Below are 144,179 nucleotides of genomic sequence, written 5' to 3' on the forward strand. Positions count from 1 at the left end.
TTCGTTGTTTTCTAGCATGAATTTGCAAAGAAGAGCACGAAATCTACAAAATCATGACTTTTTACCAAGATTCAACGGCTGAATTGAAAGAAAACAGCAGAATTCTGCACGAAATCATCAAAATTCTTAGAGAAAACCGCATATTTCGATGCAAAACGACGATTTCTCGCTGATTTTTGTTGTTTTCTATCTTAAATTCGCAAAGAAGAGCACAAAATCTACAAAATCATGACTTTTTACCAAGATTCAACGGCTGAATTGCAAGAAAACAGCAGAATTCTGCACGAAATCGTCAAAATTCTTAGAGAAAACCGCATATTTCGATGCAAAACGACGATTTCTCGCCGATTTTCGTTGTTTTCTGGCTTGAATTCGCAAAGAAGAGCACGAAATCTACAAAGTCATTACTTTTTACCAAGATTCAACGGCTGAATTGCAAGAAAACAGCAGAATTCTGCACGAAATCATCAAAATTCTTAGAGAAAACCGCATATTTCGATGCAAAACGACGATTTCTCGCGGATTTTCGTTGTTTTCTATCTTGAATTCGCAAAGAAGAGCACGGAATCTACAAAATCATCACTTTTTACCAAGATTCTACGGCTGAATTGCAAGAAAACAGCAGAATTCTGCACGAAATCATCAAAATTCTTACAGAAAACCGCATATTTCGATGCAAAACGACGATTTCTCGCCGATTTTCGTTGTTTTCTGGCTTGAATTCGCAAAGAAGAGCACGAAATCTACAAAATCATGACTTTTTACCAAGATTCAACGGCTGAATTGCAAGAAAACAGCAGAATTCTGCACGAAATCATCAAAATTCTTAGAGAAAACTGCATATTTCGATGCAAAACAACGATTTCTCGCCGATTTTCGTTGTTTTCTATCTTGAATTCGCCAAGAATAGCACGAAATCTACAAAATCATGACTTTTTACATAGATTCAACGGCTGAATTGCAAGAAAACAGCAAAATTCTGCACGAAATCATCAAAATTCTTACAGCAAACCGCATATTTCGATGCAAAACAACGATTTCTCGCCGATTTTCGTTGTTTTCTATCTTGAATTCGCCAAGAAGAGCACGAAATCCACAAAATCATGACTTTTTACCTAGATTCAACAGCTGAATTGCAAGAAAACAGCAGAATTCTGCACGAAATCATCAAAATTCTAACAGAAAACCGCATATTTCGATGCAAAACGACGATTTCTCGCCGATTTTCGTTGTTTTCTGGCTTGAATTCGCAAAGAAGAGCACGAAATCTACAAAATCATGACTTTTTACCAAGATTCAACGGCTGAATTGCAAGAAAACAGCAGAATTCTGCACGAAATCATCAAAATTCTTAGAGAAAACCGCATATTTCGATGCAAAACGACGATTTCTCGCTGATTTTCGTTGTTTTCTATCTTGAATTCGCAAAGAAGAGCACGAAATGGACAAAATCATGACTTTTTACCAAGATTCAACGGCTGAATTGCATGAAAACAGCAGAATTCTGCACGAAATCATCAAAATTCTTAGAGAAAACTGCATATTTCGATGCAAAACAACGATTTCTTGCCGATTTTCGTTGTTTTCTATCTTGAATTCGCCAAGAAGAGCACGAAATCTACAAAATCATGACTTTTTACCATAATTCAACGGCTGAATTGCAAGAAAACAGCTGAAATCTGCACGAAATCATCAAAATTCTTAGAGAAAACCGCATATTTCGATGCAAAACAACGTTTTCTCGCTGATTTTCGTTGTTTTCTATGTTGAATTCGCAAAGAAGAGCACGAAATCTACAAAATCATGACTTTTTACCAAGGTTCAACGGCTGAATTGCAAGAAAACAGCAGAATTCAGCACGAAATCATCAAAATTCTTACAGAAAACCGCATATTTCGATGCAAAACGACGATTTCTCGCCGATTTTCGTTGTTTTCTGGCATGAATCTGCAAAGAAGAGCACGAAATCTACAAAATCATGACTTTTTACCAAGATTCAACGGCTGAATTGCAAGAAAACAGCAGAATTCTGCACGAAATCATCAAATTTCTAAGAGAAAACCGCATATTTCGAAGCAAAACGACGTTTTCTCGCTGATTTTCGTTGTTTTCTATCTTGAATTCGCAAAGAAGAGCACGAAATCTACAAAATCATGACTTTTTACCAAGATTCAACGGCTGAATTGCAAGAAAACAGCAGAATTCTGCACAAAATCATCAAAATTCTTACAGAAAACCGCATATTTCGATGCAAAACGACGATTTCTCGGCGATTTTCGTTGTTTTCTGGCTTGAATTCGCAAAGAAGAGCACGAAATCTACAAAATCATGACTTTTTACCAAGATTCAACGGCTGAATTGCAAGAAAACAGCAGAATTCTGCACGAAATCATCAAAATTCTTACAGAAAACCGCATGTTTCGATGCAAAACGACGATTTCTCGCCGATTTTCGTTGTTTTCTGGCTTGAATTTGCAAAGAAGAGCACGAAATCTACAAAATCATCACTTTTTACCAAGATTCAACGGCTGAATTGCAAGAAAACAGCAGAATTCTGCACGAAATCATCAAAATTCTTAGAGAAAACCGAATATTTCGATGCAAAACGACGATTTCTCGCCGATTTTCGTTGTTTTCTATCTTGAATTCGCCAAGAAGGGCACGAAATCTACAAAATCATAACTTTTTACCTAGATTCAACAGCTGAATTGCAAGAAAACAGCAGAATTCTGCACGAAATCATCAAAATTCTTACAGAAAACCGCATATTTCGATGCAAAACGACGATTTCTCGCTGATTTTCGTCGTTTTCTATCTTGAATTCGCAAAGAAGAGCACGAAATCTACAAAATCATGATTTTTTACCAAGATTCAACGGCTGAATTGCAAGAAAACAGCAGAATTCTGCACGAAATCATCAAAATTCTTAGAGAAAACCGCATATTTCGAAGCAAAACGACGATTTCTCGCCGATTTTCGTTGTTTTCTGGCTTGAATTTGCAAAGAAAAGCACGAAATCTACAAAATTATCACTTTTTTCCAAGATTCAACGGCTGAATTGCATGAAAACAGCAGAATTCTGCACGAAATCATCAAAATTCTTAGAGAAAACCGCATATTTCGATGCAAAACAACGATTTCTTGCCGATTTTCGTTGTTTTCTATCTTGAATTCGCCAAGAAGAGCACGAAATCTACAAAATCATGACTTTTTACCTAGATTCAACGGCTGAATTGCAAGAAAACAGCAGAATTCTGCACGAAATCATCAAAATTCTTACAGAAAACCGCATATTTCGATGCAAAACGACGATTTCTCGCCGATTTTCGTTGTTTTCTGGCTTGAATTCGCAAAGAAGAGCACGAAATCTACAAAATCATGACTTTTTACCAAGATTCAACGGCTGAATTGCAAGAAAACAGCAGAATTCTGCACGAAATCATCAAAATTCTTAGAGAAAACCGCATTTTTTGATGCAAAACGACGATTTCTCGCTGATTTTCGTCGTTTTCTATCTTGAATTCGCCAAGAAGAGCACGAAATCTACAAAATCATGACTTTTTACCTAGATTCAACGGCTGAATTGCAAGAAAACAGCAGAATTCTGCACGAAATCATCAAAATTCTTACAGAAAACCGCATATTTCCATGCAAAACGACGATTTCTCGCCGATTTTCGTTGTTTTCTGGCTTGAATTCGCAAAGAAGAGCACGAAATCTACAAAATCATGACTTTTTACCAAGATTCAACGGCTGAATTGCAAGAAAACAGCAGAATTCTGCACGAAATCATCAAAATTCTTAGAGAAAACCGCATATTTCGATGCAAAACGACGATTTCTCGCCGATTTTCGTTGTTTTCTGGCTTGAATTCGCAAAGAAGAGCACGAAATCTACAAAATCATGACTTTTTACCAAGATTCAACGGTTGAATTGCAAGAAAACAGCAGAATTCTGCACGAAATCATCAAAATTCTTAGAGAAAACCGCATATTTCGATGCAAAACGACGATTTCTCGCTGATTTTCGTCGTTTTCTATCTTGAATTCGCAAAGAAGAGCACGAAATCTACAAAATCATGATTTTTTACCAAGATTCAACGGCTGAATTGCAAGAAAACAGCAGAATTCTGCACGAAATCATCAAAATTCTTAGAGAAAACCGCATATTTCGAAGCAAAACGACGATTTCTCGCCGATTTTCGTTGTTTTCTGGCTTGAATTTGCAAAGAAAAGCACGAAATCTACAAAATTATCACTTTTTTCCAAGATTCAACGGCTGAATTGCATGAAAACAGCAGAATTCTGCACGAAATCATCAAAATTCTTAGAGAAAACCGCATATTTCGATGCAAAACAACGATTTCTTGCCGATTTTCGTTGTTTTCTATCTTGAATTCGCCAAGAAGAGCACGAAATCTACAAAATCATGACTTTTTACCTAGATTCAACGGCTGAATTGCAAGAAAACAGCAGAATTCTGCACGAAATCATCAAAATTCTTACAGAAAACCGCATATTTCGATGCAAAACGACGATTTCTCGCCGATTTTCGTTGTTTTCTGGCTTGAATTCGCAAAGAAGAGCACGAAATCTACAAAATCATGACTTTTTACCAAGATTCAACGGCTGAATTGCAAGAAAACAGCAGAATTCTGCACGAAATCATCAAAACTCTTACAGAAAACCGCATATTTCGATGCAAAACGACGATTTCTCGCCGATTTTCGTTGTTTTCTAGCATGAATTTGCAAAGAAGAGCACGAAATCTACAAAATCATGACTTTTTACCAAGATTCAACGGCTGAATTGAAAGAAAACAGCAGAATTCTGCACGAAATCATCAAAATTCTTAGAGAAAAACCGCATATTTCGATGCAAAACGACGATTTCTTGCCGATTTTCGTTGTTTTCTGGCTTGAATTCGCAAAGAAGAGCACGAAATCTACAAAATCATGACTTTTTACCAAGATTCAACGGCTGAATTGCAAGAAAACAGCAGAATTCTGCACGAAATCATCAAAATTCTTAGAGAAAACCGCATTTTTTGATGCAAAACGACGATTTCTCGCTGATTTTCGTCGTTTTCTATCTTGAATTCGCAAAGAAGAGCACGAAATCTACAAAATCATGACTTTTTACCAAGATTCAACGGCTGAATTGCAAGAAAACAGCAGAATTCTGCACGAAATCATCAAAATTCTTAGAGAAAACCGCATATTTCGAAGCAAAACGACGATTTCTCGCCGATTTTCGTTGTTTTCTGGCTTGAATTCGCAAAGAAAAGCACGAAATCTACAAAATTATCACTTTTTACCAAGATTCAACGGCTGAATTGCATGAAAACAGCAGAATTCTACACGAAATCATCAAAATTCTTAGAGAAAACCGCATATTTCGATGCAAAACAACGATTTCTTGCCGATTTTCGTTGTTTTCTATCTTGAATTCGCCAAGAAGAGCACGAAATCTACAAAATCATGACTTTTTACCTAGATTCAACGGCTGAATTGCAAGAAAACAGCAGAATTCTGCACGAAATCATCAAAATTCTTACAGAAAACCGCATATTTCCATGCAAAACGACGATTTCTCGCCGATTTTCGTTGTTTTCTGGCTTGAATTCGCAAAGAAGAGCACGAAATCTACAAAATCATGACTTTTTACCAAGATTCAACGGCTGAATTGCAAGAAAACAGCAGAATTCTGCACGAAATCATCAAAATTCTTAGAGAAAACCGCATATTTCGATGCAAAACGACGATTTCTCGCCGATTTTCGTTGTTTTCTGGCTTGAATTCGCAAAGAAGAGCACGAAATCTACAAAATCATGACTTTTTACCAAGATTCAACGGTTGAATTGCAAGAAAACAGCAGAATTCTGCACGAAATCATCAAAATTCTTAGAGAAAACCGCATATTTCGATGCAAAACGACGATTTCTCGCTGATTTTCGTCGTTTTCTATCTTGAATTCGCAAAGAAGAGCACGAAATCTACAAAATCATGATTTTTTACCAAGATTCAACGGCTGAATTGCAAGAAAACAGCAGAATTCTGCACGAAATCATCAAAATTCTTAGAGAAAACCGCATATTTCGAAGCAAAACGACGATTTCTCGCCGATTTTCGTTGTTTTCTGGCTTGAATTCGCAAAGAAAAGCACGAAATCTACAAAATTATCACTTTTTTCCAAGATTCAACGGCTGAATTGCATGAAAACAGCAGAATTCTGCACGAAATCATCAAAATTCTTAGAGAAAACCGCATATTTCGATGCAAAACAACGATTTCTTGCCGATTTTCGTTGTTTTCTATCTTGAATTCGCCAAGAAGAGCACGAAATCTACAAAATCATGACTTTTTACCTAGATTCAACGGCTGAATTGCAAGAAAACAGCAGAATTCTGCACGAAATCATCAAAATTCTTACAGAAAACCGCATATTTCGATGCAAAACGACGATTTCTCGCCGATTTTCGTTGTTTTCTGGCTTGAATTCGCAAAGAAGAGCACGAAATCTACAAAATCATGACTTTTTACCAAGATTCAACGGCTGAATTGCAAGAAAACAGCAGAATTCTGCACGAAATCATCAAAATTCTTACAGAAAACCGCATATTTCGATGCAAAACGACGATTTCTCGCCGATTTTCGTTGTTTTCTGGCTTGAATTCGCAAAGAAGAGCACGAAATCTACAAAATCATGACTTTTTACCAAGATTCAACGGCTGAATTGCAAGAAAACAGCAGAATTCTGCACGAAATCATCAAAATTCTTAGAGAAAACCGCATATTTCGATGCAAAACGACGATTTCTCGCCGATTTTCGTTGTTTTCTGGCTTGAATTCGCAAAGAAGAGCACGAAATCTACAAAATCATGACTTTTTACCAAGATTCAACGGCTGAATTGCAAGAAAACAGCAGAATTCTGCACGAAATCATCAAAATTCTTAGAGAAAACCGCATATTTCGATGCAAAACGACGATTTCTCGCTGATTTTCGTTGTTTTCTATCTTGAATTCGCAAAGAAGAGCACGAAATCTACAAAATCATGACTTTTTACCAAGATTCAACGGCTGAATTGCAAGAAAACAGCAGAATTCTGCACGAGATCATCAAAATTCTTAGAGAAAACCGCATATTTCGATGCAAAACGACGATTTCTCGCCGATTTTCGTTGTTTTCTGGCTTGAATTCGCAAAGAAAAGCACGAAATCTACAAAATCATCACTTTTTACCAAGATTCAACGGCTGAATTGCATGAAAACAGCAGAATTCTGCACGAAATCATCAAAATTCTTAGAGAAAACTGCATATTTCGATGCAAAACTACGATTTCTTGCCGATTTTCGTTGTTTTCTATCTTGAATTCGCCAAGAAGAGCACGAAATCTACAAAATCATGACTTTTTACCTAGATTCAACGGCTGAATTGCAAGAAAACAGCAGAATTCTGCACGAAATCACCAAATTCTTACAGAAAACCGCATATTTCGATGCAAAACGACGATTTCTTGCCGATTTTCGTTGTTTTCTGGCTTGAATTCGCAAAGAAGAGCCCGAAATCTACAAAATCATGACTTTTTACCAAGATTCAACGGCTGAATTGCAAGAAAACAGCAGAATTCTGCACGAAATCATCAAAATTCTTACAGAAAACCGCATTTTTCGATGCAAAACGACGATTTCTCGCCGATTTTCGTTGTTTTCTGGCTTGAATTCGCAAAGAAAAGCACGAAATCTACAAAATCATCACTTTTTACCAAGATTCAACGGCTGAATTGCATGAAAACAGCAGAATTCTGCACGAAATCATCAAAATTCTTAGAGAAAACTGCATATTACGATGCAAAACAACGATTTCTTGCCGATTTTCGTTGTTTTCTATCTTGAATTCGCAAAGAAGAGCACGAAATCTACAAAATCATGACTTTTTACCAAGATTCAACGGCTGAATTGCAAGAAAACAGCAGAATTCTGCACGAAATCATCAAAATTCTTAGAGAAAACCGCATATTTCGATGCAAAACGACGATTTCTCGCTGATTTTCGTTGTTTTCTATCTTGAATTCGCAAAGAAGAGCACGAAATCTACAAAATCATGACTTTTTACCAAGATTCAACAGCTGAATTGCAAGAAAACAGCAGAATTCTGCACGAAATCATCAAAATTCTTAGAGAAAACCGCATATTTCGATGCAAAACGACGATTTCTCACCGATTTTCGTTGTTTTCTGGCTTGAATTCGCAAAGAAGAGCACGAAATCTACAAAATCATCACTTTTTACCAAGGTTCAACGGCTGAATTGCAAGAAAACAGCAGAATTCAGCACGAAATCATCAAAATTTTTACAGAAAACCGCATATTTCGATGCAAAACGACGATTTCTCGGCGATTTTCGTTGTTTTCTGGCTTGAATTCGCAAAGAAGACCACGAAATCTACAAAATCATGACTTTTTACCAAGATTCAACGGCTGAATTGCAAGAAAACAGCAGAATTCTGCACGAAATCATCAAAATTCTTACAGAAAACCGCATGTTTCGATGCAAAACGACGATTTCTCGGCAATTTTCGTTGTTTTCTGGCTTGAATTTGCAAAGAAGAGCACGAAATCTACAAAATCATCACTTTTTACCAAGATTCAACGGCTGAATTGCAAGAAAACAGCAGAATTCTGCACGAAATCATCAAAATTCTTAGAGAAAACCGCATTTTTTGATGCAAAACGACGATTTCTCGCTGATTTTCGTCGTTTTCTATCTTGAATTCGCCAAGAAGAGCACGAAATCTACAAAATCATGACTTTTTACCAAGATTCAACGGCTGAATTGCAAGAAAACAGCAGAATTCTGCACGAAATCATCAAAATTCTTACAGAAAACCGCATATTTCGATGCAAAACGACGATTTCTCGGCGATTTTCGTTGTTTTCTGGCTTGAATTCGCAAAGAAGAGCACGAAATCTACAAAATCATGACTTTTTACCAAGATTCAACGGCTGAATTGCAAGAAAACAGCAGAATTCTGCACGAAATCATCAAAATTCTTAGAGAAAACCGCATATTTCGATGCAAAACGACGATTTCTCGCCGATTTTCGTTGTTTTCTGGCTTGAATTCGCAAAGAAGAGCACGAAATCTACAAAATCATGACTTTTTACCAAGATTCAACGGCTGAATTGCAAGAAAACAGCAGAATTCTGCACGAAATCATCAAAATTCTTAGAGAAAACCGCATATTTCGATGCAAAACGACGATTTCTCGCTGATTTTCGTTGTTTTCTATCTTGAATTCGCAAAGAAGAGCACGAAATCTACAAAATCATGACTTTTTACCAAGATTCAACGGCTGAATTGCAAGAAAACAGCAGAATTCTGCACGAGATCATCAAAATTCTTAGAGAAAACCGCATATTTCGATGCAAAACGACGATTTCTCGCCGATTTTCGTTGTTTTCTGGCTTGAATTCGCAAAGAAAAGCACGAAATCTACAAAATCATCACTTTTTACCAAGATTCAACGGCTGAATTGCATGAAAACAGCAGAATTCTGCACGAAATCATCAAAATTCTTAGAGAAAACTGCATATTTCGATGCAAAACTACGATTTCTTGCCGATTTTCGTTGTTTTCTATCTTGAATTCGCCAAGAAGAGCACGAAATCTACAAAATCATGACTTTTTACCTAGATTCAACGGCTGAATTGCAAGAAAACAGCAGAATTCTGCACGAAATCACCAAATTCTTACAGAAAACCGCATATTTCGATGCAAAACGACGATTTCTTGCCGATTTTCGTTGTTTTCTGGCTTGAATTCGCAAAGAAGAGCCCGAAATCTACAAAATCATGACTTTTTACCAAGATTCAACGGCTGAATTGCAAGAAAACAGCAGAATTCTGCACGAAATCATCAAAATTCTTACAGAAAACCGCATTTTTCGATGCAAAACGACGATTTCTCGCCGATTTTCGTTGTTTTCTGGCTTGAATTCGCAAAGAAAAGCACGAAATCTACAAAATCATCACTTTTTACCAAGATTCAACGGCTGAATTGTATGAAAACAGCAGAATTCTGCACGAAATCATCAAAATTCTTAGAGAAAACTGCATATTACGATGCAAAACAACGATTTCTTGCCGATTTTCGTTGTTTTCTATCTTGAATTCGCAAAGAAGAGCACGAAATCTACAAAATCATGACTTTTTACCAAGATTCAACGGCTGAATTGCAAGAAAACAGCAGAATTCTGCATGAAATCATCAAAATTCTTAGAGAAAACCGCATATTTCGATGCAAAACGACGATTTCTCGCTGATTTTCGTTGTTTTCTATCTTGAATTCGCAAAGAAGAGCACGAAATCTACAAAATCATGACTTTTTACCAAGATTCAACAGCTGAATTGCAAGAAAACAGCAGAATTCTGCACGAAATCATCAAAATTCTTAGAGAAAACCGCATATTTCGATGCAAAACGACGATTTCTCACCGATTTTCGTTGTTTTCTGGCTTGAATTCGCAAAGAAGAGCACGAAATCTACAAAATCATCACTTTTTACCAAGGTTCAACGGCTGAATTGCAAGAAAACAGCAGAATTCAGCACGAAATCATCAAAATTTTTACAGAAAACCGCATATTTCGATGCAAAACGACGATTTCTCGGCGATTTTCGTTGTTTTCTGGCTTGAATTCGCAAAGAAGACCACGAAATCTACAAAATCATGACTTTTTACCAAGATTCAACGGCTGAATTGCAAGAAAACAGCAGAATTCTGCACGAAATCATCAAAATTCTTACAGAAAACCGCATGTTTCGATGCAAAACGACGATTTCTCGGCAATTTTCGTTGTTTTCTGGCTTGAATTTGCAAAGAAGAGCACGAAATCTACAAAATCATCACTTTTTACCAAGATTCAACGGCTGAATTGCAAGAAAACAGCAGAATTCTGCACGAAATCATCAAAATTCTTAGAGAAAACCGCATTTTTTGATGCAAAACGACGATTTCTCGCTGATTTTCGTCGTTTTCTATCTTGAATTCGCCAAGAAGAGCACGAAATCTACAAAATCATGACTTTTTACCAAGATTCAACGGCTGAATTGCAAGAAAACAGCAGAATTCTGCACGAAATCATCAAAATTCTTACAGAAAACCGCATATTTCGATGCAAAACGACGATTTCTCGGCGATTTTCGTTGTTTTCTGGCTTGAATTCGCAAAGAAGAGCACGAAATCTACAAAATCATGACTTTTTACCAAGATTCAACGGCTGAATTGCAAGAAAACAGCAGAATTCTGCACGAAATCATCAAAATTCTTACAGAAAACCGCATGTTTCGATGCAAAACGACGATTTCTCGGCAATTTTCGTTGTTTTCTGGCTTGAATTTGCAAAGAAGAGCACGAAATCTACAAAATCATCACTTTTTACCAAGATTCAACGGCTGAATTGCAAGAAAACAGCAGAATTCTGCACGAAATCATCAAAATTCTTAGAGAAAACCGAATATTTCGATGCAAAACGACGATTTCTCGCCGATTTTCGTTGTTTTCTATCTTGAATTCGCCAAGAAGGGCACGAAATCTACAAAATCATGACTTTTTACCTAGATTCAACAGCTGAATTGCAAGAAAACAGCAGAATTCTGGACGAAATCATCAAAATTCTTACAGAAAACCGCATATTTCGATGCAAAACGACGATTTCTCGCCGATTTTCGTTGTTTTCTGGCTTGAATTCGCAAAGAAGAGCACGAAATCTACAAAATCATGACTTTTTACCAAGATTCAACGGCTGAATTGCAAGAAAACAGCAGAATTCTGCACGAAATCATCAAAATTCTTACAGAAAACCGCATATTTCGATGCAAAACGACGATTTCTCGCCGATTTTCGTTGTTTTCTAGCATGAATTTGCAAAGAAGAGCACGAAATCTACAAAATCATGACTTTTTACCAAGATTCAACGGCTGAATTGAAAGAAAACAGCAGAATTCTGCACGAAATCATCAAAATTCTTAGAGAAAAACCGCATATTTCGATGCAAAACGACGATTTCTCGCCGATTTTCGTTGTTTTCTGGCTTGAATTCGCAAAGAAGAGCACGAAATCTACAAAATCATGACTTTTTACCAAGATTCAACGGCTGAATTGCAAGAAAACAGCAGAATTCTGCACGAAATCATCAAAATTCTTAGAGAAAACCGCATTTTTTGATGCAAAACGACGATTTCTCGCTGATTTTCGTCGTTTTCTATCTTGAATTCGCCAAGAAGAGCACGAAATCTACAAAATCATGACTTTTTACCTAGATTCAACGGCTGAATTGCAAGAAAACAGCAGAATTCTGCACGAAATCATCAAAATTCTTACAGAAAACCGCATATTTCCATGCAAAACGACGATTTCTCGCCGATTTTCGTTGTTTTCTGGCTTGAATTCGCAAAGAAGAGCACGAAATCTACAAAATCATGACTTTTTACCAAGATTCAACGGCTGAATTGCAAGAAAACAGCAGAATTCTGCACGAAATCATCAAAATTCTTAGAGAAAACCGCATATTTCGATGCAAAACGACGATTTCTCGCCGATTTTCGTTGTTTTCTGGCTTGAATTCGCAAAGAAGAGCACGAAATCTACAAAATCATGACTTTTTACCAAGATTCAACGGTTGAATTGCAAGAAAACAGCAGAATTCTGCACGAAATCATCAAAATTCTTAGAGAAAACCGCATATTTCGATGCAAAACGACGATTTCTCGCTGATTTTCGTCGTTTTCTATCTTGAATTCGCAAAGAAGAGCACGAAATCTACAAAATCATGATTTTTTACCAAGATTCAACGGCTGAATTGCAAGAAAACAGCAGAATTCTGCACGAAATCATCAAAATTCTTAGAGAAAACCGCATATTTCGAAGCAAAACGACGATTTCTCGCCGATTTTCGTTGTTTTCTGGCTTGAATTTGCAAAGAAAAGCACGAAATCTACAAAATTATCACTTTTTTCCAAGATTCAACGGCTGAATTGCATGAAAACAGCAGAATTCTGCACGAAATCATCAAAATTCTTAGAGAAAACCGCATATTTCGATGCAAAACAACGATTTCTTGCCGATTTTCGTTGTTTTCTATCTTGAATTCGCCAAGAAGAGCACGAAATCTACAAAATCATGACTTTTTACCTAGATTCAACGGCTGAATTGCAAGAAAACAGCAGAATTCTGCACGAAATCATCAAAATTCTTACAGAAAACCGCATATTTCGATGCAAAACGACGATTTCTCGCCGATTTTCGTTGTTTTCTGGCTTGAATTCGCAAAGAAGAGCACGAAATCTACAAAATCATGACTTTTTACCAAGATTCAACGGCTGAATTGCAAGAAAACAGCAGAATTCTGCACGAAATCATCAAAACTCTTACAGAAAACCGCATATTTCGATGCAAAACGACGATTTCTCGCCGATTTTCGTTGTTTTCTAGCATGAATTTGCAAAGAAGAGCACGAAATCTACAAAATCATGACTTTTTACCAAGATTCAACGGCTGAATTGAAAGAAAACAGCAGAATTCTGCACGAAATCATCAAAATTCTTAGAGAAAAACCGCATATTTCGATGCAAAACGACGATTTCTTGCCGATTTTCGTTGTTTTCTGGCTTGAATTTGCAAAGAAGAGCACGAAATCTACAAAATCATGACTTTTTACCAAGATTCAACGGCTGAATTGCAAGAAAACAGCAGAATTCTGCACGAAATCATCAAAATTCTTAGAGAAAACCGCATTTTTTGATGCAAAACGACGATTTCTCGCTGATTTTCGTCGTTTTCTATCTTGAATTCGCAAAGAAGAGCACGAAATCTACAAAATCATGACTTTTTACCAAGATTCAACGGCTGAATTGCAAGAAAACAGCAGAATTCTGCACGAAATCATCAAAATTCTTAGAGAAAACCGCATATTTCGAAGCAAAACGACGATTTCTCGCCGATTTTCGTTGTTTTCTGGCTTGAATTCGCAAAGAAAAGCACGAAATCTACAAAATTATCACTTTTTACCAAGATTCAACGGCTGAATTGCATGAAAACAGCAGAATTCTACACGAAATCATCAAAATTCTTAGAGAAAACCGCATATTTCGATGCAAAACAACGATTTCTTGCCGATTTTCGTTGTTTTCTATCTTGAATTCGCCAAGAAGAGCACGAAATCTACAAAATCATGACTTTTTACCTAGATTCAACGGCTGAATTGCAAGAAAACAGCAGAATTCTGCACGAAATCATCAAAATTCTTACAGAAAACCGCATATTTCCATGCAAAACGACGATTTCTCGCCGATTTTCGTTGTTTTCTGGCTTGAATTCGCAAAGAAGAGCACGAAATCTACAAAATCATGACTTTTTACCAAGATTCAACGGCTGAATTGCAAGAAAACAGCAGAATTCTGCACGAAATCATCAAAATTCTTAGAGAAAACCGCATATTTCGATGCAAAACGACGATTTCTCGCCGATTTTCGTTGTTTTCTGGCTTGAATTCGCAAAGAAGAGCACGAAATCTACAAAATCATGACTTTTTACCAAGATTCAACGGTTGAATTGCAAGAAAACAGCAGAATTCTGCACGAAATCATCAAAATTCTTAGAGAAAACCGCATATTTCGATGCAAAACGACGATTTCTCGCTGATTTTCGTCGTTTTCTATCTTGAATTCGCAAAGAAGAGCACGAAATCTACAAAATCATGATTTTTTACCAAGATTCAACGGCTGAATTGCAAGAAAACAGCAGAATTCTGCACGAAATCATCAAAATTCTTAGAGAAAACCGCATATTTCGAAGCAAAACGACGATTTCTCGCCGATTTTCGTTGTTTTCTGGCTTGAATTCGCAAAGAAAAGCACGAAATCTACAAAATTATCACTTTTTTCCAAGATTCAACGGCTGAATTGCATGAAAACAGCAGAATTCTGCACGAAATCATCAAAATTCTTAGAGAAAACCGCATATTTCGATGCAAAACAACGATTTCTTGCCGATTTTCGTTGTTTTCTATCTTGAATTCGCCAAGAAGAGCACGAAATCTACAAAATCATGACTTTTTACCTAGATTCAACGGCTGAATTGCAAGAAAACAGCAGAATTCTGCACGAAATCATCAAAATTCTTACAGAAAACCGCATATTTCGATGCAAAACGACGATTTCTCGCCGATTTTCGTTGTTTTCTGGCTTGAATTCGCAAAGAAGAGCACGAAATCTACAAAATCATGACTTTTTACCAAGATTCAACGGCTGAATTGCAAGAAAACAGCAGAATTCTGCACGAAATCATCAAAATTCTTACAGAAAACCGCATATTTCGATGCAAAACGACGATTTCTCGCCGATTTTCGTTGTTTTCTGGCTTGAATTCGCAAAGAAGAGCACGAAATCTACAAAATCATGACTTTTTACCAAGATTCAACGGCTGAATTGCAAGAAAACAGCAGAATTCTGCACGAAATCATCAAAATTCTTAGAGAAAACCGCATATTTCGATGCAAAACGACGATTTCTCGCCGATTTTCGTTGTTTTCTGGCTTGAATTCGCAAAGAAGAGCACGAAATCTACAAAATCATGACTTTTTACCAAGATTCAACGGCTGAATTGCAAGAAAACAGCAGAATTCTGCACGAAATCATCAAAATTCTTAGAGAAAACCGCATATTTCGATGCAAAACGACGATTTCTCGCTGATTTTCGTTGTTTTCTATCTTGAATTCGCAAAGAAGAGCACGAAATCTACAAAATCATGACTTTTTACCAAGATTCAACGGCTGAATTGCAAGAAAACAGCAGAATTCTGCACGAGATCATCAAAATTCTTAGAGAAAACCGCATATTTCGATGCAAAACGACGATTTCTCGCCGATTTTCGTTGTTTTCTGGCTTGAATTCGCAAAGAAAAGCACGAAATCTACAAAATCATCACTTTTTACCAAGATTCAACGGCTGAATTGCATGAAAACAGCAGAATTCTGCACGAAATCATCAAAATTCTTAGAGAAAACTGCATATTTCGATGCAAAACTACGATTTCTTGCCGATTTTCGTTGTTTTCTATCTTGAATTCGCCAAGAAGAGCACGAAATCTACAAAATCATGACTTTTTACCTAGATTCAACGGCTGAATTGCAAGAAAACAGCAGAATTCTGCACGAAATCACCAAATTCTTACAGAAAACCGCATATTTCGATGCAAAACGACGATTTCTTGCCGATTTTCGTTGTTTTCTGGCTTGAATTCGCAAAGAAGAGCCCGAAATCTACAAAATCATGACTTTTTACCAAGATTCAACGGCTGAATTGCAAGAAAACAGCAGAATTCTGCACGAAATCATCAAAATTCTTACAGAAAACCGCATTTTTCGATGCAAAACGACGATTTCTCGCCGATTTTCGTTGTTTTCTGGCTTGAATTCGCAAAGAAAAGCACGAAATCTACAAAATCATCACTTTTTACCAAGATTCAACGGCTGAATTGCATGAAAACAGCAGAATTCTGCACGAAATCATCAAAATTCTTAGAGAAAACTGCATATTACGATGCAAAACAACGATTTCTTGCCGATTTTCGTTGTTTTCTATCTTGAATTCGCAAAGAAGAGCACGAAATCTACAAAATCATGACTTTTTACCAAGATTCAACGGCTGAATTGCAAGAAAACAGCAGAATTCTGCACGAAATCATCAAAATTCTTAGAGAAAACCGCATATTTCGATGCAAAACGACGATTTCTCGCTGATTTTCGTTGTTTTCTATCTTGAATTCGCAAAGAAGAGCACGAAATCTACAAAATCATGACTTTTTACCAAGATTCAACAGCTGAATTGCAAGAAAACAGCAGAATTCTGCACGAAATCATCAAAATTCTTAGAGAAAACCGCATATTTCGATGCAAAACGACGATTTCTCACCGATTTTCGTTGTTTTCTGGCTTGAATTCGCAAAGAAGAGCACGAAATCTACAAAATCATCACTTTTTACCAAGGTTCAACGGCTGAATTGCAAGAAAACAGCAGAATTCAGCACGAAATCATCAAAATTTTTACAGAAAACCGCATATTTCGATGCAAAACGACGATTTCTCGGCGATTTTCGTTGTTTTCTGGCTTGAATTCGCAAAGAAGACCACGAAATCTACAAAATCATGACTTTTTACCAAGATTCAACGGCTGAATTGCAAGAAAACAGCAGAATTCTGCACGAAATCATCAAAATTCTTACAGAAAACCGCATGTTTCGATGCAAAACGACGATTTCTCGGCAATTTTCGTTGTTTTCTGGCTTGAATTTGCAAAGAAGAGCACGAAATCTACAAAATCATCACTTTTTACCAAGATTCAACGGCTGAATTGCAAGAAAACAGCAGAATTCTGCACGAAATCATCAAAATTCTTAGAGAAAACCGAATATTTCGATGCAAAACGACGATTTCTCGCCGATTTTCGTTGTTTTCTATCTTGAATTCGCCAAGAAGGGCACGAAATCTACAAAATCATGACTTTTTACCTAGATTCAACAGCTGAATTGCAAGAAAACAGCAGAATTCTGGACGAAATCATCAAAATTCTTACAGAAAACCGCATATTTCGATGCAAAACGACGATTTCTCGCCGATTTTCGTTGTTTTCTGGCTTGAATTCGCAAAGAAGAGCACGAAATCTACAAAATCATGACTTTTTACCAAGATTCAACGGCTGAATTGCAAGAAAACAGCAGAATTCTGCACGAAATCATCAAAATTCTTACAGAAAACCGCATATTTCGATGCAAAACGACGATTTCTCGCCGATTTTCGTTGTTTTCTAGCATGAATTTGCAAAGAAGAGCACGAAATCTACAAAATCATGACTTTTTACCAAGATTCAACGGCTGAATTGAAAGAAAACAGCAGAATTCTGCACGAAATCATCAAAATTCTTAGAGAAAAACCGCATATTTCGATGCAAAACGACGATTTCTCGCCGATTTTCGTTGTTTTCTGGCTTGAATTCGCAAAGAAGAGCACGAAATCTACAAAATCATGACTTTTTACCAAGATTCAACGGCTGAATTGCAAGAAAACAGCAGAATTCTGCACGAAATCATCAAAATTCTTAGAGAAAACCGCATATTTCGATGCAAAACGACGATTTCTCGCTGATTTTCGTCGTTTTCTATCTTGAATTCGCAAAGAAGAGCACGAAATCTACAAAATCATCACTTTTTACCAAGGTTCAACGGCTGAATTGCAAGAAAACAGCAGAATTCAGCACGAAATCATCAAAATTTTTACAGAAAACCGCATATTTCGATGCAAAACGACGATTTCTCGCCGATTTTCGTTGTTTTCTGGCATGAATCTGCAAAGAAGAGCACGAAATCTACAAAATCATGACTTTTTACCAAGATTCAACGGCTGAATTGCAAGAAAACAGCAGAATTCTGCACGAAATCATCAAATTTCTAAGAGAAAACCGCATATTTCGAAGCAAAACGACGTTTTCTCGCTGATTTTCGTTGTTTTCTATCTTGAATTCGCAAAGAAGAGCACGAAATCTACAAAATCATGACTTTTTACCAAGATTCAACGGCTGAATTGCAAGAAAACAGCAGAATTCTGCACGAAATCATCAAAATTCTTACAGAAAACCGCATATTTCGATGCAAAACGACGATTTCTCGGCGATTTTCGTTGTTTTCTGGCTTGAATTCGCAAAGAAGAGCACGAAATCTACAAAATCATGACTTTTTACCAAGATTCAACGGCTGAATTGCAAGAAAACAGCAGAATTCTGCACGAAATCATCAAAATTCTTACAGAAAACCGCATGTTTCGATGCAAAACGACGATTTCTCGGCAATTTTCGTTGTTTTCTGGCTTGAATTTGCAAAGAAGAGCACGAAATCTACAAAATCATCACTTTTTACCAAGATTCAACGGCTGAATTGCAAGAAAACAGCAGAATTCTGCACGAAATCATCAAAATTCTTAGAGAAAACCGAATATTTCGATGCAAAACGACGATTTCTCGCCGATTTTCGTTGTTTTCTATCTTGAATTCGCCAAGAAGGGCACGAAATCTACAAAATCATGACTTTTTACCTAGATTCAACAGCTGAATTGCAAGAAAACAGCAGAATTCTGGACGAAATCATCAAAATTCTTACAGAAAACCGCATATTTCGATGCAAAACGACGATTTCTCGCCGATTTTCGTTGTTTTCTGGCTTGAATTCGCAAAGAAGAGCACGAAATCTACAAAATCATGACTTTTTACCAAGATTCAACGGCTGAATTGCAAGAAAACAGCAGAATTCTGCACGAAATCATCAAAATTCTTACAGAAAACCGCATATTTCGATGCAAAACGACGATTTCTCGCCGATTTTCGTTGTTTTCTAGCATGAATTTGCAAAGAAGAGCACGAAATCTACAAAATCATGACTTTTTACCAAGATTCAACGGCTGAATTGAAAGAAAACAGCAGAATTCTGCACGAAATCATCAAAATTCTTAGAGAAAAACCGCATATTTCGATGCAAAACGACGATTTCTCGCCGATTTTCGTTGTTTTCTGGCTTGAATTCGCAAAGAAGAGCACGAAATCTACAAAATCATGACTTTTTACCAAGATTCAACGGCTGAATTGCAAGAAAACAGCAGAATTCTGCACGAAATCATCAAAATTCTTAGAGAAAACCGCATTTTTTGATGCAAAACGACGATTTCTCGCTGATTTTCGTCGTTTTCTATCTTGAATTCGCAAAGAAGAGCACGAAATCTACAAAATCATGACTTTTTACCAAGATTCAACGGCTGAATTGCAAGAAAACAGCAGAATTCTGCACGAAATCATCAAAATTCTTAGAGAAAACCGCATATTTCGAAGCAAAACGACGATTTCTCGCCGATTTTCGTTGTTTTCTGGCTTGAATTCGCAAAGAAAAGCACGAAATCTACAAAATTATCACTTTTTACCAAGATTCAACGGCTGAATTGCATGAAAACAGCAAAATTCTGCACGAAATCATCAAAATTCTTAGAGAAAACCGCATATTTCGATGCAAAACAACGATTTCTTGCCGATTTTCGTTGTTTTCTATCTTGAATTCGCCAAGAAGAGCACGAAATCTACAAAATCATGACTTTTTACCAAGATCCAACGGCTGAATTGCAAGAAAACAGCAGAATTCTGCACGAAATCATCAAAATTCTTACAGAAAACCGCATATTTCGATGCAAAACGACGATTTCTCGCCGATTTTTGTTGTTTTCTGGCTTGAATTCGCATAGAAGAGCACGAAATCTACAAAATCATGACTTTTTACCAAGATTCAACGGCTGAATTGCAAGAAAACAGCAGAATTCTGCACGAAATCATCAAAATTCTTAGAGAAAACCGCATATTTCGATGCAAAACGACGATTTCTCGCCGATTTTCGTTGTTTTCTGGCTTGAATTCGCAAAGAAGAGCACGAAATTTACAAAATCATGACTTTTTACCAAGATTCAACGGCTGAATTGCAAGAAAACAGCTGAATTCTGCACGAAATCATCAAAATTCTTAGAGAAAACCGCATATTTCGAAGCAAAACGACGATTTCTCGCCGATTTTCGTTGTTTTCTGGCTTGAATTCGCAAAGAAAAGCTCGAAATCTACAAAATTATCACTTTTTACCAAGATTCAACGGCTGAATTGCATGAAAACAGCAGAATTCTGCACGAAATCATCAAAATTCTTAGAGAAAACCGCATATTTCGATGCAAAACGACGATTTCTCGCGGATTTTCGTTGTTTTCTGGCTTGAATTTGCAAAGAAGAGCACGAAATCTACAAAATCATGACTTTTTACCAAGATTCAACGGCTGAATTGCAAGAAAACAGCAGAATTCTGCACGAAATCATCAAAATTCTTAGAGAAAACTGCATATTTCGATGCAAAACAACGATTTCTCGCCGATTTTCGTTGTTTTCTATCTTGAATTCGCCAAGAAGAGCACGAAATCTACAAAATCATGACTTTTTACATAGATTCAACGGCTGAATTGCAAGAAAACAGCAAAATTCTGCACGAAATCATCAAAATTCTTACAGAAAACCGCATATTTTGATGCAAAACGACGATTTCTCGCCGATTTTCGTTGTTTTCTGACTTGAATTCGCAAAGAAGAGCACGAAATCTACAAAATCATGACTTTTTACCAAGATTCAACGGCTGAATTGCAAGAAAACAGCAGAATTCTGCACGAAACCATCAAAATTCTTAGAGAAAACCGCATATTTCGATGCAAAACGACGATTTCTCGCTGATTTTCGTCGTTTTCTATCTTGAATTCGCAAAGAAGAGCACGAAATCTACAAAATCATGACTTTTTACCAAGATTCAACGGCTGAATTGCAAGAAAACAGCAGAATTCTGCACGAAATCATCAAAATTCTTAGAGAAAACCGCATATTTCGAAGCAAAACGACGATTTCTCGCCGATTTTCGTTGTTTTCTGGCTTGAATTCGCAAAGAAAAGCACGAAATCTACAAAATTATCACTTTTTTCCAAGATTCAACGGCTGAATTGCATGAAAACAGCAGAATTCTGCACGAAATCATCAAAATTCTTAGAGAAAACCGCATATTTCGATGCAAAACGACGATTTCTCGCGGATTTTCGTTGTTTTCTATCTTGAATTCGCAAAGAAGAGCACGGAATCTACAAAATCATCACTTTTACCAAGATTCAACGGCTGAATTGCAAGAAAACAGCAGAATTCTGCACGAAATCATCAAAATTCTTAGAGAAAACCGCATATTTCGATGCAAAACGACGATTTCTCGCGGATTTTCGTTGTTTTCTATCTTGAATTCGCAAAGAAGAGCACGGAATCCACAAAATCATCACTTTTTACCAAGATTCTACGGCTGAATTGCAAGAAAACAGCAGAATTCTGCACGAAATCATCAAAATTCTTACAGAAAACCGCATATTTCGATGCAAAACGACGATTTCTCGCCGATTTTCGTTGTTTTCTGGCTTGAATTTGCAAAGAAGAGCACGAAATCTACAAAATCATGACTTTTTACCAAGATTCAACGGCTGAATTGCAAGAAAACAGCAGAATTCTGCACAAAATCATCAAAATTCTTAGAGAAAACTGCATATTTCGATGCAAAACAACGATTTCTCGCCGATTTTCGTTGTTTTCTATCTTGAATTCGCCAAGAAGAGCACGAAATCTACAAAATCATGACTTTTTACATAGATTCAACGGCTGAATTGCAAGAAAACAGCAAAATTCTGCACGAAATCATCAAAATTCTTACAGAAAACCGCATATTTCGATGCAAAACGACGATTTCTCGCCGATTTTCGTTGTTTTCTGACTTGAATTCGCAAAGAAGAGCACGAAATCTACAAAATCATGACTTTTTACCAAGATTCAACGGCTGAATTGCAAGAAAACAGCAGAATTCTGCACGAAACCATCAAAATTCTTAGAGAAAACCGCATATTTCGATGCAAAACGACGATTTCTCGCTGATTTTCGTCGTTTTCTATCTTGAATTCGCAAAGAAGAGCACGAAATCTACAAAATCATGACTTTTTACCAAGATTCAACGGCTGAATTGCAAGAAAACAGCAGAATTCTGCACGAAATCATCAAAATTCTTAGAGAAAACCGCATATTTCGAAGCAAAACGACGATTTCTCGCCGATTTTCGTTGTTTTCTGACTTGAATTCGCAAAGAAAAGCACGAAATCTACAAAATTATCACTTTTTACCAAGATTCAACGGCTGAATTGCAAGAAAACAGCAGAATTCTGCACAAAATCATCAAAATTCTTAGAGAAAACTGCATATTTCGATGCAAAACAACGATTTCTTGCCGATTTTCGTTGTTTTCTATCTTGAATTCGCCAAGAAGAGCACGAAATCTACAAAATCATGACTTTTTACATAGATTCAACGGCTGAATTGCAAGAAAACAGCAAAATTCTGCACGAAATCATCAAAATTTTTACAGAAAACCGCATATTTCGATGCAAAACGACGATTTCTCGGCGATTTTCGTTGTTTTCTGGCTTGAATTCGCAAAGAAGACCACGAAATCTACAAAATCATGACTTTTTACCAAGATTCAACGGCTGAATTGCAAGAAAACAGCAGAATTCTGCACGAAATCATCAAAATTCTTACAGAAAACCGCATGTTTCGATGCAAAACGACGATTTCTCGGCAATTTTCGTTGTTTTCTGGCTTGAATTTGCAAAGAAGAGCACGAAATCTACAAAATCATCACTTTTTACCAAGATTCAACGGCTGAATTGCAAGAAAACAGCAGAATTCTGCACGAAATCATCAAAATTCTTAGAGAAAACCGAATATTTCGATGCAAAACGACGATTTCTCGCCGATTTTCGTTGTTTTCTATCTTGAATTCGCCAAGAAGGGCACGAAATCTACAAAATCATGACTTTTTACCTAGATTCAACAGCTGAATTGCAAGAAAACAGCAGAATTCTGGACGAAATCATCAAAATTCTTACAGAAAACCGCATATTTCGATGCAAAACGACGATTTCTCGCCGATTTTCGTTGTTTTCTGGCTTGAATTCGCAAAGAAGAGCACGAAATCTACAAAATCATGACTTTTTACCAAGATTCAACGGCTGAATTGCAAGAAAACAGCAGAATTCTGCACGAAATCATCAAAATTCTTACAGAAAACCGCATATTTCGATGCAAAACGACGATTTCTCGCCGATTTTCGTTGTTTTCTAGCATGAATTTGCAAAGAAGAGCACGAAATCTACAAAATCATGACTTTTTACCAAGATTCAACGGCTGAATTGAAAGAAAACAGCAGAATTCTGCACGAAATCATCAAAATTCTTAGAGAAAAACCGCATATTTCGATGCAAAACGACGATTTCTCGCCGATTTTCGTTGTTTTCTGGCTTGAATTCGCAAAGAAGAGCACGAAATCTACAAAATCATGACTTTTTACCAAGATTCAACGGCTGAATTGCAAGAAAACAGCAGAATTCTGCACGAAATCATCAAAATTCTTAGAGAAAACCGCATATTTCGATGCAGAACGACGATTTCTCGCTGATTTTCGTCGTTTTCTATCTTGAATTCGCAAAGAAGAGCACGAAATCTACAAAATCATCACTTTTTACCAAGGTTCAACGGCTGAATTGCAAGAAAACAGCAGAATTCAGCACGAAATCATCAAAATTTTTACAGAAAACCGCATATTTCGATGCAAAACGACGATTTCTCGCCGATTTTCGTTGTTTTCTGGCATGAATCTGCAAAGAAGAGCACGAAATCTACAAAATCATGACTTTTTACCAAGATTCAACGGCTGAATTGCAAGAAAACAGCAGAATTCTGCACGAAATCATCAAATTTCTAAGAGAAAACCGCATATTTCGAAGCAAAACGACGTTTTCTCGCTGATTTTCGTTGTTTTCTATCTTGAATTCGCAAAGAAGAGCACGAAATCTACAAAATCATGACTTTTTACCAAGATTCAACGGCTGAATTGCAAGAAAACAGCAGAATTCTGCACGAAATCATCAAAATTCTTACAGAAAACCGCATATTTCGATGCAAAACGACGATTTCTCGGCGATTTTCGTTGTTTTCTGGCTTGAATTCGCAAAGAAGAGCACGAAATCTACAAAATCATGACTTTTTACCAAGATTCAACGGCTGAATTGCAAGAAAACAGCAGAATTCTGCACGAAATCATCAAAATTCTTACAGAAAACCGCATGTTTCGATGCAAAACGACGATTTCTCGGCAATTTTCGTTGTTTTCTGGCTTGAATTTGCAAAGAAGAGCACGAAATCTACAAAATCATCACTTTTTACCAAGATTCAACGGCTGAATTGCAAGAAAACAGCAGAATTCTGCACGAAATCATCAAAATTCTTAGAGAAAACCGAATATTTCGATGCAAAACGACGATTTCTCGCCGATTTTCGTTGTTTTCTATCTTGAATTCGCCAAGAAGGGCACGAAATCTACAAAATCATGACTTTTTACCTAGATTCAACAGCTGAATTGCAAGAAAACAGCAGAATTCTGGACGAAATCCTCAAAATTCTTACAGAAAACCGCATATTTCGATGCAAAACGACGATTTCTCGCCGATTTTCGTTGTTTTCTGGCTTGAATTCGCAAAGAAGAGCACGAAATCTACAAAATCATGACTTTTTACCAAGATTCAACGGCTGAATTGCAAGAAAACAGCAGAATTCTGCACGAAATCATCAAAATTCTTACAGAAAACCGCATATTTCGATGCAAAACGACGATTTCTCGCCGATTTTCGTTGTTTTCTAGCATGAATTTGCAAAGAAGAGCACGAAATCTACAAAATCATGACTTTTTACCAAGATTCAACGGCTGAATTGAAAGAAAACAGCAGAATTCTGCACGAAATCATCAAAATTCTTAGAGAAAAACCGCATATTTCGATGCAAAACGACGATTTCTCGCCGATTTTCGTTGTTTTCTGGCTTGAATTCGCAAAGAAGAGCACGAAATCTACAAAATCATGACTTTTTACCAAGATTCAACGGCTGAATTGCAAGAAAACAGCAGAATTCTGCACGAAATTATCAAAATTCTTAGAGAAAACCGCATTTTTTGATGCAAAACGACGATTTCTCGCTGATTTTCGTCGTTTTCTATCTTGAATTCGCAAAGAAGAGCACGAAATCTACAAAATCATGACTTTTTACCAAGATTCAACGGCTGAATTGCAAGAAAACAGCAGAATTCTGCACGAAATCATCAAAATTCTTAGAGAAAACCGCATATTTCGAAGCAAAACGACGATTTCTCGCCGATTTTCGTTGTTTTCTGGCTTGAATTCGCAAAGAAAAGCACGAAATCTACAAAATTATCACTTTTTACCAAGATTCAACGGCTGAATTGCATGAAAACAGCAAAATTCTGCACGAAATCATCAAAATTCTTAGAGAAAACCGCATATTTCGATGCAAAACAACGATTTCTTGCCGATTTTCGTTGTTTTCTATCTTGAATTCGCCAAGAAGAGCACGAAATCTACAAAATCATGACTTTTTACCAAGATCCAACGGCTGAATTGCAAGAAAACAGCAGAATTCTGCACGAAATCATCAAAATTCTTACAGAAAACCGCATATTTCGATGCAAAACGACGATTTCTCGCCGATTTTTGTTGTTTTCTGGCTTGAATTCGCATAGAAGAGCACGAAATCTACAAAATCATGACTTTTTACCAAGATTCAACGGCTGAATTGCAAGAAAACAGCAGAATTCTGCACGAAATCATCAAAATTCTTAGAGAAAACCGCATATTTCGATGCAAAACGACGATTTCTCGCCGATTTTCGTTGTTTTCTGGCTTGAATTCGCAAAGAAGAGCACGAAATCTACAAAATCATGACTTTTTACCAAGATTCAACGGCTGAATTGCAAGAAAACAGCTGAATTCTGCACGAAATCATCAAAATTCTTAGAGAAAACCGCATATTTCGAAGCAAAACGACGATTTCTCGCCGATTTTCGTTGTTTTCTGGCTTGAATTCGCAAAGAAAAGCTCGAAATCTACAAAATTATCACTTTTTACCAAGATTCAACGGCTGAATTGCATGAAAACAGCAGAATTCTGCACGAAATCATCAAAATTCTTAGAGAAAACCGCATATTTCGATGCAAAACGACGATTTCTCGCGGATTTTCGTTGTTTTCTGGCTTGAATTTGCAAAGAAGAGCACGAAATCTACAAAATCATGACTTTTTACCAAGATTCAACGGCTGAATTGCAAGAAAACAGCAGAATTCTGCACGAAATCATCAAAATTCTTAGAGAAAACTGCATATTTCGATGCAAAACAACGATTTCTCGCCGATTTTCGTTGTTTTCTATCTTGAATTCGCCAAGAAGAGCACGAAATCTACAAAATCATGACTTTTTACATAGATTCAACGGCTGAATTGCAAGAAAACAGCAAAATTCTGCACGAAATCATCAAAATTCTTACAGAAAACCGCATATTTTGATGCAAAACGACGATTTCTCGCCGATTTTCGTTGTTTTCTGACTTGAATTCGCAAAGAAGAGCACGAAATCTACAAAATCATGACTTTTTACCAAGATTCAACGGCTGAATTGCAAGAAAACAGCAGAATTCTGCACGAAACCATCAAAATTCTTAGAGAAAACCGCATATTTCGATGCAAAACGACGATTTCTCGCTGATTTTCGTCGTTTTCTATCTTGAATTCGCAAAGAAGAGCACGAAATCTACAAAATCATGACTTTTTACCAAGATTCAACGGCTGAATTGCAAGAAAACAGCAGAATTCTGCACGAAATCATCAAAATTCTTAGAGAAAACCGCATATTTCGAAGCAAAACGACGATTTCTCGCCGATTTTCGTTGTTTTCTGGCTTGAATTCGCAAAGAAAAGCACGAAATCTACAAAATTATCACTTTTTTCCAAGATTCAACGGCTGAATTGCATGAAAACAGCAGAATTCTGCACGAAATCATCAAAATTCTTAGAGAAAACCGCATATTTCGATGCAAAACGACGATTTCTCGCGGATTTTCGTTGTTTTCTATCTTGAATTCGCAAAGAAGAGCACGGAATCTACAAAATCATCACTTTTACCAAGATTCAACGGCTGAATTGCAAGAAAACAGCAGAATTCTGCACGAAATCATCAAAATTCTTAGAGAAAACCGCATATTTCGATGCAAAACGACGATTTCTCGCGGATTTTCGTTGTTTTCTATCTTGAATTCGCAAAGAAGAGCACGGAATCCACAAAATCATCACTTTTTACCAAGATTCTACGGCTGAATTGCAAGAAAACAGCAGAATTCTGCACGAAATCATCAAAATTCTTACAGAAAACCGCATATTTCGATGCAAAACGACGATTTCTCGCCGATTTTCGTTGTTTTCTGGCTTGAATTTGCAAAGAAGAGCACGAAATCTACAAAATCATGACTTTTTACCAAGATTCAACGGCTGAATTGCAAGAAAACAGCAGAATTCTGCACAAAATCATCAAAATTCTTAGAGAAAACTGCATATTTCGATGCAAAACAACGATTTCTCGCCGATTTTCGTTGTTTTCTATCTTGAATTCGCCAAGAAGAGCACGAAATCTACAAAATCATGACTTTTTACATAGATTCAACGGCTGAATTGCAAGAAAACAGCAAAATTCTGCACGAAATCATCAAAATTCTTACAGAAAACCGCATATTTCGATGCAAAACGACGATTTCTCGCCGATTTTCGTTGTTTTCTGACTTGAATTCGCAAAGAAGAGCACGAAATCTACAAAATCATGACTTTTTACCAAGATTCAACGGCTGAATTGCAAGAAAACAGCAGAATTCTGCACGAAACCATCAAAATTCTTAGAGAAAACCGCATATTTCGATGCAAAACGACGATTTCTCGCTGATTTTCGTCGTTTTCTATCTTGAATTCGCAAAGAAGAGCACGAAATCTACAAAATCATGACTTTTTACCAAGATTCAACGGCTGAATTGCAAGAAAACAGCAGAATTCTGCACGAAATCATCAAAATTCTTAGAGAAAACCGCATATTTCGAAGCAAAACGACGATTTCTCGCCGATTTTCGTTGTTTTCTGACTTGAATTCGCAAAGAAAAGCACGAAATCTACAAAATTATCACTTTTTTCCAAGATTCAACGGCTGAATTGCATGAAAACAGCAGAATTCTGCACGAAATCATCAAAATTCTTAGAGAAAACCGCATATTTCGATGCAAAACAACGATTTCTTGCCGATTTTCGTTGTTTTCTATCTTGAATTCGCCAAGAAGAGCACGAAATCTACAAAATCATGACTTTTTACCTAGATTCAACGGCTGAATTGCAAGAAAACAGCAGAATTCTGCACGAAATCATCAAAATTCTTACAGAAAACCGCATATTTCGATGCAAAACGACGATTTCTCGCCGATTTTCGTTGTTTTCTGGCTTGAATTCGCAAAGAAGAGCACGAAATCTACAAAATCATGACTTTTTACCAAGATTCAACGGCTGAATTGCAAGAAAACAGCAGAATTCTGCACGAAATCATCAAAATTCTTAGAGAAAACCGCATATTTCGATGCAAAACGACGATTTCTCGCCGATTTTCGTTGTTTTCTGGCTTGAATTCGCAAAGAAGAGCACGAAATCTACAAAATCATGACTTTTTACCAAGATTCAACGGCTGAATTGCAAGAAAACAGCAGAATTCTGCACGAAATCATCAAAATTCTTAGAGAAAACCGCATATTTCGATGCAAAACGACGATTTCTCGCTGATTTTCGTTGTTTTCTATCTTGAATTCGCAAAGAAGAGCACGAAATCGACAAAATCATGACTTTTTACCAAGATTCAACGGCTGAATTGCAAGAAAACAGCAGAATTCTGCACGAAATCATCAAAATTCTTAGAGAAAACTGCATATTTCGATGCAAAACTACGATTTCTTGCCGATTTTCGTTGTTTTCTATCTTGAATTCGCCAAGAAGAGCACGAAATCTACAAAATCATGACTTTTTACCTAGATTCAACGGCTGAATTGCAAGAAAACAGCAGAATTCTGCACGAAATCACCAAATTCTTACAGAAAACCGCATATTTCGATGCAAAACGACGATTTCTTGCCGATTTTCGTTGTTTTCTGGCTTGAATTCGCAAAGAAGAGCCCGAAATCTACAAAATCATGACTTTTTACCAAGATTCAACGGCTGAATTGCAAGAAAACAGCAGAATTCTGCACGAAATCATCAAAATTCTTACAGAAAACCGCATATTTCGATGCAAAACGACCATTTCTCGCCGATTTTCGTTGTTTTCTGGCTTGAATTCGCAAAGAAAAGCACGAAATCTACAAAATCATCACTTTTTACCAAGATTCAACGGCTGAATTGCATGAAAACAGCAGAATTCTGCACGAAATCATCAAAATTCTTAGAGAAAACTGCATATTACGATGCAAAACAACGATTTCTTGCCGATTTTCGTTGTTTTCTATCTTGAATTCGCAAAGAAGAGCACGAAATCTACAAAATCATGACTTTTTACCAAGATTCAACGGCTGAATTGCAAGAAAACAGCAGAATTCTGCACGAAATCATCAAAATTCTTAGAGAAAACCGCATATTTTGATGCAAAACGACGATTTCTCGCCGATTTTCGTTGTTTTCTGGCTTGAATTCGCAAAGAAGAGCACGAAATCTACAAAATCATGACTTTTTACCAAGATTCAACGGCTGAATTGCAAGAAAACAGCAGAATTCTGCACGAAATCACCAAATTCTTACAGAAAACCGCATATTTCGATGCAAAACGACGATTTCTTGCCGATTTTCGTTGTTTTCTGGCTTGAATTCGCAAAGAAGAGCCCGAAATCTACAAAATCATGACTTTTTACCAAGATTCAACAGCTGAATTGCAAGAAAACAGCAGAATTCTGCACGAAATCATCAAAATTCTTAGAGAAAACCGCATATTTCGATGCAAAACGACGATTTCTCACCGATTTTCGTTGTTTTCTGGCTTGAATTCGCAAAGAAGAGCACGAAATCTACAAAATCATCACTTTTTACCAAGATTCAACGGCTGAATTGCATGAAAACAGCAGAATTCTGCACGAAATCATCAAAATTCTTAGAGAAAACTGCATATTTCGATGCAAAACAACGATTTCTTGCCGATTTTCGTTGTTTTCTATCTTGAATTCGCCAAGAAGAGCACGAAATCTACAAAATCATGACTTTTTACCTAGATTCAACGGCTGAATTGCAAGAAAACAGCAGAATTCTGCACGAAATCATCAAAATTCTTAGAGAAAACCGCATATTTCGATGCAAAACGACGATTTCTCGCCTATTTTCGTTGTTTTCTGGCTTGAATTCGCAAAGAAGAGCACGAAATCTACAAAATCATGACTTTTTACCAAGATTCAACGGCTGAATTGCAAGAAAACAGCAGAATTCTGCACGAAATCATCAAAATTCTTACAGAAAACCTCATATTTCGATGCAAAACGACGATTTCTCGCCGATTTTCGTTGTTTTCTGGCTTGAATTCGCAAAGAAAAGCACGAAATCTACAAAATCATCACTTTTTACCAAGATTCAACGGCTGAATTGCATGAAAACAGCAGAATTCTGCACGAAATCATCAAAATTCTTAGAGAAAACTGCATATTTCGATGCAAAACAACCATTTCTTGCCGATTTTCGTTGTTTTCTGGCTTGAATTCGCAAAGAAGAGCACGAAATCTACAAAATCATCACTTTTTACCAAGATTCAACGGCTGAATTGCATGAAAACAGCAGAATTCTGCACGAAATCATCAAAGTTCTTAGAGAAAACTGCATATTTCGATGCAAAACAACGATTTCTCGCCGATTTTCGTTGTTTTCTATCTTGAATTCGCCAAGAAGAGCACGAAATCTACAAAATCATGACTTTTTACCTAGATTCAACGGCTGAATTGCAAGAAAACAGCAGAATTCTGCACGAAATCATCAAAATTCTTACAGAAAACCGCATATTTCGATGCAAAACAACGATTTCTCGCCGATTTTCGTTGTTTTCTGGCTTGAATTCGCAAAGAAGACACGAAATCTACAAAATCATCACTTTTTACCAAGATTCTACGGCTGAATTGCAAGAAAACAGCAGAATTCTGCACGAAATCATCAAAATTCTTACAGAAAACTGCATATTTCGATGCAAAACAACGATTTCTCGCCGATTTTCGTTGTTTTCTATCTTGAATTCGCCAAGAAGAGCACGAAATCTACAAAATCATGACTTTTTACCTAGATTCAACGGCTGAATTGCAAGAAAACAGCAGAATTCTGCACGAAATCATCAAAATTCTCACAGAAAACCGCATATTTCGATGCAAAACAACGATTTCTCGCCGATTTTCGTTGTTTTCTGGCTTGAATTCGCAAAGAAGAGCACGAAATCTACAAAATCATCACTTTTTACCAAGATTCAACGGCTGAATTGCATGAAAACAGCAGAATTCTGCACGAAATCATCAAAATTCTTACAGAAAACCGCATATTTCGATGCAAAACAACGATTTTTCGCCGATTTTCGTTGTTTTCTGGCTTGAATTCGCAAAGAAGAGCACGAAATCTACAAAATCATCACTTTTTACCAAGATTCTACGGCTGAATTGCAAGAAAACAGCAGAATTCTGCACGAAATCATCAAAATTCTTATAGAAAACTGCATATTTCGATGCAAAACAACGATTTCTCGCCGATTTTCGTTGTTTTCTATCTTGAATTCGCCAAGAAGAGCACGAAATCTACAAAATCATGACTTTTTACCTAGATTCAACGGCTGAATTGCAAGAAAACAGCAGAATTCTGCACGAAATCATCAAAATTCTTACAGAAAACCGCATATTTCGATGCAAAACAACGATTTCTCGCCGATTTTCGTTGTTTTCTGGCTTGAATTCGCAAAGAAGAGCACGAAATCTACAAAATCATCACTTTTTACCTAGATTCAACCGCTGAATTGCATGAAAACAGCAGAATTCTGCACGAAATCATCAAAATTCTTACAGAAAACCGCATATTTCGATGCAAAACAACGATTTCTCGCCGATTTTCGTTGTTTTCTGGCTTGAATTCGCAAAGAAGAGCACGAAATCTACAAAATCATCACTTTTTATTAAGATTCAACGGCTGAATTGCATGAAAACAGCAGAATTCTGCACGAAATCATCAAAATTCTTACAGAAAACCGCATATTTCGATGCAAAACAACGATTTCTCGCCGATTTTCGTTGTTTTCTGGCTTGAATTCGCAAAGAAGAGCACGAAATCTACAAAATCATCACTTTTTACCAAGATTCTACGGCTGAATTGCAAGAAAACAGCAGAATTCTGCACGAAATCATCAAAATTCTTACAGAAAACTGCATATTTCGATGCAAAACAACGATTTCTCGCCGATTTTCGTTGTTTTCTATCTTGAATTCGCCAAGAAGAGCACGAAATCTACAAAATCATGACTTTTTACCTAGATTCAACGGCTGAATTGCAAGAAAACAGCAGAATTCTGCACGAAATCATCAAAATTCTTACAGAAAACCGCATATTTCGAAGCAAAACAACGATTTCTCGCCGATTTTCGTTGTTTTCTGGCTTGAATTCGCAAAGAAGAGCACGAAATCTACAAAATCATCACTTTTTACCAAGATTCAACGGCTGAATTGCATGAAAACAGCAGAATTCTGCACGAAATCATCAAAATTCTTAGAGAAAACTGCATATTTCGATGCAAAACAACGATTTCTTGCCGATTTTCGTTGTTTTCTATCTTGAATTCGCCAAGAAGAGCACGAAATCTACAAAATCATGACTTTTTACCTAGATTCAACGGCTGAATTGCAAGAAAACAGCAGAATTCTGCACGAAATCATCAAAATTCTTACAGAAAACCGCATATTTCGATGCAAAACGACGATTTCTCGCCGACTTTCGTTGTTTTCTGGCTTGAATTCGCAAAGAAGAGCACGAAATCTACAAAATCATGACTTTTTACCAAGATTCAACGGCTGAATTGCAAGAAAACAGCAGAATTCTGCACGAAATCATCAAAATTCTTACAGAAAACCGCATATTTCGATGCAAAACGACGATTTCTCGCCGATTTTCGTTGTTTTCTGGCTTGAATTCGCAAAGAAGAGCACGAAATCTACAAAATCATGACTTTTTACCAAGATTCAACGGCTGAATTGCAAGAAAACAGCAGAATTCTGCACGAAATCATCAAAATTCTTAGAGAAAACCGCATATTTCGATGCAAAACGACGATTTCTCGCTGATTTTCGTTGTTTTCTATCTTGAATTCGCAACGAAGAGCACGAAATCTACAAAATCATGACTTTTTACCAAGATTCAACGGCTGAATTGCAAGAAAACAGCAGAATTCTGCACGAAATCATCAAAATTCTTAGAGAAAACCGCATATTTCGATGCAAAACGACGATTTCTCGCCGATTTTCGTTGTTTTCTGGCTTGAATTCGCAAAGAAAAGCACGAAATCTACAAAATCATCACTTTTTACCAAGATTCAACGGCTGAATTGCATGAAAACAGCAGAATTCTGCACGAAATCATCAAAATTCTTAGAGAAAACTGCATATTACGATGCAAAACAACGATTTCTTGCCGATTTTCGTTGTTTTCTATCTTGAATTCGCCAAGAAGATCAAGAAATCTACAAAATCATGACTTTTTACCTAGGTTCAACGGCTGAATTGCAAGAAAACAGCAGAATTCTGCACGAAATCATCAAAATTCTTACAGAAAACCGCATATTTCGATGCAAAACGACGATTTCTCGCCGATTTTCGTTGTTTTCTGGCTTGAATTCGCAAAGAAGAGCACGAAATCTACAAAATCATGACTTTTTACCAAGATTCAACGGCTGAATTGCAAGAAAACAGCAGAATTCTGCACGAAATCATCAAAATTCTTACAGAAAACCGCATATTTCGATGCAAAACGACGATTTCTCGCCGATTTTCGTTGTATTCTGGCTTGAATTCGCAAAGAAGAGCACGAAATCTACAAAATCATGACTTTTTACCAAGATTCAACAGCTGAATTGCAAGAAAACAGCAGAATTCTGCACGAAATCATCAAAATTCTTAGAGAAAACCGCATATTTCGATGCAAAACGACGATTTCTCGCCGATTTTCGTTGTTTTCTGGCTTGAATTCGCAAAGAAGAGCACGAAATCTACAAAATCATGACTTTTTACCAAGATTCAACGGCTGAATTGCAAGAAAACAGCAGAATTCTGCACGAAATCATCAAAATTCTTAGAGAAAACCGCATATTTCGATGCAAAACGACGATTTCTCGCTGATTTTCGTTGTTTTCTATCTTGAATTCGCAAAGAAGAGCACGAAATCTACAAAATCATGACTTTTTACCAAGATTCAACGGCTGAATTGCAAGAAAACAGCAGAATTCTGCACGAAATCATCAAAATTTTTAGAGAAAACCGCATATTTCGATGCAAAACGACGATTTCTCGCCGATTTTCGTTGTTTTCTGGCTTGAATTCGCAAAGAAAAGCACGAAATCTACAAAATCATCACTTTTTACCAAGATTCAACGGCTGAATTGCATGAAAACAGCAGAATTCTGCACGAAATCATCAAAATTCTTAGAGAAAACTGCATATTTCGATGCAAAACAACGATTTCTTGCCGATTTTCGTTGTTTTCTATCTTGAATTCGCCAAGAAGAGCACGAAATCTACAAAATCATGACTTTTTACCTAGATTCAACGGCTGAATTGCAAGAAAACAGCAGAATTCTGCACGAAATCATCAAAATTCTTACAGAAAACCGCATATTTCGATGCAAAACGACGATTTCTCGCCGACTTTCGTTGTTTTCTGGCTTGAATTCGCAAAGAAGAGCACGAAATCTACAAAATCATGACTTTTTACCAAGATTCAACGGCTGAATTGCAAGAAAACAGCAGAATTCTGCACGAAATCATCAAAATTCTTACAGAAAACCGCATATTTCGATGCAAAACGACGATTTCTCGCCGATTTTCGTTGTTTTCTGGCTTGAATTCGCAAAGAAGAGCACGAAATCTACAAAATCATGACTTTTTACCAAGATTCAACGGCTGAATTGCAAGAAAACAGCAGAATTCTGCACGAAATCATCAAAATTCTTAGAGAAAACCGCATATTTCGATGCAAAACGACGATTTCTCGCTGATTTTCGTTGTTTTCTATCTTGAATTCGCAACGAAGAGCACGAAATCTACAAAATCATGACTTTTTACCAAGATTCAACGGCTGAATTGCAAGAAAACAGCAGAATTCTGCACGAAATCATCAAAATTCTTAGAGAAAACCGCATATTTCGATGCAAAACGACGATTTCTCGCCGATTTTCGTTGTTTTCTGGCTTGAATTCGCAAAGAAAAGCACGAAATCTACAAAATCATCACTTTTTACCAAGATTCAACGGCTGAATTGCATGAAAACAGCAGAATTCTGCACGAAATCATCAAAATTCTTAGAGAAAACTGCATATTACGATGCAAAACAACGATTTCTTGCCGATTTTCGTTGTTTTCTATCTTGAATTCGCCAAGAAGATCAAGAAATCTACAAAATCATGACTTTTTACCTAGGTTCAACGGCTGAATTGCAAGAAAACAGCAGAATTCTGCACGAAATCATCAAAATTCTTACAGAAAACCGCATATTTCGATGCAAAACGACGATTTCTCGCCGATTTTCGTTGTTTTCTGGCTTGAATTCGCAAAGAAGAGCACGAAATCTACAAAATCATGACTTTTTACCAAGATTCAACGGCTGAATTGCAAGAAAACAGCAGAATTCTGCACGAAATCATCAAAATTCTTACAGAAAACCGCATATTTCGATGCAAAACGACGATTTCTCGCCGATTTTCGTTGTATTCTGGCTTGAATTCGCAAAGAAGAGCACGAAATCTACAAAATCATGACTTTTTACCAAGATTCAACAGCTGAATTGCAAGAAAACAGCAGAATTCTGCACGAAATCATCAAAATTCTTAGAGAAAACCGCATATTTCGATGCAAAACGACGATTTCTCGCCGATTTTCGTTGTTTTCTGGCTTGAATTCGCAAAGAAGAGCACGAAATCTACAAAATCATGACTTTTTACCAAGATTCAACGGCTGAATTGCAAGAAAACAGCAGAATTCTGCACGAAATCATCAAAATTCTTAGAGAAAACCGCATATTTCGATGCAAAACGACGATTTCTCGCTGATTTTCGTTGTTTTCTATCTTGAATTCGCAAAGAAGAGCACGAAATCTACAAAATCATGACTTTTTACCAAGATTCAACGGCTGAATTGCAAGAAAACAGCAGAATTCTGCACGAAATCATCAAAATTTTTAGAGAAAACCGCATATTTCGATGCAAAACGACGATTTCTCGCCGATTTTCGTTGTTTTCTGGCTTGAATTCGCAAAGAAAAGCACGAAATCTACAAAATCATCACTTTTTACCAAGATTCAACGGCTGAATTGCATGAAAACAGCAGAATTCTGCACGAAATCATCAAAATTCTTAGAGAAAACTGCATATTTCGATGCAAAACAACGATTTCTTGCCGATTTTCGTTGTTTTCTATCTTGAATTCGCCAAGAAGAGCACGAAATCTACAAATCATGAGTTTTTACCTAGATTCAACGGCTGAATTGCAAGAAAACAGCAGAATTCTGCACGAAATCACCAAATTCTTACAGAAAACCGCATATTTCGATGCAAAACGACGATTTCTTGCCGATTTTCGTTGTTTTCTGGCTTGAATTCGCAAAGAAGAGCACGAAATCTACAAAATCATCACTTTTTACCAAGATTCAACGGCTGAATTGCATGAAAACAGCAGAATTCTGCACGAAATCATCAAAATTCTTACAGAAAACCGCATATTTCGATGCAAAACAACGATTTTTCGCCGATTTTCGTTGTTTTCTGGCTTGAATTCGCAAAGAAGAGCACGAAATCTACAAAATCATCACTTTTTACCAAGATTCTACGGCTGAATTGCAAGAAAACAGCAGAATTCTGCACGAAATCATCAAAATTCTTACAGAAAACTGCATATTTCGATGCAAAACAACGATTTCTGGCCGATTTTCGTTGTTTTCTATCTTGAATTCGCCAAGAAGAGCACGAAATCTACAAAATCATGACTTTTTACCTAGATTCAACGGCTGAATTGCAAGAAAACAGCAGAATTCTGCACGAAATCATCAAAATTCTTACAGAAAACCGCATATTTCGATGCAAAACAACGATTTCTCGCCGATTTTCGTTGTTTTCTGGCTTGAATTCGCAAAGAAGAGCACGAAATCTACAAAATCATCACTTTTTACCTAGATTCAACGGCTGAATTGCATGAAAACAGCAGAATTCTGCACGAAATCATCAAAATTCTTACAGAAAACCGCATATTTCGATGCAAAACAACGATTTCTCGCCGATTTTCGTTGTTTTCTGGCTTGAATTCGCAAAGAAGAGCACGAAATCTACAAAATCATCACTTTTTATTAAGATTCAACGGCTGAATTGCATGAAAACAGCAGAATTCTGCACGAAATCATCAAAATTCTTACAGAAAACCGCATATTTCGATGCAAAACAACGATTTCTCGCCGATTTTCGTTGTTTTCTGGCTTGAATTCGCAAAGAAGAGCACGAAATCTACAAAATCATCACTTTTTACCAAGATTCTACGGCTGAATTGCAAGAAAACAGCAGAATTCTGCACGAAATCATCAAAATTCTTACAGAAAACTGCATATTTCGATGCAAAACAACGATTTCTCGCCGATTTTCGTTGTTTTCTATCTTGAATTCGCCAAGAAGAGCACGAAATCTACAAAATCATGACTTTTTACCTAGATTCAACGGCTGAATTGCAAGAAAACAGCAGAATTCTGCACGAAATCATCAAAATTCTTACAGAAAACCGCATATTTCGAAGCAAAACAACGATTTCTCGCCGATTTTCGTTGTTTTCTGGCTTGAATTCGCAAAGAAGAGCACGAAATCTACAAAATCATCACTTTTTACCAAGATTCAACGGCTGAATTGCATGAAAACAGCAGAATTCTGCACGAAATCATCAAAATTCTTAGAGAAAACTGCATATTTCGATGCAAAACAACGATTTCTTGCCGATTTTCGTTGTTTTCTATCTTGAATTCGCCAAGAAGAGCACGAAATCTACAAAATCATGACTTTTTACCTAGATTCAACAGCTGAATTGCAAGAAAACAGCAGAATTCTGCACGAAATCATCAAAATTCTTACAGAAAACCGCATATTTCGATGCAAAACGACGATTTCTCGCCGACTTTCGTTGTTTTCTGGCTTGAATTCGCAAAGAAGAGCACGAAATCTACAAAATCATGACTTTTTACCAAGATTCAACGGCTGAATTGCAAGAAAACAGCAGAATTCTGCACGAAATCATCAAAATTCTTACAGAAAACCGCATATTTCGATGCAAAACGACGATTTCTCGCCGATTTTCGTTGTTTTCTGGCTTGAATTCGCAAAGAAGAGCACGAAATCTACAAAATCATGACTTTTTACCAAGATTCAACGGCTGAATTGCAAGAAAACAGCAGAATTCTGCACGAAATCATCAAAATTCTTAGAGAAAACCGCATATTTCGATGCAAAACGACGATTTCTCGCCAATTTTCGTTGTTTTCTGGCTTGAATTCGCAAAGAAGAGCACGAAATCTACAAAATCATGACTTTTTACCAAGATTCAACGGCTGAATTGCAAGAAAACAGCAGAATTCTGCACGAAATCATCAAAATTCTTAGAGAAAACCGCATATTTCGATGCAAAACGACGATTTCTCGCTGATTTTCGTTGTTTTCTATCTTGAATTCGCAAAGAAGAGCACGAAATCTACAAAATCATGACTTTTTACCAAGATTCAACGGCTGAATTGCAAGAAAACAGCAGAATTCTGCACGAAATCATCAAAATTCTTAGAGAAAACCGCATATTTCGATGCAAAACGACGATTTCTCGCCGATTTTCGTTGTTTTCTGGCTTGAATTCGCAAAGAAAAGCACGAAATCTACAAAATCATCACTTTTTACCAAGATTCAACGGCTGAATTGCATGAAAACAGCAGAATTCTGCACGAAATCATCAAAATTCTTAGAGAAAACTGCATATTACGATGCAAAACAACGATTTCTTGCCGATTTTCGTTGTTTTCTATCTTGAATTCGCCAAGAAGATCACGAAATCTACAAAATCATGACTTTTTACCTAGGTTCAACGGCTGAATTGCAAGAAAACAGCAGAATTCTGCACGAAATCATCAAAATTCTTACAGAAAACCGCATATTTCGATGCAAAACGACGATTACTCGCTGATTTTCGTTGTTTTCTGGCTTGAATTCGCAAAGAAGAGCACGAAATCTACAAAATCATGACTTTTTACCAAGATTCAACGGCTGAATTGCAAGAAAACAGCAGAATTCTGCACGAAATCATCAAAATTCTTACAGAAAACCGCATATTTCGATGCAAAACGACGATTTCTCGCCGATTTTCGTTGTATTCTGGCTTGAATTCGCAAAGAAGAGCACGAAATCTACAAAATCATGACTTTTTACCAAGATTCAACGGCTGAATTGCAAGAAAACAGCAGAATTCTGCACGAAATCATCAAAATTCTTAGAGAAAACCGCATATTTCGATGCAAAACGACGATTTCTCGCCGATTTTCGTTGTTTTCTGGCTTGAATTCGCAAAGAAGAGCACGAAATCTACAAAATCATGACTTTTTACCAAGATTCAACGGCTGAATTGCAAGAAAACAGCAGAATTCTGCACGAAATCATCAAAATTCTTAGAGAAAACCGCATATTTCGATGCAAAACGACGATTTCTCTCTGATTTTCGTTGTTTTCTATCTTGAATTCGCAAAGAAGAGCACGAAATCTACAAAGTCATGACTTTTTACCAAGATTCAACGGCTGAATTGCAAGAAAACAGCAGAATTCTGCAGGAAATCATCAAAATTCTTAGAGAAAACCGCATATTTCGATGCAAAACGACGATTTCTCGCCGATTTTCGTTGTTTTCTGGCTTGAATTCGCAAAGAAAAGCACGAAATCTACAAAATCATCACTTTTTACCAAGATTCAACGGCTGAATTGCATGAAAACAGCAGAATTCTGCACGAAATCATCAAAATTCTTAGAGAAAACTGCATATTTCGATGCAAAACAACGATTTCTTGCCGATTTTCGTTGTTTTCTATCTTGAATTCGCCAAGAAGAGCACGAAATCTACAAATCATGAGTTTTTACCTAGATTCAACGGCTGAATTGCAAGAAAACAGCAGAATTCTGCACGAAATCACCAAATTCTTACAGAAAACCGCATATTTCGATGCAAGACGACGATTTCTTGCCGATTTTCGTTGTTTTCTGGCTTGAATTCGCAAAGAAAAGCACGAAATCTACAAAATCATCACTTTTTACCAAGATTCAACGGCTGAATTGCATGAAAACAGCAGAATTCTGCACGAAATCATCAAAATTCTTAGAGAAAACTGCATATTTCGATGCAAAACAACGATTTCTTGCCGATTTTCGTTGTTTTCTATCTTGAATTCGCCAAGAAGAGCACGAAATCTACAAAATCATGACTTTTTACCTAGATTCAACAGCTGAATTGCAAGAAAACAGCAGAATTCTGCACGAAATCATCAAAATTCTTACAGAAAACCGCATATTTCGATGCAAAACGACGATTTCTCGCCGACTTTCGTTGTTTTCTGGCTTGAATTCGCAAAGAAGAGCACGAAATCTACAAAATCATGACTTTTTACCAAGATTCAACGGCTGAATTGCAAGAAAACAGCAGAATTCTGCACGAAATCATCAAAATTCTTACAGAAAACCGCATATTTCGATGCAAAACGACGATTTCTCGCCGATTTTCGTTGTTTTCTGGCTTGAATTCGCAAAGAAGAGCACGAAATCTACAAAATCATGACTTTTTACCAAGATTCAACGGCTGAATTGCAAGAAAACAGCAGAATTCTGCACGAAATCATCAAAATTCTTAGAGAAAACCGCATATTTCGATGCAAAACGACGATTTCTCGCCAATTTTCGTTGTTTTCTGGCTTGAATTCGCAAAGAAGAGCACGAAATCTACAAAATCATGACTTTTTACCAAGATTCAACGGCTGAATTGCAAGAAAACAGCAGAATTCTGCACGAAATCATCAAAATTCTTAGAGAAAACCGCATATTTCGATGCAAAACGACGATTTCTCGCTGATTTTCGTTGTTTTCTATCTTGAATTCGCAAAGAAGAGCACGAAATCTACAAAATCATGACTTTTTACCAAGATTCAACGGCTGAATTGCAAGAAAACAGCAGAATTCTGCACGAAATCATCAAAATTCTTAGAGAAAACCGCATATTTCGATGCAAAACGACGATTTCTCGCCGATTTTCGTTGTTTTCTGGCTTGAATTCGCAAAGAAAAGCACGAAATCTACAAAATCATCACTTTTTACCAAGATTCAACGGCTGAATTGCATGAAAACAGCAGAATTCTGCACGAAATCATCAAAATTCTTAGAGAAAACTGCATATTACGATGCAAAACAACGATTTCTTGCCGATTTTCGTTGTTTTCTATCTTGAATTCGCCAAGAAGATCACGAAATCTACAAAATCATGACTTTTTACCTAGGTTCAACGGCTGAATTGCAAGAAAACAGCAGAATTCTGCACGAAATCATCAAAATTCTTACAGAAAACCGCATATTTCGATGCAAAACGACGATTACTCGCTGATTTTCGTTGTTTTCTGGCTTGAATTCGCAAAGAAGAGCACGAAATCTACAAAATCATGACTTTTTACCAAGATTCAACGGCTGAATTGCAAGAAAACAGCAGAATTCTGCACGAAATCATCAAAATTCTTACAGAAAACCGCATATTTCGATGCAAAACGACGATTTCTCGCCGATTTTCGTTGTATTCTGGCTTGAATTCGCAAAGAAGAGCACGAAATCTACAAAATCATGACTTTTTACCAAGATTCAACGGCTGAATTGCAAGAAAACAGCAGAATTCTGCACGAAATCATCAAAATTCTTAGAGAAAACCGCATATTTCGATGCAAGACGACGATTTCTTGCCGATTTTCGTTGTTTTCTGGCTTGAATTCGCAAAGAAGAGCACGAAATCTACAAAATCATCACTTTTTACCAAGATTCAACGGCTGAATTGCATGAAAACAGCAGAATTCTGCACGAAATCATCAAAATTCTTAGAGAAAACTGCATATTTCGATGCAAAACAACGATTTCTTGCCGATTTTCGTTGTTTTCTATCTTGAATTCGCCAAGAAGAGCACGAAATCTACAAAATCATGACTTTTTACCTAGATTCAACAGCTGAATTGCAAGAAAACAGCAGAATTCTGCACGAAATCATCAAAATTCTTACAGAAAACCGCATATTTCGATGCAAAACGACGATTTCTCGCCGACTTTCGTTGTTTTCTGGCTTGAATTCGCAAAGAAGAGCACGAAATCTACAAAATCATGACTTTTTACCAAGATTCAACGGCTGAATTGCAAGAAAACAGCAGAATTCTGCACGAAATCATCAAAATTCTTACAGAAAACCGCATATTTCGATGCAAAACGACGATTTCTCGCCGATTTTCGTTGTTTTCTGGCTTGAATTCGCAAAGAAGAGCACGAAATCTACAAAATCATGACTTTTTACCAAGATTCAACGGCTGAATTGCAAGAAAACAGCAGAATTCTGCACGAAATCATCAAAATTCTTAGAGAAAACCGCATATTTCGATGCAAAACGACGATTTCTCGCCAATTTTCGTTGTTTTCTGGCTTGAATTCGCAAAGAAGAGCACGAAATCTACAAAATCATGACTTTTTACCAAGATTCAACGGCTGAATTGCAAGAAAACAGCAGAATTCTGCACGAAATCATCAAAATTCTTAGAGAAAACCGCATATTTCGATGCAAAACGACGATTTCTCGCTGATTTTCGTTGTTTTCTATCTTGAATTCGCAAAGAAGAGCACGAAATCTACAAAATCATGACTTTTTACCAAGATTCAACGGCTGAATTGCAAGAAAACAGCAGAATTCTGCACGAAATCATCAAAATTCTTAGAGAAAACCGCATATTTCGATGCAAAACGACGATTTCTCGCCGATTTTCGTTGTTTTCTGGCTTGAATTCGCAAAGAAAAGCACGAAATCTACAAAATCATCACTTTTTACCAAGATTCAACGGCTGAATTGCATGAAAACAGCAGAATTCTGCACGAAATCATCAAAATTCTTAGAGAAAACTGCATATTACGATGCAAAACAACGATTTCTTGCCGATTTTCGTTGTTTTCTATCTTGAATTCGCCAAGAAGATCACGAAATCTACAAAATCATGACTTTTTACCTAGGTTCAACGGCTGAATTGCAAGAAAACAGCAGAATTCTGCACGAAATCATCAAAATTCTTACAGAAAACCGCATATTTCGATGCAAAACGACGATTACTCGCTGATTTTCGTTGTTTTCTGGCTTGAATTCGCAAAGAAGAGCACGAAATCTACAAAATCATGACTTTTTACCAAGATTCAACGGCTGAATTGCAAGAAAACAGCAGAATTCTGCACGAAATCATCAAAATTCTTACAGAAAACCGCATATTTCGATGCAAAACGACGATTTCTCGCCGATTTTCGTTGTATTCTGGCTTGAATTCGCAAAGAAGAGCACGAAATCTACAAAATCATGACTTTTTACCAAGATTCAACGGCTGAATTGCAAGAAAACAGCAGAATTCTGCACGAAATCATCAAAATTCTTAGAGAAAACCGCATATTTCGATGCAAAACGACGATTTCTCGCCGATTTTCGTTGTTTTCTGGCTTGAATTCGCAAAGAAGAGCACGAAATCTACAAAATCATGACTTTTTACCAAGATTCAACGGCTGAATTGCAAGAAAACAGCAGAATTCTGCACGAAATCATCAAAATTCTTAGAGAAAACCGCATATTTCGATGCAAAACGACGATTTCTCTCTGATTTTCGTTGTTTTCTATCTTGAATTCGCAAAGAAGAGCACGAAATCTACAAAGTCATGACTTTTTACCAAGATTCAACGGCTGAATTGCAAGAAAACAGCAGAATTCTGCAGGAAATCATCAAAATTCTTAGAGAAAACCGCATATTTCGATGCAAAACGACGATTTCTCGCCGATTTTCGTTGTTTTCTGGCTTGAATTCGCAAAGAAAAGCACGAAATCTACAAAATCATCACTTTTTACCAAGATTCAACGGCTGAATTGCATGAAAACAGCAGAATTCTGCACGAAATCATCAAAATTCTTAGAGAAAACTGCATATTTCGATGCAAAACAACGATTTCTTGCCGATTTTCGTTGTTTTCTATCTTGAATTCGCCAAGAAGAGCACGAAATCTACAAATCATGAGTTTTTACCTAGATTCAACGGCTGAATTGCAAGAAAACAGCAGAATTCTGCACGAAATCACCAAATTCTTACAGAAAACCGCATATTTCGATGCAAGACGACGATTTCTTGCCGATTTTCGTTGTTTTCTGGCTTGAATTCGCAAAGAAAAGCACGAAATCTACAAAATCATCACTTTTTACCAAGATTCAACGGCTGAATTGCATGAAAACAGCAGAATTCTGCACGAAATCATCAAAATTCTTAGAGAAAACTGCATATTTCGATGCAAAACAACGATTTCTTGCCGATTTTCGTTGTTTTCTATCTTGAATTCGCCAAGAAGAGCACGAAATCTACAAATCATGAGTTTTTACCTAGATTCAACGGCTGAATTGCAAGAAAACAGCAGAATTCTGCACGAAATCACCAAATTCTTACAGAAAACCGCATATTTCGATGCAAGACGACGATTTCTTGCCGATTTTCGTTGTTTTCTGGCTTGAATTCGCAAAGAAAAGCACGAAATCTACAAAATCATGACTTTTTACCAAGATTCAACGGCTGAATTGCAAGAAAACAGCAGAATTCTGCACGAAATCATCAAAATTCTTACAGAAAACCGCATATTTCGATGCAAAACGACGATTTCTCGCCGATTTTCGTTGTTTTCTGGCTTGAATTCTCAAAGAAAAGCACGAAATCTACAAAATCATCACTTTTTACCAAGATTCAGCGGCTGAATTGCATGAAAACAGCAGAATTCTGCACGAAATCATCAAAATTCTTAGAGAAAACTGCATATTACGATGCAAAACAACGATTTCTTGCCGATTTTCGTTGCTTTCTATCTTGAATTCGCAAAGAAGAGCACGAAATCTACAAAATCATGACTTTTTACCATGATTCAACGGCTGAATTGCAAGAAAACAGCAGAATTCTGCACGAAATCATCAAAATTCTTAGAGAAAACTGCATATTTCGATGCAAAACAATGATTTCTCGCCGATTTTCGTTGTTTTCTATCTTGAATTCGCCAAGGAGAGCACGAAATCTACAAAATCATGACTTTTTACATAGATTCAACGGCTGAATTGCAAGAAAACAGCAGAATTCTGCACGAAATCATCAAAATTCTTAGAGAAAACCGCATATTTCGATGCAAAACGACGATTTCTCGCTGATTTTCGTTGTTTTCTATCTTGAATTCGCAAAGAAGAGCACGAAATCTACAAAATCATGACTTTTTACCAAGATTCAACGGCTGAATTGCAAGAAAACAGCAGAATTCTGCACGAAATCATCAAAATTCTTAGAGAAAACCTCATATTTCGATGCAAAACGACGATTTCTCGCCGATTTTCGTTGTTTTCTGGCTTGAATTCGCAAAGAAAAGCACGAAATCTACAAAATCATCACTTTTTACCAAGATTCAACAGCTGAATTGCATGAAAACAGCAGAATTCTGCACGAAATCATCAAAATTCTTAGAGAAAACTGCATATTTCGATGCAAAACAACGATTTCTTGCCGATTTTCGTTGTTTTCTGGCTTGAATTCGCAAAGAAGAGCACGAAATCTACAAAATCATCACTTTTTACCAAGATTCAACGGCTGAATTGCAAGAAAACAGCAGAATTCTGCACGAAATCATCAAAATTCTTACAGAAAACCGCATATTTCGAGGCAAAACGACGATTTCTCGCCGATTTTCGTTGTATTCTGGCTTGAATTCGCAAAGAAGAGCACGAAATCTACAAAATCATGACTTTTTACCAAGATTCAACGGCTGAATTGCAAGAAAACAGCAGAATTCTGCACAAAATCATCAAAATTCTTACAGAAAACCGCATATTTCGATGCAAAACGACGATTTCTCGCCGATTTTCGTTGTTTTCTGGCTTGAATTCGCAAAGAAGAGCACGAAATCTACAAAATCATCACTTTTTACCAAGATTCAACGGCTGAATTGCATGAAAACAGCAGAATTCTGCACGAAATCATCAAAATTCTTAGAGAAAACTGCATATTACGATGCAAAACAACGATTTCTTGCCGATTTTCGTTGTTTTCTATCTTGAATTCGCCAAGAAGAGCACGAAATCTACAAAATCATGACTTTTTACCTAGATTCAACGGCTGAATTGCAAGAAAACAGCAGAATTCTGCACGAAATCATCAAAATTCTTACAGAAAACCGCATATTTCGATGCAAAACAACGATTTCTCGCCGATTTTCGTTGTTTTCTGGCTTGAATTCGCAAAGAAGAGCACGAAATCTACAAAATCATGACTTTTTACCAAGATTCAACGGCTGAATTGCAAGAAAACAGCAGAATTCTGCACGAAATCATCAAAATTCTTAGAGAAAACCGCATATTTCGATGCAAAACGACGATTTCTCGCTGATTTTCGTTCTTTTCTATCTTGAATTCGCAAAGAAGAGCACGAAATCTAAAAAATCATGACTTTTTACCAAGATTCAACGGCTGAATTGCAAGAAAACAGCAGAATTCTGCACGAAATCATCAAAATTCTTACAGAAAACCGCATATTTCGATGCAAAACGACGATTTCTCGCCGATTTTCGTTGTTTTCTGGCTTGAATTCGCAAAGAAGAGCACGAAATCTACAAAATCATGACTTTTTACCAAGATTCAACGGCTGAATTGCAAGAAAACAGCAGAATTCTGCACGAAATCATCAAAATTCTTACAGAAAACCGCATATTTCGATGCAAAACGACGATTTCTCGCCGATTTTCGTTGTATTCTGGCTTGAATTCGCAAAGAAGAGCACGAAATCTACAAAATCATGACTTTTTACCAAGATTCAACAGCTGAATTGCAAGAAAACAGCAGAATTCTGCACAAAATCATCAAAATTCTTACAGAAAACCGCATATTTCGATGCAAAACGACGATTTCTCGCCGATTTTCGTTGTTTTCTGGCTTGAATTCGCAAAGAAGAGCACGAAATCTACAAAATCATCACTTTTTACCAAGATTCAACGGCTGAATTGCATGAAAACAGCAGAATTCTGCACGAAATCATCAAAATTCTTAGAGAAAACTGCATATTACGATGCAAAACAACGATTTCTTGCCGATTTTCGTTGTTTTCTATCTTGAATTCGCCAAGAAGATCACGAAATCTACAAAATCATGACTTTTTACCTAGGTTCAACGGCTGAATTGCAAGAAAACAGCAGAATTCTGCACGAAATCATCAAAATTCTTACAGAAAACCGCATATTTCGATGCAAAACGACGATTTCTCGCCGATTTTCGTTGTTTTCTGGCTTGAATTCGCAAAGAAGAGCACGAAATCTACAAAATCATGACTTTTTACCAAGATTCAACGGCTGAATTGCAAGAAAACAGCAGAATTCTGCACGAAATCATCAAAATTCTTACAGAAAACCTCATATTTCGATGCAAAACGACGATTTCTCGCCGATTTTCGTTGTTTTCTGGCTTGAATTCGCAAAGAAAAGCACGAAATCTACAAAATCATCACTTTTTACCAAGATTCAACAGCTGAATTGCATGAAAACAGCAGAATTCTGCACGAAATCATCAAAATTCTTAGAGAAAACTGCATATTTCGATGCAAAACAACGATTTCTCGCCGATTTTCGTGGTTTTCTATCTTGAATTCGCCAAGAAGAGCACGAAATCTACAAAATCATGACTTTTTACCTAGATTCAACTGCTGAATTGCAAGAAAACAGCAGAATTCTGCACGAAATCATCAAAATTCTTACAGAAAACCGCATATTTCGATGCAAAACAACGATTTCTCGCCGATTTTCGTTGTTTTCTGGCTTGAATTCGCAAAGAAGAGCACGAAATCTACAAAATCATGACTTTTTACCAAGATTCAACGGCTGAATTGCAAGAAAACAGCAGATTTCTGCACGAAATCATCAAAATTCTTAGAGAAAACCGCATATTTCGATGCAAAACGACGATTTCTCGCTGATTTTCGTTCTTTTCTATCTTGAATTCGCAAAGAAGAGCACGAAATCTACAAAATCATGACTTTTTACCAAGATTCAACGGCTGAATTGCAAGAAAACAGCAGAATTCTGCACGAAATCATCAAAATTCTTACAGAAAACCGCATATTTCGATGCAAAACGACGATTTCTCGCCGATTTTCGTTGTTTTCTGGCTTGAATTCGCAAAGAAGAGCACGAAATCTACAAAATCATGACTTTTTACCAAGATTCAACGGCTAAATTGCAAGAAAACAGCAGAATTCTGCACGAAATCATCAAAATTCTTACAGAAAACCGCATATTTCGATGCAAAACGACGATTTCTCGCCGATTTTCGTTGTATTCTGGCTTGAATTCGCAAAGAAGAGCACGAAATCTACAAAATCATGACTTTTTACCAAGATTCAACGGCTGAATTGCAAGAAAACAGCAGAATTCTGCACAAAATCATCAAAATTCTTACAGAAAACCGCATATTTCGATGCAAAACGACGATTTCTCGCCGATTTTCGTTGTTTTCTGGCTTGAATTTGCAAAGAAGAGCACGAAATCTACAAAATCATCACTTTTTACCAAGATTCAACGGCTGAATTGCATGAAAACAGCAGAATTCTGCACGAAATCATTAAAATTTTTAGAGAAAACTGCATATAACGATGCAAAACAACGATTTCTTGCCGATTTTCGTTGTTTTCTATCTTGAATTCGCCAAGAAGATCACGAAATCTACAAAATCATGACTTTTTACCTAGGTTCAACGGCTGAATTGCAAGAAAACAGCAGAATTCTGCACGAAATCATCAGAATTCTTACAGAAAACCGCATATTTCGATGCAAAACGATGATTTCTCGCCGATTTTCGTTGTTTTCTGGCTTGAATTCGCAAAGCAGAGCACGAAATCTACAAAATCATGACTTTTTACCAAGATTCAACGGCTGAATTGCAAGAAAACAGCAGAATTCTGCACGAAATCATCAAAATTCTTACAGAAAACCGCATATTTCGATGCAAAACGACGATTTCTCGCCGATTTTCGTTGTATTCTGGCTTGAATTCGCAAAGAAGAGAACGAAATCTACAAAATCATGACTTTTTACCAAGATTCAACGGCTGAATTGCAAGAAAACAGCAGAATTCTGCACGAAATCATCAAAATTCTTAGAGAAAACCGCATATTTCGATGCAAAACGACGATTTCTCGCCGATTTTCGTTGTTTTCTGGCTTGAATTCGCAAAGAAGAGCACGAAATCTACAAAATCATGACTTTTTACCAAGATTCAACGGCTGAATTGCAAGAAAACAGCAGAATTCTGCACGAAATCATCAAAATTCTTAGAGAAAACCGCATATTTCGATGCAAAACGACGATTTCTCGCTGATTTTCGTTGTTTTCTATCTTGAATTCGCAAAGAAGAGCACGAAATCTACAAAATCATGACTTTTTACCAAGATTCAACGGCTGAATTGCAAGAAAACAGCAGAATTTTGCACGAAATCATCAAAATTCATAGAGAAAACCGCATATTTCGATGCAAAACGACGATTTCTCGCCGATTTTCGTTGTTTTCTGGCTTGAATTCGCAAAGAAAAGCACGAAATCTACAAAATCATCACTTTTTACCAAGATTCAACGGCTGAATTGCATGAAAACAGCAGAATTCTGCACGAAATCATCAAAATTCTTAGGGAAAACTGCATATTTCGATGCAAAACAACGATTTCTTGCCGATTTTCGTTGTTTTCTATCTTGAATTCGCCAAGAAGAGCACGAAATCTACAAAATCATGAGTTTTTACCTAGATTCAACGGCTGAATTGCAAGAAAACAGCAGAATTCTGCACGAAATCACCAAATTCTTACAGAAAACCGCATATTTCGATGGAAAACGACGATTTTTTGCCGATTTTCGTTGTTTTCTGGCTTGAATTCGCAAAGAAAAGCACGAAATCTACAAAATCATGACTTTTTACCAAGATTCAACGGCTGAATTGCAAGAAAACAGCAGAATTCTGCACGAAATCATCAAAATTCTTACAGAAAACCGCATATTTCGATGCAAAACGACGATTTCTCGCCGATTTTCGTTGTTTTCTGGCTTGAATTCGCAAAGAAAAGCACGAAATCTACAAAATCATCACTTTTTACCAAGATTCAACGGCTGAATTGCATGAAAACAGCAGAATTCTGCACGAAATCATCAAAATTCTTAGAGAAAACTGCATATTACGATGCAAAACAACGATTTCTTGCCGATTTTCGTTGTTTTCTATCTTGAATTCGCAAAGAAGAGCACGAAATCTACAAAATCATGACTTTTTACCAAGATTCAACGGCTGAATTGCAAGAAAACAGCAGAATTCTGCACGAAATCATCAAAATTCTTAGAGAAAACTGCATATTTCGATGCAAAACAACGATTTCTCGCCGATTTTCGTTGTTTTCTATCTTGAATTCGTCAAGGAGAGCACGAAATCTACAAAATCATGACTTTTTACATAGATTCAACGGCTGAATTGCAAGAAAACAGCAGAATTCTGCACGAAATCATCAAAATTCTTAGAGAAAACCGCATATTTCGATGCAAAACGACGATTTCTCGCTGATTTTCGTTGTTTTCTATCTTGAATTCGCAAAGAAGAGCACGAAATCTACAAAATCATGACTTTTTACCAAGATTCAACGGCTGAATTGCAAGAAAACAGCAGAATTCTGCACGAAATCATCAAAATTCTTAGAGAAAACTGCATATTTCGATGCAAAACAACGATTTCTTGCCGATTTTCGTTGTTTTCTGGCTTGAATTCGCAAAGAAGAGCACGAAATCTACAAAATCATCACTTTTTACCAAGATTCAACGGCTGAATTGCATGAAAACAGCAGAATTCTGCACGAAATCATCAAAATTCTTGGAGAAAACTGCATATTTCGATGCAAAACAACGATTTCTCGCCGATTTTCGTTGTTTTCTATCTTGAATTCGCCAAGAAGAGCACGAAATCTACAAAATCATGACTTTTTACCTAGATTCAACGGCTGAATTGCAAGAAAACAGCAGAATTCTGCACGAAATCATCAAAATTCTTACAGAAAACCGCATATTTCGATGCAAAACAACGATTTCTCGCCGATTTTCGTTGTTTTCTGGCTTGAATTCGCAAAGAAGAGCACGAAATCTACAAAATCATCACTTTTTACCAAGATTCAACGGCTGAATTGCAAGAAAACAGCAGAATTCTGCACGAAATCATCAAAATTCTTAGAGAAAACTGCATATTTCGATGCAAAACAACGATTTCTCGCCGATTTTCGTTGTTTTCTATCTTGAATTCGCCAAGAAGAGCACGAAATCTACAAAATCATGACTTTTTACATAGATTCAACGGCTGAATTGCAAGAAAACAGCAGAATTCTGCACGAAATCATCAAAATTCTTACAAAAAACCGCATATTTCGATGCAAAACAACGATTTCTCGCCGATTTTCGTTGTTTTCTATCTTGAATTCGCCAAGAAGAGCACGAAATCTACAAAATCATGACTTTTTACCTAGATTCAACGGCTGAATTGCAAGAAAACAGCAGAATTCTGCACGAAATCATCAAAATTCTTACAGAAAACCGCATATTTCGATGCAAAACGACGATTTCTCGCCGATTTTCGTTGTTTTCTGGCTTGAATTCGCAAAGAAGAGAACGAAATCTACAAAATCATGACTTTTTACCAAGATTCAACGGCTGAATTGCAAGAAAACAGCAGAATTCTGCACAAAATCATCAAAATTCTTACAGAAAACCGCATATTTCGATGCAAAACGACGATTTCTCGCCGATTGTCGTTGTTTTCTGGCTTGAATTCGCAAAGAAGAGCACGAAATCTACAAAATCATCACTTTTTACCAAGATTCAACGGCTGAATTGCATGAAAACAGCAGAATTCTGCACGAAATCATCAAAATTCTTAGAGAAAACCGCATATTTCGATGCAAAACAACGATTTCTCGCCGATTTTCGTTGTTTCCTAGCTTGAATTCGCAAAGAAGAGCACGAAATCTACAAAATCATCACTTTTTACCAAGATTCAACGGCTGAATTGCATGAAAACAGCAGAATTCTGCACGAAATCATCAAAATTCTTAGAGAAAACTGCATATTTCGATGCAAAACAACGATTTCTCGCCGATTATCGTTGTTTTCTATCTTGAATTCGCCAAGAAGAGCACGAAATCTACAAAATCATGACTTCTTACCTAGATTCAACGGCTGAATTGCAAGAAAACAGCAGAATTCTGCACGAAATCATCAAAATTCTTAGAGAAAACCGCATATTTCGATGCAAAACGACGATTTCTCGCTGATTTTCGTTCTTTTCTATCTTGAATTCGCAAAGAAGAGCACGAAATCTACAAAATCATGACTTTTTACCAAGATTCAACGGCTGAATTGCAAGAAAACAGCAGAATTCTGCACGAAATCATCAAAATTCTTACAGAAAACCGCATATTTCGATGCAAAACGACGATTTCTCGCCGATTTTCGTTGTATTCTGGCTTGAATTCGCAAAGAAGAGCACGAAATCTACAAAATCATGACTTTTTACCAAGATTCAACGGCTGAATTGCAAGAAAACAGCAGAATTCTGCACAAAATCATCAAAATTCTTACAGAAAACCGCATATTTCGATGCAAAACGACGATTTCTCGCCGATTTTCGTTGTTTTCTGGCTTGAATTCGCAAAGAAGAGCATGAAATCTACAAAATCATCACTTTTTACCAAGATTCAACGGCTGAATTGCATGAAAACAGCAGAATTCTGCACGAAATCATCAAAATTCTTAGAGAAAACTGCATATTACGATGCAAAACAACGATTTCTTGCCGATTTTCGTTGTTTTCTATCTTGAATTCGCCAAGAAGAGCACGAAATCTACAAAATCATGACTTTTTACCTAGATTCAACGTCTGAATTGCAAGAAAACAGCAGAATTCTGCACGAAATCATCAAAATTCTTACAGAAAACCGCATATTTCGATGCAAAACAACGATTTCTCGCCGATTTTCGTTGTTTTCTGGCTTGAATTCGCAAAGAAGAGCACGAAATCTACAAAATCATGACTTTTTACCAAGATTCAACGGCTGAATTGCAAGAAAACAGCAGAATTCTGCACGAAATCATCAAAATTCTTAGAGAAAACCGCATATTTCGATGCAAAACGACGATTTCTCGCTGATTTTCGTTCTTTTCTATCTTGAATTCGCAAAGAAGAGCACGAAATCTACAAAATCATGATTTTTTACCAAGATTCAACGGCTGAATTGCAAGAAAACAGCAGAATTCTGCACGAAATCATCAAAATTCTTACAGAAAACCGCATATTTCGATGCAAAACGACGATTTCTCGCCGATTTTCGTTGTATTCTGGCTTGAATTCGCAAAGAAGAGCACGAAATCTACAAAATCATGACTTTTTACCAAGATTTAACGGCTGAATTGCAAGAAAACAGCAGAATTCTGCACAAAATCATCAAAATTCTTACAGAAAACCGCATATTTCGATGCAAAACGACGATTTCTCGCCGATTTTCGTTGTTTTCTGGCTTGAATTCGCAAAGAAGAGCACGAAATCTACAAAATCATCACTTTTTACCAAGATTCAACGGCTGAATTGCATGAAAACAGCAGAATTCTGCACGAAATCATCAAAATTCTTAGAGAAAACTGCATATTACGATGCAAAACAACGATTTCTTGCCGATTTTCGTTGTTTTCTATCTTGAATTCGCCAAGAAGATCACGAAATCTACAAAATCATGACTTTTTACCTAGGTTCAACGGCTGAATTGCAAGAAAACAGCAGAATTCTGCACGAAATCATCAAAATTCTTACAGAAAACCGCATATTTCGATGCAAAACAACGATTTCTCGCCGATTTTCGTTGTTTTCTGGCTTGAATTCGCAAAGAAGAGCACGAAATCTACAAAATCATCACTTTTTACCAAGATTCAACGGCTGAATTGCAAGAAAACAGCAGAATTCTGCACGAAATCATCAAAATTCTTAGAGAAAACTGCATATTTCGATGCAAAACAACGATTTCTCGCCGATTTTCGTTGTTTTCTATCTTGAATTCGCCAAGAAGAGCACGAAATCTACAAAATCATGACTTTTTACATAGATTCAACGGCTGAATTGCAAGAAAACAGCAGAATTCTGCACGAAATCATCAAAATTCTTACAGAAAACCGCATATTTCGATGCAAAACAACGATTTCTCGCCGATTTTCGTTGTTTTCTATCTTGAATTCGCCAAGAAGAGCACGAAATCTACAAAATCATGACTTTTTACCTAGATTCAACGGCTGAATTGCAAGAAAACAGCAGAATTCTGCACGAAATCATCAAAATTCTTACAGAAAACCGCATATTTCGATGCAAAACGACGATTTCTCGCCGATTTTCGTTGTTTTCTGGCTTGAATTCGCAAAGAAGAGAACGAAATCTACAAAATCATGACTTTTTACCAAGATTCAACGGCTGAATTGCAAGAAAACAGCAGAATTCTGCACAAAATCATCAAAATTCTTACAGAAAACCGCATATTTCGATGCAAAACGACGATTTCTCGCCGATTGTCGTTGTTTTCTGGCTTGAATTCGCAAAGAAGAGCACGAAATCTACAAAATCATCACTTTTTACCAAGATTCAACGGCTGAATTGCATGAAAACAGCAGAATTCTGCACGAAATCATCAAAATTCTTAGAGAAAACCGCATATTTCGATGCAAAACAACGATTTCCCGCCGATTTTCGTTGTTTCCTAGCTTGAATTCGCAAAGAAGAGCACGAAATCTACAAAATCATCACTTTTTACCAAGATTCAACGGCTGAATTGCATGAAAACAGCAGAATTCTGCACGAAATCATCAAAATTCTTAGAGAAAACTGCATATTTCGATGCAAAACAACGATTTCTCGCCGATTATCGTTGTTTTCTATCTTGAATTCGCCAAGAAGAGCACGAAATCTACAAAATCATGACTTCTTACCTAGATTCAACGGCTGAATTGCAAGAAAACAGCAGAATTCTGCACGAAATCATCAAAATTCTTAGAGAAAACCGCATATTTCGATGCAAAACGACGATTTCTCGCTGATTTTCGTTCTTTTCTATCTTGAATTCGCAAAGAAGAGCACGAAATCTACAAAATCATGACTTTTTACCAAGATTCAACGGCTGAATTCCAAGAAAACAGCAGAATTCTGCACGAAATCATCAAAATTCTTACAGAAAACCGCATATTTCGATGCAAAACGACGATTTCTCGCCGATTTTCGTTGTATTCTGGCTTGAATTCGCAAAGAAGAGCACGAAATCTACAAAATCATGACTTTTTACCAAGATTCAACGGCTGAATTGCAAGAAAACAGCAGAATTCTGCACAAAATCATCAAAATTCTTACAGAAAACCGCATATTTCGATGCAAAACGACGATTTCTCGCCGATTTTCGTTGTTTTCTGGCTTGAATTCGCAAAGAAGAGCATGAAATCTACAAAATCATCACTTTTTACCAAGATTCAACGGCTGAATTGCATGAAAACAGCAGAATTCTGCACGAAATCATCAAAATTCTTAGAGAAAACTGCATATTACGATGCAAAACAACGATTTCTTGCCGATTTTCGTTGTTTTCTATCTTGAATTCGCCAAGAAGAGCACGAAATCTACAAAATCATGACTTTTTACCTAGATTCAACGGCTGAATTGCAAGAAAACAGCAGAATTCTGCACGAAATCATCAAAATTCTTACAGAAAACCGCATATTTCGATGCAAAACAACGATTTCTCGCCGATTTTCGTTGTTTTCTGGCTTGAATTCGCAAAGAAGAGCACGAAATCTACAAAATCATGACTTTTTACCAAGATTCAACGGCTGAATTGCAAGAAAACAGCAGAATTCTGCACGAAATCATCAAAATTCTTAGAGAAAACCGCATATTTCGATGCAAAACGACGATTTCTCGCTGATTTTCGTTCTTTTCTATCTTGAATTCGCAAAGAAGAGCACGAAATCTACAAAATCATGACTTTTTACCAAGATTCAACGGCTGAATTGCAAGAAAACAGCAGAATTCTGCACGAAATCATCAAAATTCTTACAGAAAACCGCATATTTCGATGCAAAACGACGATTTCTCGCCGATTTTCGTTGTATTCTGGCTTGAATTCGCAAAGAAGAGCACGAAATCTACAAAATCATGACTTTTTACCAAGATTTAACGGCTGAATTGCAAGAAAACAGCAGAATTCTGCACAAAATCATCAAAATTCTTACAGAAAACCGCATATTTCGATGCAAAACGACGATTTCTCGCCGATTTTCGTTGTTTTCTGGCTTGAATTCGCAAAGAAGAGCACGAAATCTACAAAATCATCACTTTTTACCAAGATTCAACGGCTGAATTGCATGAAAACAGCAGAATTCTGCACGAAATCATCAAAATTCTTAGAGAAAACTGCATATTACGATGCAAAACAACGATTTCTTGCCGATTTTCGTTGTTTTCTATCTTGAATTCGCCAAGAAGATCACGAAATCTACAAAATCATGACTTTTTACCTAGGTTCAACGGCTGAATTGCAAGAAAACAGCAGAATTCTGCACGAAATTATCAAAATTCTTACAGAAAACCGCATATTTCGATGCAAAACGACGATTTCTCGCCGATTTTCGTTGTTTTCTGGCTTGAATTCGCAAAGAAGAGCACGAAATCTACAAAATCATGACTTTTTACCAAGATTTAACGGCTGAATTGCAAGAAAACAGCAGAATTCTGCACGAAATCATCAAAATTCTTACAGAAAACCTCATATTTCGATGCAAAACGACGATTTCTCGCCGATTTTCGTTGTTTTCTGGCTTGAATTCGCAAAGAAAAGCACGAAATCTCCAAAATCATCACTTTTTACCAAGATTCAACAGCTGAATTGCATGAAAACAGCAGAATTCTGCACGAAATCATCAAAATTCTTAGAGAAAACTGCATATTTCGATGCAAAACAACGATTTCTCGCCGATTTTCGTTGTTTTCTATCTTGAATTCGCCAAGAAGAGCACGAAATCTACAAAATCATGACTTTTTACCTAGATTCAACGGCTGAATTGCAAGAAAACAGCAGAATTCTGCACGAAATCATCAAAATTCTTACAGAAAACCGCATATTTCGATGCAAAACAACGATTTCTCGCCGATTTTCGTTGTTTTCTGGCTTGAATTCGCAAAGAAGAGCACGAAATCTACAAAATCATGACTTTTTACCAAGATTCAACGGCTGAATTGCAAGAAAACAGCAGAATTCTGCACGAAATCATCAAAATTCTTAGAGAAAACCGCATATTTCGATGCAAAACGACGATTTCTCGCTGATTTTCGTTCTTTTCTATCTTGAATTCGCAAAGAAGAGCACGAAATCTACAAAATCATGACTTTTTACCAAGATTCAACGGCTGAATTGCAAGAAAACAGCAGAATTCTGCACGAAATCATCAAAATTCTTACAGAAAACCGCATATTTCGATGCAAAAGGACGATTTCTCGCCGATTTTCGTTGTTTTCTGGCTTGAATTCGCAAAGAAGAGCACGAAATCTACAAAATCATGACTTTTTACCAAGATTCAACGGCTGAATTGCAAGAAAACAGCAGAATTCTGCACGAAATCATCAAAATTCTTACAGAAAACCGCATATTTCGATGCAAAACGACGATTTCTCGCCGATTTTCGTTGTATTCTGGCTTGAATTCGCAAAGAAGAGCACGAAATCTACAAAATCATGACTTTTTACCAAGATTCAACGGCTGAATTGCAAGAAAACAGCAGAATTCTGCACAAAATCATCAAAATTCTTACAGAAAACCGCATATTTCGATGCAAAACGACGATTTCTCGCCGATTTTCGTTGTTTTTTGGCTTGAATTTGCAAAGAAGAGCACGAAATCTACAAAATCATCACTTTTTACCAAGATTCAACGGCTGAATTGCATGAAAACAGCAGAATTCTGCACGAAATCATCAAAATTCTTAGAGAAAACTGCATATTACGATGCAAAACAACGATTTCTTGCCGATTTTCGTTGTTTTCTATCTTGAATTCGCCAAGAAGATCACGAAATCTACAAAATCATGACTTTTTACCTAGGTTCAACGGCTGAATTGCAAGAAAACAGCAGAATTCTGCACGAAATCATCAAAATTCTTACAGAAAACCGCATATTTCGATGCAAAACGACGATTTCTCGCCGATTTTCGTTGTTTTCTGGCTTGAATTTGCAAAGAAAAGCACGAAATCTACAAAATCATCACTTTTTACCAAGATTCAACGGCTGAATTGCATGAAAACAGCAGAATTCTGCACGAAATCATCAAAATTCTTAGAGAAAACTGCATATTACGATGCAAAACAACGATTTCTTGCTGATTTTCGTTGTTTTCTATCTTGAATTTGCAAAGAAGAGCACGAAATCTACAAAATCATGACTTTTTACCAAGATTCAATGGCTGAATTGCAAGAAAACAGCAGAATTCTGCACGAAATCATCAAAATTCTTAGAGAAAACTGCATATTTCGATGCAAAACAACGATTTCTCGCCGATTTTCGTTGTTTTCTATCTTGAATTCGCCAAGGAAAGCACGAAATCTACAAAATCATGACTTTTTACATAGATTCAACGGCTGAATTGCAAGAAAACAGCAGAATTCTGCACGAAATCATCAAAATTCTTAGAGAAAACCGCATATTTCGATGCAAAACGACGATTTCTCGCTGATTTTCGTTGTTTTCTATCTTGAATTCGCAAAGAAGAGCACGAAATCTACAAAATCATGACTTTTTACCAAGATTCAACGGCTGAATTGCAAGAAAACAGCAGAATTCTGCACGAAATCATCAAAATTCTTAGAGAAAACTGCATATTTCGATGCAAAACAACGATTTCTTGCCGATTTTCGTTGTTTTCTGGCTTGAATTCGCAAAGAAGAGCACGAAATCTACAAAATCATCACTTTTTACCAAGATTCAACGGCTGAATTGCATGAAAACAGCAGAATTCTGCACGAAATCATCAAAATTCTTGGAGAAAACTGCATATTTCGATGCAAAACAACGATTTCTCGCCGATTTTCGTTGTTTTCTATCTTGAATTCGCCAAGAAGAGCACGAAATCTACAAAATCATGACTTTTTACCTAGATTCAACGGCTGAATTGCAAGAAAACAGCAGAATTCTGCACGAAATCATCAAAATTCTTACAGAAAACCGCATATTTCGATGCAAAACAACGATTTCTCGCCGATTTTCGTTGTTTTCTGGCTTGAATTCGCAAAGAAGAGCACGAAATCTACAAAATCATCACTTTTTACCAAGATTCAACGGCTGAATTGCAAGAAAACAGCAGAATTCTGCACGAAATCATCAAAATTCTTAGAGAAAACTGCATATTTCGATGCAAAACAACGATTTCTCGCCGATTTTCGTTGTTTTCTATCTTGAATTCGCCAAGAAGAGCACGAAATCTACAAAATCATGACTTTTTACATAGATTCAACGGCTGAATTGCAAGAAAACAGCAGAATTCTGCACGAAATCATCAAAATTCTTACAGAAAACCGCATATTTCGATGCAAAACAACGATTTCTCGCCGATTTTCGTTGTTTTCTATCTTGAATTCGCCAAGAAGAGCACGAAATCTACAAAATCATGACTTTTTACCTAGATTCAACGGCTGAATTGCAGGAAAACAGCAGAATTCTGCACGAAATCATCAAAATTCTTACAGAAAACCGCATATTTCGATGCAAAACGACGATTTCTCGCCGATTTTCGTTGTTTTCTGGCTTGAATTCGCAAAGAAGAGAACGAAATCTACAAAATCATGACTTTTTACCAAGATTCAACGGCTGAATTGCAAGAAAACAGCAGAATTCTGCACAAAATCATCAAAATTCTTACAGAAAACCGCATATTTCGATGCAAAACGACGATTTCTCGCCGATTGTCGTTGTTTTCTGGCTTGAATTCGCAAAGAAGAGCACGAAATCTACAAAATCATCACTTTTTACCAAGATTCAACGGCTGAATTGCATGAAAACAGCAGAATTCTGCACGAAATCATCAAAATTCTTAGAGAAAACTGCATATTACGATGCAAAACAACGATTTCTTGCCGATTTTCGTTGTTTTCTATCTTGAATTCGCCAAGAAGATCACGAAATCTACAAAATCATGACTTTTTACCTAGGTTCAACGGCTGAATTGCAAGAAAACAGCAGAATTCTGCACGAAATCATCAAAATTCTTACAGAAAACCGCATATTTCGATGCAAAACGACGATTTCTCGCCGATTTTCGTTGTTTTCTGGCTTGAATTCGCAAAGAAGAGCACGAAATCTACAAAATCATGACTTTTTACCAAGATTCAACGGCTGAATTGCAAGAAAACAGCAGAATTCTGCACGAAATCATCAAAATTGTTACAGAAAACCTCATATTTCGATGCAAAACGAAGATTTCTCGCCGATTTTCGTTGTTTTCTGGCTTGAATTCGCAAAGAAAAGCACGAAATCTACAAAATCATCACTTTTTACCAAGATTCAACAGCTGAATTGCATGAAAACAGCAGAATTCTGCACGAAATCATCAAAATTCTTAGAGAAAACTGCATATTTCGATGCAAAACAACGATTTCTCGCCGATTTTCGTTGTTTTCTATCTTGAATTCGCCAAGAAGAGCACAAAATCTACAAAATCATGACTTTTTACCTAGATTCAACGGCTGAATTGCAAGAAAACAGCAGAATTCTGCACGAAATCATCAAAATTCTTACAGAAAACCGCATATTTCGATGCAAAACAACGATTTCTCGCCGATTTTCGTTGTTTTCTGGCTTGAATTCGCAAAGAAGAGCACGAAATCTACAAAATCATGACTTTTTACCAAGATTCAACGGCTGAATTGCAAGAAAACAGCAGAATTCTGCACGAAATCATCAAAATTCTTACAGAAAACCGCATATTTCGATGCAAAACGACGATTTCTCGCCGATTTTCGTTGTTTTCTGGCTTGAATTCGCAAAGAAGAGCACGAAATCTACAAAATCATGACTTTTTACCAAGATTCAACGGCTGAATTGCAAGAAAACAGCAGAATTCTGCACAAAATCATCAAAATTCTTACAGAAAACCGCATATTTCGATGCAAAACGACGATTTCTCGCCGATTTTCGTTGTTTTCTGGCTTGAATTCGCAAAGAAGAGCACGAAATCTACAAAATCATCACTTTTTACCAAGATTCAACGGCTGAATTGCATGAAAACAGCAGAATTCTGCACGAAATCATCAAAATTCTTAGAGAAAACTGCATATTACGATGCAAAACAACGATTTCTTGCCGATTTTCCTTGTTTTCTATCTTGAATTCGCCAAGAAGATCACGAAATCTACAAAATCATGACTTTTTACCTAGGTTCAACAGCTGAATTGCAAGAAAACAGCAGAATTCTGCACGAAATAATCAAAATTCTTACAGAAAACCGCATATTTCGATGCAAAACGATGATTTCTCGCCGATTTTCGTTGTTTTCTGGCTTGAATTCGCAAAGCAGAGCACGAAATCTACAAAATCATGACTTTTTACCAAGATTCAACGGCTGAATTGCAAGAAAACAGCAGAATTCTGCACGAAATCATCAAAATTCTTACAGAAAACCGCATATTTCGATGCAAAACGACGATTTCTCGCCGATTTTCGTTGTATTCTGGCTTGAATTCGCAAAGAAGAGAACGAAATCTACAAAATCATGACTTTTTACCAAGATTCAACGGCTGAATTGCAAGAAAACAGCAGAATTCTGCACGAAATCATCAAAATTCTTAGAGAAAACCGCATATTTCGATGCAAAACGACGATTTCTCGCCGATTTTCGTTGTTTTCTGGCTTGAATTCGCAAAGAAGAGCACGAAATCTACAAAATCATGACTTTTTACCAAGATTCAACGGCTGAATTGCAAGAAAACAGCAGAATTCTGCACGAAATCATCAAAATTCTTAGAGAAAACTGCATATTTCGATGCAAAACAACGATTTCTTGCCGATTTTCGTTGTTTTCTATCTTGAATTCGCCAAGAAGAGCACGAAATCTACAAAATCATGAGTTTTTACCTAGATTCAACGGCTGAATTGCAAGAAAACAGCAGAATTCTGCACGAAATCACCAAATTCTTACAGAAAACCGCATATTTCGATGCAAAACGACGATTTCTTGCCGATTTTCGTTATTTTCTGGCTTGAATTCGCAAAGAAAAGCACGAAATCTACAAAATCATGACTTTTTACCAAGATTCAACGGCCGAATTGCAAGAAAACAGCAGAATTCTGCACGAAATCATCAAAATTCTTACAGAAAACCGCATATTTCGATGCAAAACGACGATTTCTCGCCGATTTTCGTTGTTTTCTGGCTTGAATTCGCAAAGAAAAGCACGAAATCTACAAAATCATCACTTTTTACCAAGATTCAACGGCTGAATTGCATGAAAACAGCAGAATTCTGCACGAAATCATCAAAATTCTTAGAGAAAACTGCATATTACGATGCAAAACAACGATTTCTTGCCGATTTTCGTTGTTTTCTATCTTGAATTCGCAAAGAAGAGCACGAAATCTACAAAATCATGACTTTTTACCAAGATTCAACGGCTGAATTGCAAGAAAACAGCAGAATTCTGCACGAAATCATCAAAATTCTTAGAGAAAACTGCATATTTCGATGCAAAACAACGATTTCTCGCCGATTTTCGTTGTTTTCTATCTTGAATTCGCCAAGGAGAGCACGAAATCTACAAAATCATGACTTTTTACATAGATTCAACGGCTGAATTGCAAGAAAACAGCAGAATTCTGCACGAAATCATCAAAATTCTTAGAGAAAACCGCATATTTCGATGCAAAACGACGATTTCTCGCTGATTTTCGTTGTTTTCTATCTTGAATTCGCAAAGAAGAGCACGAAATCTACAAAATCATGACTTTTTACCAAGATTCAACGGCTGAATTGCAAGAAAACAGCAGAATTCTGCACGAAATCATCAAAATTCTTAGAGAAAACCGCATGTTTCGATGCAAAACGACGATTTCTCGCCGATTTTCGTTGTTTTCTGGCTTGAATTCGCAAAGAAGAGCACGAAATCTACAAAATCATCACTTTTTACCAAGATTCAACGGCTGAATTGCATGAAAACAGCAGAATTCTGCACAAAATCATCAAAATTCTTAGAGAAAACTGCATATTTCGATGCAAAACAACGATTTCTTGCCGATTTTCGTTGTTTTCTATCTTGAATTCGCCAAGAAGAGCACGAAATCTACAAAATCATGACTTTTTACCTAGATTCAACGGCTGAATTGCAAGAAAACAGCAGAATTCTGCACGAAATCATCAAAATTCTTACAGAAAACCGCATATTTCGATGCAAAACGACGATTTCTCGCCGATTTTCGTTGTTTTCTGGCTTGAATTCGCAAAGAAGAGAACGAAATCTACAAAATCATGACTTTTTACCAAGATTCAACAGCTGAATTGCAAGAAAACAGCAGAATTCTGCACAAAATCATCAAAATTCTTACAGAAAACCGCATATTTCGATGCAAAACGACGATTTCTCGCCGATTGTCGTTGTTTTCTGGCTTGAATTCGCAAAGAAGAGCACGAAATCTACAAAATCATCACTTTTTACCAAGATTCAACGGTTGAATTGCATGAAAACAGCAGAATTCTGCACGAAATCATCAAAATTCTTAGAGAAAACTGCATATTACGATGCAAAACAACGATTTCTTGCCGATTTTCGTTGTTTTCTATCTTGAATTCGCCAAGAAGATCACGAAATCTACAAAATCATGACTTTTTACCTAGGTTCAACGGCTGAATTGCAAGAAAACAGCAGAATTCTGCACGAAATCATCAAAATTCTTACAGAAAACCGCATATTTCGATGCAAAACGACGATTTCTCGCCGATTTTCGTTGTTTTCTGGCTTGAATTCGCAAAGAAGAGCACGAAATCTACAAAATCATGACTTTTTACCAAGATTCAACGGCTGAATTGCAAGAAAACAGCAGAATTCTGCACGAAATCATCAAAATTCTTATAGAAAACCTCATATTTCGATGCAAAACGACGATTTCTCGCCGATTTTCGTTGTTTTCTGGCTTGAATTCGCAAAGAAAAGCACGAAATCTACAAAATCATCACTTTTTACCAAGATTCAACAGCTGAATTGCATGAAAACAGCAGAATTCTGCACGAAATCATCAAAATTCTTAGAGAAAACTGCATATTTCGATGCAAAACAACGATTTCTCGCCGATTTTCGTTGTTTTCTATCTTGAATTCGCCAAGAAGAGCACGAAATCTACAAAATCATGACTTTTTACCTAGATTCAACGGCTGAATTGCAAGAAAACAGCAGAATTCTGCACGAAATCACCAAAATTCTTACAGAAAACCGCATATTTCGATGCAAAACAACGATTTCTCGCCGATTTTCGTTGTTTTCTGGCTTGAATTCGCAAAGAAGAGCACGAAATCTACAAAATCATGACTTTTTACCAAGATTCAACGGCTGAATTGCAAGAAAACAGCAGAATTCTGCACGAAATCATCAAAATTCTTAGAGAAAACTGCATATTACGATGCAAAACAACGATTTCTTGCCGATTTTCGTTGTTTTCTATCTTGAATTCGCCAAGAAGATCACGAAATCTACAAAATCATGACTTTTCACCAAGATTCAACGGCTGAATTGCAAGAAAACAGCAGAATTCTGCACAAAATCATCAAAATTCTTACAGAAAACCGCATATTTCGATGCAAAACGACGATTTCTCGCCGATTTTCGTTGTTTTCTATCTTGAATTCGCCAAGAAGAGCACGAAATCTACAAAATCATGACTTCTTACCTAGATTCAACGGCTGAATTGCAAGAAAACAGCAGAATTCTGCACGAAATCATCAAAATTCTTAGAGAAAACCGCATATTTCGATGCAAAACGACGATTTCTCGCTGATTTTCGTTCTTTTCTATCTTGAATTCGCAAAGAAGAGCACGAAATCTACAAAATCATGACTTTTCACTAAGATTCAACAGCTGAATTGCAAGAAAACAGCAGAATTCTGCACAAAATCATCAAAATTCTTACAGAAAACCGCATATTTCGATGCAAAACGACGATTTCTCGCCGATTTTCGTTGTTTTCTGGCTTGAATTCGCAAAGAAGAGCACGAAATCTACAAAATCATCACTTTTTACCAAGATTCAACGGCTGAATTGCATGAAAACAGCAGAATTCTGCACGAAATCATCAAAATTCTTAGAGAAAACTGCATATTACGATGCAAAACAACGATTTCTTGCCGATTTTCGTTGTTTTCTATCTTGAATTCGCCAAGAAGATCACGAAATCTACAAAATCATGACTTTTTACCTAGGTTCAACGACTGAATTGCAAGAAAACAGCAGAATTCTGCACGAAATCATCAAAATTCTTACAGAAAACCGCATATTTCGATGCAAAACGATGATTTCTCGCCGATTTTCGTTGTATTCTGGCTTGAATTCGCAAAGAAGAGAACGAAATCTACAAAATCATGACTTTTTATCAAGATTCAACGGCTGAATTGCAAGAAAACAGCAGAATTTTGCACGAAATCATCAAAATTCTTAGAGAAAACCGCATATTTCGATGCAAAACGACGATTTCTCGCTGATTTTCGTTGTTTTCTATCTTGAATTCGCAAAGAAGAGCACGAAATCTACAAAATCATGACTTTTTACCAAGATTCAACGGCTTAATTGCAAGAAAACAGCAGAATTCTGCACGAAATCATCAAAATTCTTAGAGAAAACCGCATGTTTCGATGCAAAACGACGATTTCTCGCCGATTTTCGTTGTTTTCTGGCTTGAATTCGCAAAGAAGAGCACGAAATCTACAAAATCATCACTTTTTACCAAGATTCAACGGCTGAATTGCATGAAAACAGCAGAATTCTGCACGAAATCATCAAAATTCTTAGAGAAAACTGCATATTTCGATGCAAAACAACGATTTCTTGCCGATTTTCGTTGTTTTCTATCTTGAATTCGCCAAGAAGAGCACGAAATCTACAAAATCATGACTTTTTACCTAGATTCAACGGCTGAATTGCAAGAAAACAGCAGAATTCTGCACGAAATCATCAAAATTCTTACAGAAAACCGCATATTTCGATGCAAAACGACGATTTCTCGCCGATTTTCGTTGTTTTCTGGCTTGAATTCGCAAAGAAGAGCACGAAATCTACAAAATCATGACTTTTTACCAAGATTCAACGGCTGAATTGCAAGAAAACAGCAGAATTCTGCACGAAATCATTAAAATTCTTACAGAAAACCTCATATTTCGATGCAAAACGACGATTTCTCGCCGATTTTCGTTGTTTTCTGGCTTGAATTCGCAAAGAAAAGCACGAAATCTACAAAATCATCACTTTTTACCAAGATTCAACAGCTGAATTGCATGAAAACAGCAGAATTCTGCACGAAATCATCAAAATTCTTAGAGAAAACTGCATATTTCGATGCAAAACAACGATTTCTTGCCGATTTTCGTTGTTTTCTGGCTTGAATTCGCAAAGAAGAGCACGAAATCTACAAAATCATCACTTTTTACCAAGATTCAACGGCTGAATTGCAAGAAAACAGCAGAATTCTGCACGAAATCATCAAAATTCTTAGAGAAAACTGCATATTTCGATGCAAAACAACGATTTCTCGCCGATTTTCGTTGTTTTCTATCTTGAATTCGCCAAGAAGAGCACGAAATCTACAAAATCATGACTTTTTACATAGATTCAACGGCTGAATTGCAAGAAAACAGCAGAATTCTGCACGAAATCATCAAAATTCTTACAGAAAACCGCATATTTCGATGCAAAACAACGATTTCTCGCCGATTTTCGTTGTTTTCTATCTTGAATTCGCCAAGAAGAGCACGAAATCTACAAAATCATGACTTTTTACCTAGATTCAACGGCTGAATTGCAAGAAAACAGCAGAATTCTGCACGAAATCATCAAAATTCTTACAGAAAACCGCATATTTCGATGCAAAACAACGATTTCTCGCCGATTTTCGTTGTTTTCTGGCTTGAATTCGCAAAGAAGAGCACGAAATCTACAAAATCATCACTTTTTACCAAGATTCAACGGCTGAATTGCAAGAAAACAGCAGAATTCTGCACGAAATCATCAAAATTCTTAGAGAAAACTGCATATTTCGATGCAAAACAACGATTTCTCGCCGATTTTCGTTGTTTTCTATCTTGAATTCGCCAAGAAGAGCACGAAATCTACAAAATCATGACTTTTTACATAGATTCAACGGCTGAATTGCAAGAAAACAGCAGAATTCTGCACGAAATCATCAAAATTCTTACAGAAAACCGCATATTTCGATGCAAAACAACGATTTCTCGCCGATTTTCGTTGTTTTCTATCTTGAATTCGCCAAGAAGAGCACGAAATCTACAAAATCATGACTTTTTACCTAGATTCAACGGCTGAATTGCAAGAAAACAGCAGAATTCTGCACGAAATCATCAAAATTCTTACAGAAAACCGCATATTTCGATGCAAAACGACGATTTCTCGCCGATTTTCGTTGTTTTCTGGCTTGAATTCGCAAAGAAGAGAACGAAATCTACAAAATCATGACTTTTTACCAAGATTCAACGGCTGAATTGCAAGAAAACAGCAGAATTCTGCACAAAATCATCAAAATTCTTACAGAAAACCGCATATTTCGATGCAAAACGACGATTTCTCGCCGATTGTCGTTGTTTTCTGGCTTGAATTCGCAAAGAAGAGCACGAAATCTACAAAATCATCACTTTTTACCAAGATTCAACGGCTGAATTGCATGAAAACAGCAGAATTCTGCACGAAATCATCAAAATTCTTAGAGAAAACTGCATATTACGATGCAAAACAACGATTTCTTGCCGATTTTCGTTGTTTTCTATCTTGAATTCGCCAAGAAGATCACGAAATCTACAAAATCATGACTTTTTACCCAGGTTCAACGGCTGAATTGCAAGAAAACAGCAGAATTCTGCACGAAATCATCAAAATTCTTACAGAAAACCGCATATTTCGATGCAAAACGACGATTTCTCGCCGATTTTCGTTGTTTTCTGGCTTGAATTCGCAAAGAAGAGCACGAAATCTACAAAATCATGACTTTTTACCAAGATTCAACGGCTGAATTGCAAGAAAACAGCAGAATTCTGCACGAAATCATCAAAATTCTTACAGAAAACCGCATATTTCGATGCAAAACGACGATTTCTCGCCGATTTTCGTTGTATTCTGGCTTGAATTCGCAAAGAAGAGCACGAAATCTACAAAATCATGACTTTTTACCAAGATTCAACGGCTGAATTACAAGAAAACAGCAGAATCCTGCACGAAATCATCAAAATTCTTAGAGAAAACCGCATATTTCGATGCAAAACGACGATTTCTCGCCGATTTTCGTTGTTTTATGGCTTGAATTCGCAAAGAAGAGCACGAAATCTACAAAATCATGACTTTTTACCAAGATTCAACGGCTGAATTGCAAGAAAACAGCAGATTTCTGCACGAAATCATCAAAATTTTTAGAGAAAACCGCATATTTCGATGCAAAACGACGATTTCTCGCTGATTTTCGTTGTTTTCTATCTTGAATTCGCAAAGAAGAGCACGAAATCTACAAAATCATGACTTTTTACCAAGATTCAACGGCTGAATTGCAAGAAAACAGCAGAATTCTGCACGAAATCATCAAAATTCTTAGAGAAAACCGCATATTTCGATGCAAAACGACGATTTCTCGCCGATTTTCGTTGTTTTCTGGCTTGAATTCGCAAAGAAAAGCACGAAATCTACAAAATCATCACTTTTTACCAAGATTCAACGGCTGAATTGCATGAAAACAGCAGAATTCTGCACGAAATCATCAAAATTCTTAGAGAAAACTGCATATTTCGATGCAAAACAACGATTTCTTGCCGATTTTCGTTGTTTTCTATCTTGAATTCGCCAAGAAGAGCACGAAATCTATAAAATCATGAGTTTTTACCTAGATTCAACGGCTGAATTGCAAGAAAACAGCAGAATTCTGCACGAAATCACCAAATTCTTACAGAAAACCGCATATTTCGATGCAAAACGACGATTTCTTGCCGATTTTCGTTGTTTTCTGGCTTGAATTCGCAAAGAAAAGCACGAAATCTACAAAATCATGACTTTTTACCAAGATTCAACGGCTGAATTGCAAGAAAACAGCAGAATTCTGCACGAAATCATCAAAATTCTTACAGAAAACCGCATATTTCGATGCAAAACGACGATTTCTCGCCGATTTTCGTTGTTTTCTGGCTTGAATTCGCAAAGAAAAGCACGAAATCTACAAAATCATCACTTTTTACCAAGATTCAACGGCTGAATTGCATGAAAACAGCAGAATTCTGCACGAAATCATCAAAATTCTTAGAGAAAACTGCATATTACGATGCAAAACAACGATTTCTTGCCGATTTTCGTTGTTTTCTATCTTGAATTCGCAAAGGAGAGCACGAAATCTACAAAATCATGACTTTTTACATAGATTCAACGGCTGAATTGCAAGAAAACAGCAGAATTCTGCACGAAATCATCAAAATTCTTAGAGAAAACCGCATATTTCGATGCAAAACGACGATTTCTCGCTGATTTTCGTTGTTTTCTATCTTGAATTCGCAAAGAAGAGCACGAAATCTACAAAATCATGACTTTTTACCAAGATTCAACGGCTGAATTGCAAGAAAACAGCAGAATTCTGCACGAAATCATCAAAATTCTTAGAGAAAACTGCATATTTCGATGCAAAACAACGATTTCTTGCCGATTTTCGTTGTTTTCTATCTTGAATTCGCCAAGAAGAGCACGAAATCTACAAAATCATGACTTTTTACCTAGATTCAACGGCTGAATTGCAAGAAAACAGCAGAATTCTGCACGAAATCATCAAAATTCTTACAGAAAACCGCATATTTCTATGCAAAACGACGATTTCTCGCCGATTTTCGTTGTTTTCTGGCTTGAATTCGCAAAGAAGAGCACGAAATCTACAAAATCATGACTTTTTACCAAGATTCAACGGCTGAATTGCAAGAAAACAGCAGAATTCTGCACGAAATCATCAAAATTCTTACAGAAAACCTCATATTTCGATGCAAAACGAAGATTTCTCGCCGATTTTCGTTGTTTTCTGGCTTGAATTCGCAAAGAAAAGCACGAAATCTACAAAATCATCACTTTTTACCAAGATTCAACGGCTGAATTGCATGAAAACAGCAGAATTCTGCACGAAATCATCAAAATTCTTAGAGAAAACTGCATATTTCGATGCAAAACAACGATTTCTCGCCGATTTTCGTTCTTTTCTATCTTGAATTCGCCAAGAAGAGCACGAAATCTACAAAATCATGACTTTTTACCTAGATTCAACGGCTGAATTGCAAGAAAACAGCAGAATTCTGCACGAAATCATCAAAATTCTTACAGAAAACCGCATATTTCGATGCAAAACAACGATTTCTCGCCGATTTTCGTTGTTTTTTGGCTTGAATTCGCAAAGAAGAGCACGAAATCTACAAAATCATCACTTTTTACCAAGATTCAACGGCTGAATTGCAAGAAAACAGCAGAATTCTGCACGAAATCATCAAAATTCTTAGAGAAAACTGCATATTTCGATGCAAAACAACGATTTCTCGCCGATTTTCGTTGTTTTCTATCTTGAATTCGCCAAGAAGAGCACGAAATCTACAAAATCATGACTTTTTACCTAGATTCAACGGCTGAATTGCAAGAAAACAGCAGAATTCTGCACGAAATCATCAAAATTCTTAGAGAAAACTGCATATTTCGATGCAAAACAACGATTTCTCGCCGATTTTCGTTGTTTTCTATCTTGAATTCGCCAAGAAGAGCACGAAATCTACAAAATCATGACTTTTTACATAGATTCAACGGCTGAATTGCAAGAAAACAGCAGAATTCTGCACGAAATCATCAAAATTCTGACAGAAAACCGCATATTTCGATGCAAAACAACGATTTCTCGCCGATTTTCGTTGTTTTCTATCTTGAATTCGCCAAGAAGAGCACGAAATCTACAAAATCATGACTTTTTACCTAGATTCAACGGCTGAATTGCAAGAAAACAGCAGAATTCTGCACGAAATCATCAAAATTCTTACAGAAAACCGCATATTTCGATGCAAAACGACGATTTCTCGCCGATTTTCGTTGTTTTCTATCTTGAATTCGCCAAGGAGAGCACGAAATCTACAAAATCATGACTTTTTACATAGATTCAACGGCTGAATTGCAAGAAAACAGCAGAATTCTGCACGAAATCATCAAATCATCAAAATTCTTAGAGAAAACCGCATATTTCGATGCAAAACGACGATTTCTCGCTGATTTTCGTTGTTTTCTATTTTGAATTCGCAAAGAAGAGCACGAAATCTACAAAATCATGACTTTTTACCAAGATTCAACGGCTGAATTGCAAGAAAACAGCAGAATTCTGCACGAAATCATCAAAATTCTTAGAGAAAACTGCATATTTCGATGCAAAACAACGATTTCTTGCCGATTTTCGTTGTTTTCTATCTTGAATTCGCCAAGAAGAGCACGAAATCTACAAAATCATGACTTTTTACTTAGATTCAACGGCTGAATTGCAAGAAAACAGCAGAATTCTGCACGAAATCATCAAAATTCTTACAGAAAACCGCATATTTCGATGCAAAACGACGATTTCTCGCCGATTTTCGTTGTTTTCTGGCTTGAATTCGCAAAGAAGAGCACGAAATCTACAAAATCATGACTTTTTACCAAGATTCAACGGCTGAATTGCAAGAAAACAGCAGAATTCTGCACGAAATCATCAAAATTCTTACAGAAAACCTCATATTTCGATGCAAAACGACGATTTCTCGCCGATTTTCGTTGTTTTCTGGCTTGAATTCGCAAAGAAAAGCACGAAATCTACAAAATCATCACTTTTTACCAAGATTCAACAGCTGAATTGCATGAAAACAGCAGAATTCTGCACGAAATCATCAAAATTCTTAGAGAAAACTGCATATTTCGATGCCAAACAACGATTTCTTGCCGATTTTCGTTGTTTTCTGGCTTGAATTCGCAAAGAAGAGCACGAAATCTACAAAATCATCACTTTTTACCAAGATTCAACGGCTGAATTGCATGAAAACAGCAGAATTCTGCACGAAATCATCAAAATTCTTAGAGAAAATTGCATATTTCGATGCAAAACAACGATTTCTCGCCGATTTTTGTTGTTTTCTATCTTGAATTCGCCAAGAAGAGCACAAAATCTACAAAATCATGACTTTTTACCTAGATTCAACGGCTGAATTGCAAGAAAACAGCAGAATTCTGCACGAAATCATCAAAATTCTTACAGAAAACCGCATATTTCGATGCAAAACAACGATTTCTCGCCGATTTTCGTTGTTTTCTATCTTGAATTCGCCAAGAAGAGCACGAAATCTACAAAATCATGACTTTTTACATAGATTCAACGGCTGAATTGCAAGAAAACAGCAGAATTCTGCACGAAATCATCAAAATTCTTACAGAAAACCGCATATTTCGATGCAAAACAACGATTTCTCGCCGATTTTCGTTGTTTTCTATCTAGAATTCGCCAAGAAGAGCACGAAATCTACAAAATCATGACTTTTTACCTAGATTCAACGGCTGAATTGCAAGAAAACAGCAGAATTCTGCACAAAATCATCAAAATTCTTACAGAAAACCGCATATTTCGATGCAAAACGACGATTTCTCGCCGATTTTCGTTGTTTTCTGGCTTGAATTCGCAAAGAAGAGCACGAAATCTACAAAATCATCACTTTTTACCAAGATTCTACGGCTGAATTGCAAGAAAACAGCAGAATTCTGCACGAAATCATCAAAATTCTTACAGAAAACCGCATTTTTCGATGCAAAACGACGATTTCTCGCCGATTTTCGTTGTTTTCTGGCTTGAATTCGCAAAGAAGAGCACGAAATCTACAAAATCATGACTTCTTACCAAGATTCAACGGCTGAATTGCAAGAAAACAGCAGAATTCTGCACGAAATCATCAAAATTCTTACAGAAAACCGCATATTTCGATGCAAAACAACGTTTTCTCGCCGATTTTCGTTGTTTTCTGGCTTGAATTCGCAATGAAGAGCACGAAATCTACAAAATCATCACTTTTTACCAAGATTCTACGGCTGAATTGCAAGAAAACAGCAGAATTCTGCACGAAATCATCAAAATTCTTACAGAAAACCGCATATTTCGATGCAAAACAACGATTTCTCGCCGATTTTCGTTGTTTTCTATCTTGAATTCGCCAAGAAGAGCACGAAATCTACAAAATCATGACTTTTTACATAGATTCAACGGCTGAATTGCAAGAAAACAGCAGAATTCTGCACGAAATCATCAAAATTCTTACAGAAAACCGCATATTTCGATGCAAAACAACGATTTCTCGCCGATTTTCGTTGTTTTCTATCTAGAATTCGCCAAGAAGAGCACGAAATCTACAAAATCATGACTTTTTACCTAGATTCAACGGCTGAATTGCAAGAAAACAGCAGAATTCTGCACAAAATCATCAAAATTCTTACAGAAAACCGCATATTTCGATGCAAAACAACGATTTCTCGCCGATTTTCGTTGTTTTCTATCTTGAATTCGCCAAGAAGAGCACGAAATCTACAAAATCATGACTTTTTACATAGATTCAACGGCTGAATTGCAAGAAAACAGCAGAATTCTGCACGAAATCATCAAAATTCTTACAGAAAACCGCATATTTCGATGCAAAACAACGATTTCTCGCCGATTTTCGTTGTTTTCTATCTAGAATTCGCCAAGAAGAGCACGAAATCTACAAAATCATGACTTTTTACCTAGATTCAACGGCTGAATTGCAAGAAAACAGCAGAATTCTGCACAAAATCATCAAAATTCTTACAGAAAACCGCATATTTCGATGCAAAACGACGATTTCTCGCCGATTTTCGTTGTTTTCTGGCTTGAATTCGCAAAGAAGAGCACGAAATCTACAAAATCATCACTTTTTACCAAGATTCTACGGCTGAATTGCAAGAAAACAGCAGAATTCTGCACGAAATCATCAAAATTCTTACAGAAAACCGCATTTTTCGATGCAAAACGACGATTTCTCGCCGATTTTCGTTGTTTTCTGGCTTGAATTCGCAAAGAAGAGCACGAAATCTACAAAATCATGACTTCTTACCAAGATTCAACGGCTGAATTGCAAGAAAACAGCAGAATTCTGCACGAAATCATCAAAATTCTTACAGAAAACCGCATATTTCGATGCAAAACAACGTTTTCTCGCCGATTTTCGTTGTTTTCTGGCTTGCATTCGCAATGAAGAGCACGAAATCTACAAAATCATCACTTTTTACCAAGATTCTACGGCTGAATTGCAAGAAAACAGCAGAATTCTGCACGAAATCATCAAAATTCTTACTGAAAACCGCATATTTCGATGCAAAACGACGATTTCTCGCCGATCTTCGTTGTTTTCTGGCATGAATTTGCAAAGAAGAGCACGAAATCTACAAAATCATGACTTTTTACCAAGATTCAACGGCTGAATTGCAAGAAAACAGCAGAATTCTGCACGAGATCGTCAAAATTCTTAGAGAAAACCGCATACTTCGATGCAAAACGACGATTTCTCGCCGATTTTCGTTGTTTTCTGGCTTGAATTTGCAAAGAAGAGCACGAAATCTACAAAATCATGACTTTTTACCAAGATTCAACGGCTGAATTGCAAGAAAACAGCAGAATTCTGCACGAAATCATCAAAATTCTTAGAGAAAACCGCATATTTCGATGCAAAACGACGATTTCTCGCCGATTTTCTTTGTTTTCTGGCTTGAATTCGCAAAGAAGAGCACGAAATCTACAAAATCATCACTTTTTACCAAGATTCAACAGCTGAATTGCATGAAAACAGCAGAATTCTGCACGAAATCATCAAAATTCTTAGAGAAAACTGCATATTTCGATGCAAAACAACGATTTCTTGCCGATTTTCGTTGTTTTCTATCTTAAATTCGCCAAGAAGAGCACGAAATCTACAAAATCATGACTTTTTACCTATATTCAACGGCTGAATTGCAAGAAAACAGCAGAATTCTGCACGAAATCATCAAAATTCTTACAGAAAACCGCATATTTCGATGCAAAACGACGATTTCTCGCCGATTTTCGTTGTTTTCTGGCTTGAATTCGCAAAGAAGAGCACGAAATCTACAAAATCATGACTTTTTACCAAGATTCAACGGCTGAATTGCAAGAAAACAGCAGAATTCTGCTCGAAATCATCAAAATTCTTACAGAAAACCTCATATTTCGATGCAAAACGACGATTTCTCGCCGATTTTCGTTGTTTTCTGGCTTGAATTCGCAAAGAAAAGCACGAAATCTACAAAATCATCACTTTTTACCAAGATTCAACGGCTGAATTGCATGAAAACAGCAGAATTCTGCACGAAATCATCAAAATTCTTAGAGAAAACTGCATATTTCGATGCAAAACAACGATTTCTTGCCGATTTTCGTTGTTTTCTGGCTTGAATTCGCAAAGAAGAGCACGAAATCTACAAAATCATCACTTTTTACCAAGATTCAACGGCTGAATTGCATGAAAACAGCAGAATTCTGCACGAAATCATCAAAATTCTTACAGAAAACCGCATATTTCGATGCAAAACAACGATTTCTCGCCGATTTTCGTTGTTTTCTATCTTGAATTCGCCAAGAAGAGCACGAAATCTACAAAATCATGACTTTTTACCTAGATTCAACGGCTGAATTGCAAGAAAACAGCAAAATTCTGCACGAAATCATCAAAATTCTTACAGAAAACCGCATATTTCGATGCAAAACGACGATTTCTCGCCGATTTTCGTTGTTTTCTGGCTTGAATTCGCAAAGAAGAGCACGAAATCTACAAAATCATGACTTTTTACCAATATTCAACGGCTGAATTGCAAGAAAACAGCAGAATTCTGCACGAAATCGTCAAAATTCTTAGAGAAAACCGCATATTTCGATGCAAAACGACGATTTCTCGCCGATTTTCGTTGTTTTCTGGCTTGAATTCGCAAAGAAGAGCACAAAATCTACAAAATCATGACTTTTTACTAAGATTCAACTTCTGAATTGCAAGAAAACAGCAGAATTCTGCACGAAATCATCAAAATTCTTAGAGAAAACCGCATATTTCGATGCAAAACGACGATTTCTCGCCGATTTTCGTTGTTTTCTGGCTTGAATTCGCAAAGAAGAGCACGAAATCTACAAAATCATGACATTTTACCAAGATTCAACGGCTGAATTGCAAGAAAACAGCAGAATTCTGCACGAAATCATCAAAATTCTTACAGAAAACCGCATATTTCGATGCAAAACGACGATTTCTCGCCGATTTTCGTTGTTTTCTGGCATGAATTCGCAAAGAGGAGTACGAAATCTACAAAATCATGACTTTTTACCAAGATTCAACGGCTGAATTGCAAGAAAACAGCAGAATTCTGCACGAAATCATCAAAATTCTTACAGAAAACCGCATATTTCGATGCAAAACGACGATTTCTCGCCGATTTTCGTTGTTTTCTGGCATGAATTCGCAAAGAAGAGTACGAAATCTACAAAATCATGACTTTTTACCAAGATTCAACGGCTGAATTGCAAGAAAACAGCAGAATTCTGCACGAAATCGTCAAAATTCTTAGAGAAAACCGCATATTTCGATGCAAAACGACGATTTCTCGCCGATTTTCGTTGCTTTCTGACTTGAATTCGCAAAGAAGAGCACGAAATCTACAAAATCATGACTTTTTACCAAGATTCAACGGCTGAATCGCAAGAAAACAGCAGAATTCTGCACAAAATCATCAAAATTCTTACAGAAAACCGCATTTTTCGATGCAAAACGTCGATTTCTCGCCGATTTTCGTTGTTGTCTGGCTTGAATTCGCAAAGAATAGCACGAAATCTACAAAATCATCACTTTTTACCAAAATTCTACGGCTGAATTGCAAGAAAAGAGCAGAATTCTGCACGAAATCATCAAAATTCTTACAGAAAACCGCATATTTCGATGCAAAACGACGATTTCTCGTCGATTTTCGTCGTTTTCTGGCTTGAATTCGCAAAGAAGAGCACGAAATCTACAAAATCATGACTTTTTACCAAGATTCAACGGCTGAATTGGAAGAAAACAGCAGAATTCTGCACGAAATCATCAAAATTCTCAGAGAAAACTGCATATTTCGATGCAAAATAACGATTTCTCGCCGATTTTCGTTGTTTTCTATCTTGAATTCGCCAAGAAGAGCACGAAATCTACAAAATCATGACTTTTTACCAAGATTTAACGGCTGAATTGCAAGAAAACGGCAGAATTCTGCACGAAATCGTCAAAATTCTTAGAGAAAACCGCATATTTCGATGCAAAACGACGATTTCTCGCCGATTTTCGTTGTTTTCTGGCTTGAATTCGCAAAGAAGAGCACGAAATCAACAAAATCATCACTTTTTACCAAGATTCAACGGCTGAGTTGCAAGAAAACAGCAGAATTCTGCACGAAATCGTCAAAATTCTTAGAGAAAACCGCATATTTCGATGCAAAACGACGATTTCTCGCCGATTTTCGTTGTTTTCTGGCTTGAATTCGCAAAGAAGAGCACGAAATCTACAAAATCATGACTTTTTACCAAGATTCAACGGCTGAATCGCAGGAAAACAGCAGAATTCTGCACGAAATCATCAAAATTCTTACAGAAAACCGCATTTTTCGATGCAAAACGTCGATTTCTCGCCGATTTTCGTTGTTTTCTGGCTTGAATTCGCAAAGAAGAGCACGAAATCTACAAAATCATGACTTTTTACCAAGATTCAACAGCTGAATTGCAAGAAAACAGCAGAATTCTGCACGAAATCATCAAAATTCTTACAGAAAACCGCATATTTCGATGCAAAACATCGATTTCTCGCCGATTTTCGTTGTTTTCTGGCTTGAATTCGCAAAGAAGAGCACGAAATCTACAAAATCATCACTTTTTACCAAGATTCTACGGCTGAATTGCAAGAAAACAGCAGAATTCTGCACGAAATCATCAAAATTCTTACAGAAAACCGCATATTTCGATGCAAAACATCGATTTCTCGCCGATTTTCGTTGTTTTCTGGCTTGAATTCGCAAAGAAGAGCACGGAATCTACAAAATCATGACTTTTTACCAAGATTCAACGGCTGAATTGCAAGAAAACAGCAGAATTCTGCACGAAATCATCAAAATTCTTTGAGAAAACTGCATATTTCGATGCAAAACAACGATTTCTCGCCGATTTTCGTTGTTTTCTATCTTGAATTCGCCAAGAAGAGCACGAAATCTACAAAATCATCACTTTTTACCAAGATTCTACGGCTGAATTGCAAGAAAACAGCAGAATTCTGCACGAAATCATCAAAATTCTTACAGAAAACCGCATATTTCGATGCAAAACGACGATTTCTCGCCGATTTTCGTGGTTTTCTGGCTTGAGTTCGCAAAGAAGAGCACGAAATCTACAAAGTCATGACTTTTTATTAAGATTCAACAGCTGAATTGCAAGAAAACAGCAGAATTCTGCACGAAATCGTCAAAATTCATAGAGAAAACCGCATATTTCGATGCAAAACGACGATTTCTCGCCGATTTTCGTTGTTTTCAGGCTTGAATTCGCAAAGAAGAGCACGAAATCTACAAAATCATGACTTTTTACCAAGATTCAACGGCTGAATTGCAAGAAAACAGCAGAATTCTGCACGAAATCATCAAAATTCTTACAGAAAACCGCATTTTTCGATGCAAAACGACGATTTCTCGCCGATTTTCGTTGTTTTCTGGCTTGAATTCGCAAAGAAGAGCACGAAATCTACAAAATCATGACTTTTTACCAAGATTCAACGGCTGAATTGCAAGAAAACAGCAGAATTCTGCACGAAATCATCAAAATTCTTACAGAAAACCGCATATTTCGATGCAAAACAACGATTTCTCGCCGATTTTCGTTGTTTTCTGGCTTGAATTCGCAAAGAAGAGCACGAAATCTACAAAATCATCACTTTTTACCAAGATTCTACGGCTGAATTGCAAGAAAACAGCAGAATTCTGCACGAAATCATCAAAATTCTTACAGAAAACCGCATATTTCGATGCAAAACGACGATTTCTCGCCGATTTTCGTTGTTTTCTGGCTTGAATTCGCAAAGAAGAGCACGAAATCTACAAAATCATGACTTTTTACCAAGATTCAACGGCTGAATTGCAAGAAAATAGCAGAATTCTGCACGAAATCATCAAAATTCTTTGAGAAAACTGCATATTTCGATGCAAAACAACGATTTCTCGCCGATTTTCGTTGTTTTCTATCTTGAATTCGCCAAGAAGAGCACGAAATCTACAAAATCATGACTTTTTACCAAGATTTAACGGCTGAATTGCAAGAAAACAGCAGAATTCTGCACGAAATCGTCAAAATTCTTAGAGAAAACCGCATATTTCGATGCAAAACGACGATTTCTCGCCGATTTTCGTTGTTTTCTGGCTTGAATTCGCAAAGAAGAGCACGAAATCAACAAAATCATCACTTTTTACCAAGATTCAACGGCTGAGTTGCAAGAAAACAGCAGAACTCTGCACGAAATCATCAAAATTCTTAGAGAAAACCGCATATTTCGATGCAAAACGACGATTTCTCGCCGATTTTCGTGGTTTTCTGGCTTGAATTCGCAAAGAAGAGCACGAAATCAACAAAATCATCACTTTTTACCAAGATTCAACGGCTGAGTTGCAAGAAAACAGCAGAATTCTGCACGAAATCATCAAAATTCTTAGAGAAAACCGCATATTTCGATGCAAAACGACGATTTCTCGCCGATTTTCGTGGTTTTCTGGCTTGAGTTCGCAAAGAAGAGCACGAAATCTACAAAATCATAACTTTTTATTAAGATTCAACGGCTGAATTGCAAGAAAACAGCAGAATTCTGCACGAAATCATCAAAATTCTCACAGAAAATCGCATATTTCGATGCAAAACGACGATTTCTCGCCGATTTTTGTTGTTTTCTGGCTTGAATTCGCAAAGAAGAGCACGAAATCTACAAAATCATGACTTTTTACCAAGATTCAACGGCTGAATTGCAAGAAAACCGCAGAATTCTGCACGAAATCATCAAAATTCTTACAGAAAACCGCATATTTCGATGCAAAACGACGATTTCTCGCCGATTTTGGTTGTTTTCTGGCTTGAATTCGCAAAGAAGAGCACGAAATCTACAAAATCATGACTTTTTACCTAGATTCAACGGCTGAATTGCAAGAAAACAGCAGAATTCTGCACGAAATCATCAAAATTCTTACAGAAAACCGCATATTTCGATGCAAAACGACGATTTCTCGCCGATTTTCGTTGTTTCCTGGCTTAAATTCGCAAAGAAGAGCACGAAATCTACAAAATCATGACTTTTTACCAAGATTCAACGGCTGAATTGCAAGAAAACAGCAGAATTCTGCACGAAATCATCAAAATTCTTACAGAAAACCGCATATTTCGATGCAAAACGACGATTTCTCGCCGATTTTCGTTGTTTTCTGGCATGAATTTGCAAAGAAGAGCACGAAATCTACAAAATCATGACTTTTTACCAAGATTCAACGGCTGAATTGCAAGAAAACAGCAGAATTCTGCACGAAATCGTCAAAATTCTTAGATAAAACCGCATATTTCGATGCAAAACGACGATTTCTCGCCGATTTTCGTTGTTTTCTGGCTTGAATTCGCAAAGAAGAGCACAAAATCTACAAAATCATCACTTTTTACTAAGATTCAACAGCTGAATTGCAAGAAAACAGCAGAATTCTGCACGAAATCATCAAAATTCTTACAGAAAACCGCATATTTCGATGCAAAACAACGATTTCTCGCCGATTTTCGTTGTTTTCTGGCTTGAATTCGCAAAGAAGAGCACGAAATCTACAAAATCATCACTTTTTACCAAGATTCTACGGCTGAATTGCAAGAAAACAGCAGAATTCTGCACGAAATCATCAAAATTCTTACAGAAAACCGCATATTTCGATGCAAAACATCGATTTCTCGCCGATTTTCGTTGTTTTCTGGCTTGAATTCGCAAAGAAGAGCACGGAATCTACAAAATCATGACTTTTTACCAAGATTCAACGGCTGAATTGCAAGAAAACAGCAGAATTCTGCACGAAATCATCAAAATTCTTTGAGAAAACTGCATATTTCGATGCAAAACAACGATTTCTCGCCGATTTTCGTTGTTTTCTATCTTGAATTCGCCAAGAAGAGCACGAAATCTACAAAATCATCACTTTTTACCAAGATTCTACGGCTGAATTGCAAGAAAACAGCAGAATTCTGCACGAAATCATCAAAATTCTTACAGAAAACCGCATATTTCGATGCAAAACGACGATTTCTCGCCGATTTTCGTGGTTTTCTGGCTTGAGTTCGCAAAGAAGAGCACGAAATCTACAAAATCATGACTTTTTATTAAGATTCAACAGCTGAATTGCAAGAAAACAGCAGAATTCTGCACGAAATCGTCAAAATTCATAGAGAAAACCGCATATTTCGATGCAAAACGACGATTTCTCGCCGATTTTCGTTGTTTTCAGGCTTGAATTCGCAAAGAAGAGCACGAAATCTACAAAATCATGACTTTTTACCAAGATTCAACGGCTGAATTGCAAGAAAACAGCAGAATTCTGCACGAAATCATCAAAATTCTTACAGAAAACCGCATTTTTCGATGCAAAACGACGATTTCTCGCCGATTTTCGTTGTTTTCTGGCTTGAATTCGCAAAGAAGAGCACGAAATCTACAAAATCATGACTTTTTACCAAGATTCAACGGCTGAATTGCAAGAAAACAGCAGAATTCTGCACGAAATCATCAAAATTCTTACAGAAAACCGCATATTTCGATGCAAAACAACGATTTCTCGCCGATTTTCGTTGTTTTCTGGCTTGAATTCGCAAAGAAGAGCACGAAATCTACAAAATCATCACTTTTTACCAAGATTCTACGGCTGAATTGCAAGAAAACAGCAGAATTCTGCACGAAATCATCAAAATTCTTTGAGAAAACTGCATATTTCGATGCAAAACAACGATTTCTCGCCGATTTTCGTTGTTTTCTATCTTGAATTCGCCAAGAAGAGCACGAAATCTACAAAATCATGACTTTTTACCAAGATTTAACGGCTGAATTGCAAGAAAACAGCAGAATTCTGCACGAAATCGTCAAAATTCTTAGAGAAAACCGCATATTTCGATGCAAAACGACGATTTTTCGCCGATTTTCGTTGTTTTCTGGCTTGAATTTGCAAAGAAGAGCACGAAATCCACAAAATCATCACTTTTTACCAAGATTCAACGGCTGAATTGCAAGAAAACAGCAGAATTCTGCACGAAATCATCAAAATTCTTAGAGAAAACCGCATCTTTCGATGCAAAACGACGATTTCTCGCCGACTTTCGTGGTTTTCTGGCTTGAGTTCGCAAAGAAGAGCACGAAATCTACAAAATCATGACTTTTTACCAAGATTCAACGGCTGAATTGCAAGAAAACAGCAGAATTCTGCACGAAATCATCAAAATTCTTACAGAAAACCGCATATTTCGATGCAAAACGACGATTTCTCGCCGATTTTCGTTGTTTTCTGGCTTGAATTCGCAAAGAAAAGCACGAAATCTACAAAATCATCACTTTTTACCAAGATTCAACGGCTGAATTGCATGAAAACAGCAGAATTCTGCACGAAATCATCAAAATTCTTAGAGAAAACTGCATATTACGATGCAAAACAACGATTTCTTGCCGATTTTCGTTGTTTTCTATCTTGAATTTGCAAAGGAGAGCACGAAATCTACAAAATCATGACTTTTTACATAGATTCAACGGCTGAATTGCAAGAAAACAGCAGAATTCTGCACGAAATCATCAAAATTCTTAGAGAAAACCGCATATTTCGATGCAAAACGACGATTTCTCGCTGATTTTCGTTGTTTTCTATCTTGAATTCGCAAAGAAGAGCACGAAATCTACAAAATCATGACTTTTTACCAAGATTCAACGGCTGAATTGCAAGAAAACAGCAGAATTCTGCACGAAATCATCAAAATTCTTAGAGAAAACCGCATATTTCGATGCAAAACGACGATTTCTCGCTGATTTTCGTTGTTTTCTATCTTGAATTCGCCAAGAAGAGCACGAAATCTACAAAATCATGACTTTTTACCTAGATTCAACGGCTGAATTGCAAGAAAACAGCAGAATTCTGCACGAAATCATCAAAATTCTTACAGAAAACCGCATATTTCTATGCAAAACGACGATTTCTCGCCGATTTTCGTTGTTTTCTGGCTTGAATTCGCAAAGAAGAGCACGAAATCTACAAAATCATGACTTTTTACCAAGATTCAACGGCTGAATTGCAAGAAAACAGCAGAATTCTGCACGAAATCATCAAAATTCTTACAGAAAACCTCATATTTCGATGCAAAACGAAGATTTCTCGCCGATTTTCGTTGTTTTCTGGCTTGAATTCGCAAAGAAAAGCACGAAATCTACAAAATCATCACTTTTTACCAAGATTCAACGGCTGAATTGCATGAAAACAGCAGAATTCTGCACGAAATCATCAAAATTCTTAGAGAAAACTGCATATTTCGATGCAAAACAACGATTTCTCGCCGATTTTCGTTCTTTTCTATCTTGAATTCGCCAAGAAGAGCACGAAATCTACAAAATCATGACTTTTTACCTAGATTCAACGGCTGAATTGCAAGAAAACAGCAGAATTCTGCACGAAATCATCAAAATTCTTACAGAAAACCGCATATTTCGATGCAAAACAACGATTTCTCGCCGATTTTCGTTGTTTTTTGGCTTGAATTCGCAAAGAAGAGCACGAAATCTACAAAATCATCACTTTTTACCAAGATTCAACGGCTGAATTGCAAGAAAACAGCAGAATTCTGCACGAAATCATCAAAATTCTTAGAGAAAACTGCATATTTCGATGCAAAACAACGATTTCTCGCCGATTTTCGTTGTTTTCTATCTTGAATTCGCCAAGAAGAGCACGAAATCTACAAAATCATGACTTTTTACATAGATTCAACGGCTGAATTGCAAGAAAACAGCAGAATTCTGCACGAAATCATCAAAATTCTTACAGAAAACCGCATATTTCGATGCAAAACAACGATTTCTCGCCGATTTTCGTTGTTTTCTATTTTGAATTCGCCAAGAAGAGCACGAAATCTACAAAATCATGACTTTTTACCTAGATTCAACGGCTGAATTGCAAGAAAACAGCAGAATTCTGCACGAAATCATCAAAATTCTTAGAGAAAACTGCATATTTCGATGCAAAACAACGATTTCTCGCCGATTTTCGTTGTTTTCTATCTTGAATTCGCCAAGAAGAGCACGAAATCTACAAAATCATGACTTTTTACATAGATTCAACGGCTGAATTGCAAGAAAACAGCAGAATTCTGCACGAAATCATCAAAATTCTTACAGAAAACCGCATATTTCGATGCAAAACAACGATTTCTCGCCGATTTTCGTTGTTTTCTATCTTGAATTCGCCAAGAAGAGCACGAAATCTACAAAATCATGACTTTTTACCTAGATTCAACGGCTGAATTGCAAGAAAACAGCAGAATTCTGCACGAAATCATCAAAATTCTTACAGAAAACCGCATATTTCGATGCAAAACGACGATTTCTCGCCGATTTTCGTTGTTTTCTATCTTGAATTCGCCAAGGAGAGCACGAAATCTACAAAATCATGACTTTTTACATAGATTCAACGGCTGAATTGCAAGAAAACAGCAGAATTCTGCACGAAATCATCAAAATTCTTAGAGAAAACCGCATATTTCGATGCAAAACGACGATTTCTCGCTGATTTTCGTTGTTTTCTATCTTGAATTCGCAAAGAAGAGCACGAAATCTACAAAATCATGACTTTTTACCAAGATTCAACGGCTGAATTGCAAGAAAACAGCAGAATTCTGCACGAAATCATCAAAATTCTTAGAGAAAACTGCATATTTCGATGCAAAACAACGATTTCTTGCCGATTTTCGTTGTTTTCTATCTTGAATTCGCCAAGAAGAGCACGAAATCTACAAAATCATGACTTTTTACTTAGATTCAACGGCTGAATTGCAAGAAAACAGCAGAATTCTGCACGAAATCATCAAAATTCTTACAGAAAACCGCATATTTCGATGCAAAACGACGATTTCTCGCCGATTTTCGTTGTTTTCTGGCTTGAATTCGCAAAGAAGAGCACGAAATCTACAAAATCATGACTTTTTACCAAGATTCAACGGCTGAATTGCAAGAAAACAGCAGAATTCTGCACGAAATCATCAAAATTCTTACAGAAACCTCATATTTCGATGCAAAACGACGATTTCTCGCCGATTTTCGTTGTTTTCTGGCTTGAATTCGCAAAGAAAAGCACGAAATCTACAAAATCATCACTTTTTACCAAGATTCAACAGCTGAATTGCATGAAAACAGCAGAATTCTGCACGAAATCATAAAAATTCTTAGAGAAAACTGCATATTTCGATGCCAAACAACGATTTCTTGCCGATTTTCGTTGTTTTCTGGCTTGAATTCGCAAAGAAGTGCACGAAATCTACAAAATCATCACTTTTTACCAAGATTCAACGGCTGAATTGCATGAAAACAGCAGAATTCTGCACGAAATCATCAAAATTCTTAGAGAAAATTGCATATTTCGATGCAAAACAACGATTTCTCGCCGATTTTTGTTGTTTTCTATCTTGAATTCGCCAAGAAGAGCACGAAATCTACAAAATCATGACTTTTTACCTAGATTCAACGGCTGAATTGCAAGAAAACAGCAGAATTCTGCACGAAATCATCAAAATTCTTACAGAAAACCGCATATTTCGATGCAAAACAACGATTTCTCGCCGATTTTCGTTGTTTTCTGGCTTGAATTCGCAAAGAAGAGCACGAAATCTACAAAATCATCACTTTTTACCAAGATTCAACGGCTGAATTGCAAGAAAACAGCAGAATTCTGCACGAAATCATCAAAATTCTTAGAGAAAACTGCATATTTCGATGCAAAACAACGATTTCTCGCCGATTTTCGTTGTTTTCTATCTTGAATTCGCCAAGAAGAGCACGAAATCTACAAAATCATGACTTTTTACATAGATTCAACGGCTGAATTGCAAGAAAACAGCAGAATTCTGCACGAAATCATCAAAATTCTTACAGAAAACCGCATATTTCGATGCAAAACAACGATTTCTCGCCGATTTTCGTTGTTTTCTATCTAGAATTCGCCAAGAAGAGCACGAAATCTACAAAATCATGACTTTTTACCTAGATTCAACGGCTGAATTGCAAGAAAACAGCAGAATTCTGCACAAAATCATCAAAATTCTTACAGAAAACCGCATATTTCGATGCAAAACGACGATTTCTCGCCGATTTTCGTTGTTTTCTGGCTTGAATTCGCAAAGAAGAGCACGAAATCTACAAAATCATCACTTTTTACCAAGATTCTACGGCTGAATTGCAAGAAAACAGCAGAATTCTGCACGAAATCATCAAAATTCTTACAGAAAACCGCATTTTTCGATGCAAAACGACGATTTCTCGCCGATTTTCGTTGTTTTCTGGCTTGAATTCGCAAAGAAGAGCACGAAATCTACAAAATCATGACTTCTTACCAAGATTCAACGGCTGAATTGCAAGAAAACAGCAGAATTCTGCACGAAATCATCAAAATTCTTACAGAAAACCGCATATTTCGATGCAAAACAACGTTTTCTCGCCGATTTTCGTTGTTTTCTGGCTTGAATTCGCAATGAAGAGCACGAAATCTACAAAATCATCACTTTTTACCAAGATTCTACGGCTGAATTGCAAGAAAACAGCAGAATTCTGCACGAAATCATCAAAATTCTTACTGAAAACCGCATATTTCGATGCAAAACGACGATTTCTCGCCGATCTTCGTTGTTTTCTGGCATGAATTTGCAAAGAAGAGCACGAAATCTACAAAATCATGACTTTTTACCAAGATTCAACGGCTGAATTGCAAGAAAACAGCAGAATTCTGCACGAGATCGTCAAAATTCTTAGAGAAAACCGCATACTTCGATGCAAAACGACGATTTCTCGCCGATTTTCGTTGTTTTCTGGCTTGAATTTGCAAAGAAGAGCACGAAATCTACAAAATCATGACTTTTTACCAAGATTCAACGGCTGAATTGCAAGAAAACAGCAGAATTCTGCACGAAATCATCAAAATTCTTAGAGAAAACCGCATATTTCGATGCAAAACGACGATTTCTCGCCGATTTTCTTTGTTTTCTGGCTTGAATTCGCAAAGAAGAGCACGAAATCTACAAAATCATCACTTTTTACCAAGATTCAACAGCTGAATTGCATGAAAACAGCAGAATTCTGCACGAAATCATCAAAATTCTTAGAGAAAACTGCATATTTCGATGCAAAACAACGATTTCTTGCCGATTTTCGTTGTTTTCTATCTTAAATTCGCCAAGAAGAGCACGAAATCTACAAAATCATGACTTTTTACCTAGATTCAACGGCTGAATTGCAAGAAAACAGCAGAATTCTGCACGAAATCATCAAAATTCTTACAGAAAACCGCATATTTCGATGCAAAACGACGATTTCTCGCCGATTTTCGTTGTTTTCTGGCTTGAATTCGCAAAGAAGAGCACGAAATCTACAAAATCATGACTTTTTACCAAGATTCAACGGCTGAATTGCAAGAAAACAGCAGAATTCTGCTCGAAATCATCAAAATTCTTACAGAAAACCTCATATTTCGATGCAAAACGACGATTTCTCGCCGATTTTCGTTGTTTTCTGGCTTGAATTCGCAAAGAAAAGCACGAAATCTACAAAATCATCACTTTTTACCAAGATTCAACATCTGAATTGCATGAAAACAGCAGAATTCTGCACGAAATCATCAAAATTCTTAGAGAAAACTGCATATTTCGATGCAAAACAACGATTTCTTGCCGATTTTCGTTGTTTTCTGGCTTGAATTCGCAAAGAAGAGCACGAAATCTACAAAATCATCACTTTTTACCAAGATTCAACGGCTGAATTGCATGAAAACAGCCGAATTCTGCACGCAATCATCAAAATTCTTAGAGAAAACTGCATATTTCGATGCAAAACAACGATTTCTCGCCGATTTTCGTTGTTTTCTATCTTGAATTCGCCAAGAAGAGCACGAAATCTACAAAATCATGACTTTTTACCTAGATTCAACGGCTGAATTGCAAGAAAACAGCAGAATTCTGCACGAAATCATCAAAATTCTTACAGAAAACCGCATATTTCGATGCAAAACGACGATTTCTCGCCGATTTTCGTTGTTTTCTGGCTTGAATTCGCAAAGAAGAGCACGAAATCTACAAAATCATCACTTTTTACCAAGATTCTACGGCTGAATTGCAAGAAAACAGCAGAATTCTGCACGAAATCATCAAAATTCTTACAGAAAACCGCATATTTCGATGCAAAACGACGATTTCTCGCCGATTTTCGTTGTTTTCTGGCTTGAATTCGCAAAGAAGAGCACGAAATCTACAAAATCATGACTTTTTACCAAGATTTAACGGCTGAATTTCAAGAAAACAGCAGAATTCGGCACGAAATCATCAAAATTCTTAGAGAAAACTGCATATTTCGATGCAAAACAACGATTTCTCGCCGATTTTCGTTGTTTTCTATCTTGAATTCGCCAAGAAGAGCACGAAATCTACAAAATCATGACTTTTTACATAGATTCAACGGCTGAATTGCAAGAAAACAGCAGAATTCTGCACGAAATCATCAAAATTCTTACAGAAAACCGCATATTTCGATGCAAAACAACGATTTCTCGCCGATTTTCGTTGTTTTCTATCTTGAATTCGCCAAGAAGAGCACGAAATCTACAAAATCATGACTTTTTACCTAGATTCAACGGCTGAATTGCAAGAAAACAGCAGAATTCTGCACGAAATCATCAAAATTCTTACAGAAAACCGCATATTTCGATGCAAGACGACGATTTCTCGCCGATTTTCGTTGTTTTCTGGCTTGAATTCGCAAAGAAGAGCACGAAATCTACAAAATCATGACTTTTTACCAATATTCAACGGCTGAATTGCAAGAAAACAGCAGAATTCTGCACGAAATCGTCAAAATTCTTAGAGAAAACCGCATATTTCGATGCAAAACGACGATTTCTCGCCGATTTTCGTTGTTTTCTGGCTTGAATTCGCAAAGAAGAGCACAAAATCTACAAAATCATCACTTTTTACTAAGATTCAACTTCTGAATTGCAAGAAAACAGCAGAATTCTGCACGAAATCATCAAAATTCTTAGAGAAAACCGCATATTTCGATGCAAAACGACGATTTCTCGCCGATTTTCGTTGTTTTCTGGCTTGAATTCGCAAAGAAGAACACGAAATCTACAAAATCATGACATTTTACCAAGATTCAACGGCTGAATTGCAAGAAAACAGCAGAATTCTGCACGAAATCATCAAAATTCTTACAGAAAACCGCATATTTCGATGCAAAACGACGATTTCTCGCCGATTTTCGTTGTTTTCTGGCATGAATTCGCAAAGAGGAGTACGAAATCTACAAAATCATGACTTTTTACCAAGATTCAACGGCTGAATTGCAAGAAAACAGCAGAATTCTGCACGAAATCATCAAAATTCTTACAGAAAACCGCATATTTCGATGCAAAACGACGATTTCTCGCCGATTTTCGTTGTTTTCTGGCATGAATTCGCAAAGAAGAGTACGAAATCTACAAAATCATGACTTTTTACCAAGATTCAACGGCTGAATCGCAAGAAAACAGCAGAATTCTGCACGAAATCATCAAAATTCTTACAGAAAACCGCATTTTTCGATGCAAAACGTCGATTTCTCGCCGATTTTCGTTGTTGTCTGGCTTGAATTCGCAAAGAAGAGCACGAAATCTACAAAATCAAGACTTTTTACCAAGATTCAACGGCTGAATTGCAAGAAAACAGCAGAATTCTGCACGAAATCATCAAAATTCTTAAAGAAAACCGCATATTTCGATGCAAAACCACGATTTCTCGCCGATTTTCGTTGTTTTCTGGCTTGAATTCGCAAAGAATAGCACGAAATCTACAAAATCATTACTTTTTACCAAAATTCGACGGCTGAATTGCAAGAAAAGAGCAGAATTCTGCACGAAATCATCAAAATTCTTACAGAAAACCGCATATTTCGATGCAAAACGACGATTTCTCGTCGATTTTCGTCGTTTTCTGGCTTGAATTCGCAAAGAAGAGCACGAAATCTACAAAATCATGACTTTTTACCAAGATTCAACGGCTGAATTGGAAGAAAACAGCAGAATTCTGCACGAAATCATCAAAATTCTTAGAGAAAACTGCATATTTCGATGCAAAACAACGATTTCTCGCCGATTTTCGTTGTTTTCTATCTTGAATTCGCCAAGAAGAGCACGAAATCTACAAAATCATGACTTTTTACCAAGATTCAACGGCTGAATTGCAAGAAAACGGCAGAATTCTGCACGAAATCGTCAAAATTCTTAGAGAAAACCGCATATTTCGATGCAAAACGACGATTTCTCGCCGATTTTCGTTGTTTTCTGGCTTGAATTCGCAAAGAAGAGCACGAAATCAACAAAATCATCACTTTTTACCAAGATTCAACGGCTGAGTTGCAAGAAAACAGCAGAATTCTGCACGAAATCATCAAAATTCTTAGAGAAAACCGCATATTTCGATGCAAAACGACGAATTCTCGCCGATTTTCGTGGTTTTCTGGCTTGAGTTCGCAAAGAAGAGCACGAAATCTACAAAATCATGACTTTTTATTAAGATTCAACGGCTGAATTGCAAGAAAACAGCAGAATTCTGCACGAAATCATCAAAATTCTTACAGAAAACCGCATATTTCGATGCAAAACGACGATTTCTCGCCGATTTTGGTTGTTTTCTGGCTTGAATTCGCAAAGAAGAGCACGAAATCTACAAAATCATGACTTTTTACCTAGATTCAACGGCTGAATTGCAAGAAAACAGCAGAATTCTGCACGAAATCATCAAAATTCTTACAGAAAACCGCATATTTCGATGCAAAACGACGATTTCTCGCCGATTTTCGTTGTTTCCTGGCTTAAATTCGCAAAGAAGAGCACGAAATCTACAAAATCATGACTTTTTACCAAGATTCAACGGCTGAATTGCAAGAAAACAGCAGAATTCTGCACGAAATCATCAAAATTCTTACAGAAAACCGCATATTTCGATGCAAAACGACGATTTCTCGCCGATTTTCGTTGTTTTCTGGCATGAATTTGCAAAGAAGAGCACGAAATCTACAAAATCATGACTTTTTACCAAGATTCAACGGCTGAATTGCAAGAAAACAGCAGAATACTGCACGAAATCGTCAAAATTCTTAGATAAAACCGCATATTTCGATGCAAAACGACGATTTCTCGCCGATTTCTCGCCGATTTTCGTTGTTTTCTGGCATGAATTCGCAAAGAAGAGCACGAAATCTACAAAATCATGACTTTTTACCAAGATTCAACGGCTGAATTGCAAGAAAACAGCAGAATTCTGCACGAAATCGTCAAAATTCTTAGAGAAAACCGCATATTTCGATGCAAAACGACGATTTCTCGCCGATTTTCGTTGTTTTCTGGCTTGAATTCGCAAAGAAGAGCACGAAATCTACAAAATCATGACTTTTTACCAAGATTCAACGGCTGAATCGCAGGAAAACAGCAGAATTCTGCACGAAATCATCAAAATTCTTACAGAAAACCGCATTTTTCGATGCAAAACGTCGATTTCTCGCCGATTTTCGTTGTTTTCTGGCTTGAATTCGCAAAGAAGAGCACAAAATCTACAAAATCATGACTTTTACCAAGATTCAACAGCTGAATTGCAAGAAAACAGCAGAATTCTGCACGAAATCATCAAAATTCTTACAGAAAACCGCATATTTCGATGCAAAACATCGATTTCTCGCCGATTTTCGTTGTTTTCTGGCTTGAATTCGCAAAGAAGAGCACGAAATCTACAAAATCATGACTTTTTACCTAGATTCAACGGCTGAATTGCAAGAAAACAGCAGAATTCTGCACGAAATCGTCAAAATTCTTAGATAAAACCGCATATTTCGATGCAAAACGACGATTTCTCGCCGATTTCTCGCCGATTTTCGTTGTTTTCTGGCATGAATTCGCAAAGAAGAGCACGAAATCTACAAAATCATGACTTTTTACCAAGATTCAACGGCTGAATTGCAAGAAAACAGCAGAATTCTGCACGAAATCGTCAAAATTCTTAGAGAAAACCGCATATTTCGATGCAAAACGACGATTTCTCGCCGATTTTCGTTGTTTTCTGGCTTGAATTCGCAAAGAAGAGCACGAAATCTACAAAATCATGACTTTTTACCAAGATTCAACGGCTGAATCGCAGGAAAACAGCAGAATTCTGCACGAAATCATCAAAATTCTTACAGAAAACCGCATTTTTCGATGCAAAACGTCGATTTCTCGCCGATTTTCGTTGTTTTCTGGCTTGAATTCGCAAAGAAGAGCACGAAATCTACAAAATCATGACTTTTTACCAAGATTCAACAGCTGAATTGCAAGAAAACAGCAGAATTCTGCACGAAATCATCAAAATTCTTACAGAAAACCGCATATTTCGATGCAAAACATCGATTTCTCGCCGATTTTCGTTGTTTTCTGGCTTGAATTCGCAAAGAAGAGCACGAAATCTACAAAATCATCACTTTTTACCAAGATTCTACGGCTGAATTGCAAGAAAACAGCAGAATTCTGCACGAAATCATCAAAATTCTTACAGAAAACCGCATATTTCGATGCAAAACATCGATTTCTCGCCGATTTTCGTTGTTTTCTGGCTTGAATTCGCAAAGAAGAGCACGGAATCTACAAAATCATGACTTTTTACCAAGATTCAACGGCTGAATTGCAAGAAAACAGCAGAATTCTGCACGAAATCATCAAAATTCTTTGAGAAAACTGCATATTTCGATGCAAAACAACGATTTCTCGCCGATTTTCGTTGTTTTCTATCTTGAATTCGCCAAGAAGAGCACGAAATCTACAAAATCATCACTTTTTACCAAGATTCTACGGCTGAATTGCAAGAAAACAGCAGAATTCTGCACGAAATCATCAAAATTCTTACAGAAAACCGCATATTTCGATGCAAAACGACGATTTCTCGCCGATTTTCGTGGTTTTCTGGCTTGAGTTCGCAAAGAAGAGCACGAAATCTACAAAATCATGACTTTTTATTAAGATTCAACAGCTGAATTGCAAGAAAACAGCAGAATTCTGCACGAAATCGTCAAAATTCATAGAGAAAACCGCATATTTCGATGCAAAACGACGATTTCTCGCCGATTTTCGTTGTTTTCAGGCTTGAATTCGCAAAGAAGAGCACGAAATCTACAAAATCATGACTTTTTACCAAGATTCAACGGCTGAATTGCAAGAAAACAGCAGAATTCTGCACGAAATCATCAAAATTCTTACAGAAAACCGCATTTTTCGATGCAAAACGACGATTTCTCGCCGATTTTCGTTGTTTTCTGGCTTGAATTCGCAAAGAAGAGCACGAAATCTACAAAATCATGACTTTTTACCAAGATTCAACGGCTGAATTGCAAGAAAACAGCAGAATTCTGCACGAAATCATCAAAATTCTCACAGAAAACCGCATATTTCGATGCAAAACAACGATTTCTCGCCGATTTTCGTTGTTTTCTGGCTTGAATTCGCAAAGAAGAGCACGAAATCTACAAAATCATCACTTTTTACCAAGATTCTACGGCTGAATTGCAAGAAAACAGCAGAATTCTGCACGAAATCATCAAAATTCTTACAGAAAACCGCATATTTCGATGCAAAACGACGATTTCTCGCCGATTTTCGTTGTTTTCTGGCTTGAATTCGCAAAGAAGAGCACGAAATCTACAAAATCATGACTTTTTACCAAAATTCAACGGCTGAATTGCAAGAAAATAGCAGAATTCTGCACGAAATCATCAAAATTCTTTGAGAAAACTGCATATTTCGATGCAAAACAACGATTTCTCGCCGATTTTCGTGGTTTTCTGGCTTGAATTCGCAAAGAAGAGCACGAAATCAACAAAATCATCACTTTTTACCAAGATTCAACGGCTGAGTTGCAAGAAAACAGCAGAATTCTGCACGAAATCATCAAAATTCTTAGAGAAAACCGCATATTTCGATGCAAAACGACGATTTCTCGCCGATTTTCGTGGTTTTCTGGCTTGAGTTCGCAAAGAAGAGCACGAAATCTACAAAATCATGACTTTTTATTAAGATTCAACGGCTGAATTGCAAGAAAACAGCAGAATTCTGCACGAAATCATCAAAATTCTCACAGAAAATCGCATATTTCGATGCAAAACGACGATTTCTCGCCGATTTTTGTTGTTTTCTGGCTTGAATTCGCAAAGAAGAGCACGAAATCTACAAAATCATGACTTTTTACCAAGATTCAACGGCTGAATTGCAAGAAAACCGCAGAATTCTGCACGAAATCATCAAAATTCTTACAGAAAACCGCATATTTCGATGCAAAACGACGATTTCTCGCCGATTTTGGTTGTTTTCTGGCTTGAATTCGCAAAGAAGAGCACGAAATCTACAAAATCATGACTTTTTACCTAGATTCAACGGCTGAATTGCAAGAAAACAGCAGAATTCTGCACGAAATCATCAAAATTCTTACAGAAAACCGCATATTTCGATGCAAAACGACGATTTCTCGCCGATTTTCGTTGTTTCCTGGCTTAAATTCGCAAAGAAGAGCACGAAATCTACAAAATCATGACTTTTTACCAAGATTCAACGGCTGAATTGCAAGAAAACAGCAGAATTCTGCACGAAATCATCAAAATTCTTACAGAAAACCGCATATTTCGATGCAAAACGACGATTTCTCGCCGATTTTCGTTGTTTTCTGGCATGAATTTGCAAAGAAGAGCACGAAATCTACAAAATCATGACTTTTTACCAAGATTCAACGGCTGAATTGCAAGAAAACAGCAGAATTCTGCACGAAATCGTCAAAATTCTTAGATAAAACCGCATATTTCGATGCAAAACGACGATTTCTCGCCGATTTCTCGCCGATTTTCGTTGTTTTCTGGCATGAATTCGCAAAGAAGAGCACGAAATCTACAAAATCATGACTTTTTACCAAGATTCAACGGCTGAATTGCAAGAAAACAGCAGAATTCTGCACGAAATCGTCAAAATTCTTAGAGAAAACCGCATATTTCGATGCAAAACGACGATTTCTCGCCGATTTTCGTTGTTTTCTGGCTTGAATTCGCAAAGAAGAGCACGAAATCTACAAAATTATGACTTTTTACCAAGATTCAACGGCTGAATCGCAGGAAAACAGCAGAATTCTGCACGAAATCATCAAAATTCTTACAGAAAACCGCATTTTTCGATGCAAAACGTCGATTTCTCGCCGATTTTCGTTGTTTTCTGGCTTGAATTCGCAAAGAAGAGCACGAAATCTACAAAATCATGACTTTTTACCAAGATTCAACAGCTGAATTGCAAGAAAACAGCAGAATTCTGCACGAAATCATCAAAATTCTTACAGAAAACCGCATATTTCGATGCAAAACATCGATTTCTCGCCGATTTTCGTTGTTTTCTGGCTTGAATTCGCAAAGAAGAGCACAAAATCTACAAAATCATGACTTTTTACCTAGATTCAACGGCTGAATTGCAAGAAAACAGCAGAATTCTGCACGAAATCATCAAAATTCTTACAGAAAACCGCATATTTCGATGCAAAACGACGATTTCTCGCCGATTTTCGTTGTTTCCTGGCTTAAATTCGCAAAGAAGAGCACGAAATCTACAAAATCATGACTTTTTACCAAGATTCAACGGCTGAATTGCAAGAAAACAGCAGAATTCTGCACGAAATCATCAAAATTCTTACAGAAAACCGCATATTTCGATGCAAAACGACGATTTCTCGCCGATTTTCGTTGTTTTCTGGCATGAATTTGCAAAGAAGAGCACGAAATCTACAAAATCATGACTTTTTACCAAGATTCAACGGCTGAATTGCAAGAAAACAGCAGAATTCTGCACGAAATCGTCAAAATTCTTAGATAAAACCGCATATTTCGATGCAAAACGACGATTTCTCGCCGATTTCTCGCCGATTTTCGTTGTTTTCTGGCATGAATTCGCAAAGAAGAGCACGAAATCTACAAAATCATGACTTTTTACCAAGATTCAACAGCTGAATTGCAAGAAAACAGCAGAATTCTGCACGAAATCATCAAAATTCTTACAGAAAACCGCATATTTCGATGCAAAACATCGATTTCTCGCCGATTTTCGTTGTTTTCTGGCTTGAATTCGCAAAGAAGAGCACAAAATCTACAAAATCATGACTTTTTACCTAGATTCAACGGCTGAATTGCAAGAAAACAGCAGAATTCTGCACGAAATCATCAAAATTCTTACAGAAAACCGCATATTTCGATGCAAAACGACGATTTCTCGCCGATTTTCGTTGTTTCCTGGCTTAAATTCGCAAAGAAGAGCACGAAATCTACAAAATCATGACTTTTTACCAAGATTCAACGGCTGAATTGCAAGAAAACAGCAGAATTCTGCACGAAATCATCAAAATTCTTACAGAAAACCGCATATTTCGATGCAAAACGACGATTTCTCGCCGATTTTCGTTGTTTTCTGGCATGAATTTGCAAAGAAGAGCACGAAATCTACAAAATCATGACTTTTTACCAAGATTCAACGGCTGAATTGCAAGAAAACAGCAGAATTCTGCACGAAATCGTCAAAATTCTTAGATAAAACCGCATATTTCGATGCAAAACGACGATTTCTCGCCGATTTCTCGCCGATTTTCGTTGTTTTCTGGCATGAATTCGCAAAGAAGAGCACGAAATCTACAAAATCATGACTTTTTACCAAGATTCAACGGCTGAATTGCAAGAAAACAGCAGAATTCTGCACGAAATCGTCAAAATTCTTAGAGAAAACCGCATATTTCGATGCAAAACGACGATTTCTCGCCGATTTTCGTTGTTTTCTGGCTTGAATTCGCAAAGAAGAGCACGAAATCTACAAAATCATGACTTTTTACCAAGATTCAACAGCTGAATCGCAGGAAAACAGCAGAATTCTGCACGAAATCATCAAAATTCTTACAGAAAACCGCATTTTTCGATGCAAAACGTCGATTTCTCGCCGATTTTCGTTGTTTTCTGGCTTGAATTCGCAAAGAAGAGCACGAAATCTACAAAATCATGACTTTTTACCAAGATTCAACAGCTGAATTGCAAGAAAACAGCAGAATTCTGCACGAAATCATCAAAATTCTTACAGAAAACCGCATATTTCGATGCAAAACATCGATTTCTCGCCGATTTTCGTTGTTTTCTATCTTGAATTCGCCAAGAAGAGCACGAAATCTACAAAATCATCACTTTTTACCAAGATTCTACGGCTGAATTGCAAGAAAACAGCAGAATTCTGCACGAAATCATCAAAATTCTTACAGAAAACCGCATATTTCGATGCAAAACGACGATTTCTCGCCGATTTTCGTGGTTTTCTGGCTTGAGTTCGCAAAGAAGAGCACGAAATCTACAAAATCATGACTTTTTATTAAGATTCAACAGCTGAATTGCAAGAAAACAGCAGAATTCTGCACGAAATCGTCAAAATTCATAGAGAAAACCGCATATTTCGATGCAAAACGACGATTTCTCGCCGATTTTCGTTGTTTTCAGGCTTGAATTCGCAAAGAAGAGCACGAAATCTACAAAATCATGACTTTTTACCAAGATTCAACGGCTGAATTGCAAGAAAACAGCAGAATTCTGCACGAAATCATCAAAATTCTTACAGAAAACCGCATTTTTCGATGCAAAACGACGATTTCTCGCCGATTTTCGTTGTTTTCTGGCTTGAATTCGCAAAGAAGAGCACGAAATCTACAAAATCATGACTTTTTACCAAGATTCAACGGCTGAATTGCAAGAAAACAGCAGAATTCTGCACGAAATCATCAAAATTCTTACAGAAAACCGCATATTTCGATGCAAAACAACGATTTCTCGCCGATTTTCGTTGTTTTCTGGCTTGAATTCGCAAAGAAGAGCACGAAATCTACAAAATCATCACTTTTTACCAAGATTCTACGGCTGAATTGCAAGAAAACAGCAGAATTCTGCACGAAATCATCAAAATTCTTACAGAAAACCGCATATTTCGATGCAAAACGACGATTTCTCGCCGATTTTCGTTGTTTTCTGGCTTGAATTCGCAAAGAAGAGCACGAAATCTACAAAATCATGACTTTTTACCTAGATTCAACGGCTGAGTTGCAAGAAAATAGCAGAATTCTGCACGAAATCATCAAAATTCTTTGAGAAAACTGCATATTTCGATGCAAAACAACGATTTCTCGCCGATTTTCGTTGTTTTCTATCTTGAATTCGCCAAGAAGAGCACGAAATCTACAAAATCATGACTTTTTACCAAGATTTAACGGCTGAATTGCAAGAAAACAGCAGAATTCTGCACGAAATCGTCAAAATTCTTAGAGAAAACCGCATATTTCGATGCAAAACGACGATTTTTCGCCGATTTTCGTTGTTTTCTGGCTTGAATTCGCAAAGAAGAGCACGAGATCCACAAAATCATCACTTTTTACCAAGATTCAACGGCTGAATTGCAAGAAAACAGCAGAATTCTGCACGAAATCATCAAAATTCTTAGAGAAAACCGCATATTTCGATGCAAAACGACGATTTCTCGCCGATTTTCGTGGTTTTCTTGCTTGAGTTCGCAAAGAAGAGCACGAAATCTACAAAATCATGACTTTTTATTAAGATTCAACGGCTGAATTGCAAGAAAACAGCAGAATTTTGCACGAAATCGTCAAAATTCATAAAGAAAACCGCATATTTCGATGCAAAACGACGATTTCTCGCCGATTTTCGTTGTTTTCTGGCTTGAATTCGCAAAGAAGAGCACGAAATCTACAAAATCATGACTTTTTACCAAGATTCAACGGCTGAATTGCAAGAAAACCGCAGAATTCTGCACGAAATCATCAAAATTCTTACAGAAAACCGCATATTTCGATGCAAAACGACGATTTCTCGCCGATTTTCGTTGTTTTCTGGCTTGAATTCGCAAAGAAGAGCACGAAATCTACAAAATCATGACTTTTTACCAAGATTCAACGGCTGAATTGCAAGAAAACAGCAGAATTCTGCACGAAATCATCAAAATTCTTAGAGAAAACCGCATGTTTCGATGCAAAACGACGATTTCTCGCTGATTTTCGTTGTTTTCTATCTTGAATTCGCAAAGAAGAGCACGAAATGGACAAAATCATGACTTTTTACCAAGATTCAACAGCTGAATTGCAAGTAAACAGCAGAATTCTGCACGAAATCGTCAAAATTCTTAGAGAAAACCGCATATTTTGATGCAAAACGACAATTTCTCGCCGATTTTCGTTGTTTTCTGGCTTTAATTCGCAAAGAAGAGCACGAAATCTACAAAATCATCACTTTTTACCAAGATTCAACGGCTGAATTGTAAGAAAACAGCAGAGTTCTGCACGAAATCGTCAAAATTCTTAGAGAAAACCGCATATTTCGATGCAAAACGACGATTTCTCGCCGATTTTCGTTGTTTTCTGGCTTGAATTCGCAAAGAAGAGCACGAAATCAACAAAATCATCACTTTTTACCAAGATTCAACGGCTGAATTGCAAGAAAACAGCAGAATTCTGCACGAAATCATCAAAATTCTTAGAGAAAACCGCATATTTCGATGCAAAACGACGATTTCTCGCCGATTTTCGTGGTTTTCTGGCTTGAGTTCGCAAAGAAGAGCACGAAATCTACAAAATCATGACTTTTTATTAAGATTCAACAGCTGAATTGCAAGAAAACAGCAGAATTCTGCACGAAATCGTCAAAATTCATAGAGAAAACCGCATATTTCGATGCAAAACGACGATTTCTCGCCGATTTTCGTTGTTTTCTGGCTTGAATTCGCAAAGAAGAGCACGAAATCTACAAAATCATGACTTTTTACCAAGATTCAACAGCTGAATTGCAAGAAAACCGCAGAATTCTGCACGAAATCATCAAAATTCTTACAGAAAACCGCATATTTCGATGCAAAACGACGATTTCTCGCCGATTTTCGTTGTTTTCTGGCTTGAATTCGCAAAGAAGAGCACGAAATCTACAAAATCATGACTTTTTACCAAGATTCAAGGGCTGAATTGCATGAAAACAGCAGAATTCTGCACGAAATCATCAAAATTCTTAGAGAAAACCGCATATTTCGATGCAAAACGACGATTTCTCGCTGATTTTCGTTGTTTTCTGGCTTGAATTCGCAAAGAAGTGCACGAAATCTACAAAATCATGACTTTTTACCAAGATTCAACGGCTGAATCGCAAGAAAACAGCAGAATTCTGCTCGAAATCATCAAAATTCCGCATATTACGATGCAAAACGACAATTTCTCGCCGATTTTCGTTGTTTTCTGGTTTTAATTCGCAAAGAAAAGCACGAAATCTACAAAATCATCACTTTTAACCAAGATTCAACGGCTGAATTGCATGAAAACAGCAGAATTCTGCACGAAATCATCAAAATTCTTAGAGAAAACTGCATATTTCGATGCAAAACAACGATTTCTTGCCGATTTTCGTTGTTTTCTATCTTGAATTCGCCAAGAAGAGCACGAAATCTACAAAATCATGACTTTTTACCTAGATTCAACGGCTGAATTGCAAGAAAACAGCAGAATTCAGCACGAAATCACCAAATTCTTACAGAAAACCGCATATTTCGATGCAAAACGACAATTTCTTGCCGATTTTCGTTGTTTTCTGGCTTGAATTCGCAAAGAAGAGCCCAAAATCTACAAAATCATGACTTTTTACCAAGATTCAACGGCTGAATTGCAAGAAAACAGCAGAATTCTGCACGAAATCATCAAAATTCTTACAGAAAACCGCATATTTCGATGCAAAACGACGATTTCTCGCCGATTTTCGTTGTTTTCTGGCTTGAATTCGCAAAGAAAAGCACGAAATCTACAAAATCATCACTTTTTACCAAGATTCAACGGCTGAATTGCATGAAAACAGCAGAATTTTGCACGAAATCATCAAAATTCTTAGAGAAAACTGCATATTACGATGCAAAACAACGATTTCTTGCCGATTTTCGTTGTTTTCTATCTTGAATTCGCAAAGAAGAGCACGAAATCTACAAAATCATGACTTTTTACCAAGATTCAACGGCTGAATTGCAAGAAAACAGCAGAATTCTGCACGAAATCATCAAAATTCTTAGAGAAAACCGCATATTTCGATGCAAAACGACGATTTCTCGCTGATTTTCGTTGTTTTCTATCTTGAATTCGCAAAGAAGAGCACGAAATCTACAAAATCATGACTTTTTACCAAGATTCAACAGCTGAATTGCAAGAAAACAGCAGAATTCTGCACGAAATCATCAAAATTCTTAGAGAAAACCGCATATTTCGATGCAAAACGACGATTTCTCACCGATTTTCGTTGTTTTCTGGCTTGAATTCGCAAAGAAGAGCACGAAATCTACAAAATCATCACTTTTTACCAAGATTCAACGGCTGAATTGCATGAAAACAGCAGAATTCTGCACGAAATCGTCAAAATTCATAGAGAAAACCGCATATTTCGATGGAAAACGACGATTTCTCGCCGATTTTCGTTGTTTTCTGGCTTGAATTCGCAAAGAAGAGCACGAAATCTACAAAATCATGACTTTTTACCAAGATTCAACGGCTGAATTGCAAGAAAACAGCAGAATTCTGCACGAAATCATCAAAATTCTTAGAGAAAACCGCATATTTCGATGCAAAACGACGATTTCTCGCTGATTTTCGTTGTTTTCTATCTTGAATTCGCAAAGAAGAGCACGAAATGGACAAAATCATGACTTTTTACCAAGCTTCAACGGCTGAATTGCAAGTAAACAGCAGAATTCTGCACGAAATCGTCAAAATTCTTAGAGAAAACCGCATATTTCGATGCAAAACGACAATTTCTCGCCGATTTTCGTTGTTTTCTGGCTTTAATTCGCAAAGAAGAGCACGAAATCTACAAAATCATCACTTTTTACCAAGATTCAACGGCTGAATTGTAAGAAAACAGCAGAGTTCTGCACGAAATCATCAAAATTCTTAGAGAAAACCGCATATTTCGATGCAAAACGACGATTTCTCGCCGATTTTCGTGGTTTTCTGGCTTGAGTTCGCAAAGAAGAGCACGAAATCTACAAAATCATGACTTTTTATTAAGATTCAACAGCTGAATTGCAAGAAAACAGCAGAATTCTGCACGAAATCGTCAAAATTCATAGAGAAAACCGCATATTTCGATGCAAAACGACGATTTCTCGCCGATTTTCGTTGTTTTCTGGCTTGAATTCGCAAAGAAGAGCACGAAATCTACAAAATCATGACTTTTTACCAAGATTCAACGGCTGAATTGCAAGAAAACCGCAGAATTCTGCACGAAATCATCAAAATTCTTACAGAAAACCGCATATTTCGAAGCAAAACGACGATTTCTCGCCGATTTTCGTTGTTTTCTGGCTTGAATTCGCAAAGAAGAGCACGAAATCTACAAAATCATGACTTTTTACCAAGATTCAACGGCTGAATTGCATGAAAACAGCAGAATTCTGCACGAAATCATCAAAATTCTTAGAGAAAACTGCATATTTCGATGCAAAACGACGATTTCTCGCTGATTTTCGTTGTTTTCTGGCTTGAATTCGCAAAGAAGTGCACGAAATCTACAAAATCATGACTTTTTACCAAGATTCAACGGCTGAATTGCAAGAAAACAGCAGAATTCTGCACGAAATCATCAAAATTCCGCATATTTCGATGCAAAACGACAATTTCTCGCCGATTTTCGTTGTTTTCTGGCTTTAATTCGCAAAGAAAAGCACGAAATCTACAAAATCATCACTTTTTACCAAGATTCAACGGCTGAATTGCATGAAAACAGCAGAATTCTGCACGAAATCATCAAAATTCTTAGAGAAAACTGCATATTTCGATGCAAAACAACGATTTCTTGCCGATTTTCGTTGTTTTCTATCTTGAATTCGCCAAGAAGAGCACGAAATCTACAAAATCATGACTTTTTACCTAGATTCAACGGCTGAATTGCAAGAAAACAGCAGAATTCTGCACGAAATCACCAAATTCTTACAGAAAACCGCATATTTCGATGCAAAACGACGATTTCTTGCCGATTTTCGTTGTTTTCTGGCTTGAATTCGCAAAGAAGAGCCCGAAATCTACAAAATCATGACTTTTTACCAAGATTCAACGGCTGAATTGCAAGAAAACAGCAGAATTCTGCACGAAATCATCAAAATTCTTACAGAAAACCGCATATTTCGATGCAAAACGACGATTTCTCGCCGATTTTCGTTGTTTTCTGGCTTGAATTCGCAAAGAAAAGCACGAAATCAACAAAATCATCACTTTTTACCAAGATTCAACGGCTGAATTGCATGAAAACAGCAGAATTCTGCACGAAATCATCAAAATTCTTAGAGAAAACTGCATATTACGATGCAAAACAACGATTTCTTGCCGATTTTCGTTGTTTTCTATCTTGAATTCGCAAAGAAGAGCACGAAATCTACAAAATCATGACTTTTTACCAAGATTCAACGGCTGAATTGCAAGAAAACAGCAGAATTCTGCACGAAATCATCAAAATTCTTAGAGAAAACCGCATATTTCGATGCAAAACGACGATTTCTCGCTGATTTTCGTTGTTTTCTATCTTGAATTCGCAAAGAAGAGCACGAAATCTACAAAATCATGACTTTTTACCAAGATTCAACAGCTGAATGGCAAGAAAACAGCAGAATTCTGCACGAAATCATCAAAATTCTTAGAGAAAACCGCATATTTCGATGCAAAACGACGATTTCTCACCGATTTTCGTTGTTTTCTGGCTTGAATTCGCAAAGAAGAGCACGAAATCTACAAAATCATCACTTTTTACCAAGATTCAACGGCTGAATTGCATGAAAACAGCAGAATTCTGCACGAAATCATCAAAATTCTTAGAGAAAACTGCATATTTCGATGCAAAACAACGATTTCTTGCCGATTTTCGTTGTTTTCTATCTTGAATTCGCCAAGAAGAGCACGAAATCTACAAAATCATGACTTTTTACCCAGATTCAACGGCTGAATTGCAAGAAAACAGCAGAATTCTGCACGAAATCATCAAAATTCTTAGAGAAAACCGCATATTTCGATGCAAAACGACGATTTCTCGCCGATTTTCGTTGTTTTCTGGCTTGAATTCGCAAAGAAGAGCACGAAATCTACAAAATCATGACTTTTTACCAAGATTCAACGGCTGAATTGCAAGAAAACAGCAGAATTCTGCACGAAATCATCAAAATTCTTACAGAAAACCTCATATTTCGATGCAAAACGACGATTTCTCGCCGATTTTCGTTGTTTTCTGGCTTGAATTCGCAAAGAAAAGCACGAAATCTACAAAATCATCACTTTTTACCAAGATTCAACGGCTGAATTGCATGAAAACAGCAGAATTCTGCACGAAATCATCAAAATTCTTAGAGAAAACTGCATATTTCGATGCAAAACAACCATTTCTTGCCGATTTTCGTTGTTTTCTGGCTTGAATTCGCAAAGAAGAGCACGAAATCTACAAAATCATCACTTTTTACCAAGATTCAACGGCTGAATTGCATGAAAACAGCAGAATTCTGCACGAAATCATCAAAATTCTTAGAGAAAACTGCATATTTCGATGCAAAACAACGATTTCTCGCCGATTTTTGTTGTTTTCTATCTTGAATTCGCCAAGAAGAGCACGAAATCTACAAAATCATGACTTTTTACCTAGATTCAACGGCTGAATTGCAAGAAAACAGCAGAATTCTGCACGAAATCATCAAAATTCTTACAGAAAACCGCATATTTCGATGCAAAACAACGATTTCTCGCCGATTTTCGTTGTTTTCTGGCTTGAATTCGCAAAGAAGAGCACGAAATCTACAAAATCATCACTTTTTACCAAGATTCTACGGCTGAATTGCAAGAAAACAGCAGAATTCTGCACGAAATCATCAAAATTCATACAGAAAACTGCATATTTCGATGCAAAACAACGATTTCTCGCCGATTTTCGTTGTTTTCTATCTTGAATTCGCCAAGAAGAGCACGAAATCTACAAAATCATGACTTTTTACCTAGATTCAACGGCTGAATTGCAAGAAAACAGCAGAATTCTGCACGAAATCATCAAAATTCTTACAGAAAACCGCATATTTCGATGCAAAACAACGATTTCTCGCCGATTTTCGTTGTTTTCTGGCTTGAATTTGCAAAGAAGAGCACGAAATCTACAAAATCATCACTTTTTACCAAGATTCAACGGCTGAATTGCATGAAAACAACAGAATTCTGCACGAAATCATCAAAATTCTTACAGAAAACCGCATATTTCGATGCAAAACAACGATTTCTCGCCGATTTTCGTTGTTTTCTGGCTTGAATTCGCAAAGAAGAGCACGAAATCTACAAAATCATCACTTTTTACCAAGATTCTACGGCTGAATTGCAAGAAAACAGCAGAATTCTGCACGAAATCATCAAAATTCTTACAGAAAACTGCATATTTCGATGCAAAACAACGATTTCTCGCCGATTTTCGTTGTTTTCTATTTTGAATTCGCAAAGAAGAGCACGAAATCTACAAAATCATCACTTTTTACCTAGATTCAACGGCTGAATTGCATGAAAACAGCAGAATTCTGCACGAAATCATCAAAATTCTTACAGAAAACCGCATATTTCGATGCAAAACAACGATTTCTCGCCGATTTTCGTTGTTTTCTGGCTTGAATTCGCAAAGAAGAGCACGAAATCTACAAAATCATCACTTTTTATTAAGATTCAACGGCTGAATTGCATGAAAACAGCAGAATTCTGCACGAAATCATCAAAATTCTTACAGAAAACCGCATATTTCGATGCAAAACAACGATTTCTCGCCGATTTTCGTTGTTTTCTGGCTTGAATTCGCAAAGAAGAGCACGAAATCTACAAAATCATCACTTTTTACCAAGATTCTACGGCTGAATTGCAAGAAAACAGCAGAATTCTGCACGAAATCATCAAAATTCTTACAGAAAACTGCATATTTCGATGCAAAACAACGATTTCTCGCCGATTTTCGTTGTTTTCTATCTTGAATTCGCCAAGAAGAGCACGAAATCTACAAAATCATGACTTTTTACCTAGATTCAACGGCTGAATTGCAAGAAAACAGCAGAATTCTGCACGAAATCATCAAAATTCTTACAGAAAACCGCATATTTCGAAGCAAAACAACGATTTCTCGCCGATTTTCGTTGTTTTCTGGCTTGAATTCGCAAAGAAGAGCACGAAATCTACAAAATCATCACTTTTTACCAAGATTCAACGGCTGAATTGCATGAAAACAGCAGAATTCTGCACGAAATCATCAAAATTCTTAGAGAAAACTGCATATTTCGATGCAAAACAACGATTTCTTGCCGATTTTCGTTGTTTTCTATCTTGAATTCGCCAAGAAGAGCACGAAATCTACAAAATCATGACTTTTTACCTAGATTCAACGGCTGAATTGCAAGAAAACAGCAGAATTCTGCACGAAATCATCAAAATTCTTACAGAAAACTGCATATTTCGATGCAAAACGACGATTTCTCGCCGACTTTCGTTGTTTTCTGGCTTGAATTTGCAAAGAAGAGCACGAAATCTACAAAATCATGACTTTTTACCAAGATTCAACGGCTGAATTGCAAGAAAACAGCAGAATTCTGCACGAAATCATCAAAATTCTTACAGAAAACCGCATATTTCGATGCAAAACGACGATTTCTCGCCGATTTTCGTTGTTTTCTGGCTTGAATTCGCAAAGAAGAGCACGAAATCTACAAAATCATGACTTTTTACCAAGATTCAACGGCTGAATTGCAAGAAAACAGCAGAATTCTGCACGAAATCATCAAAATTCTTAGAGAAAACCGCATATTTCGATGCAAAACGACGATTTCTCGCCGATTTTCGTTGTTTTCTGGCTTGAATTCGCAAAGAAGAGCACGAAATCTACAAAATCATGACTTTTTACCAAGATTCAACGGCTGAATTGCAAGAAAACAGCAGAATTCTGCACGAAATCATCAAAATTCTTAGAGAAAACCGCATATTTCGATGCAAAACGACGATTTCTCGCTGATTTTCGTTGTTTTCTATCTTGAATTCGCAAAGAAGAGCACGAAATCTACAAAATCATGACTTTTTACCAAGATTCAACGGCTGAATTGCAAGAAAACAGCAGAATTCTGCACGAAATCATCAAAATTCTTAGAGAAAACCGCATATTTCGATGCAAAACGACGATTTCTCGCCGATTTTCGTTGTTTTCTGGCTTGAATTCGCAAAGAAAAGCACGAAATCTACAAAATCATCACTTTTTACCAAGATTCAACGGCTGAATTGCATGAAAACAGCAGAATTCTGCACGAAATCATCAAAATTCTTAGAGAAAACTGCATATTACGATGCAAAACAACGATTTCTTGCCGATTTTCGTTGTTTTCTATCTTGAATTCGCCAAGAAGATCACGAAATCTACAAAATCATGACTTTTTACCTAGGTTCAACGGCTGAATTGCAAGAAAACAGCAGAATTCTGCACGAAATCATCAAAATTCTTACAGAAAACCGCATATTTCGATGCAAAACGACGATTTCTCGCCGATTTTCGTTGTTTTCTGGCTTGAATTCGCAAAGAAGAGCACGAAATCTACAAAATCATGACTTTTTACCAAGATTCAACGGCTGAATTGCAAGAAAACAGCAGAATTCTGCACGAAATCATCAAAATTCTTACAAAAAACCGCATATTTCGATGCAAAACGACGATTTCTCGCCGATTTTCGTTGTATTCTGGCTTGAATTCGCAAAGAAGAGCACGAAATCTACAAAATAATGACTTTTTACCAAGATTCAACGGCTGAATTGCAAGAAAACAGCAGAATTCTGCACGAAATCATCAAAATTCTTAGAGAAAACCGCATATTTCGATGCAAAACGACGATTTCTCGCCGATTTTCGTTGTTTTCTGGCTTGAATTCGCAAAGAAGAGCACGAAATCTACAAAATCATGACTTTTTACCAAGATTCAACGGCTGAATTGCAAGAAAACAGCAGAATTCTGCACGAAATCATCAAAATTCTTACAGAAAACCGCATATTTCGATGCAAAACGACGATTTCTCGCCGATTTTCGTTGTTTTCTGGCTTGAATTCGCAAAGAAAAGCACGAAATCTACAAAATCATCACTTTTTACCAAGATTCAACGGCTGAATTGCATGAAAACAGCAGAATTCTGCACGAAATCATCAAAATTCTTAGAGAAAACTGCATATTACGATGCAAAACAACGATTTCTTGCCGATTTTCGTTGTTTTCTATCTTGAATTCGCAAAGAAGAGCACGAAATCTACAAAATCATGACTTTTTACCAAGATTCAACGGCTGAATTGCAAGAAAACAGCAGAATTCTGCACGAAATCATCAAAATTCTTAGAGAAAACTGCATATTTCGATGCAAAACAATGATTTCTCGCCGATTTTCGTTGTTTTCTATCTTGAATTCGCCAAGGAGAGCACGAAATCTACAAAATCATGACTTTTTACATAGATTCAACGGCTGAATTGCAAGAAAACAGCAGAATTCTGCACGAAATCATCAAAATTCTTAGAGAAAACCGCATATTTCGATGCAAAACGACGATTTCTCGCTGATTTTCGTTGTTTTCTATCTTGAATTCGCAAAGAAGAGCACGAAATCTACAAAATCATGACTTTTTACCAAAATTCAACGGCTGAATTGCAAGAAAACAGCAGAATTCTGCACGAAATCATCAAAATTCTTAGAGAAAACCGCATATTTCGATGCAAAACGACGATTTCTCGCCGATTTTCGTTGTTTTCTGGCTTGAATTTGCAAAGAAGAGCACGAAATCTACAAAATCATCACTTTTTACCAAGATTCAACGGCTGAATTGCATGAAAACAGCAGAATTCTGCACGAAATCATCAAAATTCTTAGAGAAAACTGCATATTTCGATGCAAAACAACGATTTCTTGCCGATTTTCGTTGTTTTCTATCTTGAATTCGCCAAGAAGAGCACGAAATCTACAAAATCATGACTTTTTACCAAGATTCAACGGCTGAATTGCAAGAAAACAGCAGAATTCTGCACGAAATCATCAAAATTCTTACAGAAAACCGCATATTTCGATGCAAAACGACGATTTCTCGCCGATTTTCGTTGTTTTCTGGCTTGAATTCGCAAAGAAGAGCACGAAATCTACAAAATCATGACTTTTTACCAAGATTCAACGGCTGAATTGCAAGAAAACAGCAGAATTCTGCACGAAATCATCAAAATTCTTACAGAAAACCTCATATTTCGATGCAAAACGACGATTTCTCGCCGATTTTCGTTGTTTTCTGGCTTGAATTCGCAAAGAAAAGCACGAAATCTACAAAATCATCACTTTTTACCAAGATTCAACAGCTGAATTGCATGAAAACAGCAGAATTCTGCACGAAATCATCAAAATTCTTAGAGAAAACTGCATATTTCGATGCAAAACGACGATTTCTCGCCGATTTTCGTTGTTTTCTGGCTTGAATTCGCAAAGAAGAGCACGAAATCTACAAAATCATGACTTTTTACCAAGATTCAACGGCTGAATTGCAAGAAAACAGCAGAATTCTGCACCAAATCATCAAAATTCTTACAGAAAACCGCATATTTCGATGCAAAACGACGATTTCTCGCCGATTTTCGTTGTATTCTGGCTTGAATTCGCAAAGAAGAGCACGAAATCTACAAAATCATGACTTTTTACCAAGATTCAACGGCTGAATTGCAAGAAAACAGCAGAATTCTGCACAAAATCATCAAAATTCTTACAGAAAACCGCATATTTCGATGCAAAACGACAATTTCTCGCCGATTTTCGTTGTTTTCTGGCTTGAATTCGCAAAGAAGAGCACGAAATCTACAAAATCATCACTTTTTACCAAGATTCAACGGCTGAATTGCATGAAAACAGCAGAATTCTGCACGAAATCATCAAAATTCTTACAGAAAACCGCATATTTCGATGCAAAACGACGATTTCTCGCCGATTTTCGTTGTTTTCTGGCTTGAATTCGCAAAGAAGAGCACGAAATCAACAAAATCATGACTTTTTACCAAGATTCAACGGCTGAATTGCAAGAAAACAGCAGAATTCAGCACGAAATCATCAAAATTCTTACAGAAAACCTCATATTTCGATGCAAAACGACGATTTCTCGCCGATTTTCGTTGTTTTCTGGCTTGAATTCGCAAAGAAAAGCACGAAATCTACAAAATCATCACTTTTTACCAAGATTCAACAGCTGAATTGCATGAAAACAGCAGAATTCTGCACGAAATCATCAAAATTCTTAGAGAAAACTGCATATTTCGATGCAAAACAACGATTTCTTGCCGATTTTCGTTGTATTCTGGCTTGAATTCGCAAAGAAGAGCACGAAATCTAAAAATCATGACTTTTTACCAAGATTCAACGGCTGAATTGCAAGAAAACAGCAGAATTCTGCACGAAATCATCAAAATTCTTAGAGAAAACCGCATATTTCGATGCAAAACGACGATTTCTCGCTGATTTTCGTTGTTTTCTATCTTGAATTCGCAAAGAAGAGCACGAAATCTACAAAATCATGACTTTTTACCAAGATTCAACGGCTGAATTGCAAGAAAACAGCAGAATTCTGCACGAAATCATCAAAATTCTTAGAGAAAACCGCATATTTCGATGCAAAACGACGATTTCTCGCCGATTTTCGTTGTTTTCTGGCTTGAATTCGCAAAGAAGAGCACGAAATCTACAAAATCATGACCTTTTACCAAGATTCAACGGCTGAATTGCAAGAAAACAGCAGAATTCTGCCCGAAATCATCAAAATTCTTAGAGAAAACTGCATATTACGATGCAAAACAACGATTTCTTGCCGATTTTCGTTGTTTTCTATCTTGAATTCGCCAAGAAGATCACGAAATCTACAAAATCATGACTTTTTACCTAGTTTCAACGGCTGAATTGCAAGAAAACAGCAGAATTCTGCACGAAATCATCAAAATTCTTACAGAAAACCGCATATTTCGATGCAAAACGATGATTTCTCGCCGATTTTCGTTGTTTTCTGGCTTGAATTCGCAAAGCAGAGCACGAAATCTACAAAATCATGACTTTTTACCAAGATTCAACGGCTGAATTGCAAGAAAACAGCAGAATTCTGCACGAAATCATCAAAATTCTTACAGAAAACCGCATATTTCGATGCAAAACGACGATTTCTCGCCGATTTTCGTTGTATTCTGGCTTGAATTCGCAAAGAAGAGCACGAAATCTACAAAATCATGACTTTTTACCAAGATTCAACGGCTAAATTGCAAGAAAACAGCAGAATTCTGCACGAAATCATCAAAATTCTTAGAGAAAACCGCATATTTCGATGCAAAACGACGATTTCTCGCCGATTTTCGTTGTTTTCTGGCTTGAATTCGCAAAGAAGAGCACGAAATCTACAAAATCATGACTTTTTACCAAGATTCAACGGCTGAATTGCAAGAAAACAGCAGAATTCTGCACGAAATCATCAAAATTCTTAGAGAAAACCGCATATTTCGATGCAAAACGACGATTTCTCGCTGATTTTCGTTGTTTTCTATCTTGAATTCGCAAAGAGGAGCACGAAATCTACAAAATCATGACTTTTTACCAAGATTCAACGGCTGAATTGCAAGAAAACAGCAGAATTCTGCACGAAATCATCAAAATTCTTAGAGAAAACCGCATATTTCGATGCAAAACGACGATTTCTCGCCGATTTTCGTTGTTTTCTGGCTTGAATTCGCAAAGAAAAGCACGAAATCTACAAAATCATCACTTTTTACCAAGATTCAACGGCTGAATTGCATGAAAACAGCAGAATTCTGCACGAAATCATCAAAATTCTTAGAGAAAACTGCATATTTCGATGCAAAACAACGATTTCTTGCCGATTTTCGTTGTTTTCTATCTTGAATTCGCCAAGAAGAGCACGAAATCTACAAAATCATGAGTTTTTACCTAGATTCAACGGCTGAATTGCAAGAAAACAGCAGAATTCTGCACGAAATCACCAAATTCTTACAGAAAACCGCATATTTCGATGCAAAACGACGATTTCTTGCCGATTTTCGTTGTTTTCTGGCTTGAATTCGCAAAGAAAAGCACGAAATCTACAAAATCATGACTTTTTACCAAGATTCAACGGCTGAATTGCAAGAAAACAGCAGAATTCTGCACGAAATCATCAAAATTCTTAGAGAAAACTGCATATTACGATGCAAAACAACGATTTCTTGCCGATTTTCGTTGTTTTCTATCTTGAATTCGCCAAGAAGATCACGAAATCTACAAAATCATGACTTTTTACCTAGGTTCAACGGCTGAATTGCAAGAAAACAGCAGAATTCTGCACGAAATCATCAAAATTCTTACAGAAAACCGCATATTTCGATGCAAAACGACGATTTCTCGCCGATTTTCGTTGTTTTCTATCTTGAATTCGCAAAGAAGAGCACGAAATCTACAAAATCATGACTTTTTACCAAGATTCAACGGCTGAATTGCAAGAAAACAGCAGAATTCTGCACGAAATCATCAAAATTCTTAGAGAAAACCGCATATTTCGATGCAAAACGACGATTTCTCGCTGATTTTCGTTGTTTTCTATCTTGAATTCGCAAAGAAGAGCACGAAATCTACAAAATCATGACTTTTTACCAAGATTCAACGGCTGAATTGCAAGAAAACAGCAGAATTCTGCACGAAATCATCAAAATTCTTAGAGAAAACCGCATATTTCGATGCAAAACGACGATTTCTCGCCGATTTTCGTTGTTTTCTGGCTTGAATTCGCAAAGAAAAGCACGAAATCTACAAAATCATCACTCTTTACCAAGATTCAACGGCTGAATTGCATGAAAACAGCAGAATTCTGCACAAAATCATCAAAATTCTTAGAGAAAACTGCATATTTCGATGCAAAACAACGATTTCTTGCCGATTTTCGTTGTTTTCTATCTTGAATTCGCCAAGAAGAGCACGAAATCTACAAAATCATAAGTTTTTACCTAGATTCATCGGCTGAATTGCAAGAAAACAGCAGAATTCTGCACGAAATCACCAAATTCTTACAGAAAACCGCATATTTCGATGCAAAACGACGATTTCTTGCCGATTTTCGTTGTTTTCTGGCTTGAATTCGCAAAGAAAAGCACGAAATCTACAAAATCATGACTTTTTACCAAGATTCAACGGCTGAATTGCAAGAAAACAGCAGAATTCTGCACGAAATCATCAAAATTCTTACAGAAAACCGCATATTTCGATGCAAAACGACGATTTCTCGCCGATTTTCGTTGTTTTCTGGCTTGAATTCGCAAAGAAAAGCACGAAATCTACAAAATCATCACTTTTTACCAAGATTCAACGGCTGAATTGCATGAAAACAGCAGAATTCTGCACGAAATCATCAAAATTCTTAGAGAAAACTGCATATTACTATGCAAAACAACGATTTCTTGCCGATTTTCGTTGTTTTCTATCTTGAATTCGCAAAGAAGAGCACGAAATCTACAAAATCATGACTTTTTACCAAGATTCAACGGCTGAATTGCAAGAAAACAGCAGAATTCTGCACGAAATCATCAAAATTCTTAGAGAAAACTGCATATTTCGATGCAAAACAACGATTTCTCGCCGATTTTCGTTGTTTTCTATCTTGAATTCGCCAAGGAGAGCACGAAATCTACAAAATCATGACTTTTTACATAGATTCAACGGCTGAATTGCAAGAAAACAGCAGAATTCTGCACGAAATCATCAAAATTCTTAGAGAAAACCGCATATTTCGATGCAAAACGACGATTTCTCGCTGATTTTCGTTGTTTTCTATCTTGAATTCGCAAAGAAGAGCACGAAATCTACAAAATCATGACTTTTTATCAAGATTCAACGGCTGAATTGCAAGAAAACAGCAGAATTCTGCACGAAATCATCAAAATTCTTAGAGAAAACCGCATATTTCGATGCAAAACGACGATTTCTCGCAGATTTTCGTTGTTTTCTGGCTTGAATTCGCAAAGAAGAGCACGAAATCTACAAAATCATCACTTTTTACCAAGATTCAACGGCTGAATTGCATGAAAACAGCAGAATTCTCCACGAAATCATCAAAATTCTTAGAGAAAACTGCATATTTCGATGCAAAACAACGATTTCTTGCCGATTTTCGTTGTTTTCTATCTTGAATTCGCCAAGAAGAGCATGAAATCTACAAAATCATGACTTTTTACCTAGATTCAACGGCTGAATTGCAAGAAAACAGCAGAATTCTGCACGAAATTATCAAAATTCTTACAGAAAACCGCATATTTCGATGCAAAACGACGATTTCTCGCCGATTTTCGTTGTTTTCTGGCTTGAATTCGCAAAGAAGAGCACGAAATCTACAAAATCATGACTTTTTACCAAGATTCAACGGCTGAATTGCAAGAAAACAGCAGAATTCTGCACGAAATCATCAAAATTCTTACAGAAAACCTCATATTTCGATGCAAAACGACGATTTCTCGCCGATTTTCGTTGTTTTCTGGCTTGAATTCGCAAAGAAAAGCACGAAATCTACAAAATCATCACTTTTTACCAAGATTCAACAGCTGAATTGCATGAAAACAGCAGAATTCTGCACGAAATCATCAAAATTCTTAGAGAAAACTGCATATTTCGATGCAAAACAACGATTTCTTGCCGATTTTCGTTGTTTTCTGGCTTGAATTCGCAAAGAAGAGCACGAAATCTACAAAATCATCACTTTTTACCAAGATTCAACGGCTGAATTGCATGAAAACAGCAGAATTCTGCACGAAATCATCAAAATTCTTGGAGAAAACTGCATATTTCGATGCAAAACAACGATTTCTCGCCGATTTTCGTTGTTTTCTATCTTGAATTCGCCAAGAAGAGCACGAAATCTACAAAATCATGACTTTTTACCTAGATTCAACGGCTGAATTGCAAGAAAACAGCAGAATTCTGCACGAAATCATCAAAATTCTTACAGAAAACCGCATATTTCGATGCAAAACAACGATTTCTCGCCGATTTTCGTTGTTTTCTGGCTTGAATTCGCAAAGAAGAGCACGAAATCTACAAAATCATCACTTTTTACCAAGATTCAACGGCTGAATTGCAAGAAAACAGCAGAATTCTGCACGAAATCATCAAAATTCTTAGAGAAAACTGCATATTTCGATGCAAAACAACGATTTCTCGCCGATTTTCGTTGTTTTCTATCTTGAATTCGCCAAGAAGAGCACGAAATCTACAAAATCATGACTTTTTACATAGATTCAACGGCTGAATTGCAAGAAAACAGCAGAATTCTGCACGAAATCATCAAAATTCTTACAGAAAACCGCATATTTCGATGCAAAACAACGATTTCTCGCCGATTTTCGTTGTTTTCTATCTTGAATTCGCCAAGAAGAGCACGAAATCTACAAAATCATGACTTTTTACCTAGATTCAACGGCTCAATTGCAAGAAAACAGCAGAATTCTGCACGAAATCATCAAAATTCTTACAGAAAACCGCATATTTCGATGCAAAACGACGATTTCTCGCCGATTTTCGTTGTTTTCTGGCTTGAATTCGCAAAGAAGAGAACGAAATCTACAAAATCATGACTTTTTACCAAGATTCAACGGCTGAATTGCAAGAAAACAGCAGAATTCTGCACAAAATCATCAAAATTCTTACAGAAAACCGCATATTTCGATGCAAAACGACGATTTCTCGCCGATTTTCGTTGTTTTCTGGCTTGAATTCGCAAAGAAGAGCACGAAATCTACAAAATCATCACTTTTTACCAATATTCAACGGCTGAATTGCAAGAAAACAGCAGAATTCTGCACGAAATCATCAAAATTCTTACAGAAAACCGCATATTTCGATGCAAAACGACGATTTCTCGCCGATTTTCGTTGTATTCTGGCTTGAATTCGCAAAGAAGAGCACGAAATCTACAAAATCATGACTTTTTACCAAGATTCAACGGCTGAATTGCAAGAAAACAGCAGAATTCTGCACGAAATCATCAAAATTCTTAGAGAAAACCGCATATTTCGATGCAAAACGACGATTTCTCGCCGATTTTCGTTGTTTTCTGGCTTGAATTCGCAAAGAAGAGCACGAAATCTACAAAATCATGACTTTTTACCAAGATTCAACGGCTGAATTGCAAGAAAACAGCAGAATTCTGCACGAAATCATCAAAATTCTTAGAGATAACCGCATATTTCGATGCAAAACGACGATTTCTCGCTGATTTTCGTTGTTTTCTATCTTGAATTCGCAAAGAAGAGCACGAAATCTACAAAATCATGACTTTTTACCAAGATTCAACGGCTGAATTGCAAGAAAACAGCAGAATTCTGCACGAAATCATCAAAATTCTTAGAGAAAACCGCATATTTCGATGCAAAACGACGATTTCTCGCTGATTTTCGTTGTTTTCTATCTTGAATTCGCAAAGAAGAGCACGAAATCTACAAAATCATCACTTTTTACCAAGATTCAACGGCTGAATTGCATGAAAACAGCAGAATTCGGCACGAAATCATCAAAATTCTTAGAGAAAACTGCATATTTCGATGCAAAACAACGATTTCTTGCCGATTTTCGTTGTTTTCTATCTTGAATTTGCCAAGAAGAGCACGAAATCTACAAAATCATGACTTTTTACCTAGATTCAACGGCTGAATTGCAAGAAAACAGCAGAATTCTGCACGAAGTCATCAAAATTCTTACAGAAAACCGCATATTTCGATGCAAAACGACGATTTCTCGCCGATTTTCGTTGTTTTCTGGCTTGAATTCGCAAAGAAGAGCACGAAATCTACAAAATCATGACTTTTTACCAAGATTCAACGGCTGAATTGCAAGAAAACAGCAGAATTCTGCACGAAATCATCAAAATTCTTACAGAAAACCTCATATTTCGATGCAAAACGACGATTTCTCGCCGATTTTCGTTGTTTTCTGGCTTGAATTCGCAAAGAAAAACACGAAATCTACAAAATCATCACTTTTTACCAAGATTCAACGGCTGAATTGCATGAAAACAGCAGAATTCTGCACGAAATCATCAAAATTCTTAGAGAAAACTGCATATTTCGATGCAAAACAACGATTTCTTGCCGATTTTCATTGTTTTCTATCTTGAATTCGCCAAGAAGAGCACGAAATCTACAAAATCATGACTTTTTACCTAGATTCAACGGCTGAATTGCAAGAAAACAGCAGAATTCTGCACGAAATCATCAAAATTCTTACAGAAAACCGCATATTTCTATGCAAAACGACGATTTCTCGCCGATTTTCGTTGTTTTCTGGCTTGAATTCGCAAAGAAGAGCACGAAATCTACAAAATCATGACTTTTTACCAAGATTCAACGGCTGAATTGCAAGAAAACAGCAGAATTCTGCACGAAATCATCAAAATTCTTACAGAAAACCTCATATTTCGATGCAAAACGAAGATTTCTCGCCGATTTTCGTTGTTTTCTGGCTTGAATTCGCAAAGAAAAGCACGAAATCTACAAAATCATCACTTTTTACCAAGATTCAACGGCTGAATTGCATGAAAACAGCAGAATTCTGCACGAAATCATCAAAATTCTTAGAGAAAACTGCATATTTCGATGCAAAACAACGATTTCTCGCCGATTTTCGTTGTTTTCTATCTTGAATTCGCCAAGAAGAGCACGAAATCTACAAAATCATGACTTTTTACCTAGATTCAACGGCTAAATTGCAAGAAAACAGCAGAATTCTGCACGAAATCATCAAAATTCTTACAGAAAACCGCATATTTCGATGCAAAACAACGATTTCTCGCCGATTTTCGTTGTTTTCTGGCTTGAATTCGCAAAGAAAAGCACGAAATCTACAAAATCATCACTTTTTACCAAGATTCAACGGCTGAATTGCAAGAAAACAGCAGAATTCTGCACGAAATCATCAATATTCTTAGAGAAAACTGCATATTTCGATGCAAAACAACGATTTCTCGCCGATTTTCGTTGTTTTCTATCTTGAATTCGCCAAGAAGAGCACGAAATCTACAAAATCATGACTTTTTACATAGATTCAACGGCTGAATTGCAAGAAAACAGCAGAATTCTGCACGAAATCATCAAAATTCTTACAGAAAACCGCATATTTCGATGCAAAACAACGATTTCTCGCCGATTTTCGTTGTTTTCTATCTTGAATTCGCCAAGAAGAGCACGAAATCTACAAAATCATGACTTTTTACCTAGATTCAACGGCTGAATTGCAAGAAAACTGCAGAATTCTGCACGAAATCATCAAAATTCTTAGAGAAAACTGCATATTTCGATGCAAAACAACGATTTCTCGCCGATTTTCGTTGTTTTCTATCTTGAATTCGCCAAGAAGAGCACAAAATCTACAAAATCATGACTTTTTACATAGATTCAACGGCTGAATTGCAAGAAAACAGCAGAATTCTGCACGAAATCATCAAAATTCTTACAGAAAACCGCATATTTCGATGCAAAACAACGATTTCTCGCCGATTTTCGTTGTTTTCTATCTTGAATTCGCCAAGAAGAGCACGAAATCTACAAAATCATGACTTTTTACCTAGATTCAACGGCTGAATTGCAAGAAAACAGCAGAATTCTGTACGAAATCATCAAAATTCTTACAGAAAACCGCATATTTCGATGCAAAACGACGATTTCTCGCCGATTTTCGTTGTTTTCTGGCTTGAATTCGCAAAGAAGAGCACGAAATCTACAAAATCATGACTTTTTACCAAGATTCAACGGCTGAATTGCAAGAAAACAGCAGAATTCTGCACGAAATCATCAAAATTCTTACAGAAAACCTCATATTTCGATGCAAAACGACGATTTCTCGCCGATTTTCGTTGTTTTCTGGCTTGAATTCGCAAAGAAAAGCACGAAATCTACAAAATCATCACTTTTTACCAAGATTCAACGGCTGAATTGCATGAAAACAGCAGAATTCTGCACGAAATCATCAAAATTCTTAGAGAAAACTGCATATTTCGATGCAAAACAACGATTTCTTGCCGATTTTCGTTGTTTTCTATCTTGAATTCGCCAAGAAGAGCACGAAATCTACAAAATCATGACTTTTTACCTAGATTCAACGGCTGAATTGCAAGAAAACAGCAGAATTCTGCACGAAATCATCAAAATTCTTACAGAAAACCGCATATTTCTATGCAAAACGACGATTTCTCGCCGATTTTCGTTGTTTTCTGGCTTGAATTCGCAAAGAAGAGCACGAAATCTACAAAATCATGACTTTTTACCAAGATTCAACGGCTGAATTGCAAGAAAACAGCAGAATTCTGCACGAAATCATCAAAATTCTTACAGAAAACCTCATATTTCGATGCAAAACGAAGATTTCTCGCCGATTTTCGTTGTTTTCTGGCTTGAATTCGCAAAGAAAAGCACGAAATCTACGAAATCATCACTTTTTACCAAGATTCAACGGCTGAATTGCATGAAAACAGCAGAATTCTGCACGAAATCATCAAAATTCTTAGAGAAAACTGCATATTTCGATGCAAAACAACGATTTCTCGCCGATTTTCGTTGTTTTCTATCTTGAATTCGCCAAGAAGAGCACGAAATCTACAAAATCATGACTTTTTACCTAGATTCAACGGCTAAATTGCAAGAAAACAGCAGAATTCTGCACGAAATCATCAAAATTCTTACAGAAAACCGCATATTTCGATGCAAAACAACGATTTCTCGCCGATTTTCGTTGTTTTCTGGCTTGAATTCGCAAAGAAGAGCACGAAATCTACAAAATCATCACTTTTTACCAAGATTCAACGGCTGAATTGCAAGAAAACAGCAGAATTCTGCACGAAATCATCAATATTCTTAGAGAAAACTGCATATTTCGATGCAAAACAACGATTTCTCGCCGATTTTCGTTGTTTTCTATCTTGAATTCGCCAAGAAGAGCACGAAATCTACAAAATCATGACTTTTTACATAGATTCAACGGCTGAATTGCAAGAAAACAGCAGAATTCTGCACGAAATCATCAAAATTCTTACAGAAAACCGCATATTTCGATGCAAAACAACGATTTCTCGCCGATTTTCGTTGTTTTCTATCTTGAATTCGCCAAGAAGAGCACGAAATCTACAAAATCATGACTTTTTACCTAGATTCAACGGCTGAATTGCAAGAAAACAGCAGAATTCTGCACGAAATCATCAAAATTCTTAGAGAAAACTGCATATTTCGATGCAAAACAACGATTTCTCGCCGATTTTCGTTGTTTTCTATCTTGAATTCGCCAAGAAGAGCACGAAATCTACAAAATCATGACTTTTTACCTAGATTCAACGGCTAAATTGCAAGAAAACAGCAGAATTCTGCACGAAATCATCAAAATTCTTACAGAAAACCGCATATTTCGATGCAAAACAACGATTTCTCGCCGATTTTCGTTGTTTTCTGGCTTGAATTCGCAAAGAAGAGCACGAAATCTACAAAATCATCACTTTTTACCAAGATTCAACGGCTGAATTGCAAGAAAACAGCAAAATTCTGCACGAAATCATCAATATTCTTAGAGAAAACTGCATATTTCGATGCAAAACAACGATTTCTCGCCGATTTTCGTTGTTTTCTATCTTGAATTCGCCAAGAAGAGCACGAAATCTACAAAATCATGACTTTTTACATAGATTCAACGGCTGAATTGCAAGAAAACAGCAGAATTCTGCACGAAATCATCAAAAATCTTACAGAAAACCGCATATTTCGATGCAAAACAACGATTTCTCGCCGATTTTCGTTGTTTTCTATCTTGAATTCGCCAAGAAGAGCACGAAATCTACAAAATCATGACTTTTTACTTAGATTCAACGGCTGAATTGCAAGAAAACAGCAGAATTCTGCACGAAATCATCAAAATTCTTACAGAAAACCGCATATTTCGATGCAAAACGACGATTTCTCGCCGATTTTCGTTGTTTTCTATCTTGAATTCGCCAAGGAGAGCACGAAATCTACAAAATCATGACTTTTTACATAGATTCAACGGCTGAATTGCAAGAAAACAGCAGAATTCTGCACGAAATCATCAAAATTCTTAGAGAAAACCGCATATTTCGATGCAAAACGACGATTTCTCGCTGATTTTCGTTGTTTTCTATCTTGAATTCGCAAAGAAGAGCACGAAATCTACAAAATCATGACTTTTTACCAAGATTCAACGGCTGAATTGCAAGAAAACAGCAGAATTCTGCACGAAATCATCAAAATTCTTAGAGAAAACTGCATATTTCGATGCAAAACAACGATTTCTTGCCGATTTTCGTTGTTTTCTATCTTGAATTCGCCAAGAAGAGCACGAAATCTACAAAATCATGACTTTTTACCTAGATTCAACGGCTGAATTGCAAGAAAACAGCAGAATTCTGCACGAAATCATCAAAATTCTTACAGAAAACCGCATATTTCGATGCAAAACGACGATTTCTCGCCGATTTTCGTTGTTTTCTGGCTTGAATTCGCAAAGAAGAGCACGAAATCTACAAAATCATGACTTTTTACCAAGATTCAACGGCTGAATTGCAAGAAAACAGCAGAATTCTGCACGAAATCATCAAAATTCTTACAGAAAACCTCATATTTCGATGCAAAACGACGATTTCTCGCCGATTTTCGTTGTTTTCTGGCTTGAATTCGCAAAGAAAAGCACGAAATCTACAAAATCATCACTTTTTACCAAGATTCAACAGCTGAATTGCATGAAAACAGCAGAATTCTGCACGAAATCATCAAAATTCTTAGAGAAAACTGCATATTTCGATGCAAAACAACGATTTCTTGCCGATTTTCGTTGTTTTCTGGCTTGAATTCGCAAAGAAGAGCACGAAATCTACAAAATCATCACTTTTTACCAAGATTCAACGGCTGAATTGCATGAAAACAGTAGAATTCTGCACGAAATCATCAAAATTCTTAGAGAAAATTGCATATTTCAATGCAAAACAACGATTTCTCGCCGATTTTTGTTGTTTTCTATCTTGAATTCGCCAAGAAGAGCACGAAATCTACAAAATCATGACTTTTTACCTAGATTCAACGGCTGAATTGCAAGAAAACAGCAGAATTCTGCACGAAATCATCAAAATTCTTACAGAAGACCGCATATTTCGATGCAAAACAACGATTTCTCGCCGATTTTCGTTGTTTTCTGGCTTGAATTCGCAAAGAAGAGCACGAAATCTACAAAATCATCACTTTTTACCAAGATTCAACGGCTGAATTGCAAGAAAACAGCAGAATTCTGCACGAAATCATCAAAATTCTTAGAAAAAACTGCATATTTCGATGCAAAACAACGATTTCTCGCCGATTTTCGTTGTTTTCTATCTTGAATTCGCCAAGAAGAGCACGAAATCTACAAAATCATGACTTTTTACATAGATTCAACGGCTGAATTGCAAGAAAACAGCAGAATTCTGCACGAAATCATCAAAATTCTTACAGAAAACCGCATATTTCGATGCAAAACAACGATTTCTCGCCGATTTTCGTTGTTTTCTATCTAGAATTCGCCAAGAAGAGCACGAAAGCTACAAAATCATGACTTTTTACCTAGATTCAACGGCTGAATTGCAAGAAAACAGCAGAATTCTGCACGAAATCATCAAAATTCTTACAGAAAACCGCATATTTCGATGCAAAACGACGATTTCTCGCCGACTATCGTTGTTTTCTGGCTTGAATTCGCAAAGAAGAGAACGAAATCTACAAAATCATGACTTTTTACCAAGATTCAACGGCTGAATGCAAGAAAACAGCAGAATTCTGCACAAAATCATCAAAATTCTTACAGAAAACCGCATATTTCGATGCAAAACGACGATTTCTCGCCGATTTTCGTTGTTTTCTGGCTTGAATTCGCAAAGAAGAGCACGAAATCTACAAAATCATCACTTTTTACCAAGATTCTACGGCTGAATTGCAAGAAAACAGCAGAATTCTGCACGAAATCATCAAAATTCTTACAGAAAACCGCATTTTTCGATGCAAAACGACGATTTCTCGCCGATTTTCGCTGTTTTCTGGCTTGAATTCGCAAAGAAGAGCACGAAATCTACAAAATCATGACTTCTTACCAAGATTCAACGGCTGAATTGCAAGAAAACAGTAGAATTCTGCACGAAATCATCAAAATTCTTAGAGAAAACTGCATATTTCGATGCAAAACAACGATTTCTTGCCGATTTTCGTTGTTTTCTGGCTTGAATTCGCAAAGAAGAGCACGAAATCTACAAAATCATCACTTTTTACCAAGATTCAACGGCTGAATTGCATGAAAACAGCAGAATTCTGCACGAAATCATCAAAATTCTTAGAGAAAACTGCATATTTCGATGCAAAACAACGATTTCTCGCCGATTTTCGTTGTTTTCTATCTTGAATTCGCCAAGAAGAGCACGAAATCTACAAAATCATGACTTTTTACCTAGATTCAACGGCTGAATTGCAAGAAAACAGCAGAATTCTGCACGAAATCATCAAAATTCTTACAGAAAACCGCATATTTCGATGCAAAACGACGATTTCTCGCCGATTTTCGTTGTTTTCTGGCTTAAATTCGCAAAGAAGAGCACGAAATCTACAAAATCATCACTTTTTACCAAGATTCTACGGCTGAATTGCAAGAAAACAGCAGAATTCTGCACGAAATCATCAAAATTCTTACAGAAAACCGCATATTTCGATGCAAAACGACGATTTCTCGCCGATTTTCGTTGTTTTCTGGCTTGAATTCGCAAAGAAGAGCACGAAATCTACAAAATCATGACTTTTTACCAAGATTCAACGGCTGAATTGCAAGAAAACAGCAGAATTCTGCACGAAATCATCAAAATTCTTAGAGAAAACTGCATATTTCGATGCAAAACAACGATTTCTCGCCGATTTTCGTTGTTTTCTATCTTGAATTCGCCAAGAAGAGCACGAAATCTACAAAATCATGACTTTTTACATAGATTCAACGGCTGAATTGCAAGAAAACAGCAGAATTCTGCACGAAATCATCAAAATTCTTACAGAAAACCGCATATTTCGATGCAAAACGACGATTTCTCGCCGATTTTCGTTGTTTTCTGGCTTGAATTCGCAAAGAAGAGCACGAAATCTACAAAATCATCACTTTTTACCAAGATTCAACGGCTGAATTGCATGAAAACAGTAGAATTCTGCACGAAATCATCAAAATTCTTAGAGAAAATTGCATATTTCGATGCAAAACAACGATTTCTCGCCGATTTTTGTTGTTTTCTATCTTGAATTCGCCAAGAAGAGCACGAAATCTACAAAATCATGACTTTTTACCTAGATTCAACGGCTGAATTGCAAGAAAACAGCAGAATTCTGCACGAAATCATCAAAATTCTTACAGAAAACCGCATATTTCGATGCAAAACAACGATTTCTCGCCGATTTTCGTTGTTTTCTGGCTTGAATTCGCAAAGAAGAGCACGAAATCTACAAAATCATCACTTTTTACCAAGATTCAACGGCTGAATTGCAAGAAAACAGCAGAATTCTGCACGAAATCATCAAAATTCTTAGAGAAAACTGCATATTTCGATGCAAAACAACGATTTCTCGCCGATTTTCGTTGTTTTCTATCTTGAATTCGCCAAGAAGAGCACGAAATCTACAAAATCATGACTTTTTACATAGATTCAACGGCTGAATTGCAAGAAAACAGCAGAATTCTGCACGAAATCATCAAAATTCTTACAGAAAACCGCATATTTCGATGCAAAACAACGATTTCTCGCCGATTTTCGTTGTTTTCTATCTAGAATTCGCCAAGAAGAGCACGAAATCTACAAAATCATGACTTTTTACCTAGATTCAACGGCTGAATTGCAAGAAAACAGCAGAATTCTGCACGAAATCATCAAAATTCTTACAGAAAACCGCATATTTCGATGCAAAACGACGATTTCTCGCCGACTTTCGTTGTTTTCTGGCTTGAATTCGCAAAGAAGAGAACGAAATCTACAAAATCATGACTTTTTACCAAGATTTAACGGCTGAATTGCAAGAAAACAGCAGAATTCTGCACAAAATCATCAAAATTCTTACAGAAAACCGCATATTTCGATGCAAAACGACGATTTCTCGCCGATTTTCGTTGTTTTCTGGCTTGAATTCGCAAAGAAGAGCACGAAATCTACAAAATCATCACTTTTTACCAAGATTCTACGGCTGAATTGCAAGAAAACAGCAGAATTCTGCACGAAATCATCAAAATTCTTACAGAAAACCGCATTTTTCGATGCAAAACGACGATTTCTCGCCGATTTTCGCTGTTTTCTGGCTTGAATTCGCAAAGAAGAGCACGAAATCTACAAAATCATGACTTCTTACCAAGATTCAACGGCTGAATTGCAAGAAAACAGCAGAATTCTGCACGAAATCATCAAAATTCTTACAGAAAACCGCATATTTCGATGCAAAACAACGTTTTCTCGCCGATTTTCGTTGTTTTCTGGCTTGAATTCGCAATGAAGAGCACGAAATCTACAAAATCATCACTTTTTACCAAGATTCTACGGCTGAATTGCAAGAAAACAGCAGAATTCTGCACGAAATCATCAAAATTCTTACTGAAAACCGCATATTTCGATGCAAAACGACGATTTCTCGCCGATCTTCGTTGTTTTCTGGCATGAATTTGCAAAGAAGAGCACGAAATCTACAAAATCATGACTTTTTACCAAGATTCAACGGCTGAATTGCAAGAAAACAGCAGAATTCTGCTCGAAATCATCAAAATTCTTACAGAAAACCTCATATTTCGATGCAAAACGACGATTTCTCGCCGATTTTCGTTGTTTTCTGGCTTGAATTCGCAAAGAAAAGCACGAAATCTACAAAATCATCACTTTTTACCAAGATTCAACGGCTGAATTGCATGAAAACAGCAGAATTCTGCACGAAATCATCAAAATTCTTAGAGAAAACTGCATATTTCGATGCAAAACAACGATTTCTTGCCGATTTTCGTTGTTTTCTATCTTGAATTCGCCAAGAAGAGCACGAAATCTACAAAATCATGACTTTTTACCTAGATTCAACGGCTGAATTGCAAGAAAACAGCAGAATTCTGCACGAAATCATCAAAATTCTTACAGAAAACCGCATATTTCGATGCAAAACGACGATTTCTCGCCGATTTTCGTTGTTTTCTGGCTTGAATTCGCAAAGAAGAGCACGAAATCTACAAAATCATGACTTTTTACCAAGATTCAACGGCTGAATTGCAAGAAAACAGCAGAATTCTGCTCGAAATCATCAAAATTCTTACAGAAAACCTCATATTTCGATGCAAAACGACGATTTCTCGCCGATTTTCGTTGTTTTCTGGCTTGAATTCGCAAAGAAAAGCACGAAATCTACAAAATCATCACTTTTTACCAAGATTCAACGGCTGAATTGCATGAAAACAGCAGAATTCTGCACGAAATCATCAAAATTCTTAGAGAAAACTGCATATTTCGATGCAAAACAACGATTTCTTGCCGATTTTCGTTGTTTTCTGGCTTGAATTCGCAAAGAAGAGCACGAAATCTACAAAATCATCACTTTTTACCAAGATTCAACGGCTGAATTGCATGAAAACAGCAGAATTCTGCACGAAATCATCAAAATTCTTAGAGAAAACTGCATATTTCGATGCAAAACAACGATTTCTCGCCGATTTTCGTTGTTTTCTATCTTGAATTCGCCAAGAAGAGCACGAAATCTACAAAATCTTGACTTTTTACCTAGATTCAACGGCTGAATTGCAAGAAAACAGCAGAATTCTGCACGAAATCATCAAAATTCTTACAGAAAACCGCATATTTCGATGCAAAACGACGATTTCTCGCCGATTTTCGTTGTTTTCTGGCTTGAATTCGCAAAGAAAAGCACGAAATCTACAAAATCATCACTTTTTACCAAGATTCTACGGCTGAATTGCAAGAAAACAGCAGAATTCTGCACGAAATCATCAAAATTCTTACAGAAAACCGCATATTTCGATGCAAAACGACGATTTCTCGCCGATTTTCGTTGTTTTCTGGCTTGAATTCGCAAAGAAGAGCACGAAATCTACAAAATCATGACTTTTTACCAAGATTCAACGGCTGAATTGCAAGAAAACAGCAGAATTCTGCACGAAATCATCAAAATTCTTAGAGAAAACTGCATATTTCGATGCAAAACAACGATTTCTCGCCGATTTTCGTTGTTTTCTATCTTGAATTCGCCAAGAAGAGCACGAAATCTACAAAATCATGACTTTTTACATAGATTCAACGGCTGAATTGCAAGAAAACAGCAGAATTCTGCACGAAATCATCAAAATTCTTACAGAAAACCGCATATTTCGATGCAAAACAACGATTTCTCGCCGATTTTCGTTGTTTTCTATCTTGAATTCGCCAAGAAGAGCACGAAATCTACAAAATCATGACTTTTTACCTAGATTCAACGGCTGAATTGCAAGAAAACAGCAGAATTCTGCACGAAATCATCAAAATTCTTACAGAAAACCGCATATTTCGATGCAAAACGACGATTTCTCGCCGATTTTCGTTGTTTTCTGGCTTGAATTCGCAAAGAAGAGCACGAAATCTACAAAATCATGACTTTTTACCAAGATTCAACGGCTGAATTGCAAGAAAACAGCAGAATTCTGCACGAAATCATCAAAATTCTTAGAGAAAACTGCATATTTCGATGCAAAACAACGATTTCTCGCCGATTTTCGTTGTTTTCTATCTTGAATTCGCCAAGAAGAGCACGAAATCTACAAAATCATGACTTTTTACATAGATTCAACGGCTGAATTGCAAGAAAACAGCAGAATTCTGCACGAAATCATCAAAATTCTTACAGAAAACCGCATATTTCGATGCAAAACAACGATTTCTCGCCGATTTTCGTTGTTTTCTATCTTGAATTCGCCAAGAAGAGCACGAAATCCACAAAATCATGACTTTTTACCTAGATTCAACAGCTGAATTGCAAGAAAACAGCAGAATTCTGCACGAAATCATCAAAATTCTTACAGAAAACCGCATATTTCGATGCAAAACGACGATTTCTCGCCGATTTTCGTTGTTTTCTGGCTTGAATTCGCAAAGAAGAGCACGAAATCTACAAAATCATGACTTTTTACCAAGATTCAACGGCTGAATTGCAAGAAAACAGCAGAATTCTGCACGAAATCGTCAAAATTCTTAGAGAAAACCGCATATTTCGATGCAAAACGACGATTTCTCGCCGATTTTCGTTGTTTTCTGGCTTGAATTCGCAAAGAAGAGCACAAAATCTACAAAATCATCACTTTTTACTAAGATTCAACTTCTGAATTGCAAGAAAACAGCAGAATTCTGCACGAAATCATCAAAATTCTTACAGAAAACCGCATATTTCGATGCAAAACGACGATTTCTCGCCGATTTTCGTTGTTTTCTGGCTTGAATTCGCAAAGAAGAGCACGAAATCTACAAAATCATGACTTTTTACCAAGATTCAACGGCTGAATTGCAAGAAAACAGCAGAATTCTGCACGAAATCATCAAAATTCTTACAGAAAACCGCATATTTCGATGCAAAACGACGATTTCTCGCCGATTTTCGTTGTTTTCTGGCATGAATTCGCAAAGAAGAGTACGAAATCTACAAAATCATGACTTTTTACCAAGATTCAACGGCTGAATTGCAAGAAAACAGCAGAATTCTGCACGAAATCATCAAAATTCTTACAGAAAACCGCATATTTCGATGCAAAACGACGATTTCTCGCCGATTTTCGTTGTTTTCTGGCTTGAATTCGCAAAGAAGAGCACGAAATCTACAAAATCATGACTTTTTACCAAGATTCAACGGCTGAATTGCAAGAAAACAGCAGAATTCTGCACGAAATCATCAAAATTCTTACAGAAAACCGCATATTTCGATGCAAAACGACGATTTCTCGCCGATTTTCGTTGTTTTCTGGCATGAATTTGCAAAGAAGAGTACGAAATCTACAAAATCATGACTTTTTACCAAGATTCAACGGCTGAATTGCAAGAAAACAGCAGAATTCTGCACGAAATCGTCAAAATTCTTAGAGAAAACCGCATATTTCGATGCAAAACGACGATTTCTCGCCGATTTTCGTTGTTTTCTGACTTGAATTCGCAAAGAAGAGCACGAAATCTACAAAATCATGACTTTTTACCAAGATTCAACGGCTGAATCGCAAGAAAACAGCAGAATTCTGCACGAAATCATCAAAATTCTTACAGAAAACCGCATTTTTCGATGCAAAACCACGATTTCTCGCCGATTTTCGTTGTTTTCTGGCTTGAATTCGCAAAGAATAGCACGAAATCTACAAAATCATCACTTTTTACCAAAATTCTACGGCTGAATTGCAAGAAAAGAGCAGAATTCTGCACGAAATCATCAAAATTCTTACAGAAAACCGCATATTTCGATGCAAAACGACGATTTCTCGTCGATTTTCGTTGTTTTCTGGCTTGAATTCGCAAAGAAGAGCACGAAATCTACAAAATCATGACTTTTTACCAAGATTCAACGGCTGAATTGGAAGAAAACAGCAGAATTCTGCACGAAATCATCAAAATTCTTAGAGAAAACTGCATATTTCGATGCAAAACAACAATTTCTCGCCGATTTTCGTTGTTTTCTATCTTGAATTCGCCAAGAAGAGCACGAAATCTACAAAATCATGACTTTTTACATAGATTCAACGGCTGAATTGCAAGAAAACAGCAGAATTCTGCACGAAATCATCAAAATTCTTACAGAAAACCGCATATTTCGATGCAAAACAACGATTTCTCGCCGATTTTCGTTGTTTTCTGGCTTGAATTCGCAATGAAGAGCACGAAATCTACAAAATCATCACTTTTTACCAAGATTCAACGGCTGAATTGCATGAAAACAGTAGAATTCTGCACGAAATCATCAAAATTTTTAGAGAAAATTGCATATTTCGATGCAAAACAACGATTTCTCGCCGATTTTTGTTGTTTTCTATCTTGAATTCGCCAAGAAGAGCACGAAATCTACAAAATCATGACTTTTTACCTAGATTCAACGGCTGAATTGCAAGAAAACAGCAGAATTCTGCACGAAATCATCAAAATTCTTACGGAAAACCGCATATTTCGATGCAAAACAACGATTTCTCGCCGATTTTCGTTGTTTTCTGGCTTGAATTCGCAAAGAAGAGCACGAAATCTACAAAATCATCACTTTTTACCAAGATTCAACGGCTGAATTGCAAGAAAACAGCAGAATTCTGCACGAAATCATCAAAATTCTTAGAGAAAACTGCATATTTCGATGCAAAACAACGATTTCTCGCCGATTTTCGTTGTTTTCTATCTTGAATTCGCCAAGAAGAGCACGAAATCTACAAAATCATGACTTTTTACATAGATTCAACGGCTGAATTGCAGGAAAACAGCAGAATTCTGCACGAAATCATCAAAATTCTTACAGAAAACCGCATATTTCGATGCAAAACAACGATTTCTCGCCGATTTTCGTTGTTTTCTATCTAGAATTCGCCAAGAAGAGCACGAAATCTACAAAATCATGACTTTTTACCTAGATTCAACGGCTGAATTGCAAGAAAACAGCAGAATTCTGCACCAAATCATCAAAATTCTTACAGAAAACCGCATATTTCGATGCAAAACGACGATTTCTCGCCGACTTTCGTTGTTTTCTGGCTTGAATTCGCAAAGAAGAGAACGAAATCTACAAAATCATGACTTTTTACCAAGATTCAACGGCTGAATTGCAAGAAAACAGCAGAATTCTGCACAAAATCATCAAAATTCTTACAGAAAACCGCATATTTCGATGCAAAACGACGATTTCTCGCCGATTTTCGTTGTTTTCTGGCTTGAATTCGCAAAGAAGAGCACGAAATCTACAAAATCATCACTTTTTACCAAGATTCTACGGCTGAATTGCAAGAAAACAGCAGAATTCGGCACGAAATCATCAAAATTCTTACAAAAAACCGCATTTTTCGATGCAAAACGACGATTTTTCGCCGATTTTCGCTGTTTTCTGGCTTGAATTCGCAAAGAAGAGCACGAAATCTACAAAATCATGACTTCTTACCAAGATTCAACGGCTGAATTGCAAGAAAACAGCAGAATTCTGCACGAAATCATCAAAATTCTTACAGAAAACCGCATATTTCGATGCAAAACAACGTTTTCTCGCCGATTTTCGTTGTTTTCTGGCTTGAATTCGCAATGAAGAGCACGAAATCTACAAAATCATCACTTTTTACCAAGATTCTACGGCTGAATTGCAAGAAAACAGCAGAATTCTGCACGAAATCATCAAAATTCTTACTGAAAACCGCATATTTCGATGCAAAACGACGATTTCTCGCCGATCTTCGTTGTTTTCTGGCATGAATTTGCAAAGAAGAGCACGAAATCTACAAAATCATGACTTTTTACCAAGATTCAACGGCTGAATTGCAAGAAAACAGCAGAATTCTGCACGAGATCGTCAAAATTCTTAGAAAAAACCGCATATTTCGATGCAAAACGACGATTTCTCGCCGATTTTCGTTGTTTTCTGGCTTGAATTTGCAAAGAAGAGCACGAAATCTACAAAATCATGACTTTTTACCAAGATTCAACGGCTGAATTGCAAGAAAACAGCAGAATTCTGCACGAAATCATCAAAATTCTTAGAGAAAACCGCATATTTCGATGCAAAACGACGATTTCTCGCCGATTTTCGTTGTTTTCTGGCTTGAATTCGCAAAGAAGAGCACGAAATCTACAAAATCATCACTTTTTACCAAGATTCAACAGCTGAATTGCATGAAAACAGCAGAATTCTGCACGAAATCATCAAAATTCTTAGAGAAAACTGCATATTTCGATGCAAAACAACGATTTCTTGCCGATTTTCGTTGTTTTCTATCTTGAATTCGCCAAGAAGAGCACGAAATCTACAAAATCATGACTTTTTACCTAGATTCAACGGCTGAATTGCAAGAAAACAGCAGAATTCTGCACGAAATCATCAAAATTCTTACAGAAAACCGCATATTTCGATGCAAAACGACGATTTCTCGCCGATTTTCGTTGTTTTCTGGCTTGAATTCGCAAAGAAGAGCACGAAATCTACAAAATCATGACTTTTTACCAAGATTCAACGGCTGAATTGCAAGAAAACAGCAGAATTCTGCTCGAAATCATCAAAATTCTTACAGAAAACCTCATATTTCGATGCAAAACGACGATTTCTCGCCGATTTTCGTTGTTTTCTGGCTTGAATTCGCAAAGAAAAGCACGAAATCTACAAAATCATCACTTTTTACCAAGATTCAACGGCTGAATTGCATGAAAACAGCAGAATTCTGCACGAAATCATCAAAATTCTTAGAGAAAACTGCATATTTCGATGCAAAACAACGATTTCTTGCCGATTTTCGTTGTTTTCTGGCTTGAATTCGCAAAGAAGAGCACGAAATCTACAAAATCATCACTTTTTACCAAGATTCAACGGCTGAATTGCATGAAAACAGCAGAATTCTGCACGAAATCATCAAAATTCTTAGAGAAAACTGCATATTTCGATGCAAAACAACGATTTCTCGCCGATTTTCGTTGTTTTCTATCTTGAATTCGCCAAGAAGAGCACGAAATCTACAAAATCATGACTTTTTACCTAGATTCAACGGCTGAATTGCAAGAAAACAGCAGAATTCTGCACGAAATCATCAAAATTCTTACAGAAAACCGCATATTTCGATGCAAAACGACGATTTCTCGCCGATTTTCGTTGTTTTCTGGCTTGAATTCGCAAAGAAGAGCACGAAATCTACAAAATCATCACTTTTTACCAAGATTCTACGGCTGAATTGCAAGAAAACAGCAGAATTCTGCACGAAATCATCAAAATTCTTACAGAAAACCGCATATTTCGATGCAAAACAACGATTTCTCGCCGATTTTCGTTGTTTTCTATCTTGAATTCGCCAAGAAGAGCACGAAATCTACAAAATCATGACTTTTTACCTAGATTCAACGGCTGAATTGCAAGAAAACAGCAGAATTCTGCACGAAATCATCAAAATTCTTACAGAAAACCGCATATTTCGATGCAAAACAACGATTTCTCGCCGATTTTCGTTGTTTTCTATCTTGAATTCGCCAAGAAGAGCACGAAATCTACAAAATCATGACTTTTTACCTAGATTCAACGGCTGAATTGCAAGAAAACAGCAGAATTCTGCACGAAATCATCAAAATTCTTACAGAAAACCGCATATTTCGATGCAAAACGACGATTTCTCGCCGATTTTCGTTGTTTTCTGGCTTGAATTCGCAAAGAAGAGCACGAAATCTACAAAATCATGACTTTTTACCAAGATTCAACGGCTGAATTGCAAGAAAACAGCAGAATTCTGCACGAAATCGTCAAAATTCTTAGAGAAAACCGCATATTTCGATGCAAAACGACGATTTCTCGCCGATTTTCGTTGTTTTCTGGCTTGAATTCGCAAAGAAAAGCACGAAATCTACAAAATCATCACTTTTTACCAAGATTCAACGGCTGAATTGCATGAAAACAGCAGAATTCTGCACGAAATCATCAAAATTCTTAGAGAAAACTGCATATTTCGATGCAAAACAACGATTTCTTGCCGATTTTCGTTGTTTTCTGGCTTGAATTCGCAAAGAAGAGCACGAAATCTACAAAATCATCACTTTTTACCAAGATTCAACGGCTGAATTGCATGAAAACAGCAGAATTCTGCACGAAATCATCAAAATTCTTAGAGAAAACTGCATATTTCGATGCAAAACAACGATTTCTCGCCGATTTTCGTTGTTTTCTATCTTGAATTCGCCAAGAAGAGCACGAAATCTACAAAATCATGACTTTTTACCTAGATTCAACGGCTGAATTGCAAGAAAACAGCAGAATTCTGCACGAAATCATCAAAATTCTTACAGAAAACCGCATATTTCGATGCAAAACGACGATTTCTCGCCGATTTTCGTTGTTTTCTGGCTTGAATTCGCAAAGAAGAGCACGAAATCTACAAAATCATCACTTTTTACCAAGATTCTACGGCTGAATTGCAAGAAAACAGCAGAATTCTGCACGAAATCATCAAAATTCTTACAGAAAACCGCATATTTCGATGCAAAACGACGATTTCTCGCCGATTTTCGTTGTTTTCTGGCTTGAATTCGCAAAGAAGAGCACGAAATCTACAAAATCATGACTTTTTACCAAGATTCAACGGCTGAATTGCAAGAAAACAGCAGAATTCTGCACGAAATCATCAAAATTCTTAGAGAAAACTGCATATTTCGATGCGAAACAACGATTTCTCGCCGATTTTCGTTGTTTTCTATCTTGAATTCGCCAAGAAGAGCACGAAATCTACAAAATCATGACTTTTTACATAGATTCAACGGCTGAATTGCAAGAAAACAGCAGAATTCTGCACGAAATCATCAAAATTCTTACAGAAAACCGCATATTTCGATGCAAAACAACGATTTCTCGCCGATTTTCGTTGTTTTCTATCTTGAATTCGCCAAGAAGAGCACGAAATCTACAAAATCATGACTTTTTACCTAGATTCAACGGCTGAATTGCAAGAAAACAGCAGAATTCTGCACGAAATCATCAAAATTCTTACAGAAAACCGCATATTTCGATGCAAATCGACGATTTCTCGCCGATTTTCGTTGTTTTCTGGCTTGAATTCGCAAAGAAGAGCACGAAATCTACAAAATCATGACTTTTTACCAAGATTCAACGGCTGAATTGCAAGAAAACGGCAGAATTCTGCACGAAATCATCAAAATTCTTAGAGAAAACTGCATATTTCGATGCAAAACAACGATTTCTCGCCGATTTTCGTTGTTTTCTATCTTGAATTCGCCAAGAAGAGCACGAAATCTACAAAATCATGACTTTTTACATAGATTCAACGGCTGAATTGCAAGAAAACAGCAGAATTCTGCACGAAATCATCAAAATTCTTACAGAAAACCGCATATTTCGATGCAAAACAACGATTTCTCGCCGATTTTCGTTGTTTTCTATCTTGAATTCGCCAAGAAGAGCACGAAATCTACAAAATCATGACTTTTTACCTAGATTCAACGGCTGAATTGCAAGAAAACAGCAGAATTCTGCACGAAATCATCAAAATTCTTACAGAAAACCGCATATTTCGATGCAAAACGACGATTTCTCGCCGATTTTCGTTGTTTTCTGGCTTGAATTCGCAAAGAAGAGCACGAAATCTACAAAATCATGACTTTTTACCAAGATTCAACGGCTGAATTGCAAGAAAACAGCAGAATTCTGCACGAAATCGTCAAAATTCTTAGAGAAAACCGCATATTTCGATGCAAAACGACGATTTCTCGCCGATTTTCGTTGTTTTCTGGCTTGAATTCGCAAAGAAGAGCACAAAATCTACAAAATCATCACTTTTTACTAAGATTCAACTTCTGAATTGCAAGAAAACAGCAGAATTCTGCACGAAATCATCAAAATTCTTACAGAAAACCGCATATTTCGATGCAAAACGACGATTTCTCGCCGATTTTCGTTGTTTTCTGGCATGAGTTCGCAAAGAAGAGTACGAAATCTACAAAATCATGACTTTTTACCAAGATTTAACGGCTGAATTGCAAGAAAACAGCAGAATTCTGCACGAAATCATCAAAATTCTTACAGAAAACCGCATATTTCGATGCAAAACGACGATTTCTCGCCGATTTTCGTTGTTTTCTGGCATGAATTCGCAAAGAAGAGTACGAAATCTACAAAATCATGACTTTTTACCAAGATTCAACGGCTGAATTGCAAGAAAACAGCAGAATTCTGCACGAAATCGTCAAAATTCTTAGAGAAAACCGCATATTTCGATGCAAAACGACGATTTCTCGCCGATTTTCGTTGTTTTCTGACTTGAATTCGCAAAGAAGAGCACGAAATCTACAAAATCATGACTTTTTACCAAGATTCAACGGCTGAATCGCAAGAAAACAGCAGAATTCTGCACGAAATCATCAAAATTCTTACAGAAAACCGCATTTTTCGATGCAAAACGTCGATTTCTCGCCGATTTTCGTTGTTGTCTGGCTTGAATTCGCAAAGAAGAGCACGAAATCTACAAAATCAAGATTTTTTACCAAGATTCAACGGCTGAATTGCAAGAAAACAGCAGAATTCTGCACGAAATCAAAAATTCTTACAGAAAACCGCATATTTCGATGCAAAACCACGATTTCTCGCCGATTTTCGTTGTTTTCTGGCTTGAATTCGCAAAGAATAGCACGAAATCTACAAAATCATTACTTTTTACCAAAATTCTACGGCTGAATTGCAAGAAAAGAGCAGAATTCTGCACGAAATCATCAAAATTCTTACAGAAAACCGCATATTTCGATGCAAAACGACGATTTCTCGTCGATTTTCGTTGTTTTCTGGCTTGAATTCGCAAAGAAGAGCACGAAATCTACAAAATCATGACTTTTTACCAAGATTCAACGGCTGAATTGGAAGAAAACAGCAGAATTCTGCACGAAATCATCAAAATTCTTAGAGAAAACTGCATATTTCGATGCAAAACAACGATTTCTCGCCGATTTTCGTTGTTTTCTATCTTGAATTCGCCAAGAAGAGCACGAAATCTACAAAATCATGACTTTTTACCAAGATTCAACGGCTGAATTGCAAGAAAACGGCAGAATTCTGCACGAAATCGTCAAAATTCTTAGAGAAAACCGCATATTTCGATGCAAAACGACGATTTCTCGCCGATTTTCGTTGTTTTCTGGCTTGAATTCGCAAAGAAGAGCACGAAATCAACAAAATCATCACTTTTTACCAAGATTCAACGGCTGAGTTGCAAGAAAACAGCAGAACTCTGCACGAAATCATCAAAATTCTTAGAGAAAACCGCATATTTCGATGCAAAACGACGATTTCTCGTCGATTTTCGTGGTTTTCTGGCTTGAATTCGCATAGAAGAGCACGAAATCAACAAAATCATCACTTTTTACCAAGATTCAACGGCTGAGTTGCAAGAAAACAGCAGAATTCTGCACGAAATCATCAAAATTCTTAAAGAAAACCGCATATTTCGATGCAAAACGACGATTTCTCGCCGATTTTCGTGGTTTTCTGGCTTGAGTTCGCAAAGAAGAGCACGAAATCTACAAAATCATGACTATTTATTAAGATTCAACGGCTGAATTGCAAGAAAACAGCAGAATTCTGCACGAAATCAACAAAATTCTTACAGAAAATCGCATATTTCGATGCAAAACGACGATTTCTCGCCGATTTTCGTTGTTTTCTGGCTTGAATTCGCAAAGAAGAGCACGAAATCTACAAAATCATGACTTTTTACCAAGATTCAACGGCTGAATTGCAAGAAAACCGCAGAATTCTGCACGAAATCATCAAAATTCTTACAGAAAACCGCATATTTCGATGCAAAACGACGATTTCTCGCCGATTTTGGTTGTTTTCTGGCTTGAATTCGCAAAGAAGAGCACGAAATCTACAAAATCATGACTTTTTACCTAGATTCAACGGCTGAATTGCAAGAAAACAGCAGAATTCTGCACGAAATCATCAAAATTCTTACAGAAAACCGCATATTTCGATGCAAAACGACGATTTCTCACCGATTTTCGTTGTTTCCTGGCTTAAATTCGCAAAGAAGAGCACGAAATCTACAAAATCATGACTTTTTACCAAGATTCAACGCTGAATTGCAAGAAAACAGCAGAATTCTGCACGAAATCATCAAAATTCTTACAGAAAACCGCATATTTCGATGCAAAACGACGATTTCTCGCCGATTTTCGTTGTTTTCTGGCATGAATTTGCAAAGAAGAGCACGAAATCTACAAAATCATGACTTTTTACCAAGATTCAACAGCTGAATTGCAAGAAAACAGCAGAATTCTGCACGAAATCGTCAAAATTCTTAGATAAAACCGCATATTTCGATGCAAAACGACGATTTCTCGCCGATTTCTCGCCGATTTTCGTTGTTTTCTGGCATGAATTCGCAAAGAAGAGCACGAAATCTACAAAATCATGACTTTTTACCAAGATTCAACGGCTGAATTGCAAGAAAACAGCAGAATTCTGCACGAAATCGTCAAAATTCTTAGAGAAAACCGCATATTTCGATGCAAAACGACGATTTCTCGCCGATTTTCGTTGTTTTCTGGCTTGAATTCGCAAAGAAGAGCACGAAATCTACAAAATCATGACTTTTTACCAAGATTCAACGGCTGAATCGCAGGAAAACAGCAGAATTCTGCACGAAATCATCAAAATTCTTACAGAAAACCGCATTTTTCGATTCAAAACGTCGATTTCTCGCCGATTTTCGTTGTTTTCTGGCTTGAATTCGCAAAGAAGAGCACGAAATCTACAAAATCATGACTTTTTACCAAGATTCAACAGCTGAATTGCAAGAAAACAGCAGAATTCTGCACGAAATCATCAAAATTCTTACAGAAAACCGCATATTTCGATGCAAAACATCGATTTCTCGCCGATTTTCGTTGTTTTCTGGCTTGAATTCGCAAAGAAGAGCACGAAATCTACAAAATCATCACTTTTTACCAAGATTCTACGGCTGAATTGCAAGAAAACAGCAGAATTCTGCACGAAATCATCAAAATTCTTACAGAAAACCGCATATTTCGATGCAAAACGACGATTTCTCGCCGATTTTCGTTGTTTTCTGGCTTGAATTCGCAAAGAAGAGCACGGAATCTACAAAATCATGACTTTTTACCAAGATTCAACGGCTGAATTGCAAGAAAACAGCAGAATTCTGCACGAAATCATCAAAATTCTTTGAGAAAACTGCATATTTCGATGCAAAACAACGATTTCTCGCCGATTTTCGTTGTTTTCTATCTTGAATTCGCCAAGAAGAGCACGAAATCTACAAAATCATGACTTTTTACCAAGATTTAACGGCTGAATGCAAGAAAACAGCAGAATTCTGCACGAAATCGTCAAAATTCTTAGAGAAAACCGCATATTTCGATGCAAAACGACGATTTCTCGCCGATTTTCGTTGTTTTCTGGCTTGAATTCGCAAAGAAGAGCACGAAATCAACAAAATCATCACATTTTACCAAGATTCAACGGCTGAATTGCAAGAAAACAGCAGAATTCTGCACGAAATCATCAAAATTCTTAGAGAAAACCGCATATTTCGATGCAAAACGACGATTTCTCGCCGATTTTCGTGGTTTTCTGGCTTGAGTTCGCAAAGAAAAGCACGAAATCTACAAAATCATGACTTTTTATTAAGATTCAACAGCTGAATTGCAAGAAAACAGCAGAATTCTGCACGAAATCGTCAAAATTCATAGAGAAAACCGCATATTTCGATGCAAAACGACGATTTCTCGCCGATTTTCGTTGTTTTCAGGCTTGAATTCGCAAAGAAGAGCACGAAATCTACAAAATCATGACTTTTTACCAAGATTCAACAGCTGAATTGCAAGAAAACAGCAGAATTCTGCACGAAATCATCAAAATTCTTACAGAAAACCGCATTTTTCGATGCAAAACGACGATTTCTCGCCGATTTTCGTTGTTTTCTGGCTTGAATTCGCAAAGAAGAGCACGAAATCTACAAAATCATGACTTTTTACCAAGATTCAACGGCTGAATTGCAAGAAAACAGCAGAATTCTGCACGAAATCATCAAAATTCTTACAGAAAACCGCATATTTCGATGCAAAACAACGATTTCTCGCCGATTTTCGTTGTTTTCTGGCTTGAATTCGCAAAGAAGAGCACGAAATCTACAAAATCATCACTTTTTACCAAGATTCTACGGCTGAATTGCAAGAAAACAGCAGAATTCTGCACGAAATCATCAAAATTCTTACAGAAAACCGCATATTTCGATGCAAAACGACGATTTCTCGCCGATTTTCGTTGTTTTCTGGCTTGAATTCGCAAAGAAGAGCACGAAATCTACAAAATCATGACTTTTTACCAAGATTCAACGGCTGAATTGCAAGAAAACAGCAGAATTCTGCACGAAATCATCAAAATTCTTACAGAAAACCGCATATTTCGATGCAAAACGACGATTTCTCGCCGATTTTCGTTGTTTTCTGGCTTGAATTCGCAAAGAAGAGCACGAAATCTACAAAATCATGACTTTTTACCAAGATTCAACGGCTGAACTGCAAGAAAATAGCAGAATTCTGCACGAAATCATCAAAATTCTTTGAGAAAACTGCATATTTCGATGCAAAACAACGATTTCTCGCCGATTTTCGTTGTTTTCTATTTTGAATTCGCCAAGAAGAGCACGAAATCTACAAAATCATGACTTTTTACCAAGATTTAACGGCTGAATTGCAAGAAAACAGCAGAATTCTGCACGAAATCGTCAAAATTCTTAGAGAAAACCGCATATTTCGATGCAAAACGACGATTTTTCGCCGATTTTCGTTGTTTTCTGGCTTGAATTCGCAAAGAAGAGCACGAAATCCACAAAATCATCACTTTTTACCAAGATTCAACGGCTGAATTGCAAGAAAACAGCAGAATTCTGCACGAAATCATCAAAATTCTTAGAGAAAACCGCATATTTCGATGCAAAACGACGATTTCTCGCCGATTTTCGTGGTTTTCTGGCTTGAGTTCGCAAAGAAGAGCACGAAATCTACAAAATCATGACTTTTTATTAAGATTCAACGGCTGAATTGCAAGAAAACAGCAGAATTCTGCACGAAATCGTCAAAATTCATAGAGAAAATCGAATATTTCGATGCAAAACGACGATTTCTCGCCGATTTTCGTTGTTTTCTGGCTTGAATTCGCAAAGAAGAGCACGAAATCTACAAAATCATGACTTTTTACCAAGATTCAACGGCTGAATTGCAAGAAAACCGTAGAATTCTGCACGAAATCATCAAAATTCTTAGAGAAAACCGCATATTTCGATGCAAAACGACGATTTCTCGCCGATTTTCGTGGTTTTCTGGCTTGAGTTCGCAAAGAAGAGCACGAAATCTACAAAATCATGACTTTTTATTAAGATTCAACGGCTGAATTGCAAGAAAACAGCAGAATTCTGCACGAAATCGTCAAAATTCATAGAGAAAATCGAATATTTCGATGCAAAACGACGATTTCTCGCCGATTTTCGTTGTTTTCTGGCTTGAATTCGCAAAGAAGAGCACGAAATCTACAAAATCATGACTTTTTACCAAGATTCAACGGCTGAATTGCAAGAAAACCGTAGAATTCTGCACGAAATCATCAAAATTCTTACAGAAAACCGCATATTTCGATGCAAAACGACGATTTCTCGCCGATTTTCGTTGTTTTCTGGCTTGAATTCGCAAAGAAGAGCACGAAATCTACAAAATCATGACTTTTTACCAAGATTCAACGGCTGAATTGCAAGAAAACAGCAGAATTCTGCCCGAAATCATCAAAATTCTTAGAGAAAACCGCATATTTTGATGCAAAACGACGATTTCTCGCTGATTTTCGTTGTTTTCTGGCTTGAATTCGCAAAGAAGAGCACGAAATCTACAAAATCATGACTTTTTACCAAGATTCAACGGCTGAATTGCAAGTAAACAGCAGAATTCTGCACGAAATCGTCAAAATTCTTAGAGAAAACCGCATATTTCGATGCAAAACGACAATTTCTCGCCGATTTTCGTTGTTTTCTGGCTTGAATTCGCAAAGAAGAGCACGAAATCAACAAAATCATCACTTTTTACCAAGATTCAACGGCTGAATTGTAAGAAAACAGCAGAATTCTGCACGAAATCATCAAAATTCTTAGAGAAAACCGCATATTTCGATGCAAAACGACGATTTCTCGCCGATTTTTGTGGTTTTCTGGCTTGAGTTCGCAAAGAAGAGCACGAAATCTACAAAATTATGACTTTTTATTAAGATTCAACAGCTGAATTGCAAGAAAACAGCAGAATTCTGCACGAAATCGTCAAAATTC

The sequence above is a fragment of the Gnatocerus cornutus genome, chromosome 6, assembly GCF_029298725.1.
Source record: "Gnatocerus cornutus isolate USDA-ARS CGAHR chromosome 6, icGnaCorn1.1, whole genome shotgun sequence".
Classification (NCBI taxonomy): domain Eukaryota; kingdom Metazoa; phylum Arthropoda; class Insecta; order Coleoptera; family Tenebrionidae; genus Gnatocerus; species Gnatocerus cornutus.